This window comes from Vitis vinifera, chromosome 15 (assembly GCF_030704535.1).
Source record: "Vitis vinifera cultivar Pinot Noir 40024 chromosome 15, ASM3070453v1".
Taxonomy (NCBI): Eukaryota; Viridiplantae; Streptophyta; class Magnoliopsida; order Vitales; family Vitaceae; genus Vitis; species Vitis vinifera.
The window spans coordinates 14,228,843-14,373,021 of record NC_081819.1 but is presented as its reverse complement, the minus strand read 5'-3'; the positions used below and the strand labels follow the sequence as shown (position 1 = coordinate 14,373,021).

Below are 144,179 nucleotides of genomic sequence, written 5' to 3'. Positions count from 1 at the left end.
TGTCTTCTGAGGAAGATGACGAAATTCAACATATGGAAGTGAAAGATGGTGGATAGTAGAATGCAACTGATTTGGATAAAGATGCTCACATGGGGCCCCTTGTTGAAAGTCATCCATCAATCGCCCAACCACAACCAACATCTTCTAAGCTATCTCACCATTCCATCTCTTTTGAGACCCTAGCTTTGCAAATTAGGTTGATTAGGCTTTCATTAGAGGATATGGTAGTGGGTACTAATAGGCATTTCACATTACTAGAAAGGTGTATTGATAAGTTGCAGGATGAATTCAAGGTATGTATCCAACTTATGACTCACCAGCATAAGGAGTTCATCACTTTCATGGGAGACATGGTTCGACTTCATCAATTGTCGTAGGCATGGTCCAGGAATGACCAATGGATGTCCATGTCGAAATTGTGTTGTTTATTTTGATGTTGCCTAGCTCTTGCCTATGTTATTTTAGCTACCATATTTTGGCTTTAGGTTGAGTAACTAATATTTGACATTATCTGAAATGTTGTCACCTACTATGCACAATGAAATATATGCGGAATTAGTTTCATATATACATATATTTCTGTATCCACTTATTGTTAATTACCTTTTGTCATTATCATAATGTATTTTCTTCCATTTCTCAAAATATGAAAAATATATGATATAAATTATTCACAATGTCAATTTGTAGGAGAATGTAAACTTGCAATTTTGGTGGTAAATCGTTTTATAAGTCAATAAGTATTACTTTTCATTATTATTTGGGTTATTATCAATAAATCATACATAGAAGACTTCAGTAACATTATTACAAAGTATAATGACATGTATAAATTAGGGATGGGAAATGAGTATGCACTTCAAAATTAATTAAATTGGTAGTTCCCAAATTTTTTGCCAATTTCTTTGCCATTGTATGCAACATTCATAACTAAGGCCATAAGATTCATAGATATATAGGGATATAGTTAATGAACATCTCTGGGATCAACATTGTTTCGAGATGAGGAGTTAGAGTTGGAAACCTATTCATTAAAATTATGAAGAGTCCATTTGTCATATTTTCAAATTAATTACATCAAAACTCAAAATTGCACCAAATTCAACTTCATTTCCAATTTCGCATACCATGAACATGACATGAAAAAAAAATATTCCTTACATCATTGTTTATTTGTATCCCTTTATTATTTTCTTTTATCATCCCCAATTTATCATTACTACATAATAATTTCATAATATCGTAAGTATAACAAAAAAACAACAAAATCATCCACACGTTACAAATTGTAATTTAGCCTTACTAGAAATGGATCCATGCTCCAATCGATCTCTTAGGATTTGATGAAACTTCACTACCACCATGCATGCTCCTGAAAAATAGATCATTCAGTTCCTTTTATAATATGTGCCTACTTTTCTTTTCATTCTTATACACTAAATATGTAAGGGCAAAATTTGGATTAAGTAAATTCATATATAATTTTGTATTACTATCTTATACCATCAAATAAATGACAAACAACATATCAAGAAAATTCCAACTTCGAAAACCCCACAAATATCTCTCAATTTTCAATGGTCAAAATACTAAGAACCCCTTCATTATAATCAATTCCAAGACATTTTCATTATTCCTTCCCAACATAAGTAACTCCCACACAAACTATGTTTAATAAAGACAATTTCAAATTTCAATGTCTCTCAATAAATACATTTGTTAATTGATACATAAAAAAAAATGTGATTTCCCAATTTATTATATTCATCAATCATTTATCCTTTTTTTCCACATCTTCTTTATTGTTATATTCTATTATGATTGTATGATCATTAAATAGGTGTATATGAAGGGCAATAACAAACTCCGTGAAGACTCATTCCATGTTACATAATTTTTTTTTTCAAACATCAACAATACTCGCATTTTTTAAGTCTTAAAAGGACCACTCATTAACTTGTTGTGGTCTTCTTCTTTTATTTTCCTTTTTTTTCTTTTTCTTTCTATGTTTTTTGCAATTCTCACATAAGTCCTTCATTTCGACGTCCCTGCCTTGGTCGTCAAAACCACTATTACCGAAGAATGGTTTTAAGAGTAGATGTCGGGATATAGAATATAAGATTCAGGGGACAAAGGATAATGCTTATGATTTGTTGTGGGAATAGAGGATAGATGGAGGAAGAGAGAAGACGAGATACAGTGAAACATTATTCCGAAGGCTAGAGATGAGATATATGGAAACACTATTGCGAAAACCGAAATAGAAAGAAGATGGCAAGAGGAAGAATACAAGGGAGATCGTGGGAGAGAGAATGAGAAGATTAGAGACGATGACGATGACATGCCAACACCGACTATAGAGAAATGTAGGAAATAACAACTATTGGTTAAGTCATTTTCTTCCTTTTTTTTTTTCATGTTTCCATTTGAGTGGTTCAAATCTTATGCTTCTAACATATGGTCATCATAAGATATAGGTATGGTACCAAAATGGGTATCCTAGAATTTTCCTAATAATATTAGCGAAAATTTAAAAACAGAATAAAGTACTATTACTGAAATTGATGACATGAGCACAACAATTCTGATTTCAACATTCCAAGTCAAACTACATATTAAATTAATTAAATAAGGGACATGAACCAAATAGATTAAATACAAAAGGAGCCAAAAATGTATGTTGTTCAACCATGGAAGCTATCCACTCAATGTTGTTTTTTCCCACCACCTCACAAAAGTTCTATTCAAAATGACCAAATTGTTGTCGATCTTACATTCACTACTTGTACTAAACAAACCTAACTTTTTTTAATTTTCTAATCGCAACTTTATCTAAACCAAGGCTTTTCTTAGTTGTTTGTCTCTTTTTCTAAGGGCGTTTATAACTTCTTATTTTTTTCATCTATGTTCACTTTATTTAAGCAAAACCATGTGCAAAGAAAACGAGTATGAAATAATTGTACAGATACATATAATGGATGTCCAGCGAGCTGATCCTCGACCACCTTTGTTTCAAAGAGTTGAGATTGAATTGATCAATTTCATGCAATATTTTGAAGGAAATATTAAAATTGATGAAAACATTTGAATGTTCAATTTGATGATTTTAGGTTTTCTCAGTTTTTTAACTTAATGGGTTTTCATGTAATTTCTATCTTCTTGGATACTTGGAGGCTTTTCAAAAGCTACATAATAACTATAGGATATTTAACAACCTACATATAAAATGTTTCATAATTAAGACCTAAAATTAATTGTGCAATATTAGGCTCAATAATTCAATTGAAGTCATAACCAACAATCTCCACCTTGACAAGATTTGAAGTTAATTAAATAATCTTTAGGGACCTACATACACCCAAGGGTACTCAAATACTCTTAACATGGATCAAGTTCAAAGAATGGTTGAACTTAACCTTACAAACAATCTTTCTCAACATATTCGTTGGATTCTCTATAATAACAATCTCTTGAAGTAAGATAGCACCTTTTTTTCCTATAATCTCGCTAACGAAATGGAATCAAATAGTAGTATGCTTTGTTTAAGAGTGATAATTAAATTTGATTCTTTGCCAATGCATGGCATCTTGACCATCACAATAGATTATAATATGATCATGTTTGAGTCTCAATTCATCAACCAAACCACATAGTAAAATGCATGACAACAAGTATTCTCAACAAAGATACCATGAAATCTCATGAAGTTTGAGATATTGTGTCTCATTTGGTTATCCTAAGGAAGTATGTTCAGGAAAACTATGATCATATTAATTCCTTAAATAGAACTTGATATAAGTTTTTTGTGAGCTAGGACATTTTAGTTGCTCACATAATAGGAGGATCTATGACTCAAGGATGATAGAAATAATCTTAAGAGAATGATAACATTCATCCTGTTAGATACAAATATCATATTATGACGAGATTGCATATAGTGGATAGTAAATCCAGAACCCCAACACTTGTATCTCATTGTAATTACATAAGGTAATAAAGTGCATTTGACTTTTTGTAGTTAGATGTTGAATTAACTTTAGAATTGGATTTTGGGAGAGTCAGTTTTGTCCTATGGATCCAAGTGGTCCTATATCATATTCCTTGATGACATGATTTATAAGGGTTGAATTGGTTCTTATTTCACTTATGTGTATAAGAGCATTTTGGTAAATATGCAAGATTTTATAATAGTGACCAATCTCTTTGGGTTGAGATAATTGATTAATTGAAGCCTAGTTAGGCTAATTAATCAATTAAGACTCTTTTTAGGCTAGATTAAAAGTGACCCAAGCTCAAGATGGGTTCAAGTCACTTAAGGCTATGGGAAGCTTATAAATACACCTCTTAAAGATTAAAGCTTCACTCTAGACACTCTTACTTCTTATGCATGAGAAAGAAATTAAGAGAAGACCTAGCCTTTACCATCTTAGATTTCCTTAATTGGAGTGTTAAGCTTCAAGGAAGAGTCATCGAGTGGAGGACTTTAGGTGTATAAGATCTTCTACAATTTTTGTTCTACTCTACATCAACAAGAAAATATCAAGGAACATCCAAATCTAAGGTAAGCACATCCCTTAATGTTAGATCCTATAAAAAATTTATGTTTGTTTTTGCTTCTATTTCTAGGATCTACAAGACCTAGGGAAGTTGCATACACCTAATTAGATCCAAGGCCAAGGAATAAAGTAATTCGAGATTCCCCACATATCCTTAAAGAAAATGGCACTAATTTCTAAGTCTTTTATTTTTTTGTGGATAAACTTCACACTTTATTCATTGCTAATTTCCAATTTACATTTTAAGGGATTTGGATTACTTCCTTATAAGCATCTAGAATATCATTAATAACAATGGGTAATGCATATGTAACCATATCAACATATTGTACAAGTGGTCGTATCTTTCTATGTGATGTATTTATTGAAATTGACTTAAATTGTTCAATAGAGCTTGGAGAAGTAGACTCTAATTCATCTACAATGACATTTGAACCCTTACCTAAATGATCTAGAGGAGAGATCTTAGTTGATTCTACTAGAACCTAAAATTCCACACCTTTTGTGAAACTTTATTTGAAGAACATTACTTCTTAAAACTCTATATTACATCTTGTTTCAACTTGAAATCTTCATTAAACACACATTTTTGTCCTTTATATAGGGCACTATAAATGATAACCTTGAATACCATCGACAAAACCTAAGAAAATTGCTTTATTGGCTTTAAGCTTCAATTTATTCTCTAAAACATGGTAGTAAGCAAAATAATGAAATATGTGCAATGAATCATAATCATAATCAGAATCAAGAGTATCATATTGTATCTCCATGAGAGTCTTGTTTCTAAGTGTTGTAAAAGGTAATCTATTGATAAGATGGAATGCAATCTTATTTCTAAAGCTATTATGAGAAATATGTGTCTCACTTATTAGGATAGAGCTCTTAAAAGCATGATATAAATAAATAGACTTTATTAATATTTATATTACAATTCAAGTATTTCTTTCATCATTTTATATTTATGCATTATATATGTTCAACATTTAGGCCTAAATCACTTGCATTGTACATGACTTAGATGTATTAACAATTGCAACAAGATCTAAGTCAAGGGTTCTTTGCAAGTTGATGACTCGTTCACAACTAGTTCATGGGTTTAATCCATCTGAGATTGTAGTGCACTACCTCCTAATTAGAGGGATCACATGGGGAGTGCATTAGTAGGTATGGTAATGCATTATACAAGACTTATGGTGAGTCATGATATTAGCTATCAAGTAGTCATGACTTCATTAAGTTACTATGTTGCATGAGCTCTCAACCTTGAGAGAATAGTGAGCTAGTGTCGAGGTCTTTTGTGGCTTTAACCTATGGGTGAGTCCCTAAGGTGGTAATATATTCCCTATAGATTGATTCATTATTTATTAAGATAGGTGGTGACAATTATTCTCAAGACAAACACCATGATATCTCATAGGTTTGAGATAGTGTGTCTCCTAAGGAGATCCTTAGGAAATGTGATCATGAAACTATGGTCATTGTAATTTCTTATATGAAATTTGACATATGATATTAGAGAGTTAGAGTATGTTAGTTGATCACATAATAGAAAGATTTGAGACTCAAGGATGATAGAGGTAATGTTAAGTGGTTGATAACATTCACCTCGTTAGATTACAAACACTAGTTTATTGGGAGCTTGCATGAAGTCGTAAGTAGGTCATGGACCCGAGTTTTCTATCTCGATCTAATATCATAGAATACTATCTAGAGTGAAGTTGACTATCTGTAGTAGCATGTTAAGTCAACTTCAAAATTAGATTCTAGGGAAGCTAGTACTTTTTCTATGGGTCCTAGTGATCCTTGTTCAAGCTCATATTTTTTGGTGACATATTATTTTAGGGATAGTTAGGTTCTTTATTCATATATGTGCATAATGATATTTTGGTAAATATGTGAGGTTTCACAAGAGCTTATGAATGGTCTTTTTGAATTGGGTTAATTAATTAGTTGAAGCCTAATTGAGCTAATTAATTAATTTAAGACCCAATGGGCTAGATTAAGTGAACTAATAAATGTATGATCAAGTCACTTAAGCCCACATGACCGATCTATATAAACCCCTTTAAGTCCAATTTTTGCCAAAGAGAGGAACCTTAGCCTCCATCCGCATAGAAATGATTCTACCATTTTTATGTGTCAAGATCCAAGAGAAAGTCATCAAACTGAATATTATAAGGTTTTTGAGATTTGTACAACATTCTTCATTGACTAGAATTAATCTAAGAACATCTAGATCACAAGTATTGTTGCTAACCACCTAGATATAAGATTCATGTTTTTTAATTCTTTTGTTGCCTAGATATGGATCCTTAGGAAGATAGTAGCATGCATGCACCCCAATGATCCAAGACTTATAATGGAGTAATCTAAATGTTCCAACATCATGACCTTCTATAACACTGTGTGATTTATCCTCTTTGCTACCCTATTTTTCTATAGAGGATCCCTGATTGTGAAGTGTTGCACAATCTCCTTATATATATATATATCCTTATTCATATTCTTTATCATTATCTGATTGAAGCCTATTAATTTTCTTTCTAGTTTAATTTTCAACATTGGTCTTTCCCTTGAGGAATATATTAAGAATATTACTTTTATGTCTCATTAGATAGACTCACAAACTTCATTAAGGAATCATCAACAAAAGTCACAAACTAATGCTTGCCTCTTAGAGAAGCTATCTTTGTAGGTCTCCAAATATCTATATGGACAAAATCAAATGTTCCCTTGGTGTAGTAGACTATAGTGCCAAAATTCACCATGGTCTTCTTGCCTAGTACACAATGCTCAGAAAAATCTAACTTGCAAGTAGAAATGGTCTTCAACAAATCTTACTTCACAAAAATTTGTAATGTCTTTTCAATTGTGTGACCAAGTCTCATAAGCCGCAACTTTGAGAAATTAGAAATATCACTAGTTAAGAAGTTGATACAGGGCTATTGCTACACCCTTACAATTATGCTTTATTGTATAAAAAAAATACAAATTACTACCTCGTGCACTAGCTTTGGTTTTTCTTTGGTGCCAATATTTTTTTAGAGATAGTGAATCAATATGACTTTTTGTCACTAAAATAACTTTTTGTGATAAAATTTTATATCTTGTCACTAAAGCCTTTTTTTTTTAAACCTTCCCTGACGAATTTTAAATTTTCGTCGCCAAATGGCGGGAAGATTTAGCGCCTTTATTGTCTAGCACAAATACTTTTGTGATGAAACTAAACTAGTTGCCCATGAAAATTTTTATTACTAAATATAATTTTTTTTGTGACAAATATTTTCCTTACTAAAAGTTACAACTTTTTATCCATATTTGGTAACAAAAAAAAATTTTGTCACTAAATAGTATTATTAAATAGTGATATTAATAAGTAATATTAATAAATAACTAGATGACTTATTTAATTCTTAATTAGTATGTTCATAATTTTTATACAATAATAATATTACTATGAAATAATATAATATATATTATTTGACGCTTAATATTTATACTATAATATTTTATTTATGTTATTTTATATAAATAACAATAAAAATAATTAAAGATATTCATGTACACATTTTTTAATAAAATATTTTTCAAAATAATTGAAAGGGTAAATTTAGATTGATATTTACCAAAGAGTATAAGATAATTCAGCGTGGACCGAGGAAATTAGCCCACAATTAATTACAAATGGATTAGAAAATAATTTAACATTTGGTAGTGACATTATTTCAACTTGTACCATTACTTGCTTTAAGGGTTTTCACAAGTTACAACTTGCTATATTGTACTTAATTTTTTTTTGTTTGGAGGCTAAGAAAATGGAGGAAAACGGAGAAAAAAGAAAAGGAATTCGGAGAAAAAAGAAAAGGAATTTAAAGATTTACATCTTCCATGTCACGCCCCAAGACCCACTCCAAGGGCATGACGGTCATTTCATACTTCAAACCCGAAGGCTTACAGTGTAACCTGACCCAAACAATTATCTTGTAATCGGAAGTTACCAATTACCAAATACCTGTTTAGAGTAGCGGAACAAAATCTAAAATCCTCAAAATTCGATTTCAAAACTAAAACATTCACTATCCAAAATCCATTGTCCAAATATTTGCAAACTCAAACAATTCAAGTATTAAAACAAATTTCAAAATCTCCAAAACTCAACTTTGAACTAACATAAAATTTAAAGGATCAATATCCAAATAGCTTCCAAATACCAAAAGATCCAAATGAACATAACTAACAGTTAAACAAAATCCAACATAAAATCCTAAGTCAAATCCTAATGATGACCATTCCTCAGCCTAGCCATCACTCCTCACCCTAGCCATCACTCCTCACCCGAACTAAGGATACCTGAAAAGTAGTTAATGAATAGGAATGAGCTCACAGACCAATAAGGAACATTAATGCAGTCCATGGATCAAATATTTCAAACTCACTTGCAAAATAGGAGATATTGTAATCAATCATTTTCATAAAGCTGTGAGTAAATTTTATTTTATTTTTATTTTTTTTGCCAATACATTCAAAATTTCTAACTGTATGCATTTATTTCTTATTCAAACAATTTCATATCAAATTCAGTCAAAACATTTCAATAATTTATTTAGTCTGGTCACCAAACATCAAATGGTGCCCAATTAGGTGGGACTTCTCAAATGGGTGGCTAGCCTCAAATTGTTCCTTTAAGGTGGACGGAACCAAACACTATTAGTACTAGTAACCTCTAACCAAAACCCCTAGAGGCTAAGGTTCAAATCAATTACATTCCCCACCAAGAAATGTAAAGGTCAACTATTATATCCCATTAACAAGGGTCAAAAGTCAACTATTATATCCCTATGGACCCCGCATTTCGTGCTCATGCATTCCCCACTCGATGGCGAGCTCGATTTTTATTTTGAAAAAAATGATTTAATCGGTTAAAAAAATGACTTGGAGTCGCCACTTATTTTTGTTTTATTTTTAAAGGGTAAACAAAATAAGAAAGAAAAAACCCTAAGTGTGACTCCTTAGTTTGGAAAATGTGGTCTATGAAAAACCGGATCGGATTCAGGGGTCAGGTTACTTATCCGGAAGGTACGATAAAGACCGTAGCACCCCTTTAAGTCCCTAAAGTCAGGTCTCTACTAATAAAATGAAGCTGACATGACAATGGATGAGGAAATCAATGAATACCCGGAATTATCATGCACATATGAGAATCAGAACATGCGTAGACACTGATCAGAGTGAAAGTGGGTACGTACCTAGGCAGTGAGCCACCATGCGCTATCAAGAAGGAAGGTTAGTGCTCTATTAAGAAACAATGACATACATATCAAAGAACAGGATAAATCAATTATGTATGATAATCAATTCAATCAATCAGTCAATCAATCAATCAGTCACATATGTGGGGCCCCCACCAAAGCCCGTTTACTAATGGGTGAATTAGTTTCGCGAATTCTATCACTAAGAATTACGAAAATAAATTCACACTTATTTTAAAACATTTTAAAATCATGGAAGTTGTTAAAGTTACATGCCGAGAAGAAAATGGCGGCAAAATTTATTGAAGATGAAATCTTGGGAACCTCAAGAAAATGCTCTAAGGATGAAGAAAAAGGTGGAACGTCAACCGGACAGAATTCCAGATGCGAGATATCCGGGAAAGGTGGAACGTCGACGGAGAAGAATTCCGGATACGAGATATCCGGGTGGAATGTCGGCAAAGGAGAATTTCGGATGTGAGATATCCGAGTGGAATGTCGGCGGGGAGAATTCCGGATGCGAGATATCTGGGTGGAATGTCGACGAGGAAGAATTCCGGATGCGAGATATCCGGGGAATGTCGGCGGGGAGATTTCCGGATGCAAGACATCCGGATGGAATGTCAGTAGAGAAGAATTCCAGATGCGAGATATCCGGGTGGAATGTCGGCGGAGAAGAATTCCGGATATGAGACATCCGGGTGGAATGTCGGCGGAGAAGAATTCTGGATGTGAGACATCTGGGTGGAATGAGCTATGCCACGCGTCGCAAGGGGGCCGTCTGCGTGTCCAAGGGAGAGGGAGCCACGTGGCAATTTTTAGGGAGGATCCCACACTCATGCCATAGTATCCCCATGAGACCACTAAATCTGCCCTTCTCTCCACAAATTCAAATACTAGCTTCCTACATCATCTTGAGACATCACCTCCTGGTATGAGATGCGTGGGGGTTTACACATGATGAAGATAAACGGGAATAGGAGTGGAGTGATGGATGGGAACGTAGGCATGTTGGATAAAACGATGAATAATAAACGAGAATGGGTATGGGGATGCTGATGAGGTGAGCTTTACTGCCATGACAACTACCCCTGATTTTTTTATGATCTTCTTCAAGCAGGGATGAGAAAATGGATGCGTACCATGGACGGATATCAAGAGCAGAGGAGGATAACAAAACAGAGCACAAAGAGTAGATACAAGAAAATGAGCCCGACAAGCTATGCTTCACATCATACCAATAGGCTTAGATGATGGTGGGTAAGATAAATGAGTATCAAATGAAAGGTAAAACGTGGTTACAAAAATATCTCATGGAGAAATCAAAACTAGAGCAAACTAAACCACGATAAAACCTTTAGCAAAAATATGAACGTATTCACTCCCATTCGACAATCATCATCTGAGAATCAGTAAAAACAAAGTAGAAAAGCACACCATTAGAAGCTGACGAAGAATACACAATAAACGTACCTTAAAAATAACTCTCTCCAGCTAGGTGGGCAAGAAATCGGACAGCTATCCTTCCTCTCAAGCAACCAGCCCAGGAATGCCTTTTTCCCCCTAGTCCTCTCAAGCTAAACTCTGCTCTCTTCCCTGCTTTTCTCCCATGTTCCCTCTTCTCCTCTTTTTCCTTTCCTCCTTCTTTCTTTTAGCTACTCTACTACTCATCGCTCAGCAGCCTCAAGGGCTCCAACTACCACCATGGCGGGGTCACCTGCCTCGCCATGTGCTCCATGCAGCTCGTCTCATGTGTTGGAAAGGGGTCCCCCCACTTGCCTAGGGTGCTGCCAGCTACTAGTGATGAGAAGGCACCCTTCCAATGTTATAAAAACCTTTTAAAAAAAAAACTAAAGGTCCCCGGCTCTTGAAAGGGGGTCTACAATCCTATTGACAAGGGCCAAACAAACCAGAGTCAAATATTTATTTCATTTATTCAAATTTACAACATATAATATCTCCACATTTATTTGTCAAAAACAAAATATAAAATTCTAACATACTTTTCATGCAAAATAGGTTTGATCCATGAATAAAATGGAATATAACTCAAACGTTTTCAAATAATGTATATATATATATATAAAAAAATTGTTTCAAAAAAAAATTAACAACTACATTAATTTCCCTTACCTCAAAAGAAGTCCTCAAAAACTTTGGAGAAAAAATAATCTTGAAAATCTACTCTTCACCTAACAAAATATAAGAGGAAATAACTATTACTATTTATCTATAATTTAACTAATCTATTCCTTATTTAAATAAATTAATAAATTCTCAATTGTTTCTAATAACACAAAGCTCTGCCATTATTAAATAATACAGTACTCAGTACTCAAGTACCCATCAAAGTCTAACAATACGGAGTCCTGCTACTATTAAATATTATATACTCAAGTATCCATCAAAGTCTAATAATAGAGTATGTGAAAATCCACCAACTAGATTTCAACCATGAAATCCTTACAAAAAAAAAAAGTTGATGCACAGTTCCCACACGCATGCAACTAGTGCACACGCGTTTTTTTTTTTTTTTCTAAAAAAAACTTAAGATCTCCCAAATTCCAACAATAAATCAAAATCTTAAATTTTCACTATTTGATATTAAAACGAATTAAAAATAATAATAAACTAACCCTAATCTGAATCGAAATCTTCATAGGAATTTTTTTTTTTTTTTTCTAAAAAACCTTAAGATCTCCTCAATTCCAACAATAAATCAAAATCTTAAATTTTCACTATTTGATATTAAAACAAATTAAAAAAATAATAAACTAACCCTAATCTAGATTTAGGTTTTCCAAAAAAAAATATCTAATGTGCTTAAAAATTAACTAATGAATCTAAAATATTAATCTAGGTGTTAGGATCTTACCTATAGAGATCTGTTCTTCAAACCCTGAAATCCGACTCCAATCTTACATTATCAGGAACGTGATTTAGAAAAGAAATTGAAGAACAGAATTCTAATTTATACCTAGGGTATTTATTCGTAAAATTACCTTTTCATCCCTCTTCCTTTTTATTAAATTAATAATTTCCTAAATTACCCCTAAAAATAAAAACTTGGGTGTTACATTCCACGTGGCTGCTCAAACCGAAAATCGAAGCCATCTCCAAACTCGAAAATGGTAACTATTTGCTCTAAAAAAAATTACTAATTACTAACTTAGACACTTAGGAGTTTTCTTGCATTAAAATTTGATTTGGTTGATAACTAATTTGAACGTTCATTGTCAAATTGATTAGATAGTAGGTATATTTTGAAATTTTTCTAAGAATATAAGAGATCCTACCAGAATTTTGATGGAAATTTTAATTTACTAACTTAACAGGTTTTGGTTTTTTCTTCATTTTTTAATTATATTTTGTCCGTTTTTTCTTTTGCATTCACATGAGAAGATGCTAGAACTCCAATGCCAGCTAATAACGGAGAGTTGTGGCCATGACTGAGACAAAAATTTGCTAGAAGGTTCTAGAGCATAGATCAGAATATGTTAGGGGTCTTAATTTTAGCCTTAAATCAGTTGGTTTTTTGGATCGGGTCTTAATTTTTTAGACAAAAATATTGTTTGGAAATTCAAATATGAAAAATAATTTTCTTATCTTACGGTATAATATATACCATAAAATTTCTAAAATAGTCTTCACATTTTCAATAGTTTTTTTCAAATAATTTACAAAAAAAAAAAAAAAAAACCATTGAAAACATTTTAAAATTTTGTTCTAAAAAATAACTCTCAAATAAAAAATGTTTTTTTATTAAAAGTTTACCAAATATGTTTTCTATGTGAAAAATACAATAAGATTCTAAACTTACAACCTGCTTCTGATCTTAAACACACTTGCATAAGAGTATTTCTTGTGCGTGCAACATTAAAATATTTTAAGACAAGTTAAAAGAGAGCATCTCAAATTTAAATTTGAGAGACATTAGTTTTCCCATTCCCTTATTACTTGGAACCTATGCATTTTGTTTAAAAATTATTGTAAATACAAGAGAACACGTGACGAATTAGAAATTCTTTTTAAATGAATTTTGTTAAAAAAAAATGCCATAAATTCTTAATTAGTATAGATTTTTTTTATAAAGAATATTATATAAAATATTTTCTATATTCATATGTTATTGTAATATTGAATTTCCTTATAAAATAAGGAAAGTTGTTTAAAATATCTCTAAAAAAATTCTAAAGAGAAAAAAATTATGAGATTGAGATAGCTTGTAAAAATTATATGTTATGAAAAAAGAGTGAAAAAAATGAGAGACACTTAACGGAGGAAGGGACTTGTGATTCAAAGCATAAATATATAAAGTGGGGAAATATGAGATGTTTTGAGAACCCAATTCTATAATATAATATAATGATTCTCTCTCATCCGTCGATGTAGGCATGGTTAACGAAATCACGTTAAAACCTTGTATACATTGATTTATCTTTATATTTTTTAACTAACGTTATTTGTATTAAAGCTTGGCACAATAAATTGGTAAAAAAGCCCTAGATCAATTTTTAAATGAACCAAAGGGAACAAAGAATACGATAAGAAGATAAAAGGAATTTTAGTTAAAGGTGGAATTGACTGTTCTCTTATCAAGATGTGACACAAAAACGTGTTTGGTGGAAAGATTGAAGAATGGCTTAATGAAATTTGATCCAATGTGGAAATTGTTGGAAAGTGTTCCAAAATCCTAATGAGTATAAATTCTTTTCTAGTAAAAAATAATGTACATAAAAAAAAAAGTTATAATAAATATCTTTATAAACATTTTACATCATAACGAAAAAAAGTTATAAAATAGAGATGGGTTTGTAAAGAATATACTTGGTCGAGAGAGAGTGAGGAAGAATGAGAGATACCTAGTAAAGTGAGGGACTTGTGGTTGAGGGTGTTGATGGAGAGAAAGGAAGAATGAGACATTTCGGGTAGAGTGAGAGGCTTGTAATTCTGAGTGTAGATAATGGAGTGGGGAAACGTTGAATATTTTGGAATCTAATAGTTGTATCTATTATTGTCTTTTGTAATATTTTTTATAATATAGTCCAATAATTTTATCTCATTTGTAAATATAGATATAATTGACCAAATCACATTAAAACCTATGTGTACTTGACAAAAGAGAGAGAGAGAAAGATGGGAATGACATTCCATTTTCATTATATCTATTCCAATGTTCACAATTGTGCACAAAGAACCCAATTGGACTCGAGCTTTGTTCCTATTCTTCATCATTTATACATTACTCTATTATGACTTTTTTTTTTTTGGTTAAGAGTCAAATATTATTTACTAAACAAGTTTTTTATATATGATAAGCTGGAAGAGTATCTCATAATCCAAACTCCACAACCAAATTACAATGGAAATAGTCCAAATGACTCTAAATCATGTGCCCCAAGCATCAAGTATATAGAAAAAGCCGACAATCCCAAGAGCTCCACTCCTCATGCTTATGCCCTCTAAATCACCTTGGATAAACGTCATCTGAAATGGTATGAGTTTACCACTGATCAGCAAGGAACAAAGAACACAACATGGTAAGGTAGAAGAAAACAAGTCATCCACCTTAGGACCCTTCAAATAAGGCTTCTCTTTCTTATATACTATATATGCCTATAACCCTACCTTTTTCTGGTGCCTCACATGAACTTGTAAGACATTTCTTTACATCTCTATACAAAAATAAATGTAATGTTAAGAAAACAATTGTGTAGATATTGACTTAAACCTTTATAATTAGTCAATTATTATTGTTATTGGTCACCCAAGAAAGAAGAAACAAGATTCGATGAAGCCGGGTTGGTTTAATTATGCTTTAAATGATGCAAGAAGGAAGAGTAAGATTCCAAAAAGGTTGCATATACATATGATTGACTGAATTAATAGTATAATGTAATATAAGGTATAAACTAAAGATGAATATAGACATCTAAAGGACACCAGAGAGAGGAGATAGAGAAAAGACCTAGCAATGACTATGAGGAAAACCAAGGGAGGACATACCATATTAAGAAAGTTCAAAAGACCAAAAAAAAATATTATATAACCTTGTTTGGTATTTGTTTTTTGAATGGTTTTCTATTTTTTTTGAAAAAAAAAAAGCATGTTTAATAATCAGAAACGGTTGAAAAAAAAAAAAAAGCATGTTTAACCTTGTTTATGTTTTTAAAAATAAAAAATATGATATTTTTAGAATATATTTTTTAATTGTTTTCACTTATTTTTTAATGGTTATTTTAAAAAATAATTATATAAATATGAAAAATAATTAAAAATAAGAGTATGGATATAAAAATTATTTTAAAAACATTAAAAATAGGTTAGAAAATTTTCAGGATCTCAAATAAGTTTTTGTTCTATAAAATATTAAACAACCGTTTTCAAAAGCTATTATCAAAAATTATTTTTCAAAACTATTTCCCAAAACAATTACCACACAATTCAATGAAAATAATAATACACATATACTATCTATTATGACCTTTCACAGGAGGACATACCATACTAAGAGAGTTCAAAAGACCAAAAAAAATGTTATATAACCTTGTTCGGTATCTACTTTTTGGAATGGTTTTCTATTTTTTAGAGTAAGTTTGATAATCAAAAAATAATTTTATGTTCTTAAAACCAAAAACATAGGCCATGTTTGAGAATTGTTTTCAAGAATAGTTTTTTGTTTTTACAAAAAATTGGAAAACATGTTTGGTAACCAGAAACAAGATGTTTTCAAGAGAACATTTTTTAATTATTTTCATTATTTTTTAAAGTTGTTTTAAAAAATAATTATATAAACATATATATAATGATTAAAAATAAAGTTGTGGGTATAAAAATTATTTTTAAAACATATTTAAAAATATTAAAAATATGTTAAAAATATTTTAGGTTTCCAAATAGACTTTTATTCTACAAAATATGAGAAAATATTAAAAACTATTTTTCAAAAACAGTTACCAAATAAGACTATAATATTTTCATAAAATATTTTCACTTGTTTTTAAAGGGTTATTTTAAAAAATAATTACACAAATATGAAAAATGATTAAAAATAAAACTATAAATATAAAAATTATTTTTAAAACATATTTAAAAACATTAAAAATTAGTTAAAAACTTTTCACGATCCCCAACAAAGTTTTATTTTATAAAATATTATAGAACGGTTTTAAAAAACTATTATAAAAAATTATTTATTAAAATGGTTTCCAAAAACAATTACCAATTACATGAAAATAATAATACACATGCATATACTGTATATCATGACCTTTCAAAGTCGAGGAATATATTCACACACAAATATTTGAAGTATCAAAGCTAGAAAATCCAGATCTACTGATTGAATTCTGAATAATGAATGATGAACAGACATTATTATGACAGAAGATTTGATCGCAATAAGAATGAGCATCTCGTGTAAAAGTGATAGAGATATACTATTAACCATGCATAAGCGTGAATTTAATAGTATGTTATTATGATGTCATTCTATAAACAATTATTTCTTTGTATTTAATTGGAGATTTGCATTAGATAAATTAATCTTTCGGCATAATTTAATAATAATTGTATTAGTATATTTTATATATAACTAACTGGACCAAGTAGAGAATGGATGTTTTGTACTGACTATTAAAACATATTCTCTAGGACATTAGAAATAAGATTTATGTTTTTAATCATGATTTAATTAATATGAGCAAATATAAAATGTCTTGTGTTTTGATTCATTAAAGAGTGAGTTTCATTTATTGGAGCGATAAGACTCGATGAGTTGGACAAAGACGCTTTATGTTTGCGATGTATTAAATAATGATTGAATCCACGTCTCGGTATAGAGATTGATGATGCACTTTAAGTAAGCTTATAAGGTTTCATAGTGTAAACCCTGCAGGTGGATTTTTATCCGACACATGAATTAAGTTAAGCGACAATCTTGAAGATCTATTGTTACTCAAATAAATTGTCAGTAATTTGTTTGATGTAAATAGCATCTGTAATCTTAACGTGGGAAACATAAATTATTATGTAATGGAATTGTAAGATTAATAAGGAGTTCAATCATGAATTTTTAGTGGTATAATTTGTGATTAATTATAATGAGAATATACTGGTCCTGTATGAATTCTTATTATAATTAGTAGCCCTGTTAATTTTATTCCTACGGTCCCTACTGTGCCTTAATTGTTTGGACTATACATGAATTATGTGTTTTAAATAAATGATAGATTAGTTTTTAATTAAATTTTATTTAATTAAAAATAGATAATCTAATTTATTTAAAATGAGCATTTTAAGGGAGATGTTGCAAAATATACGCTCAAGAGTTTCTAAGAAAACGGTCTTCTTCCCATCGAAGAAAGATATATTAGAAACAGAAAAGAGAGCAGAAAACCCTAGCTATTGTTTTTTCTACCTACTCAGAAATCATAGTCCGGAAATTGATAAGGTAAACGGCAGAAGATTGTAGGAGATTGTGGGCGTTTTCAGCATAGAAAAAGGTCAGTCTTTTACCTATGGTTTTGGCTTGCCTCCATGCTTGTTTCATCATGATTTGTTTCCGCTGCGTAAATCATGGTTTCTATCAAAAAGTACTTACAAAGCTTTGCTTTGAAACTTCAGAACAACTGAAGCAAAAGCCTTAGCAGCCATGGCACGACAGCGGCAAGCATCACATAGCGAAAACGCACAGAATGCCCAGGCGTAACAGCAAAAATTGCAGAACCATAAGTAACGCCCATTCCCATAATAGCAACCCAGATTTCCACATAGAAAGGGAACCTGTGGGTGAGATATAAAACCAGGAGAAGCGAAGTAGAAAGAGCCATAGTGTTAAAAATCAAGAAAAGATAGAAGGTTGCCTTTTGGGAAGCATAAATAGCAGTTCCTGGCACATGCCCATTGTCGTTATCTTGCCAAACACCGCCCGGCGGGTTCACGCCCGCTTGAAATGTGACGGTAGCTATCAGACCGAAGATTATCAGCAGAACGTTGCGGGCTTCGCTGGGGGAATCCCTGCCTTCTTGATACTGGAAGTATTTGTGCCAGCTCCTCCCAACATATGCAGGAGAACCCTCAGATTCAAACATCTTTTTTTTTTTTTTCTTGTTTCTTCCAATGCATATGATTTTTGATTCCTTATTCTTTTTTTATATCTAGGCATTTTGGTGGGTCCACCTCAAGGTTTTCTTCCAAAAATGTTTTTCTTTTTCCTTTTTTACTTGTCATGTTTTTTTTGTTTTTTATCTTAATTCTAAATAAAACTTAATTTAGCTTAAAATTAAAGAATAATTAATATTAACTTGTTTGTTTTTTATATCCTAAAAACAAACATTTTAATGCATTAAAAAAATAATTTAACTGCAACTGCAACAACCACCACCACCCCCGCCCCAGGATTTATTTCAAAAAATAATTTTTATATATAAAAATCACATAATTTTTTTTTCATTTTCAATATATTTTCATATTTAAATATTATATATATTTTGTTTAATAAATTCAAAATATTAATACATTTATATAAAAATGAATAAATAATATCATAAATATTATTCATTTTTAATTATATATATTTTAAAATTATTTTTTATTTTAATAAAATATAATTTATCAACCACGATTCGACCTTAGTAAACTGTGAATCGGTAACTTTTCAATTCAATACTTGATCCGGTTCTCAAAACAATTATATTTATAAAAAATTTAAAATAATAAAAATTATTTTAAAAGTTGTTGAAGTTGAAGTAGTCTAAAAAGATGAAGTGATAGAAGAGAAAGGTGATAAGAATAAGAAGATTTGTGATAATAAAAAGGGTTCGAGGTTGAGAATTTTTTTTTTTTTTTTTGTGGGTTTAAAAATGTTACTTTTTTAATTTAATACAAAATATTTAAGAATAAATAATGAGTTAAATAAAAATTTATGAATAGACATCTAAAATTTGAAAAGAAACTATTTTCAATAAGAAATTAAAATAAAAATAAAAAATAAAAAACACCTTCTAAGTCAATAAATATGTTTTTTAATGTATTAATATGGAAAGAGACCTTAGTTTTGGATGGTAGTAATAAAAATAATTTGAGACTATAGAAAAAAATTCTCAAATTCTTATGTTAAAATTTTATTTTGGAAAAACAATTTTAATGTAAGTTTTAAAATTTATTGTTTTTTATAGCAAAGAGTATTCCTACTTCATTATCACCAAATACCATAAATTTAGAATATTTTTCTAATTTCTATTCAAATTTTTCTAAAATACTATTTGTTTTTTTCTACATCCCCAATACCATAAGTGGGATAAAAATTTATAACTGCCCTTGTGGAAAAGAATTCAATTTTTATATATTATTTTAATATATTATCCAAGAAGAATAACTTATCCATTGAAATTTCTATTTAAAACATTCTCCTTGAGGGATTTTGAAAGATGGCAGTACATTTATTTCTTTCCAATATATTTTATTTTATTTTATTGTTGTTTTTATTTTTGAATAATCAATTTACATAAATTTGTATTTTTTTTTTTTTTTTGTAAATTAAATGGGTTATGAATTTAAAAAAAAAAAAAAAAAAAAAAGTGGATACATGCAATTAAATCTTAGTTTTGGTTTAAGAATTTTTTTTTTTAGATTTATTTTAAATCCATTTATATCCAAAATAAGTAATTTATTTTCTTGGTCTTTCTTGAGTAACAATTTATGAGAAAATTTTATGTCTAAATTTTATTGACAAATAAGATAAATTTAGTTTTTTTTATGTAAATTTTATAATTTATGGTAAATTTATTTCTCATTTAAGTTGCACAAAATTAAGGTGGTTTGATTTGTTTCTAAGTCAAGAATTATGCAAAATTTTCAAATATGGAATTTAACTTTATTTTGTGAGGGAAAAATTAAAGGTCCAAAATTTATTTCGTTGTTTGATTTTATCTTTTTGTAAAATATTTTCTTTCATTATTTTCTAATGTATTTCTTTGCTTATAAATTTGATATATTGTTTCTTCTTTTGAATTAGATTTACTTTATTATCTTCAAGAATATTTAATTCTTTCATTTTTAAAGAGCTAATAAATTTGAAACAAATTTCCTGGCCCTTATAAACTTTTTTGAGTCCTTCATCTACTCTAAAATGATAAAGTAGAGCAAGGAAGGGTGTTCCTCATATTATCTCTTTATTCATGTCTTTGACAAGTAAAAGAAAAGTCTTGAAACAAATATTCTTATTACAAATATGAACATTTGAAATTTTGTAATCTATCTGTAAAGGTTGAGTGTTTGCACTAACAGCTCCTTGAAAAGTTTTTTCAAAGCATACAGTAGGAATTAATCCTTCATGTACACAATTTATATCTACACTAGAATAAACTAATGCAACAAATTCTTTTGAAATATCAGGTTTAATAAAAGAAATCACTCCAACAAATGTGAATCAAATACAAAATATTTTTTAGGAACAAGACCCTCAAATAAATAGGATTGTTCATTACTTCATATAGCAAACCAAAACTAGGATTATTATCCTAGACCAACTCCTCCCGATCTTCAATATGAAGAAAGAAGCCAAATAATCCAATCAAAAAATGATGGAAATGACATCTATAAATGGAACATAGATGGTGTAAATGATCATCAAGTCTTGAATATTCTTCAAGAAATGATCATGACCTCTATAACCTATAAATCCAAAGGAAACTTTGATTACAGGATCTGTGTACACTTGATAGCAAGATTCACAAGCCAGCTCAAAGGATGGTGGGACAATGCTCTTACTGAAGAAGAAAAAATCTTCATTCAAACCAGCTTAGATGAAAATAGAAACCAAAATTGGGTTCACACCTTAATCTTTGCTATAACCAAACATTTTCTTGCAGATCCAATTACTTTCCAAGCTCGTACCTCAGAAATCCTTCAAAACATTAGATGCAGAAAATTGAGTAACTATAGACGGTATAAAGAAGTATATTTTGCTAAAGTCCACTCAAGAACTGATGTCAACCAACCCTATTGGAAAGAAAGATTCCTTAATGGGTTACCAAAATCCTTTAGTCAAAGAGTTCAAATGAGAATCAAAGAGATGTACAATGGTATTATCCCTTATGATTCCTTGACCTATGGCCAATTAGCAAACTTTGTTAGTCAATAAGCATTAAATCTTTGTTCTCTAATCAAGGTTAATGCTACCCTTAAAAAGGATCTTAGAACATCAAAGAAAGAGTTAGGATCATTCTGTGCTCAATATGGGTATGATAATCCTTTCCCTCCTTCAGCCAAACAGGAAAAATTCTATAGATCTAAGAAGAAAAAGTTAAATAAAAAATATTCAAATTTCAAAGAAGAATCCTTTTATAGGAAGCCTAAACACAAGAAACACTCCAATAAAAAATATTAAAATTTTCCCTCAAAAAAGAAAATAGATAAAGAAGATATAAAATGTTTCAAATGTGGCAAAAGAGGGCATATAGCTCCAAATTGCAAAATCAAATAAATAATTGCATATTTAGATATACGAAAACGTCTAACCAATTTAACCCAATCTGGGTTAAGGGTTTAACTGACGCCTATATGGCTTCTATATGAAGGATTTTGTAATATTGATCCCTTAAGAGTTTGATGTCTCTTGGATTAAGGAGTTCTATAGTTTTAGTATCTAATCCTATAGAATGTGTGTTTTTCGACACTTCAATTTTATACATTGATCTAAATTTGAAAGTTCCTATTTGATAAATATCTTTGATATTTTGTTTTGACATTTCCCAATTTTTGATGTATTGTTCCAAAGTATCAATTGATTCTCAAATTTTGAAGTATTTTCTTCTAACATTTTGAAATCATGTTCCATCCTACTCGTATTACTATGAGAGCTACTTCTAGAAAGATTTCCAAACAAATTTGACATTTTTGTCTTATGGTTTCTTTGTTTAAATCCTGGGCAACTTAGTGGGACCACCACTGGGAACACCTAAACACCACCATGGCTATAACGACTTACCAACAGATACAAGGGCTGACCAACGCTAAGTAGTTGAGATTTAAACAAATAATCATAAAATAAAATGGCAAATTAAATTTGAAAACTAACTAGATTGGCTCCAATACCAATAAATAGCAGGATCGGGGGAATGAACAAAAAATGTAGAAAGAAAAACACTTCAATCCGAAAATCAATAAGAACTTAAAGAAATCTCTCGGTTAAATCTGGAGGAGTCACAATGATCTCACTTAAAACCCAAATAACTTTGATAGAGCTTCTAGAAAGCTCATAAACTTTCAAAGAGGTTCTTTGAATGCACAATAATAAACTTGGTGCATAGTTGAATTTGAAATCTAAAATTTCATTCAAAATAAAACCATATACAAGAACTTTGAAAATTTGAGACTTACAATATTTGCAGAGAGCTTTGCAACAAAATTTGAGAGCTTTCTCAATTACAAGGCTATCATAGAAGGAAATCTCACTTTGTTTTCTTTCTTTAAGATTTTCTCTCTAAAACTTCTGATACCTTACAATGAGAAGAGAGGGCCTTATATAAGCTCTTGGAGACGGATTTGAATTCCTTTAAAGTCCGCAGATCTAAAATCTTTCGAATCCACCAAAAATTGTTTGTCATCTTGTGCAGTTGTCTTTGAATTTGAAAGGCAATTTTGAAGCCCACCGTTTTGAAAAGTGGTTTTGGATGAGTCATCGACTTTCACTATCAACCCACCCAGATTTGAAAGATGGCAGTACATTTTTTTTCTTTCCAATATATATTTTTTATTTTATTGTTGTTTTTATTTTTGAATAATCAATTTACATAAATTTGTAATTTTTTTTTTAAATTAAATGGGTTATGAATTTTAAAAAAAAAATAGTGGATACATGCAATTAAATCTTAATTCTGGTTTAAGAATTTTTTTTTAGATTTATTTTAAATCCATTTATATCCAAAATAAGTAATATATTTTCTTGGTCTTTCTTGAGTAACAATTTATGAGAAAATTTTATATCTAAATTTTATTGAGAAATAAGACAAATTTAGTTTTTTTTTATGTAAATTTTATAATTATGGTAAATTTATTTCTCATTTAAGTTGCACAAAATTAAGGTGGTTTAATTTGTTTCTAAGTCAAAAATTATGCAAAATTTTCAAATATGGAATTTAACTTTATTTTGTGAGGGCAAAATTAAAGGTCCAAAATTTATTGTTTGATTTTAACAACTTGTCTTTTTCATTAAAGAAATTTGTTAATAAGATAGTATTTATTTTTTCTTTATTCTCTTTTGGCTTTAATTAGAATATTTGTTTCCTTTAAGCGTTTGTCAACCAGCGAATATATTATTTTTTAATTCTCATTTAATTGCAATTGAAAACTTTTATTTGAAAGGCTAAACTTTTATTTTTTAGCTTTAACTTTTTTTAACATCAATATTTTTGTTAATTTTCTAATGTCTTCTTATTTCACAAACTTGGTTTTTCCTTCAGGAATCATATAAAGTTTTCTTTCTTATTTTGTTTTCCTTTTAAAAAAAACTACAATGAGTGACGACTCCAAGTCTTTTTAAAAATCAAAATTTTCACTAAATAAATAAAAAGCGAGTCTCGCCATCAAGTGAGGACACACCTGAAAAATGTAGGTCCACTTGTGTACATTTATTCAAGAGGGTTGTACATCCAAAACTAAAGCCTCTTTCCATGTTAATACATTAAAAAACATATTTATTGACTTAGAATGTGTTCTTTTTTAATTTCTTATTGAAAATAGTTTGTTTTCAAATTCTAGATGTCTGTTTATAACTTTTTATTTAACTTATTATTTATTCTTAAATATTTGGTATTGAATAGAAAAAGTAACATTTTTAAACCCACAAAAAAAATCTCAACCTCGAACCCATTTTATCATCATGAATCTTTTTTTTTTTTTTCACCTTTCTTTTCTATCACTTCATACTAGTACTTCTTCTCATCTCCCATGACTTCAATTTCAACAACTTTTAAAATAATTTCTATTATTTTAAAAAATTTAGAAATATATTAAATTATTTTTTAATGCATTAAATGTTGATTTTTAGCATATAAAAAACAAACAAATTAGTATTAATTATTATTTAATTTTAAGCTAACTTAAGTTTTATTTAGAATTAAGATGAAAAAAAAAAAACAAATCATGGCAAGAAAAAAAAAGAAAAAAAAAACATTTATGGAAGAAAACCTTGAGGTGGACCCACCAAAATGCCAAGGCTAGATTTAAAAGAAGAATAAGGAATCAAAAAACATATGCAGAGGTTAGAAGAAACAAAAAAAAAAAAATGTCTTGAGTCTAAGCGTTCTCCTTCCCCAGCGAAGCTTGCAACGTTCCACTAATAATCTCCAGTTTGATCGTTGTCGTCACATTTCAAGCAGGCACAAACCCGTCAGACGATGTTTGGCAAGATAATAGGGTTCAAAAAATCGATCGAGTCGTATTCGCCTCGACGCCGGCTGTGACGAGTCTGATACCTGATATAATTTTTACCTAGACTCAGCCTTGAATCAGTTGGACTCGGATGACTCAACTGATATTCCGAGTTAACTCGATCGACGAGAAAAAAAAAAAACAATCAACAGATTCCCTACAAAAGAAGTCCATCACAACAAGAATCAAATTTTTCAGAGAAATCAAAAATTCTTTTGCAAAAGAAAACCCTTGAAAAATTGAAACAAACCCGTGACCCTTTCAAAAGCCTTTAAAAATAGACACGATTGAAGAATAACTTACTTAACCTTAAATCCACCATTACCAGAGTGTAGATTTTTCATCTTTGGTGCGTTGTCGATGCCGCAACGGTGACTGAACGCCGGCAAGGCAACCCTCCTCCCTCCGATAGTCCGATTGTCATTGTGTGGTAGCAGTGGGAAGGTCCGAGTCGTCTGAGAGGCTGCAAATCGTGGTCGTTGTGGTGTGTTGGGGAAAAAGATAACGAGCAAGGGTTCTTGGGAAAGAAGCTAGCAAATAATAAAGGTAAAGTTTGATTTACCTTATTTAAATCAAAACACCCCTACAATATATTTTGATTCATTACTTTAATTTAGGAAAAGTAAGAGTTGGTTGATGGGTCATTCTACCGCTCCTTTCCACTTGTTCTACCTCTACATGATTTGATTATTGGGTTGCACTCCTAGCTTGCCATGTCCCATGGACTTTGTCTTTGGCCCTTTTGAAGACATTTTTGTAATTTACTTTTGGATAAATAATAACTACGACATCTATGGTTTTAAAATGTATATACAAGTAAAAAAGAGCTCATAAGTATATAACGCTATTTTTTTTCCTTATTCGATGTGAAAAATCATATGTAACATCCACATGCCCAAATCATATATTTTTTTTTATTAATTTCTAGTAAAAAATTCTACAAGAAATTGTTATTTAATATAACCTATTTAACATTTGGTTATATTTTAGGATTACTATTATTATTTAAAAAAGAAAAGAGGGTTTGCATGAGTGAAAGTATAGAAATGACTTTCATAATTTACATAAAAATTTAAGTTGAAGCCAATATCAAAATATTCTAAAGGAATAATATTAATATTATATGAGTAGACTTAAATTATTCTCAAAAGATATTTTTTTAAATAGTTTTTAAAAACAAATACCAATTTATAATAACATAATTCACACTTTTTTTTTTCATTTTCTATCTCAAAATTTTATCATTTTTTAAACTTTTTCTCTAAACAATATTTTGTATTGTTTTTAAACAAATAAAAATTGGGTGACTCGGCATGACCAAGCACGCTAGGCCTTTAGTATGTTTGGTCTTGTCGCACCAGGAATATTTCTTGGATGGGCCAGCCTAGCTCGACCCAGTTTGTAGCTATTAAGGTATAACCTAGAAGGGTGACCCACCAAGCCTGTTGAAAATTAGGGCGGTCTTAAAGGTATAGGGCCTATAGGCTTTTAATATTGAATTTGCAATTTAAAATAATTCAATTGGCATCATCTTAAGCTATGTTTGGTTACAAAGAATTTAAAAGAAAATGTAACATAAAGAAAATAAATAAATAAATAAAAAATATTAAAGTTAATAAATTATTTTTATATACTCTATTAAATTCATTTCGCCTATTTTTTTTATGTAAAAATTAAATAATTTTAATTTTAAAATATATAAATTTCTAACTAATTTTAATTTTTTTTCTTTTATAATAAAACCAAATATGAAAAAAAAAATCATTTTTTTATTTTATTTTATAATATTCTACAATTAAATTACAATAGGAAATCAATAATTATCAAAACAAACTTTTTTAAAAGAATTTTTTATAAAAATATTTATTTATTTAACTATTATTTATTTTAATTAAAAAAACATATAAATAAGTGGAAAACAAAATATGATAAACTTAGGTGAGATCGTGTTTATTGCTTTTTTAGTAGAATTTATTTTTATATGGTAACAATATGAAACATATAAGTGAGAGGAAAATTGAATATTATAATTCTTATATAAATATGTTTATATATATTTAATTTGAAAAGTAAGTTGTTTTCCTTTTATACATGGTTAGGTTAAAATTTCAAAATGGCTTCAAAACATGATATTGGTTGGGAGCATGCAGAACCTGTTGGTGGTAGTAGAAGAACCACGAAGTGTAAATATTGTGGGAAAGTTATACATGGCGATATAACAAGATTAAAGCAACACATCGCACATATATCCGGACAAGTGGAAGGATGTCCACGTGTACCGGTAGAAGTGTCACATAGTGTTAGACAACATATGTTTAATACTTCAAAAGAAAAAGCATAGTTAAAGAAAAAAAAAACGACTTTTGAATTCCTTAAATAGGGAAATTTTCTATGAAATTGATGAGGGTGATTCTGATGATGAAATTGAGGAAGTTGTTATGGCTGATTTTAAAAGAAGACAAATGAAACAAGCAATGAAAGAAAGTCATCGAATTTTTGAAGAAGGTGGACAATAGCATCAAAAGGGTGGTAGTTCCTCACAACCTTCTAATGCTAGGATTAAGCGCAGACTAACACGTAGCTTCAATGTAAGAGAAGAAGCTAGCATACCTCCAAAATGAATTGATCCCTACATGTTCTCATCAAAGCAAAAAATCAATAAAAAAGTTTGTTTTCTATTGAAGGTGTGAAGAAAGTGAGCAAAATTATTTCTAAATTCTTTCTTTTTAATGCAATACCCTTTAATGCAGTTGATAGTGGGCCTTACTATCAATCAATGATTGATACCATAGCAGAAGTAGGTCTAGGCATCAAGGGTCCTATGAGATACCAAATTGGAAATACATATTTGGAAGAGGAGGTGTAAGAGCTTGAGGTATATATAACAACATTAAAGGCTAAATGACCTATATATGGGTGCACAATCATGTGTGATGGTTAGAGTTCTAGGACTAGAAAGTCTATCATCAATTTCATAATTTATTATGATAGAAGTATGATATTCCATTCTTCAGTTGACACTACCAACATACCTAAGACAACAGACTACATCTTTTCCCTTATGGATAAAGTTGTAGAGGAGGTTGGGGAGGAAAATGTTGTTCAAGTAGTCACTGATGATAAAGCAAGTTTTAAAGCAACCGGTATGTTGTTAATGGAGAAGTGGAAGCATTTGCTTTGGTCTTCTTGTGCAACCCACTGTATTGATTCAATGCTTGAAGATATTGCAAGCATGAAGCAGATTAAGGAGACATTAGATCAAGTTAAGATGATTACAAGATTTATTTATAATAGCTTGAAAATAGTGAATTTGATGAAAGTGTTCACTAAGGATAAAAATCTGTTAAGGCTAGGAATAACCTGTTTTGCCACTAAATTCATTTCGCTTGAGAGTCTTATACCTTATGAGGCCGATTTGAAGAGAATGTGCACAACAAATGAGTGGTGTGAATTCAATAAAGATAGGAGCAGAAAAAGTCTAAGAGATAAGGTATCTAATCTTATCTTAACTGATCGATTTTGGAAGAAGGCAGGGGAAGTTCAAACCATCATGGAACCTCTCACCAAAGTATTGAAATTGGTTGATCAAGATAAAAAGTTCACATTATCAATCATTTATGAAGCAATGAATAAAGCTAAATTAACTATCAAGGCATCGGTCAAGCATTGGGAAAAGTATTGGAAAGTCATTGATAGAAAGTAGGAAAGTCAATTGCACAGACATTTGCATGCTGCAGGTAATAAAAAAATTTCTTTTATATATTTTTTATTATTTTTTTCAAGTACAAACTATTATAAATTGATCATTATTTAACTTATGACAGCATATTTTTTAAATCCAATGTTCCAATATTCAAAGCATTTCTCCAACCATCCGGAAATTAAAGTTGGATTAAAGGAGGTTATCAAGAGATTAGAGCCAGATTTGGATAGACAAACAAAAGCTATTAACGATGTATAATAATAGTTTGTGACATTTATATAATGCATTTTGTATATGTAATGTGCATTAACAAAAAAAAAATGTTAATGATGTAGGTAAAATTATTTGTTGATGGCCGAGGAGAATTTGGAAGTGCACTTACAAAGAAAGCAATAAATCAATCTTTTCCAGGTACTCAATACATTAACATCTATTACAAATAAGAAATTATCATCATTTTTTGTTAAATATATCATAGTGATTAATAAGTATGCATTTTCTTTATTATAGTCGAATAGTGGAACAACTATGGCGACGAAGGTCCACATCTACAAAAGATTGATGTTAAAATTTTAAGGCAAACTTGTTCTTCATCAGATTGCGAAGGAAATTGGAGCACATGAACATTGATTCACACAAAGTTGCGCAACTGTCTGACAATGAAAAAGTTGCATAAGTTAGTTTATGTGCACTACAATATGCGACTTCGAGTTAAGAATTTGATGTAAGAGCGAAACAATGAAGATTTATACAATTCAATTGATCTGAATCATATCTTTAGTGATGATGATATATTAGATGAGTGGATACGAGAAGGAGAGGAACCTATTTTATCATCTGATAATTTGGATTGGTTAGATAAAGATCTTCTCACTAATGAAGAAGGTAGAAAAATAGTTCATGAAGATGATGGTGCCACAAATCGTAGAGTTAGCAGGCGTACAAGTAATGCTACACAAGAAAGAGATGTTGATTCCCGTCATAAAGATAAGGCTCCTAGAACAATTTCTTCAAGTTCTAATAGTGATGATGGTGACAATAAGGGCAATAGGCGGGGTGGTGGCACTAGTGGGGGCAATAGAGGAGTTGGTGGCACTAGTGAGGGTATTGGAGAAAATGGTAGCACTGGGGGTGGTTATGTTAGTCAAGTAGATCCTGACATGTCATGGGCACAAGGAGGTGAAAATTACTATGCCACACAAGATACAAATAATGGATATCAACCAGGGATATGGGAACAACAAAAGCATTTGAAAAGACTAACTACATTTCCTAGCGATGATGATTATTCTAGTGGACATGATTATCATAGATCAAATTATCACTGTATTGATGAGCACTTACAAAATCTAGGTATAGGATCAAGGCCGTATTTTAGAGGAGTAGATGATAGATCATATCACAACTTTAGAGACCGTGATAACTCTTCCAGTACTTTTAGTAGAAATGATTTTGATCAATTTCCAATGATGCATCCAGAGGGATATTCAAATACTATAACACAAGCTAGTGATTCATATGGATATGATCAATCTTCTAGTAGCAGTAGCATTGATTATCGAGGTTTTATATACTATCAATATGATGTTGATCCCGAATAGCCTTCGAAACCATATTTTTCTGATTATGGATCATCAAGCCAATCATCTTAGCCAACATATTCGAGTTATGAACAACTCTTTCAACCAACTCCTCACTATGAGAATTGCCATCCCAATTTGTATACTTGTCGTAGGACTGATGATGATGATTTTGAACCCCCTTGTCATTCAACATGGAATTGATTATTGTATTGTATGTTTGTTAGTAAAAATGTTATTATATTTGAAATAAAATAATTTTATTTTATTAGCATTATCATAAATAACTTTGAGCAGATACTTTTATAACTATTTAATAATGTCAAATGTGAGACAAATTTATTTTATTAATTGAACTTATTTAATTGTATATATTTTTCTGATTATTTACATAATATTTTTATAATTTTTTGAATTTTCTAATTAGCTTATTTTACGTATTGCCCGATACCAAACTAATACACCGAGACCGATATGCCTTGAGACCCTCTGAGTCGGTGACCAATACTGCGACTTTGAACCATGCAAGATAACGACAATGGGCAGGTGCTAGGAATTGCTATTTATGCTTCCCAAAAGGTAGCTTTATATCTTTTCTTGATTTTTAACACCATGGCTCTTTCTACTTCGCTTCTCCTGGTTTTATATCTCACCCACAGGGTCCCTTTTTATGTGGAAATTTGGGTTGCCATTATTGGAATGAGCGTCACTTATGATTCTGCAAGTTTTGCTATTACGCTTGGGCATTTTGTGTGTTTCCGCTATGTGATGCTTGTCGCTGTTGTGCCATGGCTACTAAGGCTTTGTACTTAGTAACTGTTTTTGAAAATTATTTTAATAAACAATTTTTTATAATAATTTTTAAAATTTTTCTCTAATTATTTTATAAAACAAAATTTTGTTTGGGTTCACAAGTTTTTAACTTGTTTTTAATATTTTTAAATATATTTTAAAAATAATTTTTATATTTATAGTTTTATTTTTAATAATTTTTTATATTTATATAATTATTTTTTAAAATAATCTTTTGAAAATAAATAAAAATATTTTCTTTACCTCATAATATTTAATAAAAATAAAATATTAAAATATGAATAATTTAATACTTAATATTATATATATTGTTGAATTTTAAATATTATTATATATATATATAGATATGAAATTTTCTTACATCCTACTTCGTTCGGACAACCTTTCTCTCGAAAGCACGACCCATCCCGCCCGTGGGTTTTAGGGTTTTGTAGCAGCCTCTAGGAGTCACCGGCGGTTAAGAAATGGTGGCGAATGACGAGACGCCATTGGACCTGTTCCTCAAGATTGGCTTGGATGAACGCACTGCTCGCAACACCATCGCCAACAATAAGGTCACCTCGAATCTGACGGCTGTGATTCACGAGGTACTGAGTTTTCTTGTCTCAGATTTTGAATCTTAGCTTTCATGTTCCCGAGAAAATGTTTAATCATTCAAAATTTTGTTTCTCTGCAAATGTGGTCTGCGCTTATCTGAGAAACTGAAATGGCATTAAATAAAAATTCCGAATTTTGTTTTTGTTTTTAATTTCTTCGTATTCTCAGCAGCTGACGGAGAGTTACCCTATTTGTTCACTAATTTCAGTTTTGATATTTACTTTCTAATGAATCAAACTTTTGTTTCTCAGCAACCAAGAAAGACCTTAGATTTTTTACTTCTGATAGTTTGTGAGTTCCCTCTTTGATTCAGAACGCGAAGCAGCATGAGATTTAAGATGGGAATTTTCCTTTTACTTTTTTTCCTTGGTTTTCTCGGCAGACAAATAGGGATTTTTTTCTTTCTTCATTAGTTTTGATTTTAATATTTATTTTTTAGGGATCCAAATTTTTGTTTCTTGCCACCAAACAGAACCTTTGAGTTATTCCTTCTGTTTGTTTGTGAGTTCTGCATTTGTTTGAGAAACTGCAAAACGTCGTATTAAGATTCAATTTTTTTGTTTTATTTTTATTCCTCTGTTTTCTCAGCAACCAAACAGAGAAGTACTATCTTGTTCAGTAATTTTATTTATAACACTAACTTTTTTGGGGTACCTCTTTATTTTCAGGCAGCTGTAACTGATGGATGCAGCCGGACAATTGGAAACCTTCTATACACAGTAAGTGACTTTTGGGGAAACTTTTTTCGATTAAACATTACTGTCCCTGGGAAATACATGTTTATTCAAGGATCTGTTTGTGTCATTAGGGAAAATTAAAGGTGCATCTGCACTTAGTTTCAGGAAAATTTTCTTTGCCAATGTCATCAGATTTGTTTGTTGCCAGTGCAATACAAAATGATGCAGCTTTAGTTTTTTGCTGCTTTCTGACATTGTGGTTCATCTCAAAAGATTTTGGATTCTTTCAGCACTTTCATATATTAGATACTAAATCAGTTTTTTGGAAAAAGGGTTACAATTCAATGAAAATGGAACACCATATTAGTCTGGTGCTGCTGGTGCTGCTGGTACTGCTGTATCTAAACTGAAAAAAGGCTGAGAGTTGAAGCTTATCTTTGAGGAAGATATTCCATATAAGCAAATCATTGTGGTTGAGACAAACAGACATTAATCTGACAGTGGTGCATGCTCAATGTGTGACAGGTTGCTACAAAGTTCCCAGCAAATGCCCTTGTGCATCGCCCAACATTACTGCAATATATTGTCTCATCGAAGGTTTGGAACACAATCTCCTAGATTTTATTTCATATGGTCCCTAAATTTATTTTCTTTCTTCTTTTTATTACTAGAGTTAGTAATTTCATAGTTTTCTTTGGTCAATCACTTGTGTTTCCTTGTGAAGTTTGAATTGTTTGGTTTAGCTTTGACAAAGTTTTTGATGTTTTAGTATTGTTTCTATGTATCTTCAGATTAAAACCCCAGCTCAGTTAGAAGCAGCATTTTCATTTTTTACAAGTACTGGTTCAGAGAACTTTCAGTTGAATGATTTTGAAGAGGCATGTGGTGTCGGTATGATTAGACAACCCAAACTTTTTTATGCATACTGAAATAAGTGATTGTAGTTTGATGCATTAATGAACCTGCATTTATGGAAGTTCAATTGCCTGCATTTTCATTGCTCATACAACAGTTTTAAATTCTGGTCACTTCCTTTTGTTTTGTTCATTTTTTTAAATAAATGGTTTCCTCTCTCTCAAGCAATTTCTACCTAGCTGTGCATCATAGATTTGTAATTTCATTTTAGTTTGTTGAGACAGCTAATCTTTGATGGAATGCAATTAGCAATCTTACCTTCTGGTAAGAGTTCTTATGCCCATAACACCCTTGATTCTTTAGCTGAGAGATTTCGAGGGCTGCTGCTTTATCAATCCCAAGACCATTTATCATTTCAATGTTTTTTTCTGTTTGTTTTATTATTCTGGCTCTCGATGAAAACTGTTTGTTTCAATGGAAAATAAAGTTGGCAAAAAAGAAGGATTGATACTTCTAGCAGGACTATGTGTCATGGTTAGAGACTGATAAGTTATTTTATTAAAGAAATAACATAATATTGAATGATGTAGGTTGCTAGATCCAGCTATGTTCTGGGAAGTGGTATTTGGATATGAAAAAATGAGGCACTTTTCACCATTTTGAAGTCAGTAAGGAACTGATGTGGACAAAGTAATAGTTAATAAATAGCCTATGTGGAAAAAGAACTAGTTGATAATGTATAGTCCATGCACAAAGGAGGTTTTGTGGTACCATTTTGTTTTCTACTTCTCCCATGCACCAAGGGTGCATCATAGGGACATTGTAATACCATTTCAGTTGACTACAGGTTAGCTAGTTTTCAGAGAACTTTCACAAAACCTGCCTTTTCCATTTTTCTACCAGCACTTAACTTTCTTATTTTGTTTTTATTTTTTTCCCCTCTTTTTCTTTTGATGGCTAGTTTAAGGTGTAGTTATCCTTTACTGATTGTTTTTCCCTTATTTTTTAACCCTAAAGTGGACTACAACTCTCTTCTTTTACTGTTACACCTTTGTTAATCAATTTTATTTCCTACAAAGAAATAATTTGGGACAAACTTTATTCATTCTCAAAGTGGAATTGCATTGTGAAATTTTAAAAGCATCCTTTATTTGGGTCTAGCTTCTGGACTTTGTATACACATAGATGATGAAATTGTGGGTAAATATATCATCCATGAGGCCTAGGCTTGTTGACAGCAAACTATTCATCCAAAATTTGCAGTAAACAAGCCTAGACATCATGTATCCAGGCTTATAAAAGAAAAATTATTAATTGGCTTTTTCTATGAAAATGAGTGCTGACTTGGATTAAATTAGTTCTTATTAAAAAGACTATTAATTATCTTTTTCTATGGATGAGTGCTGACTTGGGCTAAAATTTGTTTCCATCTATTGAATTGAGTATGGTATTATATTTTGTGAACTAGTCCCTATGATTAATCTACCAATTTGGGGTTTTCTTATGTTTTTTAGTTCCCTTCTAGAGTTATGGAAGTTGATCATTTTCCGTGCTAGCAGGAGTTGATGTTTCTGCAGAAGATGTTGAACGCACAGTCAATGAGATTTTTGAAGAGAACAAGAGTACAATTTTGGAACATCGTTATCGAACAAATGGTCAGTATTCCTGACATGTGATTCTCATGATATGGCAATTGGGCTTCTCTGTATTTGTTTTCCTTGTTTTATTGTATGCTTTATTGTGTCATGACAGGGAAAAAAAAAATCATACTTGATTTAAATGATAGGATATCCATATTTGATTTAGATACCTAGGTTTTTGTCACAGTTAGTGATACGGCTGCAACTCAGGTAATTTGGGTTGGTTGGTTTGAAGGTTCAACCCAAGTCCAATCCAACCCCAACTTGTATCAAGGGTTTCAAGTGGAGGTTGTGTTTAGTGGGTTGCGTGTATAACACTAGGGTTACTTGGGCTAGGTAATTAATGATTTCTTTTTACAAACTTCTCTACCTTGCTTTTGTCGATATCTTGGTTATATTTTGATCAATGGAGGATATGCTAAAAAATGCAGTTACCATATAATATGTCAATGTATATAGGAGTTGGAATATGTTACAAGAATAGTGTAGAAACTTGCAACAAATATAAAATGACCCATGAAATAAGCTTGACTTAGCATTTTTTATATTCTATCAAAGTGAGGGTTTTTTTATCATGTTCGTATTTTATAGTTACTCAATTTGTCTAATTTTGTTATATTTTCCTTAATGCTATGGTTTAGATTAGGTTGCTTAAGGGCTCAATAACCCACCTTAGGTTAAAGTGGGATTATTTAATTGAAGTTTTGGTGTTTTCTAGGTCATTACTCAAGCTGGGTTGGCCACAAGTTGTACAAATTGCAGTTCTAGTTAGTGATTCATTCAACAGATGCTTGTTGTGGATTAATATATATATATATATATGTATGTATGTATGTATATTGTTCTCAATTAAGGAAGTGGAGATTCTCTTATGGAAATTGCAATTGTTCTCAATTAAAAGGTTAAGGTGAAGAGGGTTGGCTAGATGGTGGAGAGGAGTTGGGGGTTTTCCACTTAGATCAGATTTGGTTAGAGGGGTCTAGCTCAGTTGTTGAAGGGGGTGGAAGCTTGCTGTGAAAGGAAGTCTGGAAAGTCCTTTAGCATGGGGTGGAATGAAGGTGGAAGGGGCTACAAGTTGGAGCTTCGTAGCAACAAGGCAGGTTGATTTTTGCGATGCTCAGTGTTGTTTTCAAAGGAGAAAAGGTTCTTCTTAGTTTTTCCCAAAGGAAGGGTTGTCCTTGGGGGGGGGGGGGGGGGGTGGAAGAACCTTGCCTCAAAATTGAGGGGCATTTGGTGTTATTCCTATGCCCAAGCCTATGAAGACCCCAAGGTGGTTGTCCAGCGGTGGGTGGAAAGTGGAAGGGGAGCATCTCCAAAGGGTGACTCCTATGCAGAAGTGGTGAACATAGGTAAGAGAGAGATGGGTGACGCAATCTGGTTTCATAGTGTGGCGAAGGAGGTATTGAAATGTTTAAAGCTTCTTAAGAAGTGCCTAGTGGGGAGATGGGGTGATTTTTCTGACTAGGTGTTGGATTTGGGCTCTTTGAAAGCATGAGCTAAGTATTTTGGGAGATATTTTTCACTTGTCTTTGCCAGGGGGGATGATTTCTTTTTGAGTTTATTAGCCTTTGAAGAAGAAAGGGTTTAGCTTTTAGGGAATAGTCGGTTTGAGGGGACAAATTGCCTGAAGTAGGCTGCCTTAGGGACGAGGCTTGTGCCTAAGAGATTTGGATGAGAGTGTTAGGGTTATTGTTGCCTTTGTGAGCAAAAGAGTTCTTCAAGAGGTTCAATGATGCTTGCAAAAGTTTCATGGTAGTGGGTAAGGAGACGGTAGAGAGGTGTCATTTGCAGTGGGCTAGGATTCATACTACTTGTATATGCTGTTGCTCCCTTTCCTAAAGCTTTTAATAGAATACAAGACAAATGGATTCCACTTCATAGGTCTCGTTCACGTCATGCGAAGACTCGCTCAGAACATGTACCGAGCTTATTAGAAAGGAACAAACAAGAGTGCTCCACTCCGAAAGAAAAGGAACGGAAAGAGCAGGCCACATCTCTCGTCGTCTTCATGGAATTTTTTATCTGAATGGCCGAAGAGCCGAACTATGTTTGTTGCGGGATCAAAAGGGTCGGCCGATCAGGGTGATAAAAGATTAAGGTGGTTGTAGGCTCACTCACCTTTAGCTCTTCTTCTTTGCGATGACCCTGTCCTTGTTGAACATTCGTCCTCTAGCAACAAATCTATCTTCTCCTGTGGTAGCAGTGGCATTCGTCTTTTGAGTACCAGGAAAGGAGGATTAGTGCGCTCTCCTTTGCTTTTGCTCCTCTTTAAAGTAAAGCTGCTTCTTGGAGTTGGCTTTTGCAATTGCAATCTGTCTCGGGCTCCTCACTTTGAACTCAAATAAGACCTTTTGGTCAAGTGACTTCGTTCCTGGCAAGTGTAGTATGGAGCACATGGGCACCACCAAAGGTTGGTTTCTTTGTCTAGGAAGTGACTTAGGGCATAATTCCAACTACTGATCAACTCAAGAAGAGGGGTGGACTTTGCCATATAGGTGTTATTTTGTGCAAAGATGAGGATGAAATGATGGATCTCTTGCTTCTCCACTATTCCAAAGCAAGAATGTGGTGGCAATTGATACTCTCTCTTTAGAGTGGTCTAGGTGATGCATTCTTCAATTAGAAGGAATCTTTTGGGTTTGCACAACTCTTTCTTGGGGAAGAAATGGAAAAAAACCTTGAGGATCGCACCCTTTTCTTGTTTTGGATTCTTTGGAAGGAAAGGAACTAAAGGACTTTTAATGATGTTGAGTAGTTGGACTAAGCAATCAAATATGTCTTCATGTATTCTTTTGTGAATTGGGTTAGGGTTTACACAGAAGACCATTGAATGAATATGATTGATTTTGTAGATTGACAGAGTTTCAAGTAGAGAGGTTTTTTGTTTATCTCTTTCTTGCCTAGCGTAGGCGTCCTTTTTATACACTCTGTATATGTTGGTGCGCCTCCTGTTAGGCTCCTTTTAATATATCATCTCATTTGCCTATAAAAACCCACACACACACACACAATGCATGTGCTTGTGTCCTTGTGTCCTTGTGTGTGTATATTAGGGTATCACCTTATTGCAGATAGTGCCATTAGCAATAATTGGTACTCAATTCTCTGTGGATCATCTGTCCCTTTTGGGCTAAAATGCCACATATCATGATTAGGGTATTGATTGGTCCATCACGTTCATGGACATTAAGTTTCACTCTGGCCAAAATAGTATGATTATGATATTATTTTTTAAAAGGTACATACCAAGAGGGCTGGCCTTATTAATTAGAATTACAGGAGATGAAGTTTCTAAATTCCTGTCCCTTTGAATCCCAACATAGCTGGGAAGCGTGGAAAGGAAATAAGTAGGAAGATCCAATAAAGTGTACTTGGATAAAGTTCTTTTCCTACCCTTTGATGGCTTAACATTTAAAAAGATAAAGGTCCTTCTCAACCACATTGATGGTTTCAGGTGTGCCATTGGCATCCAATGGAAGACCAGAACAAGTAGAAGACAGATTACCAGCCTGGAAACCACATTCAAGGGCTTAGAGAAACAGAGCATCCACCAAGTCCAGTAACTACAATTCTTGCAAGATTAACCATGATCCGTAATATAAACTAAGAAACCACTTGAAAAATGCAAAAAGGCATATTGTATAATGAAACTGAGAGTGAGGAGCATCGTAGAAAGTTGGAGAATTATGTTTGAATTGGCAATGAGATCCCCCCCTGGTGGATTGAAAACTGGATGGGGAAATCTTTTGCAGCAGAGAAATCTTAATTGATGACCTGTGTCTCAGTGATGAAATGGAAACGGATGCAAGTTTTCCCCTCCTTAATCCTTTTGTGCTTTGGAAGAACCCATCAGGAGACTCATTGGAGAGAACATTGAACCATGCTGAGGAGCTGCAAGCTAGCATTTTTAATTTCCTAATTTATTATCAAAAAATCCATCCTGAGGAGAATATAGTCCAAAAAATACAATGAATTTGATCATATGTTTTTTCATCTTAATCTCGCAAAGCACCTCTTGCATACCCTCTCTAACCTTGGACTCCAAGGATTGTTAGCAGCAAGCACCTTATCCAAGGTTTGCCTATCATACACAAAAGCATTTTGAGAAGAAGATACTAGTATGTACATCACCCCTTGGAATCCAAGAGCTAAAATTACAAAAAGGATTTAAAAAAAAAAATGATTTTCCTAGCAAGATGAGAGGTATGATTACATATTTTTTATTTTATATTGCAGCTAGTATGACATTGAACTTTATTCTCTCTATGTTATCTTCTAGAATATTCCAGATGGATGGGAAAAAATTCTACCATTTTTTTAAAAATATATTTAAAATTGTTTTTAAGGCTATGCCATGCTTTTTTTCTTCTCAGAACTTCCAAATTGACATTCATTTGTTGTCTTCAACAGTTGGTGATTTATTTGGGCATGTTAGGAAGAGGCAGCCTTGGGCTGATCCAAAGATTGTCAAGGTGATGATTTGCAATTGTTTCATTGATAAAATAAGTGAATTAGGTTATTTAGCTACTTTGATGATTGTTTGATTTTTCTCTTCTTTGCTTGTTGGTTTGTGTAACAGCAACTCATAGATGCAAAACTCTATGAATTACTTGGTGCAAGGACTGCAGCAGATGATGAAAAGCCTTCAAAAAAGAAGAAGGAGAAGCCTGTTAAAGTAGAGGTGAGCATAGTTGAATCTCTCTTTAGTTTTACTTGTACCCTCTAATTAACGGGAGATTTAAAATTTCCCTCCTAGAGCTTTATCTTTGCTCTTGTGCAGGATAAAACTGTTGCTTTGGAGACTTCTCCAGCACAGCCAGCTGAAGAAGAACTTAATCCATTTTTAATATTCCCTCAACCTGAGGAAAACTTCAAGGTACCCAACTCTCTGGTGTGTTTTTATCTTTTTTTTTTTTTTAACAACTTTTCAACGGCCTTTGTTGGAGTTTTGCATGCACCTTGAGTTTTTTAGTTTTCTTAAACAAACTTCAAATTAGTGGTTTTGATTTATTGAAATGCTGATAACAATTCTACTCCAATTCCATTTGAATTATTGGTATTTGCTATGCTATGCTTCATGAAATGTCTAGTCCTTTCATAATTAATCATCCATGTCTCCAGTATCTGTCCAGCATTTTGGGATTCCATTCACATATTTCAGGGATTATGGTATCCAATATTTTTTTTTTTTGTCCAATAAGACACAAAGACGAAGATATAGGGAAATCCACATAGAAGGATGAGGAATACTATGATATTTATATGTCATACTGGTACTTTTATTTACGATACCTGTCTTTGCTTCTATACCTCCATTTTTTAATCTTCAACTTCTTCCACCCACCCCACATGCAGCTGTTTGTAAGAATTTGATTGAGAGATAATTATGATTATCCTGTGGATTCTCAGGTGCATACTGAAATATTTTTTAGTGATCGCCCTGTCTTGCGGCCTTGCAATTCAAAGGAAATGCTTGAAAGACATTTAAAAGCGACAGGTGAAAGAGTTTTTACACGCTTCCCACCTGAACCAAATGGGTATCTGCATATTGGTCATGCCAAGGTAATCAAGTATCTTCTATAAGAAAGTCTGAGCTCTGTTATTTTCTGTGATAGTGGTTTAGTTCCATCTTTTTACAACTGTACAGGCAATGTTTGTTAGCTTTGGCCTGGCAAAAGAGAGAGGTGGATGCTGCTACCTAAGGTGAGAATTGCAGTCAGATTCATTGGCTTATATGCTGGACTATGGGCTATTGTTTTATTGGTATAATATTTTTTAGATTCTTACTTTGAACTTCTCTACAATGTTATACGGGTTTGGGTATGGGTGTTAGGTGCGGGTATGTGTCTAGGTTTCAAATCCTTCGTATCCCAAAAATCTTAGAACATGGGGATTCGGCTAAAAAGGACCTCAACTATGGGTGCAAATACTTGGATATGACAGTAATGGAAAATATATTAACACTGAATGTAAGTACTTAAGATAAGTCATCCATAACACTACATGGTGAATTGTAGTTAGAGAACATATTTATATCTTTTCTGTTATAATAAGATGCCAAGTGTTATTTTTCTTGCTAATTGTACATGAAGAATTTATTTATCATGTCTTTTATTTTAATTGTACATGAAGAACCTATTTATTATGTCTTTTATTTTAATAGGCTTCAGAAAAATTGTTAAGAGAATATTATACCACATTATTAGTAACCTTTGATTAGTTTAAAATTTTATGTTGATTTTGTTATAAAAATAAAATAAAAGATGGAAGTTAGGAGCAAACTAGGGGCTATAGCCAAAAGCATGCTCTAGTCTTACAATGTAGGTTGGATGATGCCTCCCAAAAGGTCTTTAAGAAGCTGATTTTTCTTAGCTGAGAAACTCTCATTCTGGAATGGTCCTTAGTCTCTAGAATGAGTTGTTCCTACTTCTTGTACTACAGAGAACAACTTGGGATTCATTTGGCAACATTTTTGAAAATAGTTCTCAAAAAGAAGTTTTTGAAAATAGTTCTTAAAAATAATCTTAATTATTTTTGGAAACAAAATTTTGTTTGAGAACACAAATATGAAAAACAGTTTTCTTGGCTTATTATTTGTGAATGTGTTGTGCACTTTTGTGCAAAGCAAAAGTTTCCAAAGTATCCTTCATAATTTCAATTGTTTTTTGTAATACTTTACAAAAAAGCATTTACAAACTTTGAAAATATCTCAAATTTATTAGTAAAACATTTAACTATCACTTTTTTGAAGCTGGAAAGCTGTTTTTAAGAATAGTTCTCAAAGAGATCCTTAATCTCCCTTCAAGATAACCTTGAATGCTTAACAGGGGGCATTTTGGAAGTTTTGGGACCTCTTTTGGGAATTCATTGGTTTGAAGAATTGTTACTCTAGAAATTCCTAGACCTTGACTCCTTGACTCCTTGACTTGTGTTGAACGTCAATTCCCTTTAGAATAAAATTCGTTTGCTGGTTTATTTATTCATTTATTATTGGATCCTTGCATGGGGTTGAAAATTTTGATGGGACTATGCAATTAAAAAAAAAATTCTAGCACATTTTAGAGGGTACACCTTTTAAAGGAAAAGATGGTTAAAAAAGATAGTGTTGTTCTTAATTTTTGGGCTGAACTTTGTTTATTTTGATGCATTTGGAGAGAACATTATGGCTGAATTGTTAATGAAGGGAAACATTTAGATAGTCAAAGATGAAGAAGACTCCCGTCAAGTCCTTTTTGGATTTGTCTAATATCTCACTAGGGTTGGTTAGTTGTACATTGTGGATAAAAGGATGTACTTTTGCCATTCTTTGGTGAGGTTGAATTGTGTTTTCATTTTTCTTTTGTGCCCCTTGCATACCCTCTGTTGGTGTGCCCTTTTTTTATTAGACACCTTTTAATATACCCTTTTTCGCCTTTCAAAAAAAGGAATTTTATATGTATGACGTGAGCATTATTCCTTAATAATGAATTAAATAAGCAATAATGATTATTTTAATACTTAACCTTAAATGTGCTTAATTAGAGGCTAAAACTAGTTTAATGTTAATCTTGTTTAATTATGAATTAAACCTTGATTAATGTTATGTAATACCTAGTAGTAATGAATTAAATCAGTAATAATGATTATTTTATTACTTAACCTTAAACGTGCTTAATTAGAGGCTAAAACTAGTTTAACATTAAACTTGTTTAAATATAATTAAACCTTGGTTAAGGTTAAGCGTGATTAGTTAATGGCTTAAGCATGCGTATTAGCTTCTTAGGGATTGATTAGAATTATGAAAACCTAATGGATTGATGGGCAGTTGTAGGCATAAAAACTTACAACTAGAGGGACTAAACCATAAATATGGGAAATGGTGGGCAGTGGTAGCCTTAGGGCCTACCACCTCATGCATGCTAGCTTAGGGACTCCTTTATAAGGGCTTCCAATCTTCATTTCTAGCCTTGTCTTTGTAGTAATCTAGTGGGTCTAGAGAGAGAAGCTAGAGAGAGAGTGAAGAATCAAGGTAAGGAAGAAAACAAAATTAGTGATTTTGGTAGATTTAGGTTCTAGATGATCTTTTGAAGCAAATTAACGGTAAAGTTTGTTTAAAAGTTTAGTTTAATTAGTTATAAACATATTTTAATTATAAATCAAAATTAATTAGGGTTTAAGTATTTCAATTTAAGTACCTTTTGATGGAAGAATCGACTTGTTTGTTTGTTTAGTTTGTTTTAATTGAAAAACAGATTAATGAATTATGTGATTAATTAGGCTTATTTGAATACTTGGAGCTTGCTAATGGATTAGGTTTAAGGAAAATCAAAATAATTAGTATATGCCAATTAATTGGGGAATATTAGTATCCATAGCAAAGATTGTTGAATTCACCTTAAATTTGATTTGTAAGCCTACAGGCATGATGATTAGGGAATATGGAAATTAAAGTCATCAACATCAAATTGTTAAAATTAGCAATAAGGGAAGAATGTCATAAGCTTTAATTATGAAATTTTTATGGCTGGAAAACCTAAACTATATTGTTTCATTTCAGTTCCTTATAATAGCTAAGGGTGTCCACATAGAAGGATTGCAAAAGAGAAGTTGATGTAAGGTAGAAAATTTATTCCATTACTTTGTGTATCTTGGTTTCATTTCTTAAAGCATTTATTGAAATTTGCATGTCTTTACTATGATTTCATGAAGTGTTTTAATGTGTCATGGTGTTCTCGGTTTATTGTTTTAAAATATTTGCAATGATATTTGGATATATGTTGGTATGAGGATTCATGGGTTCAGTATTGAGGAAATGGTTCATGGTATGATCACATTGCAAGGACGATATGAAATAATGACAAATAATATCTAGAGAATAAATTGATATGTGGAAAGTGTTTATGTGAAGTTACAGGCACTATCTTTCGATATATTGTTTATGTGGGACCGTGGGTCCTTGGGTGAAAGTCCCTAAAGTCCTCGAGGAAGACACTCCGATGTGGGTGTATGGGGTTGGTCCTACCTCTGAGTTTTAGTCCTTGAAGACACGGGGCTGGTTCTATCCTTGGGTTGGAGTCCCAAAAGACATAAGATATGACTTATCCTTCGGTGATAGTACTAAATAGTCATTATTTATGACCGATTATCTTTTGGAGCATTGATGGTTGATATGTACATTAGTGGGGGTTAGCAGCTTATCTAGTGTGAGAGGATGGATGAGGCAAAACAGAGATGAAACCATCAACAACATGCATACATGTTTGGCATTATTGCATATTTGTTAATGGTTATAAAATGTTTATCATGCATGCTACTATATGTTTAATTCAAGGTTTTTAAGGATATGCATAGAATGGTTATAACTTTTCCACTGAGTTGTGAACTCATCCTATCCCTTCCACTTTTAGATGCAGGTTAGAAGACATCTTTTGGGGTGAATGTTTGAGCATTGCTTTTCTGTTGATAAAATGTTGTTTTGCCTTATCCACCCTCTCACACTAGATAAGCTGCTAATCCCTACCAATGTACATATCAACCATCAATACTTTAAAAAATACTTGGTCATAAATAATGACTATTCTAGGACTATTACCTAAGGATAAGTTATATCTGTGTCTTCTGGGACTCATACCCAAGGGCAAGACCAACCTTGTATCTTTTAGGACTACAACCCAAGGGTAGGACTAACCTTGTGTCTTAAGGGATTGAAACCCAAGGGTAGGACCAACCCCGTGTGTTTAGGGACTAAAACCCAAGGGCAAGACCAACCCCATACACCCACATCGAAGCGTCTTCCTCGAGGGCTTTAGGGACTTTCACCCACAGTCCCACATAAACAATCTATCGAAAGATAGTGTCTGTAGTTTCACATAAACATTTCCCATTTATCAATTTATTCTCTGGATATTATCTATCATTATTCCATATTGTTCTTGCAATGTAACCATTTCCTCAATACTGAATCCTCATACCAATACATATCCAAATATCATTGCAACATTTTAAAACAATAAACCGAGAACGTCATGACACATTAAAACACTTCATGAAATCATAGTAAAGACATGAAAATTTCAATAAATGTTTCAAGAAATGAAACCAAGATACACAATGGAATGGTATAAAATTCCCTACCTTTACACCAACTTCTCTTTTGCAATCCTTCTATGTAGACACCCTTAGCTATTACAAGTAACTGAAATGAAACAATATTGTTTAGGTTTTCCAACCATAAAAATTTCATAATTAAAGCTTATGACATTCTTCCCTTATTACTAATTTTAACAATTTGATGTTGATGATTTTAATTTCCGTATTCCCTAATCATTATGCCTGTATGTTTACAAAATAAATTTAAGGTGAATTAAACAATCTTTGTTATGCATATTGATATTCCCCAATTAATTAGCATGTACTAATTATTCTGATTTTCCTTAAACCTAATCCATAAGCAAAATCCAAATATTCAAATAATCCTAGTTAATCACATAATTCACAAATCTATTTTTCAATTAAAACAAACAAGCAAGCTGATTCTTTCGCCAAAAAATACTTAAAACCCTAATTAACTTTGTTTTATAATTAAAACATATTTATAATTATTAAACTTATCTTTTAAACAAACTTTACCATTAATTTGCTTCAAAGGATCATCTGAAACCTAAATCTACCAAAATCACTAACTTTATTTTCTCTCTTATCTTGATTCTTCACTTTCTCTCTCTAGACCTACCAAATTGCTGTAAAGACAAGACTAGAAATGAGAGTTGGCAGCCCTTATAAAGGGGTCCCTAAGCTAGCATGCATGAGGTGGCAGGCCATAAGGCTGCCACTAACCACCAATTTCCCATATATGTAGTTTAGTACCTCTAGTTGTAAATTTTTATGCCTACAACTGCCATCAGTCCCTTAGGTTTTCATAATTCTAATAATTGACCCCTAAGAAGCTAATACACATGTTTTAAGTTGTTAATCAATCACACTTAACCTTAATCATGGTTTAATTCATAATTAAACAAGATTAACGTTAAACTAGTTTTAGTCTCTAATTAAGCACATTTAAGGTTTTGGGTAAATGCATCTAGATCATCTATGTCTTTAGGTTTTAGATTTGTAAACTCATTCCTCATATCAAAAGGACAACCCTAAGAAACGGGTAGAATTGTCCAAATTTCCAATCTCCTTTTATGTAACCTAGATAGTTGTGATTCCTGGCTAAATAATCACACATTTATCTGTTTCTCTTTAACTATCACCAAAACACCACACAGATATTTCTGACACAATATGGGTGTGTCTTAAACTTTTTAAAATTATAATAAAATATAATAATTATATCATATAAAATTTAATGATAAATATAATAATTAATAGTTGCTTTATCTCTTTTTAGTTTTTAAAATAAAATTTAAAGATAAATCATAATTAATATTATGTAAAAGTTAGAGATAAATATAATTATTAATAGCATAAAAAATATCAAACTTAATATCTTAAAAATCTAAAGATAAATTAAAATAATTAATATAAAAAATTAATTTTTTTTCATATGATAAGAAATTTAAAATGAATTATATTTTATCAATATCTAATCTATTAGAAATTTTTTATTACAAAATCAACATAAATTTTTAAGATTTTAAACTAATCTAAATTTAATGGTATGATATTATCTTAAATATGTTTCTTAGCATCCTATTAAAATAAAAGGCATGATAAACAAGTTCTTTGTGTACAATTGACCACAACATCAAATTTAAAAAAACTGACTTCTTATTAAAATAGAAAAGAGATAATAAATATATTCTCCGATTACAATTAATCATGTATTATTATAAATGACCTATAGCTATCTTACTATGCTTGTATTTAGCGTTAATTCATTTTCATTTAATGTCGTAACCAAGTACCCGCACCCATAGTTGAGATCCTTCTTAGTCGAATCCCAATGTCCTAAGATTTTGGGATGCATAGAATTTGACACTTAGACATGTACCAGCATCCGACCCTTGTATCCGAACCCATCTAACATAGCTAGGTAGGATAACAGAGTTTCTGCTACTTGGGCATTTTCCTTTTTTCTGAAATATCAAATAAGGGAAAACCATATTAAGAAAGTATACCAGAGAAATTAGGAAAGAAGTAGTTTTTCTTCTATTTTATTTGTAGGATCGTCAGACTTGCATATAAGGTCCATGTTTGACCTTGATTATACCAATATGTTTCCCTTGGACACTTTCAAGTGTATATGTAGCAGATTAGACCTTGGTTGGACCAAAAAATGGCCTTAAATGTTAACTAAACATGAGAATTTACATATGGTATTTACCTTTTGCTAGAAGCAAGGATGGATTGTGTCGCAAGCACGAATCTACCATCAATTTTTTATATTTTTTATTTTTTTGTGAATGCGTGGCATCAAAAACAACCAAATGGAAGCAACACAAAGGCAACCAGATACGGAAAATCTTCCTAACTTGTTTTATTTCTCAAGTAATACAAGGTTGCAAAATTAGCTAAGTGCACTAACACTTGGAATATTTCTGGCCTGGGTCCAGGAACCAAGATTCACAGTCTCTCATACACTTCCCTGTGTTTCCCCTTTTTCTGATCCTTCGGCAATAGGGGAACCCTTTCTATCTATACCAGAGGCTCCTACCTCTGTTTGAATTTGAATTTGAATTTAAATCTGGCAGTTTTGGTAGTTATTAAACTACCAGTTGATCACACCTCTTCCTAAAATGTGCTACTTCAAGCCCCACACTGCCAGCCCCAAGCCTTCTGATGCCTTTTGAAGCCATTTGATGCAGCCACAAGTGGTGCCTCTTCCCAACAAGTGCCACAGAATTGCCACTGCAACTCACCGAACAACCCTTTGATGGTGTCAGAACTTGAGCCCCCTGTCCAGCCCAAATTGTTGGAAGTTGTCCCACGTCCATGCCATAGCCCCTGTGTGCATGTGAGTCAAGCCCACATCAAACACCTTGTCTTAGCCCAACGCATGCCAATCAGTCCACATCAATGCTTTGCCTTAGTCAAATTTTCTTGTTCAGCCTGCCTCTAATGCATCAGTGTGCCTCGTCCCACACACTGCTGCACACCTTGTGCCATAACTAGGTGCCCATGGCACATTGGTGTTGCTGTCCATGTCTAGGAGCCCATGGACCAGCCCTTCCCATGCCTTGCAAGCCATAAGAGGTAGCATATCATGCCTATGTCATGCCCGACCCTCTTGCCTTATAGCAGCCATGCACCATCATGTCTGTGTCAACCCTTGTTGTTGTCTCTGCATCATCAAGTTGTCTCCTTGTCGCTGGCACGTTGAAGTGTGCTGCCAATGTCTTAGGCACCCATGGGTTAGCCCTTGCAAGGCTTTGCCCCACCTTGCAAGTCTTAAGAGTTAGTTATGCCACACCAATGTCATGTCTTGCCCTCTTGTCATGCATCAGCCATCATGTTTGAAATGTCTTTGTTAATACAGTAGCACCGTGTCACGTCCAAGCCCCTCCTTGGTACAACAACAGACCATGGCATTGCACCCATGGCTTGTCATTCCCACACAAGGCATTGCACCCTTGTGTCATGCATCAGTCACCATGTCTAAGTCAGCTTTGTTGCTTCAGGAGCACTGTGCTGCATCCAAGCCCCATCTTGGTGCAATATCATTTGACCACACAAGGCGTTGCACCCTTGTGTGTCAAGCCACCTCATTGCATAAGGCATTTTGCCCTTGTGCCACTGTCAAGAGGGGTGACTGCTCTGTGCCCCGTGCCATTGTGGCCATGGCTTACATTCCACCACTTGTCATGAATTCCATGTGTGGGTGCTAGCAAGGCTTGCCCGTGTGCCTTGCCCATGCTGAGGCCTCGTATAAGTGGTCCTCTGCAGCTTGCTCAAGCACGTGCTGCCTGACACTATCCTGTGCCAGCACATGCTGCACCACCAGTCATCACCATTCCACTCATATGATGCATCCAACCTCTGATCCCACCTAGCTTCTCTCCCAGGGCCCTCATGGGTGCAAGGTGCCTACCCATGAGGCCCTTAGCGTTGTGTCATCAAAGTCAAGGGTAACAGATTGCTTTTATATACTTAAATTTGCAATAGTTTATTGAACTTCATTTGAATCTTGGACTGCTTTTCTTCCACCGAAAAAGGATAAAGAAGCTTTAAGTTTCTATAGTTTCTGAGTTTAGTTGTGCTCTGTGGCTATGTTAGGTTTGACGACACAAACCCAGAAGCTGAAAAGAAAGAGTATATTGATCATATTGAAGAAATCGTCCAATGGATGGGTTGGGAACCTTTCAAGGTATAATTTATGATCTAGATTTAATGTCATAGGTTGTGCCTTTCTTTGGGCAACATTTGATATCTATTGGCATTTTGCAGATCACCTATACCAGTGACTATTTCCAAGATCTTTATGATCTTGCAGTGGAGCTGATAAGAAGGGGCCAAGCTTATGTTGATCACCAGGTTGCTTACTAAATATAAATTATATGATTGATTTCATACATAAATCTGATATTTTTTTATTTCATTCCTTATAATTAATTCTTGGATACTGCTAAATAATCTTACAGTTATCTGTTTTGACTTCCTTATAATTAATTATTGGAGACTGCTAAATAATTCATGATTGAGCACCATATCTTGATCCCAATCACTAACTGATATCCAGGTTCTGGGGTTGTGTAATTTCGGAACATTGATTTCAGTCATAATGGTGCTCAAGAAATGGTGATTTCTTTTCTGATGTTAGTTCTTTTGTTTTGCATTCATGAGGTTTTTCTATAGTTGAGAAAAGTTATCTAAAAAGTCATTGATTGCAGACACCTGAAGAGATAAAAGAATATAGGGAAAAGAAGATGAATAGTCCTTGGAGGGATAGACCAATCGAAGAATCATTGAAACTGTTTGATGAAATGAGACGAGGCATGATTGAAGAAGGCAAAGCTACGCTTCGGATGAAGCAAGACATGCAGAGTGATAATTTTAATATGTATGACCTTATTGCATATCGCATCAAGGCAAGTCTGTACTCATAGACATCTTAACTATTTCAACATGAGTAGTTACTAAATTACCTATCAAAAAAAAAAAAACATGAGTAGTTACTAATTGATTTCACTTCTTTTGTCCAGTTTACTCCTCACCCACATGCTGGAGACAAGTGGTGTGTTTATCCAAGTTACGATTATGCTCATTGCATTGTAGATTCTCTTGAGAACATCACTCATTCAGTATGCTCCCTTGCCCTTTTATCCTCCATTTTTAATGTGTGTATTTTCTTATTACATTTTGCAATAACTATTTTAAGAGTTCGTTTCTTGAAATTTTGATATCTATATGTTTAGGGAATGTTTTATCCTGTTCATAAATGTTTAACTGAAGTCAGGTTTGAAAAACATATGCATCTTAACCTTCCAAGTATCAATGCAATGTTCACCAAATTGTAATGTAACTGAACCGCAGAAAGTATAGTTGTAATGTTCACCAAATTGTAATGTACCTGAACTCCAGCCACATGGAATTCTGGGGAGGTTCTGACTGCTCCACTTCAAGAAAATTATAAATGATATCTCAACCAAGAAGAGATCTTGAAACTTGCAGAAAGATATTTTATCAGAGATCTTGAACTTCTCAAGGAAATTTAAGACCACATAGATTTTCTTTCTTTCCTTATGTTGATGCTAAAGGATCGGTAATTTTCTTCCATAGGTCATTGCTTATACAAATCCTGTGCATGATCCTTTCTTGCTGTCCAACATTTTTGTAGAAAAGGAAAAAAGAAAAATGTCGTATATTAATTGAATAAGGAAGGGAAACTAGCTTCCTTTTATAGAAAAACTATAACAAATCAAACTAAATCTACAGCTGTACACCCAAATTTCTAGGAACAAAATAAATTTAAAATATACAACTTATCCCTAAAAAACAGCAACAACTTATCCTTAAAAAACAACAACAAATTATCCATAAAAAATAGGTAACAACTAGATCAGAAAATTTTTTATACGATTGAGATTCTCAATGCTACCCCTCAAGCTGGCTTGAAGATGTCATTCATGGCTAACTTGCTTACTAAATCATCAACCTCGATATGTTTAGTTCTATCATGGAGTACTGGATTATGTGCAATGGTAATGACAACTTTATTATCACAAAAGACCTTCATAGGTAAAGGGCTAGCAACCTTAAGTTCTTCAAGTAATTGTTTAATCCACAAAACTTCACAAATGTCGTGGGCTGTGTTTCTAAACTCAGCTTCAACACTACTTCTAGACACAACACTTTGCTGTTTACTCCGCCAAGTCACAAGATTGCCTCCAACAAAAGTATAATACCCCGAAGTTGATCTCCTATTAATTATACTTCCTGCCCAATTTGCATCAGTAAACACATCCACTTAGAGATGTCCTCGGTTCTCATAGGGAAGTCCTTTTCTTGGAGTCCCCTTTAAGTACCTTAAAATTCGGTACACTGCATGAATTGACTCACCATGCTTACCGTAAAAGCAATATCGGGACGAGTATGCGAGAGATAAATAAGTCTCCCAACTAGGTGTTGGTTTTTTTCTTTGTCAATCACCTCTACTGGACTTGCTGGTTGAAGTTTCAAATTTGGTTCTATAGGAGTTTCTGTAGCCTTACATCCAAGTAAACCTGTTTCACATAATAAGTCAAGTATATATTTTCTTTGAGAAATGAAAATACCTTTCTTGGATCTAGCAAACTCCATACCAAGAAAGTATCTCAGGGGACCCACATCTTTTATCTCAAATTCACGAGTTAAAGCTTTCTTCAATCTCTCAAGTTTTAGATTGTCATCACCAGTTAGAATAATGTCATCCATATAAACTATCAACACAACAATCTTTCCTTCTCTTGAGTGTTTATAAAACATTGTATGGTCAGCTTGACTTTGAATATATCCTTGAAGCTTGATTACTTTTCCAAATCTCTCAAACCAAGCCCTAGGAGACTGCTTAAGACCATACAAGGACTTCTTTAATCAACAAACCTTTTTTTTTTTTCTAGCTTTTCTTCGAAACCCGGTGGTAAATCCATAAACACTTCTTCCTCCAAATCGCCATTTAAGAAAGCGTTTTTCACATCTAATTGGTGTAAAGGCCAATTAAACTGTACTACAAGAGAAAGTAAAATCTGAATGGAATTGATCTTTGCAACAAGTGCAAAGGTCTCTTGGTAGTCAATTCCATAGGTTTATGTGAAACCTTTGGCTACTAACCTTGCTTTATATCTTTCAATGCTACCATCGGGCTTGTAGTTGATTGTGAAAACCCATTTGCATCCCATTGCCTTCTTCTCCTTAGGTAAATCAACAATTTCCCATATTCTAGTTTTTAAAAGAGCATTCATTTCTTCTTGAATTGCTGATCTCCACTCCGAGTGTCCTAGTGCTTCCTATATAGTTCTAGGAATGAATAAGTGAGAGATATTTGAAGTGAAAGCTCTATATTTTCCTGAGAGTCTTTGATAAGACAGATATTTGGCAATGGGATATTTGGCTCAATTCCTAACTCCTTTTCGAATTGCAATAGGGATATCAAGATCAGAAATAGGTAAAGGAGTGGAGTCCATAGGAAGATTACTTGGATTTTGAGAACTAGGAGCTGATGATTGACCATGCTCAAGATTGACTTGATTATTCTCAGTATTAGAATTAAACTTGTGCCTAGTATAAACATGGAGCTCAGTGGACATAGGTTATAGAGTTTCTCCCCTTGTTTGTGATGCAATTTTTTTTGGCATCGATAAATTAGTATTTCCCCCTTTTTGACTAATTAAAACATTTGTTTTTTGATTTATTTCACGAAGAAAAATGCTAGGTTTTGGTTGTTCTTGTTGCCAAAACTGATCTTCATTAGAGCTTTCCCCTTAAAGAGTAGCTTTGTATTAAAAGGAAATATTTTCAATAAAGTTGAAATCCATACTAACATGAATTTTCCTAGTGGTAGGATTAAAACACTTATACCCTTCTTTATTAGGAGCATAACCTAGAAAAATACATTTTTCGGTTCTTGGATCAAATTTGGATCGAAGATGAGTTGGAACATGGACGAACACTGTACAACCAAAATTTTTTAAGGGTAAATCTGAGGTGAGGTGTGTGTTTGGAAAAGTATTCTTAAGACTTTGTAAAAGTGTTGCATAGTTTAGAACCCTTGTAGGCATTCTATTAATCAAATAACAACTTGTTAAAATTGCATCCCCTCAAAGGTGTGTAGGAACATTCATATGAAGCATAAGAGCTCTACCTATTTCAAGTAAATGTTTGTTTTTACGTTCTGCAATTCCATTTTGTTGAGAAGTGTCCCTATAAGTTGATTGATGTAAAATACCTTTCTCTAGCAAAAAATCACCTAAACAATCATTATAAAATTTTGTTCCATTGTCACTTCGAAGAATACTTATTTTGGTTTGAAATTGGTTTTCAACCATAGAATAAAAATCCTGAAAGAATTTTACAACCTCAGACTTAGAGTTCATTAGATAAAGTCAGCATAGGCGTGTGTGATCATCAATAAACCTCACAAACCATTTTTTCCCGATTAAAGTAGTAATCCTAAAAGGACCCCAAACTTCACTATGTATCAAATAAAAAGGCTTTAAGGCACAATACAATTTTATTTTATAAGAATTGCATGGCTTTTGGCTGAAAAACAAGTTTCACAATCAAAAGAGGTACAATCCAATCCTTTAAATAAACCTGGAAACAAATGTTTTAAATAGAAAAAACTAGGATGTCCTAATTTGTTATGCCATAGCATTATTTGATCATGCAAAGGGATTGAACAAACACTACCAATAAAACCCCGAGCTTGTTTATTCTTAAACTGGTTGTCATCAAAATAGTAGAGATTGTCGATCAATCTAGCACTGCCAATCATCATCCCCAAGTTCAAATCCTAGAATTCACAAAGAGAGGCACAAAAAACAACACGACAATTAGAATTATTAGATAAACGACTTATGGATAAGAGATTACAAGAGAGTTTTGGGACATGTAAAACGGATTGTAAAACAATCTTATCAGACAAACAAATAGAGCCTTGCCCAACAATAGAAGATAAACTTCCATCTACAATACGTACTTTTTTTATTTCTAGAATAAGGTGTATAAGAAATAAACAAATAAGATAAATTAGTCATGTGGTCAGAGGTACCTGAATTTATGATCCAAGGTGCAGATAATAAAAGAGAATATGCACACGAAAGACTACTTGACTAAGCTAAAGATGCTATAGGAGTACAAGGTGTCGGCGGAGTAGGTTTTAGCAGCTGTAGCAGTTGGTCTAATTGTTCGTTGCTCAATGAGGGTGCTTAGGCAGCATGTGCTTTAGCAGGGAAATGATTAGAGTTGCCTTGCTTATTAGTCTTCCATTCAACGGGCTTCCAGTCAGCTGGCCTCCCATGTAATTTCCAACAGGTTTTACGAGTGGTGTGGTTTATTACAATGATCACACCAAACTCTTGGCTTGTCATCCGAACAACGCTGGTTATTAGGATTGTGAGAAGCCGCTGCTGCAGTGCCCAATAAGGTTGAGTTTTCCACAGCTCCAGAGAGCTTCTTCCCAAGCATAACATTCCTCTGAATTTCCTCATGACGCATTTCAAAGTACACTTCACCTATAGAAGGGAGAGGTTGTCAACCAATGATTCTACCCCAAACTTCATCAAACTCAACATTAAGCCCAACTAAAAATTTGAATATCTGTGAACCTTCTTCCATCTTCTTAAAATAGTTACAATCATCCATATTTTTCCACTCATAGTCATTGAATAAGTCAAGATCCTGCCATAAATCCCCAAGCACATTAAAATATTTGGTAACTGAATTCTCACCATGACCAATATTGCCCAGTTTGAGTTGTAACTCATAGATTTGGGACTGATTTCCAAGGTCTGAATACATCTGAATAATGTTGTCCCAAAGAGCTTTGGCAGTAGGATAACACATATAATTCAAGCTAATCTCCTCCTCCATGGAATTTATCTAAACTCACGTTTGATTCCATGGTAGTTGTTATAACTTTAAATATCTTCTTTGTTCTTATATATGGTAGTAAGGTTTTTTCCTCCATCGGATGACTATTTCCTTACCTGCATGTTTTTCTTTTAAATTGAAATGTGACATTTGTCATTTATCCATCTCTGGTTAAATCTTGTGCAGCTTTGCACGCTTGAATTTGAGACACGGCGTGCTTCTTACTACTGGTTATTACATGTGTTGGGTCTTTACCATCCCTATGTGTGGGAGTACTCGCGGTTGAATGTCACTAACACAGTGATGTCAAAGCGTAAGGTGAGCTGATGCATTGAACATCTATATATGCAAAGCTTGAAACTAAGCTTTTTGTGTTTATATTTTCACATATTGACTCTAATGTGCTGTTGCAGTTGAACCGCCTGGTGACAGAAAAGTGGGTTGATGGTTGGGATGATCCTCGTCTTATGACATTAGCTGGTTTGCGACGTAGGGGGGTGACTTCAACATCAATAAATACTTTTATTCGAGGAATTGGAATCACTAGAAGGTTGGGCATATTTTGTTTGGGCATATCTAAAGATTTACCAAATATCTTTAGTTTCTTATCTTTTTATTTGGTATTATCATTGATATTCATTATACTTTGTGGTACAGTGATTGTAGTATAATTCGTTTGGACCGCCTCGAGTATTATATAAGAGAAGAGCTAAACAAAACAGCCCCACGGACGATGGTTGTGCTACATCCACTTAAGGTTCTGTGTCTTGTCTGATGCCATTTTCTTTGGGAACACAATTCTGTCTGAGTTTCTGACTGATCCATTCTCTATATTCAGGTTGTTATTACCAACCTAGAAGATGGCTCAATAACAGATCTTGATGCAAAGAAATGGCCTGATGCTCAAGAGGATGATGCATCTGCTTTTCACAAGGTAACTGGTTTTTTGAACAAGAATTATAGTTCTAGTTTTCTAGTGGATAATACCAATTTGTAAATTCATGACTTAAACTAGTGGATAATACCAATTTGTAAATTCATGACTTAATTATCTCCTATGGTGTAAGTTTGTTTTGGTTGTACATAATTTATATTTGTGTGCTCAATATCAAAATGATTTTTTACCAGATTTCTTTTTGGATTTCTTTAATTTTTTATTTTTTTTTTAAATTGATATTAATAACAGTAATGAGGGTCCATTTGTATTGTTATGAGCATTGAAATCACTTTGATATTCTTTTGAGGATTAGATTATTTTTTATGTCAATAGAACCAAAAACCAAAACTGTGAATCCTTGTTTCAGCAACATAGTATAGGTTTTATGGAAGAAAGAATGAGCCGTCTGAATTTGAGGCTATTTTGTGACTGTTTCTCAACCTCATATTAGTTTTCTATGCCTTGATGCAAATTTCTGGAGGCTAGTTGGTGGCAAAGTAGAGGAACCTACCATTAACTATGTAACTCCATATTCAAGACTTGGATGTTTTAAACTGTCAATAATTTTTCTTTTGCTGTTTTCATTTTAGGTGCCCTTTTCCAAAATTGTATACATTGAGCAGTCTGATTTTCGGATGAAGGATTCAAAAGACTACTATGGGCTTGCTCCTGGAAAATCCGTCCTACTCAGGTACTTGTAAAATTATAGAAGTTGTATTTTTTTTATTCACTTGTTCAGATATCCCATTAAAATTGAGAATCTTTTTCATGCATGCAGGTATGCATTCCCTATAAAGTGCACAGAAGTGATCCTTAGTGATGATAAGGAGACCGTGGTTGAGGTCCGGGCAGAGTATGATTCTTCGAAGAAGACAAAGCCAAAGGTTTTTGTCTTGCTGACATTGGCTGTCATTTATACATGAATCTTCTTTTTGGTTCCCAAATCATAGTGCTTTATGCTCTTTATCGTGCAGGGAGTTCTTCACTGGGTTGCTGAAGCTTCCCCTGGACTCGATCCACTTACAGTGGAAGTCAGATTGTTTGACAAACTGTTCCTCTCTGAGGTTGGCAAACAGGAATCTCATAAATTTCTGCTTATGTTCCTCCTAAGAAAATTATTTTTGGGTTCTTATGAGATTTCCTATTATTGCATCAGAATCCCGCCGAACTTGATGATTGGCTAGGTGATCTGAACCCACAGTCCAAAGTGGTTGTACCCAGTGCATATTCTGTACCATCACTTAAAAATGCTGCAGTTGGAGACAGATTTCAATTTGAAAGGCTTGGTAGACACTAAACCCCCTTTTTAGTTAATATTTTGCATATTGAATAACTTGTAACCTAAGTAGTCCAGGAACCTTTAAATGGAAGCTATATCCCTGTTGATCACTGTGTCAGAGTGGACACTTGCCTGACATATCACCACTTGTTCTCAACAAGTGTGGGACACATCCTGAATTTAAAATAAAATTTTTGACATCACACATGATTGACCATTGTCAAACTGGCTTTTGACATGCCATTCTGCATAAGTTCCTACCTCTATGTGAAAAATGTCCAATTGAGGGTGAAACAGTGAATAGAATGATTCAGGTTAAATAAAGAATATAAAACTAAGCTTAGTGTCACAACTTGCTCTCTAAGTATCACATGGGTGCTTAGGATACACCTGAGTCCATGACATTGGGCTGGTAAAATTTTGGAGAACCAGATCATTAAAAAAAAAAAAAAAAAAAAAAAGCTTGGAAGGTGACAGCTACATCATCTAACCTTTTATCCCTTTGAAATTTCTATGTTTTCTTGATCTTTGATAGAGGTGTACAGGAACATATCTTTTTGTTATAGCATCTTTGATTTTTCAGATCAGATAGGTTTCGTAATTTATCTTCTAGCATTCTTCCTTTTCAGGAAAAATACATCAAATATCCCTGCCTTCAGAATTTTCATAATTTCTCTTGAAAATAATTTGTGTACTTGTGATATTTATGTATACCGACTATACTTTTATTTCTTTTTTATTCTTTGTACAATAATTTGTACTTCAATATATGATTCTATATTAATATTCAACTTACGTACCCATGGATACTTATTAGTAGTGGACCCTATTTTCACCATTCACCTACACCGTTGTCATGAATGCATTTCTTTTAATAATTTTTTTATTTATTTATTGATGTAGTATTATTTATCGTGATTCTTGAAAAGTTTTATTCAATGTTTTGATCATAGTTCCCATCATTTCATTTAAAAAACTTTCAATATGATATTTCCTTTATAATTTTTACATCTAAATGGTTTACATTTCTGTCAATATCAATGTTTGGAACCTTAGTTTGTAATCACTGAGCATAAAGGTTCAACTGAAGTTGTACTGGAAACATTTTTAGTACATCATACAATGGAATTTTGGAGCAAACATTTCTTAAGATTTTCATTTGTCTTCAGCCATTGGTAGACCAGCCTTCTTCTTGTTGATGTTATCGTTACTAATACAATGGCATGCTTTACCACTCCTTGTGAGCCATAGAACTTAGACCTACCAAGCTCCACCCTGCACCCCCTTTTCATCAATTTGAATGTAATTTCTCCAACATACATGTGGTTATTTCATACCATTGTTTCCCAGTCTAATTGTTTGTGTGAAATGTGCAATTCCAGGCTATTTTGTTGTGGATAAGGACTCGACTCCGGAAAAACTCGTCTTCAACCGCACGGTTACACTGCGCGATAGCTACGGTAAAGGTGGGAAGTAGGTGGCCTGCCATGGAATGGAGGCTGGAGCACGGAGGAAAGAAACAGCAGTTACACATGTTTTGAATACTATTCAACATTCAATTACACCAAATATATGCATTTCAGTTGAATCCCTTTCTTCAATTTTGTACTTTTTAGTTTTGACATGGAGAAACTAATTCAAGTTATACTAATAATATTATTAGTTAAAGCTGGTGTAAAGAGGCTTCTCTTCAAGTGTTCAATGCTATGTTTGGTTTGTGGAAAATTTGTGGGAAAATGGAAAGAAAAAGTGAAGAAAAGTAAAAAATAGATTTAAAGTTAATAAATTATCTCTGTATGTTATTGAAACTCATTTTTATTTATTTCAACCAAGTTTTAATTATATTTGATTTTGTTTTTTTAGAATAATCAAACAGAAAAGATCTATTTTTTTTTAGCCTTTTTTTTTTTTCTTAGTAATTTTTGAAACCAAACATGAATAAAGATGCGGGAAAAGAAGATGCAGGTCCACTTGAAATCAAGCAGGGAAAAATTCTGGAGGAAGAAACTTATAATACAGGAGCTGCTCTGGTTATTTTGGCTGATTGATCCTTCGAAATTGCTGGTTTCAACCTTCCTCATAATTTCCGTTTCTTTCTATTTGCTTTGCTTAGCCTGTAGTATCTGGTTTGCTGCTTTAGGTACAAGCACCGTTCCTTTTACGAGAAGGTTATTTTTTTGTTTTTGGAAAATATGAGGAAAGAAAATAGAGGAAAGTAAAAGAAAAGAAAGAAAAAGTGAAAAATAAATTATGTTTATATGTTATTTCAATTGAATATTACTTATTTCAATCCTTTTATATAAAAATTAAATGGTTTAAAAATATATATACATTTTTAATTAATTTTAATTTTAATTTTAATTTATTTTATTTATTATTTTTCAAAGGTAAATCAAATATAAGAAAATTTTAATTTTTTTTTCCTTGAAGGGCTGTGTGGAAATATAGGGTTTATTTACATGATGCATAACTTATTCATAGTGAAGTTGGTACCATGATTTAGGTATGAGTACCAACCCTTTTTGAATGTAAATGTGGAGAATTTGAAAATAAGTTGTATTTGTGTACCAAACTCTTTTGAATAGAAATGTTGAGAATTTGAAAATCGGCTGAATTTGTTATAAAACGAGAAGAAATCCGATGTAAATAAAATAGAGATAAATATATATATATATATATATATATATATATATATATATATATATATATATATATATATATATATATATATATATATATATATATATATATATATTTCTTTAATAATATATATAATGGGGAGAAAGGTATGAGAAAGTTGAGAGAATGAAATGAAGAGAAAATAAGATAGAGAGAATGAGACTTTAGAAGACTTCTTTTCTCGAGCTGTCTTTGTACAAGAGATGGAGACTTTTTATAGGTCTCACATAAGTCCTCCATTAATGCCTCTATTTATTCATATTAATGGGGGAGCATTAATGGAAGACTCATTATGTTGTTTAATAAGGGGGTTTTAATTGGTGGCATTTACCTTTCATTTACAACACCCCCCTTAGATGTCTACCACACTAAAGAATGTCTCATTAAAACCTTGCTAATAAAAAACCTTATGAGAAAGACCTAACGAAGAAAAAAAAATGCAATATTTTTATAATTTTTTAAGCTGTTTTTGGTCTATTAGAACTGTCTTGTTAAAAACATTGTCAATAAAACCTAGTATGACAAAACCAAGATGAAGGGAAAAAAAGTTTAGTACACTACCACCCTTTTACAAGCATACTCCTCATATCAATATTCTTAACTTGACACATTCCAATCTTGTGTATTAACTTTTTGAATGTTAAGGTTTGAATGACTTTGTGAATAAATCTACTGGATTGTCACTTGAGCATATTTGTTGAATGTCAATTTCACCACTCTTTTGAAGTTCATGTGTATAAAATAATTTTGGTGAAATGTGTTTAATTATATCTCCTTTAATATAACTCTTTCTTATCTATTAATGCATGTATCATTATCTTCAAATAATATTGTCGGGTCACCTTTAATAGAGGAAAGTCCACATGATTCCCGAATATGTTGGATTATAAATCTTAACCATATACATTCACGACTTGCTTTGTGAATTGCAAGTATTTTTGAATGATTTGATGATATGACCACCATTGTTTGTTTAACAAATTTCCATGAATTAATAGTACCATTGCAATTGAACACATATCATGTTTATGATCTAACTTTTAGTGGATCTAAAAGGTATCCTATTTGCATATCCAAACAATTATAGTTTTGATTCCCTTGAGTAAAATAAACTCATATTAGTACTTGCATGAAGATAGCGCCATATATGTTTGATACCATTCCAATGTCTTCGGGTTGGAGTGGAATTGTATCTTGTTAATAAATTGACACAAAAAAAGGCAATGTTTGGGTGTGTACAATTAGCAAGATACATAAGTGCACCAATAGTACTAAGATATAGTACTTTAGGACCAAGTAATTGTTCACCTTTTTTGTAAGGACAAAATGGGTATTTTTTCAAGTCAAATGATCAGACAACTATTGGAGAACTTAAAGGATGTGTTTTTTCCACATAAAAACACTTCAAAATTTTCTTAATGTGTATTGATTGATGAACTAAAAATCCCTTTAGAAAATGCTCAATCTACAAGGCAAGACAAAATTTTGTTTTTCCAAAATCTTTCATCACAAATTCTTTTTTTTCAAATAATTTTTTGTTCTTGTGGGTTCTTCAATAATCCCAACAAGATTTAAGTCATCAACATACACTATAATAATTAAAAATCTAGTTTAAGAATTTTTAATAAAAATTCATGGACATATAGGGTTATTCACATACCCTTTTTTTAATAGGTATTCGCTAAGGCGATTGTACCACATGTGTCCAGATTGTTATAATCCATACAATGATCGTTATAACTTGATTGAGTACATACTATGAGGCTTTGTACTATTTGTTTCAGGAAATTTAAATCCTTCGGGATTTTTATATATATATCATTATACATGGAGCCATACAAATATGTTGTAATAACATCCATGAGATGCATAATTAATCTTCCTAAGACTGCCAAGTTAATTAAGAAATGAAATGTGATTACGTCCATGATAGGAGAGTATGTTTTCTCATAGTTAATGCCAGGTCTCTGCGAGAAATTTTGTACTACTAATCACGTTTGATATCTTATGATTTCATTATTCTCATTGAGCTCTTATACAAATAATCATTTGTACCCAATAGGCTTTACATCGTTACGTGTTTGGACTATAGGTCCAAAAACTTCATGTTTTGTTAATGAGTTTAACTCTACCTGCATATCTTCTTTTCATTTTTGCCAATCATTTCTATGTTGGCATTCTTCCACATTTCATGGTTCAAGATCTTCATCATTTCTTATGATATTAGAGGCCACTTGGAAAGCACAAATATTGTTAATAATAATATTATTTCGATCTCATTTTTCTCCCGTTTGTACATAACTTATTAAGATCTCACAATTTTTAGGTACCTATGTCTTTTTAAGGGCTATTTGTTCAATATGTGCCCTTTTAAGGGCTTCTTGCTCAATATGTGCCTCTTCAAGGGCTTTTTACATTATTTGTGCCTTTTTGGAGCTATAGATTTATCAATTTTAGATTGATTAGTCATTTTGATGACTTTTTCTAGAATGTCAAGTTTTCCTTTTCTAGGAAGTTACATCCTTTGAGTTGACAGGTCTGCCACACTTCAGGCGTATCTTAGATTCTTTGAACTTCTAGTTCACATTGATTTGTACGAGGATTAACATAAGATATAGTTGATGCATTCTAAGTAATTTTTCGTCGTTCTTCTAGAATCGACTTTTCTCCCCCTAATGTCGAGAAAACACTGTCAGTAAAATGACAATTCGCAAAGTAAGTTGTAAAAACATTGTATGTCAAAGATTCAAGATATTTAATGACAAATAGAGAATCAAAACCTACATAAATCCCTAGTCGTCGTTGAGGACCCATTTTAGTGCTTTGTGTAAGTGCAATTGGTACATATACTATACAACCAAAGATCCATAAACGAGAAATATTTGGTTGTTTTCCAAGTACAAGTTATGAAGATGAGCATTCATGGTAACTTGTAGGTTGAATATGGACTAAAGTTGCAACATGCATAATAGCATGTCCCTAAGAAAAAACAGGTAATTTGGTTTTCATTAGTAATGGTCGAGCTATTAATTGAAGACATTTGATGAAGGATTCTGCTAAACCATTTTGCATATGAGTATGAGTAACAAGATGCTCAATATTTATCTACTGACATGCAATAGTCAATGAATGTTTGAGAAACAAAATTGCTAGCATTATCTAAATGTATTGTCTTAATTGGATAATTTGGAAATTATACTCATAATTTGATCATTTGTACAAGGAGCCTAGCAAAGGCAACATTACGTGTGGAAATGAGACAAATATTTGACCACCTAATAGATATATCTATTAAGATCATAAAATAATGAAATGATCCACATAGTGGATGGATAGGCCTACATATGTCTCCATGTTTTCTTTCTAAAAAGACTAGTGACTCAAATATGACTTTAGTAAAAGATGGTCTAACTATCAATTTACCTTGTGAGTAGACAGGATATGAGTATTCAATGGGTAAATGAATCTTCTAGTTTTTTAGTAGATGCATGTGAGTGTTCTATTATTCGACTCATCATTGAAGACCTTAAGTGACCTAGCCTATCATACCAAATGATAAAAACTTTAGGGTTGTTGAACTTCTAGTCCACGAGAACATATGATTCAATAGGCTTTATATTTGTATGATACAACTCAGAGGAAAAAATCAATAGTTTTTCCACTATAAGCATTTGGTCAGATATAATAGAAGTAATATAAAGATATTCTACATTACCTTCATTCATAGTTTCAATATGATACTCATTTATACGAATATCTTTAAAACTAAGTAAATTTCTTTTGGATTTTCTAGAATATAAAACATCATTTATATGGAATCTAATTTTATTTGATAGTATTATGTTTGCTCTTCCAGAGCCTTCAACCAAGTTTGTAGTACTAGGTATAGTACTTACATTAGCTTTTCTTAATGTCAATTTGAGGAAGTATCTTTTATCTCGAAGAATTGTGTACATGGTTGCATAGTTTGTAAGACATACATCATCCTTGTTTATCTTGAGACCAAATAACACGTGAATTTTAGATATAACTAATAAAACAAAGCATAATGTAAATAACAAAAGAAAATCAAATGTAAATATAAGTCATAATAATATATTATTTGATATAGAAAGTAATATCAATCAATGTTAGCATTCTTATCATTTATTAAGTAGTCAGTTTTTTCACTAGGATTTCTAAAGAAATCAGTGTCATAGTAGGTTAAGTCCAATCCATCGCCGTTGGTAAAGTTTATTTTTATCTATTTTCCTTTTACTTTTATCAATTCTTAGTAAAGGTCGACCAAATGTTTGGGTGTATGACAAGTACACATCCAATGCCCCATCATACCACATCTATAACAATCATTCTCATGGTTCTTAAGAGGTTTATCTTGTACACACTTCCCATTTTCTTAGTTTGCCTCGGTATTACTCTACTTTTGGTGGTGTAATGAGGCTTTTATTTATTTATTTATGAAAATTTGAGGAATTATTACCATAAGAACCATGGTATCGAGAATTCCTTCTACTACCACAACCACATCATCGTCTACGTCCACGAGTTTGAGACTATATTGCATTCACTTCAAGGAATAGTTCAAATCCAGTTGGACAAGACTAGTGATTTATTATCAAAAGTTCATTATTTTGTTCAACAACATGAAAACATGATATTAATTTGGAATATTTTGTAAATCTACGCTCTCAATATTGCCACTACAGGAGAATATTCTAGGCATGAAACATAGTAAAAGTTTTTTCTAACATGTCTTCTTCTATGATTTTTTTTCTCCACACAGCTTTAATTGAGAGCTGATTTTGAACAATACAGAGTTACATTCACTAACAATTTTAAAATCTTACAACCTCAAGTGCATCTAATCATATTGAGCTTTTGGGAGAATCATAGTTTTCTAGTGGTCATATCTTTCCTTCAAATCACTCCATAGAGTAAAAGGGTCATTTATTATAAGATACTCATTTTTTAAATCTTTATGGAGATGATAGCGAAAGAAAATCAGCGCTTTTACGTGATCCAATAAGGATGTTTGATTTCCTTCTTTGATCATAGCTCCAAGATTCATTGCATCAAGATGTATTTAAGGATCAAGGACCCAAGATAGATAGTTCTTTCCTGAAATATTGAGTGTCAAAAATTCGAGTTCTGGGATATTCGACATTGTCAAAGAACTTCAAATATATGACAAATTAATATTATTAGAATAAATTACAATTAAATTGATAGCATTGGTATAACTTTTTATTATAATCAAAATTAAATAATTTTCTTATAGCTTTTAACAATATATAACACAAATTAAATGAACAAAATCAATAATAATATAAGGACATAAAATTTTATTCTATATAAACAACTTCAAGTTTAAGATACAAGAATAACATTCACAACAATTCGTGTTGATAACGCGTTATAAAATGAGAATAAATTCAATGTAAATAAAATAGAGATAAAAATATATTACTTTAATAATATATAATAGGGAGGAAGTGATCGAAGTACAGAAATGAGAGAATTAAGAGAATGAAAGAAATAGAGAATAAAAGAAAGAATTTTAGAAGACTTCTTTTATGGGGATGCCTTTGTATAAGAGATGGAGACCTTTTATAGGGCCCCACATAAGTCCTCCATTAATGCCTCTATTTATTCATATTAATGGAGAGCATTAATGGAAGACTTATTATGTTGTTTAATAAAAGGGTTTTAAGTGGTGATATTCACCTTTCATTTACAGCAGAATTCAAGCTTTTTATTTGGAAAAGTAAATAAGACTTTTATTTGAATTTGTGGTCAATATGATAAAATGTGTTTTCCAAGAGAAAAATGCATTTAATCATTCTCTAAAATTTATTTCTTTTCATTCATGGAATCCAAACCTTACTTCGAGTCAACACCTTAAATTTTCCAAACTAACTATTGGAATTGTGATGGAAAATCCATTTTACTATGTTTGCATGCACTCAGGTAAAAATAATCATAAAATAAATTTAGAAAAAAAAATAATTCAAGTTTCGTGAATTCTGTTAAAGGTGGTACCCAAAATGATCAAGGTAATACCTAGAATGATCAAAGGTACTATCTATATCATTAAAAAAGATAGTATATGAATAGTCAAATGTAGTATATTTGACCAAAAAATAAATGAAATACTAATTATTTTTAGATAATCCTTAAATTTTGTATTTTATAAACTTGAGTTCCTATTTTATGATTTTTTTTAAAAAAATTTTTATATGAGTATATGGAAACATATTTTTTCCTTTTTGTTTTTTCAATTTCAGCTTCAATTTTTATTTTTATTTTCTAATTTTAAGATATAAATGATTCCATTTAATTTTGATGACAAAATTGCTTAAGAAAAGAATATACATCCTTACACGCAAACATTAATACCAAGAAATAAAAAAGGGAAGAAAATTTGAGTGAAAAAAAAGCAATTGACTTTGTTGTATATTTTAGACGAGATGCAATATGATGCTTGTGTTAAGATGTTGACTTTTCATCTTCACCCAAAGGTTCTTGTGTTGACCAAAGTTAAGGAATCATATGAATCACATGATAGGTGATCATTTAAAAAGAAAATCAAAATTTTATTATATAATATATTATTAAAAATATTATCAAATTAACTTTTATTTATATTTAAATACTTAGTAATTTATTTAAAGCAAATGTAATGAAAGCATTATTAACAAAATCATTTAATAAATGAAAGTCACATTTAAATAGGTTTTTAAGGGTGTTTGGTAAATCGATTTAGTTACTTAATATGATTTAGTTATTTATTAAAGTCATTAAATAAATTAATTATAATTGGTAAAATAACTTATAGTTGATTTGATAATACTTTTAGAAAAGACTTCTAATATAAAAAGTGTTTTCAAAAAACAAAAAGTAAAAGAAAAAAGGTATTTGACAAAGTTTAAAATGTTGTAAAATCATTTATAATAATAAACATTTGATAAGTAATTGTCCTAAAAATACTTTAAAAAAAAATTTTAACTCAAAAGAATATAATTTGAATTATTATTCCACATTTATTATTCATTTTTTTAATAAATATTTTATATTCATTTTACGTAACTAAAATAAGGTGCTTTATAAATGGATTTATTGTTTAAAATTAATAAAAATAAATATAAGTTAAAATTAATGAAATAAATATTAGTTAAAATTAATTATGGTGATTTTGATTATTTAAAATAAATTTTACAAAACAACTTTAATACTTAAAGTAAAAAAAAAAAAGTCATAAGTTTTAAATTAATGATTTAATAATAATTTAACTTAATCGAATGAGTTTGTATTTTTTTATAATATATGGTCTGTTTGATAATTGTTTTTTAAAACAGCTGTAAAAAATAGTTTTTAGTTAATAAAGGCTTACATTTTTGTGGTTAGTGATTATTTTAGGGTTTAATGCACTTTACCACCTTCAACCTATCTCGTGTTTTGCACATTGTCCCTTTAAGTTTAAAATCCAACACATTGCATCCCAAACTTCTTAAATTGCAACACTTTGCCTTTTTCGTTGGACGGTGATAGTTTAAGTTGACGGAAATATCACGTGCTATGCACGTGACTAGCTAATGAAGGGTAGATTTATGAATTCCCAAACCCAAAAATCTTCAAACGACTCTCCCTCTCTTCGTCTTCATCAAACCCTAACCTTATTTGGAGTGCAATTTTCAACATTTTCCCTTTCTTACAGGTGGTCAACAATTTCAGCATTTTGTCTTCGCCTTCTTGCTATCTTCTCCTCCTCCTTACTCCAATCTTCACCCTAATCATAGATTGTTTTCTTAGGCATTGTAGATCTTCCACCTCTGAAGAATGAGCTAAGGGAACTTGGAGTTTTGAAATTTGGGGGCCTACAGATGAGCGTTTTCTGGTGTGATTATTGGAATGATTTTTTTTTTTTTGGTTCCTGGGTTGATTTTGAATGGTACCCATTTGGGTGAAATTGTTTGTGTGAGATTTTGGTGGTTTGACTTTACATGTTCTTGTTGTTTGGTTGTTGAGAAAGTAAAGGAAAAGAGGGGAGATTGGAATTTTGAGTTGTTATGGGTTTTCTCTAATCTGGTTTCTATAAGAAAATTAAAATCTCTACTCAACTATATTAACTAATTGTAGTAAGATCGATGAATATTACAATTTAAAAACTTTGATTTGTTTTGTTTTTACATTTTCTCAGCAACCAAATAGGGTTAGGAGTGCAATATATTACAAACCAAAATGAAGACGAAGACTAAGGGAGGGTGAGTGACTTCTTAGGTTTAGGAATTTACAAATCTATCATTTATTAGTCAGTCACGTGTGTTACATGTGACATTTTCATCCCCTTAAACTAACATCATCCAATCCAATGAAAAATGCGAAGTGCTGTAATTTAAGAAGTTTATGATGCAATGTGTTCGATTTTAAAACTAAAGGGATAATGTGCAAAACACGGGATAGATTGAGGGGTAAAGTGTATTAAACCTTTATTTTTAATAATGGTAACTTAGGTAAGGCCATGTAATAATGATTGTTATTATTAATAAAGATAAGGTAAAGGTTAGTGGAATTGTTAGATGTTAGAAATCTAGTTTATTGACTAGTTAGGGTGGTGATTAAGAAAAGTTGACCCTAATATTCATCTGTAACACGGGACTGGGCACGTGGCAGTAAAGGGAAGAATAAAAGTGAATGAAATTGTGGAGGAATGGCCCCTGTCTGTTGTCACAGTGAAAGGCACCAGCAGCCACCTCCCCAAAAGCGCAAAAGAAAAAAACAAAGGCCACCACCCACCACCCACCACCTCCAAGTCCCAAGACTTCCCAACTCTCAAGTCTCAACTCTCAACACAAAAAAGGTCAGAGCCACCACTTGTGGGCGGTGGTGGTTAATATGATGATGGTGGTGGTGGACGGGTGGTGGCCATCAGTCAGAATTTTTCCTTTTTTTGTTTTTATTTATTTATTTATTTATTTTATTTAACTTACAAATAAAAAAATAAAAAAATTTATGAGTGGACCAAAGGGAAAGGGTGGGTGGGATTGTGGGAATGGGAGGAGGAGGTGGTGGTGGTGGTGCGCAGCTTTAACGCCCACAGCGCACGTTAGCACGCCTCACCATCCCCCATTGCGGTGGTCTCATCCTTTTAGATCTTGAAATCAGCCGCACACCCCTCCCCACCACCACCCCCCACCCCACACCCCCCCACCTCTTTAACCTCATCAATTATGTCACCTAACCCCACCTCCACCTCCTCCTCCTCCCCCTCCTCCTCCTCCTCCTATTTTCTATCTTGCGCCTCCGCTCCATCCTTATCCTTCACCCCCACTTTTCCATGGCCAGTACGACGTCGCCCGCGCAGGACGCATCTCTGCCTCCGCCCCAGCAACAGCCCTCTCCCGCGCCACCCTCCTCCCGGCGGCTCCCACCGCCGTGCTGGTCCCACGACGAGACCGTGGCTTTGATCGATTCGTATCGGGACAAGTGGTACGCCCTCCGCCGTGGGAATCTCAGGGCCAACCACTGGCAGGAGGTCGCCGACGCCGTCTCGCGGCGGTGCCCGCTCTCCAGTCCGCCCAAGACTTCCGTACAGTGCCGCCACAAGATGGAGAAGCTCCGGAAACGCTACCGGACGGAGTTGCAGCGGTCGATGAACGCGCCGAGTCACCGGTTCAACTCGTCTTGGGTTCACTTCAAGAGGATGGATGCCATGGAGAAGGGGCCGTCCTCCACCGCCGCCGTCGAATCGGGCTCTGATGGTGACGACGATGACGACGACGATGATCAGGATTTGTATGAAGATGGTGGTCTCAAACGTGGCATTGGTAATACTCGGAGCCTCCAGGGTTTGATGAGTAACGGAATCGGCAGTGGCGGCGGACCCGGTGCCGGGTTTCGAATTCGAATCCCTGGTCGCGGGAATTTGGACTCGCCGCCTATGGCGAAGATTTATGGAAATTTTGATCAAAACCCTAACCCTAGCCCTAATTTTGGGTCCAGGGTTTTGGGGGATAACGATCGGGCGAGGCCAGCCATGGGCAAGAGAAGCGGTGGTGGTGGTGGAGACCCGGTGGCTGAGATGGTGGCAGCGATAAAGATGTTAGGAGATGGGTTTGCGAAAATGGAGCAGAAGAAGATGGACATGGCCCGGGAGGTCGAGGCAATGCGCATGGACATGGAGATGAAGCGGACGGAGATGATTCTGGAGTCCCAACAGCGGATTGTGGAGGCATTTGCCAATGCATTATCAGAGAAGAAGAAGAAGCCTAAGAAAATGACCTCATCGCCGGAGTATTAGAACTTATCATCCATTGAATCATAGGTTAAAAAATCCGGTGTAAGGCGGAAACTTGGGGGAAATGGTGGGGCTCCGCGGGTTCCATTTGTAAGTTTGGGTTTTGATTTCTGTGTCCATTTCTCTTCTAGTGCCAATTTTTGCTAGTTTTGACTGATCTACGATTCCTTTGCTTGTTCTTTCTCAGATAGATGTAGTTTTAGTTTTGACACTGTGAATTAGAAGTAATAAGTAATAGTTTTATTTGTGTTCATGGCAGTTCTGATGCTTGAGTTATTCCAATACTTCTCATTTTGGCTTGGTGTTGTAGCATGCTTGTTACCAGTTTAGGAATGGGAAACCAAAGATAGGAGAATTTGATGTCAAGGACTAGTTTGAAGAGGGTCGGTTTTTAAGAGATTTGTTGTAGACTTTACAGAAAGATTGGGGAGTTATTGTTGATGGAACTTCTTTTGTGGGCCTTGATCAGATCATGGCATTAGGAAATGGAATTTGAACTGGGTTGCATAAACCCAGTTCCAAAATGTTGTAGCTTGGCTTGAGATCCTCACTAAGAGTTGTGATCCTGGGTGTTTAACAAGTATGATATGCCGGGTCGAAATGCCATATTTCTCAATGGATATAGCTATAGCCTATATGGTTCCAACCTTGTGCCATGTTGTCCTACAAGTTAGCAGAAAGCCAGTGATTTTTTCCTTGATAGCTAGAGGATAAGCTGCCTTAAGGAAAATGATGCCAACAAAAAATTTCCATTACCTGAATCAACAAGTATTCTTCTAGAGTCAATACAAGAGGGAGTGTGGAGGAGTTTAATTGGTTTTTTCTCTGAATGAAAAAGCTTTCAGCATAATTAGATCCCCCTCCTGTTGTTTCTTGTGGTATTCTAGAGGTGGACTTGGGACCATTCTCCCAGTCTTTGTATCCATAATCATAGAGGTTAGGGCTTGGTTTGGGTTGGTATTTGATTCATTGGCTTGCTAACTCTCCATTGGAACGGGAACCAAGTATGTGTATAGTAGCTCTAAGGTTGTATCCAAAACCTAGGAGTGGCTTGAAGAGTTGGGGATTTTCCGATGTCATAGGAAGCCTTTAGGAGCCTCTACTAGTTGTTCCAGAAACCGGTCCTGCAAGTGTTACAACTCTCTCTTCTTTTTATGATGGTTTTGGGAGGCGAATCAGGAGAGCCAGATGTAGCCTTATCTTTGATTTGAAAGCGGGGCTGCCAAAACCCAGATCCTTTCAAACTGTCCGGTTTGATTGAGATTTAATGGACCTGAAGATAATCAAAATTCAGCTGACCTCACAGTCTGATACCCACTCTGTCTATCAGTTTCTTTTTAATCCTGCCCCCACACCCATGGGTAAAAATGTTGTGTTGTGTTGTTCCTTGAGTTTGGCTGGTTGAATGGAACTAAACTCAATTCAGATGGTGAGAATGATGCTCATCTCTTGAATTGAATGTGTGTTCTTAGGGCAGTGCAGTGAGTATGGTTGTGTTGAAGATTTGTTTGGTTTCATTGTGGAATTGGATTTCTTCTTCCCCATGGGCTTATGCATGGTAGTATTGGTATGATATGATATTTTAGTGGTATAAGTGGGTCCATAGTGTGAGACAACATACCCCCTTCCACAGGGGCCTTGAATGTGGTTTGAAAAAAAGGGCACAAAGGTGGACCACTTACATTTTTCATTTCCCTTTTTTTTTTTTTTTTTGTTTTGAAGGTGACAGCAGTCTTGAATGCCAAATTTTTTTTTCTTCTTGGCTAAACCTAATGGCTCAGGGTTTAGGGTGCTTCAAAGTTGAGAATTTGGTATATAAAATTATTTTTAAAAAATAATATAAAAAAAAAGGACATAATTGTATTAATATGACATAATAAATTAAAGGAAAATTTAAGGGAAAATTGGAATGAGATGTTATGGAATAAAAGTATTTGAAAAAATGAGATAAATTTCTAACTTTTTGAACTGAAAAAAAAAATATTGAAATATAATTTATTTGATATAAATAGACTAATTAATATTTTTATAAAAATAATGATTAAAATATTCTTATTTTTATATTTTTATAAATTGAAAAAAAGAAAATAAAATAAAAAATAAAAAAACGCCTTTGAAAATAATTAAAGCAATTTTCTATTTAATCAAAATTTTTACTTGCATGGTATTTTGATTTTTAAATAAAAATTCATAAATATAATGAAATAAAATATATTTTATTTATATTCAAAAAATTTTTAAATTAATCTTTTCCTTTTTCAAATGGAAGGTTTCAACCCCAAGTCCCAACAACTTGGACATGACGTGTTTAATAAACCTATTCAATCCAAAATAGCATAATTAAATAAATTGGAAGTTGAGAAAAGAAGGGTTGGGATAGTGGGGATTGAACCCGACGTGAATCGAACACGCAACCTTCTGATCTGGAGTCAGACGCGCTACCATTGCGCCACGGATCCCTTTGTATACTCATCACATCAAAATTATTCTAATCAATTTACAACAAAGTTAGTTATTTAATAATATTATAATTTTAATATATTTAACTCATTTTAAAATTTAATTTTAAATAAATAAATCAAAATTAAATTATAAACATATCTTAATTTGATTATTAAATAATAATTATGATTTATATATTTAGATTCACTTATTTAGTCGAGTGTTTGAACTTTGATATGATATGAATATGACCTATCGACATGAATTAACACCCGTGATATCGATCATTAATACATGTGTAATAGAATCCAAATTGTTGGATAATAATACAAACAAACGAAACAATATTCATATTAATAAAAACCAAATAAGATACAAATAAATGAATCCAACTAATACACATTGCAAGTGGAGTGTAAAGCAACAAAAACAAATTTACACATGACATGTCATGACAAATTTGTTTGATTACTTTCTCTACAAAGACATCTCATCTTTGGCTTATCCTCTTTATCTCAAAATATTTTGTTATACAGTCAAATATTTTAACTCAGGGATCAGGAACCTTAGCCTCTGTCCAAGTCATATGTGGGCACTTGGGCACATGGGGCTACCATGTTTTGAGGCACCCTAACCATTCAACTCACTCCAATGCAGATAATGACCTTGCAAATATTCTTGTGAATGTGGTTGACCCACCCTAAAAACATAAATATGTTATTACTTCTAAAAATAAAAAAATGTTTTCAAGTATTAGGAAATGTTTTAGGATCATACTGTAAATTGGGTCTCAGAGCCCATAAGAAGAATAGAATGTATGGATGCATCTGCTGCATCATAAAATGGTACAGCCAAAGATCAAACACCTTCATGATTATCATTACACCAACAGCATTTTGAACCTGACTTCATATTCATTCTATATTTTTCACTTATGCCTTCTTTATTTAAAAACCATTCATATTGACTCAATATGATCAACAAACGACTTGAAAAAGATGAATTAATGTTAAAAAGTTTGAATTACAAAAGAGATTGATGAGAAAGTGACTGTAAACTAAGATTGACTAGACTCTGTGTTCTGTTTGTGAGGGAATGGGACTCGGATGAAGCGCAGACGAATTGGTTCATCCAGTACAGAGACATCAATGTTACTCCATACCTCCAGTTTGGTGGGAAGCTGTGCGATTTTCTCAGCGATTTCCAGATCTTCTGGAAGAAGAGAACCAAACACAGTGTATGTTTGACTCCACTCATTGTGGTTTGCTAGGCTGATGAAGAATTCAGGGCCTGAACCAACCCATGCAACTGATCCTCTTCTTATCTGGGGGCATTCTTCTGTTGGGATTTCTTTAAACATAGTCCCATGCGCTGCAAGTGTTCCTTGAATCAGCGCAAAAGGAGGGCCAAATGGAGCCTAAATAGAAGAATAAGAAGGTGTTCAAGTTAGAAAACTGTGAGAACCTAGTAACATTATTTCATAAACATACCAACAAAGAATGGTTGACATTCAGTTTGGATCCATATATAGTTGGAATATTGGAGTTAGGAATTTAAAATCTGGGAAAGATATTACTTGCAAACCAAACAGCTCAAGCCATTAACTATCTCAGAATAGATTTGAATAAACACTTCCTCATTTGAGAAACTTAGCTCAGCGCATATATATATATATATATATATATATATATATATATATATATATATATATATAGGAGGCCTATTTTCATGCCTGTTTTAAGCTTTGCATTAGACATCCTTTTAGCTTAAGCCATTCCGAATAGTCACAGGAAAACTAAAATTTAGCATAAACAAAACAAAAGGATAAACCTAGAAACTACATTAACAGCCATTCTGCATTAGTCTGCTCAAAAAATAAGGCATAATGGAAAATATCATGATAATCTCACACTTTTTATGTGATTTCCCTGTGAATCCCAGGAGGTCCCCCGGCTTTCTGCGCGATAAAGTTGGCAACCCACACAATGACGCAATCGCAGCAACTCAAGAATGTAGGCAACAGAATGAGGGGCACAATCTGGGAAGAGCTGCACAAATCAAAGATCACTGTAAAATTTAGGGGCAATAATCATTTTGTGAACCATGAAATATATGGAAGTAACTTTAATGATGACCAGGAAGCATGTGCTTTACTTGGGGCTCATGGGGAAAAGACACTAGAGTTGGGCCCTGGTTCTAAAACAATGAGGAAAAGTTTTGGAGACAGGCCATGTTGGGTAATATGAAGAGGAGGGAGGATGGAGTTCTAGTGAGCAAAGGAAAGAGTAGGGAGTTGGGTAAAAGCAATTAGAAAAGGATAGGAGGTGTTTGAAGAAAGAACTTGCTTTGAGGTAGGTAATAGAAGAAGAGTGAGATTTTGGCACAATTTGTGGTGAGGTGAAGTTGTTCTAAAGGATTCTTTTCCTAAGTTATTTTCTATTGCAAGGTCAAAAGATGACTGAATTGGTAATGTTGGGGAGGTGGTGGGAGATGGTGATTTTTGGAATCCTTGGTTTTCAAGTAATTCCCATCATAAGGAGTTACCTATTGTGGAGACTTCTCTACATCAAATTCAAAAAGTGGAGGTGTGATTGCAAGGATAGGATGGTATGGAAAGATTCAAAGGATGGATTTTCTTGGTCAAGTCTTTTTTAAGTTTTTGGAAGCTCCCTCTGCAGTTTCCTTTCCAGCAAAAGAAGTTTGGAGCTTGGGGGGTGCCACAAAAGTATGTTTCTTTGCTTAGAAGGCCATTTGGGAGAAAATATTAATGGTGGACCAGATAAGAAGAAGAGAAATGCCTCTTACCTAACTGGTGTTGTTTGTGTAGAAGCAACAAGGAGTCAGCCAACCTTATTCTCCTCCATTATGGCTAAGCTGAAAGTATATGGCAATTAGGGTGGAATGGGAGTTTTGTGGGAAATAAAAGTGTTCTTGTGCTAGATTAGCTAGTTTAGGTTGACAATTTTGCACCAAATATGCACTAGTTCAATGTTGCGCAATTCCAAGCAACTTTTTGCCTAACAAGCTATTTGATAGAAGATCTTCAAAGTAGTAAGGGAAGTAAGCATACAGTTTGGACATGATCATAGGCTAATGGCAGTACGAACTTGCACCAAGAGCAAGAAAAGGGGTGTAGAGAAGCTCAAGTATTGAAAAAAGGGGGGAGAACGCATGAAGCTCCAAAAATGATTGCTCAAGTACCCTGGGCACCTAAGTGTCCAAACGAGCACTCTTTGTTTGTGCGTGCCTTGGAAGTCCTTTCTATAGAAAGGCATTTGGTGGGTTGATCACAGACGGTTTGAAGGAGCATGTGGAGCTGTGTTAAAAACATGAAAGCACAGAGTAAGTGCTAGCCAGATAAGTCTCCCTTGGGAGAAGGTTGTGTGTAGGTCAGGTAAATTTTTGTGCTTTCTTTTACATATTCAATGAATTTACTTGCAGTCAATTGAAACCTTTGGTTTTATACAGACGAAGAAATCTATGGTGATTTCCACATATATTTTGTGTCTCATTGTGTTAATTGATTCTTCTACTATTATACACTCCTAAAGCAACCAAAACCAATCTTGGATAAATAGGAACTAAAAGAATTAGTCAAAGTCAAAATTGTACTTAAACTTTTGGACAACCTATTCAATCCCCCTAGGTAGTTTGAAGGATCAAGAACATAAATTTCAGTAAGGTTTGGAGTGTGATCCCTCTCTGTTTGCTTTAGACTATTTGGCAAAAGAGGAAACATATGACCTTTAGAAGGGTAAGGGCAATCGATTCCACCTTTGAAAGATACGGTTATTGGCTCCCTATTTTTTTTTATGTGGAGGTTATTCAGATGTTGTTGATGATGAGTCCTCCTTTGTGTCACTTCATTGATTATACAGTCTCATAATTTTTGTTTTTTTGTTTTTTGTTTTCTTATAGCTTTTTGGCACCCTTTGTATACTCCCAGGGTAGTAGAAGTGAGGCCTCTTTTTGATTGGCCCTTGTCAATGCATATTCTCTGTTAGCCTATCAGAAAGAATTTATATTTTTTTCTAAATGCCTCATTTCTTGCTAAGATGACAAGGAAAACAACGAAGTTGGGATTCATAAAAATTAAATGGATTTGCAACAGTTATTGACATTTCACATACCCTGACCACATATTCTTAAAAACCCAAGTTGGTATAGGGCGGCTTTAGTTGGGATGGTTTCAGTTTGGGCCCAAACCTACCACGAAGTGATCCCTGTCTTATCTTCCCAAGGTACAAATCAAATATCAAAAGAAAACATGATTAAAGTAATGGCATCAGTGTATAGAATGTTAGGCATTTGAACCTGTAGGGAAAGAACATACTTCTATATGAAGAACTCCATATTCTGTTTGCAAACCAACAATACCCTACAGCAAAAATAGGAAAGAAATTATGAATTTCCGAAATTCAGTAGTTTTTGCATCAGAAAGAGAAAAGGCAAGCATGTTTCATTGCACAACACTAGTATTGAGATTGACACAGTACGAGGAATCTTCCTTCCATCATAATCATTGGAAGGACAGTGACATGGCCCTCCCTTTGCACCAAAAGCTCATCCCTGATCTGTTGAATTTTTCTGTTTTCCTTACAGAACCATATTTATGATACCCATATGACATGGAATTGCTTTTTGCCTCATAAGAATAGATCCCTACTTTCCATAACTTAGCAATTTAAAATAGATTATTTTTCTTCGCACTTCTTTGCTTCTTGAATTTCCTCATTTCTCCTCAATTGTTTCTCTCATGTATTTGATAGAATAAAAGGGGAACAAAAAAATCAAAATCTTTCTGCAGCATATTAAACAGGAGAAAAAGACAATAGGAGAGGTTTAGTCAAACGATTTTATAGGAGATGAAGAAATTTATCGATGAACAACAAATAAAGAAGTAGAAGGATGAAAATTCCTTCATAAAGAAAAGAGAAAGCTAAAGAGACCCAAAACCCTCAAAACATATTCAGTGTACAACAAGAGTTCTATGACTCAACCTAGATTTTCTTATTTTTCTCCAATTTATTTCTGTTCTGTTATCTTTATAGGCTAAAAACAATTTTGTCTTTTTCACTTTTAACTAGACACACCTAAATTTTTTTCATACAATCAAGTAAAAAATATGGCGTACCTAAGCAAAAACATTTTTACACAACAAAATTTTCTCTAAAGTTCTAGAGATGAATCTTGCAACAAATGTCATGGTCAAAATCTAGATTGCGTGTGGATAGGCAAATCAGGACTGTATCACTGAAGCCCAAGAATAATCTTTGTTTTTCCTAGCCAGAAACAATTTTCAATAAATTAATTTCTAATGCAAAATGTTATTATCTTTTTCAAGTTCTTGAAATGAGGATTGCTGCTTGAATTGGAAGGTGACGTTCTTTATTGATCCGTTAGGTTAACAATTAGCTTTATATTGAGCCTTGAGGATATGTAGTTGAATAGTGAATATACACCTATATGCCAAGCAAAACCAAATAAATAAATGATTGACAAAGATTAGTGACTCTAAGTAGGCTTTTCATTGATCAGTTACAATAATTTGACTTTGATTTTAGATTTTAATTTTATTTGGTGAACATCTTCTTTGGCATGCCTGTTGTTTTACATGTAAATATTTCTTTTAATGTAATTAAGTCAAATCAGGAAACTTAATTCAGTATAATTTTTTTTTAAATATTTACTGATCATATAATATTGTTTTCCCCCCTATTTTCGCTAAAGGCGATGCCAGTTCATAACCTTTTCCTTGTAAATCAAGAAACCAAGTGAGTTACTTCCTCAGTGTCCTAATTTATTGTGAGAGAAGATGGAGTTCATTCAAATAGTGAAAAGGTCTTAAATGACTGAAAGAAATTTCTACATTTCATTTATTTGGAATAAAATAAACTTTGGTATAAGGAATTTTTTAAAAGTACACAAGGTAAACATCCAAATTTTGAATCAATGGGTTTGCTTTGAACAAGTCACCATGCAAAAGCAGAGCTTAGGTGCAGTTTGTGCCAGTTTACTAAAGAAAAGACAAAATTTCTGTCTTACAGTTTCTCTACTACATGCAGTGCCCTTAACCAAATCACTGCAATAGGTCTTAGTGCAAAATTTTTCCAGCAAATCCAAAGCTACACTAACCACTCTCTATAATATTGCAATTACAGAAAACGATTCTGACTTGCAGCAGCTCAGAAAGTAGAAGAGAGTTCTTTTGTAGCAAAAACTAAAGCAATAATACAAAATTCCTTTTTGAACAATTTCAATGATTTCAGGCAAGAAACAGATACTTACCAGCAAGTAGAAGAATATTTTACATGCTCGGGTGCTATTTTAACAGATAAACTATGAGGGTGGGAAGCAAAACTGTGACAACTGCACACCTATTATACCATGTCTTGATTATCCCTATGGAAACTCAATATAGTCAGAAAATGATATACCTCTCCTTTCCCAAAGATAAGCCCAGAAGTCCACATAACATGCTCTCCCGAGTCCCGCCGATCAGGGTAGAAGGAATACTTCTGTTTCTTCAGCCAACACTAAAAGCAGGAATAACAAGGTAAGAATCTCAGAATCATTAAAAATGCATGTCTAAATGCATACAAAACATAGATATCCATGATATTATACAAATTTCTGATATTAAATGGAGGACCTAACTTGATTACACTTCCTCTCTTTCAAAACTTCTGAAAGTTACCAACCCAAATTGATCAATGTATCCATGAGAGTTGTAACCCACCCATGTCCTCCCCCCTCCCACCACAGACCAAACACCATGTAATCGTCTTCATGCTTCCATGGGAGTAATGTTTCACCTAGTGTAGCGCTTGAGGCCTGACTCAAGTGGTAAATGGATGGGGAGGGTTTGTGGGAGGTTCCAGGTTCAAGTCCCAATGGGGACAAAAATTTACCTCATTAAAACAAAAATGTTTCACCTATTGTAACAATTCATAGTGATGAGGAATCATATTAAAAGTGTTGTGTGAGAATTGTTATTCTTACACCACGAACTCCATGTCGGCCATGTGTCACCAACTCCACCATTTAACTAATGCTTTTATGTAAACATTTAGGTTGATTCATACAAGTATGACATTTAAGTTCGCCCATTCTTGCCTATCAAAAAAAAAAAAGGTTCACCCATTCTTAGGTCTAGATCAAAAATCAATATTAAGCTCCCATATGTCATGATCATTATATATGATTCAACTAGATATTTACAAGAAAAGCACTATGGACCTTCTCTACTATATGGGATTAGCTGATGGTACGGGAACAGGATAAAATGCTTTGGCAATAATTTTAGTGGTTTGACAGCTTTGTCTAGCCAAGCCTTTGTCCTTTGAGCCTTCTTTTGTTTGGTTGGAACCTCATATGCAAGGTATACAAAAGGATGGCTTAGGAAATTCTTGTTGTTGTCAAGTTGAATTTTGATAAATGCTCTTTTGGACCCAAAACAGCTAAGGATTTGTGTAGTGCTTAGGTGTCATCATGATGCAGTTGCTAGAAGCCTTCTCCAAACCTGGAGGTAAGGGTTTTATTCTTCTAGAGGGGCCAATGAAAGCCAAAATTTTGGGTCTTTACAACCTTGTAGTGGAGGGAGATTCCACTACTATTATTTCATGGTTGACCAAGAAGGAAAGGGAACTGTGAAGTGTGGATGAGTGGTTTTCCCAAATTTTTTTTTTTTTTTTTCAATATTATGACATAGTTGGGATGCTCCTTTTCTTGGGTTCCTCACTTATCTAATCAAGTGGTAAATCTTTTAGTCAAACAAGAAGTAAAAATTTTAGTATCTTTTGCGGAGATTTTTTGCCTTCCTAAGCTATTCTTAGCAGTTCTTTTAGCAATCTCTTTCACATCTGCAGATTGTTTTGGTTTTTTCTTGGAAGGTTTTCTTCTTTTTGGTCAAATTGTGTACATAGCAGAAAGATTTTATCCTTCTCACTTCTTTCTTATTAATTGAAATAAAATAGTTGTCTTTTTTTATAGAACAGAAAAAAAAAAAAAGAAGATTAAATTCAACCACTCACTATGAGAGACTGTGAGAGACTTTAGGATGAGATGGATGACGAGGGAGTTTCTCTGCAGTTTGGTGTGACCAATGTATACCAATCAAATCAAGCGCAAAGTGCAAATTACATTAAATAGCAGCAAGATCAGCAAAATATGGAACAATAAGAAAAAAAATGTTCATAAAATGTTAGTGAGATTTTTGATGAGGACATGGAGATGGCTGAAGATGAATCAAGATAAGGCCTTATTAAAATGTAAATTATGCATGAGATTTTAGGCTTAGGATTAGTAGAGGAAGTAAGAGACATTAACTTGAGATAATACAGTCACGCAAAATAAAGATCAGTGACTACACCACTACAAGATTTAGGTTAAAACACTAATGGAACTACGAGGACAAAGGGAAGGCCATGTAGAACGCTTGTAAATACAATGAGAAGAACATGACACCGCAAACTATGAGGAAAAAAAAAATAGAAAAATAGAAAAAGTAACAAAAATATCAGTCCTGAACAAAATAGAACAGAGAAACAGGATCAAACAACTTTGTAAAATGAAAGTAAAGATTAATGGCTACAAAATGTTGAGTTGAGCGTCTGCATGTACAAGTAGAACTACTATGGCTAAAATTTCATAACGTTTTATAAAATGAAAGTAAAGATTAATGGCTACAACATGTTGTGACCCGAAAATCCAAAATTGTAATGGTATCACTGATGTCTGCTCGGTTAGTAGATTGGGCATCTTAACAATTAATAAGAAAGACCTAAATTCCCCAAAAACTCATTCCCTTTCCAATAAAATATTTAAATATTTAATATTTTATCCAATAACTCCTTTACTACAACATCCTCTTTGTTTGTTTGCAAACTAATATTTCCAATATATCCCTCATTTTGCCAAAACTGATCAATACTGACCATATTGCACTGCAAATTTTAATAGTTTTCACAAAAAAATTGAACTTCATTACTCGTTACATTGATTTCTAGCTTAATTATATTGTTTATTAATTTTCTTATACAGAAACCAATTCAGCTCTCCACACTTTCCAACCAAGTGCAATTAACTGAACAACAAATTTAAATAAAAATTATTTTTTTCAAAAAACAACCTACAACAGGGATTGATCAAATAACAGACTGAATTTCATTACTCACTACATTGACTTGTAGCTTTTCCATAGTTTTGTTCAACATTTTTTCTGCATTGATTTTCTTATATAGAACCCAATTCAGTTTTTCAAATTTCCAACCAAACAGTCAACCATCCCCACAAAAATTTAAAGGAGAAAATCCACAGTCATGATTGATCAACTAATAAATTTCACCAAACAAACAGAAAATGACACCAAAGCCAAAAAAGGGCAACATACCTCACCAAACTTGGCCCCACAAGCCTCTCTATTCCCGCAAAACACCCAAGAATCACACAAACACGGCCCATCCACGCCACTGCACATTGCCTTGCAAGCCCTACAACATTCCTCTGAAGAATTGACCTTGAAATCAGCACCCCATTTCACAGCATCACCCCAGAGCTCCAAATGCTCAATCCCTCTGCAGCACTGCGCCTCTTCTCTCCCCAAAACATCACCACTCTCAATGGAGTCTAAAACAGAAGAAATGGGAGTGCGTCTGAGGCCTGCAGAGAGTAAAGTGTAGACCACGCAACAGGAGGTTGCACCCAGGAAGAGGAGGGCCAGAAGCGCACAACGGCCCAGTTCTGAGTCGGTTTGCCTCCGACCCATTTGAATTTGAGACCTAAATCGTAAAACCAAGAAACCAATTCTCTTAATTCGGCGTCTTCTTCTTGTTTTTGGGAATTTGAGATGGATGAAAACAGAGGCTGTCTGGAGTCTTCATGGCGAATCATGGACAAGTGTCTCAAGAATAGATCCGACTCATACACGTTTATACCAAAATCCGGGTCGGATTCTCGTCATAACTCCACCCATTTATTTATTTTTGAACTAAATTTTTTATTTTCCTATTTATTTTTAAGAAATATTTTATTATAAAGGTGAAATAAAACTAATTTAGAAAAAAAAATACCCAATTTAAAAAAGCTAATGTGTTATATTTAAGTCTTATTTGATAAAACTTTTCAAACCGAAACTCATTAAAAGTTGATTGAGAGTGAGGAAAGCTTAATAGAAAAATGTTGGACATGAAAAATATTTCAAAGATGAACCTATTCCCACACAATAGTCAAGAATATTTTATGGTATCAAGATTAAACAACCTGTTCTTGAATACTTTGATTTAATGCCAAAGAATTTTCTTCCACCATCTTATAGTATTCATCTCTACTACTATAATCTCTACTTGGTGATAAATAAAGTATCGGTAATTTTCTTTTTTATTTCTCATAAATTTTATAAAATGAGCTTTTTAGAGATTCCCAATAACCAAACTTAGCGTGAATTACTAAGGATCTAATAAGTCCAACATTGATTTATTCTAACATGTCAATTGAGCAAATGCATCTATAGTGACTAGGATGAATGTCTCATATCTAAAAACTGACGATTCGCCCTGTCAATCCATCGAGACTCAAATAAGTTGATTTTTGCCCATGAATTATTTATGTCAATGGATTAGTTCGATCCAAAACTTGAGATAATGAGAAGTAAAGTTTAGAGGTAAAATAATTTTTTTAAAAGAATATTTGAATAAATATCTAAAACCATACTTTCATTCATTTGTGTTTTTAATATGATTTATTGGTATTTTATATATATATATATATATATAAGAATATTCATACAAAATTTTATTTAACTAAAATTTCATTAAAATGTCAATAATTACACTTATTGTTATTTAAAAAAAATCAAATATGTTGTAAATAATTACTTCTACTTATTATATTATTCCATGCAAAAAATAAATATTTTAATGATTTTTAATATTAAGACTAAAATTGTTTATATTATTTTTGAAAACAATTGTCAAATTTATTTGAATTATTTCTAAATAGAAAAATCTGTTTTAAAACTTAAATGTAATTTGTTTTTATGTCAAGTATCATATAAAATATTTTAAATTATATTTTATATTTTTAATTATTTTAAAAAACATTCTTACATTTTACATTATTTCACTATAATGAGATTAATATTTTTAATTTTATACAACCTTATACTATTTATATTGAAACATTCCTAAATTAGTCAAACTCACATAATTCTAAATTTAATAAAAGTTGTATTCGTGGACCCTGTATTTTTAATGATGCATTCCCACTCAATTGGCGAGACTCGTTTTTCATTTATTTGGTGAAAAATATGATTTTTAGAAAATACTTGGAGTCGTCACTTACTTCTATTTATTTTTAAAAGGGAAAACAAGTAAGAATAAAACCCCTAAAATGACTCCCGATTTAGTTGAAAAAGTTGTCTATGAAAAACCTGAGTCTAGGTTCATGGATCATATTACTTATTAGGAAGGTACAGTAAACACTGTAACACTCTTCTAAGTTCCTAAAAAATGGGTCTCTACTAAATAAGGTGAAACAAACATGACAGTTAACGAGGAGATCAATGATACTAAAAATGATCATAGTTCAAAAATAAGTCATGATAACAAAATAATAAACAAGTGAGAGTGAGAGCATACTGTGGTAGAATATAATAAAGTGTTGTCATGAAAACAAGGTTAGTGTACAATGATAAGTATAAAACATCTAGCACAAAATTAATCAAAACCAAACAATTTACTTGAATTATTTTTTAAAGAAATGTTATAAATGTTGGGCCCCCACCAAAACGCTATTTATTTTGTTATGAATTTATTATCATAAATTCCATTATTTTGGAATTATGAAAATTTATTCAATTTGATATTTAAAAATTTTTGAAAATGAGAGTTTTGAAAATTAAATTTGAAATTTTGGAAATTTTGGAAACGAAATCTTAAAAATTAGATTTGGAATTTTGGAAATGGAATCTTAAAAAAATAAATTTAGAATTTTGGAAATTTTGAAAATGGTATCTTAAAAATTAAATTTGGAATTTTGGAAATTTTTGGAAATGGAATCTTAAAAAAATAAGTTTGGAGTTTTGGAAATTTTGGAAATAGAATCTTAAAAAATTAAATTTGGAAATTTTGGAAATAGAATCTTAAAAAATTAAGTTTGGAATTTTGGAAATTTTGGAAATGGAAACTTAAAAAATTAAATTTGGAATTTTGAAAATTTATTTGAGAATGAAATTTCAGAAAATTAAATTTAAAAAATTGGAATTTGGAAAATTATTGAGAATGGAATTTTGGAAAATTATTTTGAGAATGGAAATGAAAATAAGATTATTTGAAAATCACAATAAGCTAATAAAATAAAACCACAACTAAAAACTAACAATTTTTTTTTAAAAAAAGGACAAAATAACATGGAATCTATTAAATTAAACAATTGGAATTCGAAGAACATATGAATTAATATAATATCATCCAAAACTTAAAAAATTAACGAGCTTTAGATATGAGCATACTACTTACGATTAATTAATTTATTAACTAAAAATTATGAAAACCACATAAACTAATTTAACATCAATCCAAAACCAAAATTAACGATTATTTGAAAGATAAACATAGTAATAAAACATATAACCTTAATAATGAATCATGAATTAGAATTAAAAATAATAATAAAAAATATTGAGAACATAAAAATATTAATATGAATTAACAACTAAAGTAATCGAATAACGTCCTAGAAACACAAACCAAATACCATGGAAAGAAACTAAAATTAATGAATCTAAAACATGAATATGATAACCCAAATCCCATCAAACTAAAAAAATCAAAATTCTAGTAGATGTGCCAACTGAACATGATGAATAAAAGATAAAAAAAATGGTTTTAAGACTTACCTTATGCAGCCGTGTGCATGCTTATATGTGTGGTGGGTATACTTTTTTGGTGTGACCTACGGAGAGATCCTATTTGGTGCGTGTTGTAGAAGGATTTTTAATGAAGAAAAGGATGCCACTACATGGTGTCTTCTACTCCTCTTGATGCATGCCATCCATCTTTTCCATGGTGCATTGCCCTTTAATAATCCCACTCAGCATGTAAGTCTATGCATGGTGCTATCCGGAATCCTAATGGATGCAACCCTGTTCAAAAATCTGGTAATAATCTGCTTCCGAAAGGCGTCCCAAGCATGATTCCTTGTTAAAAGAATGTCTGCTGGTCATTTTTATTTGAGATAGTGTTATATGGGTGATTTTTCCAAAACCATGGTTATGTGTCCTGTGTAGAGTGGAAAATGATGGTCTCAAGTGTCCTTCCTCCAAACCGAAATCTGGTTGTGTCCTCAAACCAAGATTCTGATGGTGTCTTTCACCAAACCGAAATCTGATCATGTAATCTCTTCAACCTTTATTCGAAAAAAAAAATTGGTGTTAATCTCCACTCGAAAAATTCTGTTGCTTGTGTTCTCCCCAAAAAATACATGTTGATGATGTTTCTCTTCTAAAACCACATTCTCAATCTTTAAAAGGAAATTTGGTTCTGCGCAAATTTGATGTGCGATATGAAAGAAGTTCATAATGCATATAAACAATTCAATGAATACTTACAACATGAATTCAATCTGTAAAAGACTTGTAGTCTACTTACCTCTAGCCATCAGATCAAGTTGCTGGAATCGGTTCAACCTTTGGTTTCCAAACTCTAATCTCTTTTTTTTAGATGGTGTTTTTGAAAATAAAAATAGAGTGAGTTCGGGACCATTTTCTAAAAACTTTATAACAGTGGCTTCCATCAAACCACGTTGCTCTTGCCACCATGTTGAGCAGTTGGTGGAACGTGCTCCTTAACCGCAACGGAAGTGAGATGGTGGAGGATGTGGTCAAAGTGTTGGACCACATCATGAAGTGAGAATGTGTGAACGTGTATTCAACTTACATTCTCCCACTTGGTCCACACCTTTAACCTAATGTCCTAATTTAGTCCATCAATTGTCCCATTAAGTAACAAATACATGAATCATGGCGATAAGTCCTCTATTTAACGAGTGTTACCTTCCATGTATTACAGTGTACTCATTTCTTAACATTATACTTTATGTGGCAATATTACTTAATGAATAAACCCTATGTTCATTCTTGGTCCAATGAAGTTGAATTTTCTCAAAATTAAATAAAAAGTGCGCATCAATATGAGAAAACATCATAATAAGAGTTTGTACAATAAAAACTACATAAGGGAACTAAGTCCCATGTTCACTACATGATCCTTGAATTTCAATGGTGGCATGCCCTTAGTCAAAGGATCAGCGATCATCAATTCAGTGCTAATGTGCTCAATAACCACTTTCTTTTCTTTAACACGTTCTCTTATGGCTAGATACTTAATGTCGATGTGCTTGCTTCGACTTCCACTTTTATTGTTCTTTGCCATAAAGACTGCAGTTGAATTGTCGCAATATATACTCAATGGCCTAGATATTGAATCCATAACTCTAAGCCCGGAAATGAAACTCTTAAGCCATACACCATGTGAAGTAGCCTCAAAACAAGATATGAACTCAGCTTCCATAGTAGAAGTAGCAGGCATGGTCTGCTTAACGCTCCTCCAAGATATAGCTCCACCGGCCAATATAAAAATGTATCCAGATGTTGATTTACGTGAATCAACATAGCCAGCAAAGTCTGACTTTGAGTAGCCAACTACCTCTAAATTGCTTGTTCGTCTGTACATAAGCTTGTAATCTTTGGTTCCTTGAAGATATCTCATCACTTTCTTTGCAGCTTTCCAGTGGTCTATACCTGGGTTACTCTGATATCGTCCTAACATTCCAATAGAAAATGCAATGTCAGGCCTTGTGTAGACCTGAGCATACATCAAACTTCCGACTACAAAAGTATATGAAATGTTCTTCATTTGTTCCCTCTCAAGATCGTTTTTCGGGCATTGGTCCAGATTGAACCTATCACCCTTCACTATAGGAGAAACACTAGGTGAACAATTCTTCATCCGAAATCTCTCTAAAACTTTATTGATATAGGTTTTTTGAGACAAACCTAAGATACCTTGAAATCTGTCTCTATGGATCTTAATGCCAATGACATAAGATGCCTCACCCATATCCTTCATGTCGAAATTTTTAGAGAGGAATTGTTTCACCTCATGAAGTAAACCCTTATCGTTGGTTGCAAGTAAGATGTCATCCACGTATAAAACAAGAAAACAAACTTTACTCCCACTGACCTTAAGGTATATGCATTGATCCATAACATTTTCAACAAAACCGAATGAAGAAATTATGTTATGGAATTTTAAATACCATTGGCGGGATGCTTGCTTCAAACCGTATATGGATTTCTTAAGCTTACAAACCAATTGCTCACCATCACTAGAGGGGAATCCTTCAGGTTGTTTCATGTAAACCTCCTCCTCTAGCTCTCCATTAAGAAATGCTGTTTTCACATCCATTTGTTGCAATTCTAAATCAAAGTGGGCTACTAATGCCAATATAATGCGCAAGGAATCTTTCTTAGATACAGGAGAAAAGGTTTCCGTGTAATCAATTCCTTCTTTCTGAGTGAACCCCTTTGCAACAAGTCTGGCCTTGTATCTCTCAATGTTGCCTAATGAGTCTTTCTTTGTCTTAAAAACCCATTTACAACCAATGGTTTTTACACCATTAGGCAACTCAACAAGGTCCCAAACATCGTTGCACTTCATGGAACTCATCTCATCCTTCATGGCATTGTACCACAATTCTGATTCTTTGCAACTCATGGCTTGTGAAAATGATTCGGGATCATTTTCGGCTCCTATATTGTAGTCACATTCCTGTAGATACACTACATAATCATTAGGAATTGCTGACTTCTTAGTTCGAGCAGACCTTCTTAAGGTTGCACCAATATCTTCTGAGGAAGTATGAGGTTCAACTTGTTGTCCAGAAGTATCAGGAAACTCCTGATCAACTTGATCTACTGGAATGTTGTCAACAGCTTATGGAACTTCAACGACTGATTGAACTTCAGTGATTGTTCGTTCTACACCCGATTGTACTTGAGGGGTGTTATGAACAATAAACAATCTATCACTTGAAGTGGAAGGTTGAGACTCTGTATGATCAATATCAGAAACTATGTTTCTAAATTGATCGCTCCCACTAACCAAGTCATATTCAAGAAATTTAGCATTTCTCGATTCCACAATCCTAGTGTTGTGAGATGGACAGTAAAATCTGTACTCCTTAGACTTTTCAGCATATCCAATGAAATACCCACTAATAGTCCTTGGGTCCAGTTTCTTCTCTTGTGGATTATAAATTCTCACTTCAGACGAGCATCTCCAAACGCGCATATGTCGCAAACTCGGTTTCCAACCTTTCAATAACTCAAATGGCGTCTTTGGGACAACCTTGGTTGGAACTCGGTTTAATATATACACTGCTGTCTTAAGTGCTTCAGTCCACAAGAATTTAGGAAGTTTTGAGCTGCTAAGCATACTCCTCACCATGTCCAATAAAGTTCGATTTCTTCTTTCTGCTACACCATTTTGGTCTGGAGAACCAGGCATGGTGTATTGGGCAACAATCCCATACTCTTGAAGAAACTTCGCAAATGGACCAGGTGATTGTCCATCTTCCAAGTATCTAACATAATATTCTCCACCTCTATCTGATCTCACAATCTTAATTTGTTTACCATATTGTTTCTCTACTTCTGCCTTAAAGACTTTAAAGGCATCTAAAGCTTCATTTTTATTATGAAGTATGTAGAGATACATGTATCGTGAGAAATCATCTATGAAAGAGATGAAGTATTTTTTACCATGAGAGTCCATGTCAAGACTACATATATCAGTATGTATGATCTCTAGTATGGTGGAACTCCTAGTAGCACCTCTTTTTGACTTATTGGTCTGCTTACCCTTAATGCAGTCCACACAAGTCTCAAAGTCAGTAAAATCTAGAGTACTAAGTACCCCACCATTCACCAATCTTTTGATTCTATCTATGGAGATATAACCTAATCTCCGATGCCACAATATAGAGGAATCCTCTTTTACAACACATCTCTTAATGCCAGTTTGGACATGTAATGAATTATGAGCGGTATCATTTTGTAAGAATATACAATAAAGACCATCAGACAAGATACCATTCCTAACACATTTAGATTTATAAATCAAACTGAAAGATGTTTCTGAAAAATGAAAGGAATATCCAAACAGTACAAGTCTAGAAACTGAAATCAAGTTTCGTGAGAAACTTGGTACATAAAAGGTCCTTTGCAATTCCAAAATAAAACCACCATATAAAGTTAAATAACATGTCCCTATTGCTTCCACATGCGAGCCCATCTTGTTTCCGGATAAGATGAATTGCTCACTTGTCATTGGCTTCCTTAGGTTTTGCATACCCTGCAAGGAATTTGAAATGTGGATTGTAGATCCAGAATCAATCCACTATGTGTTGGTGTTTACATTAACCTTATTAGATTCATAACAAACAAATGAGGTAGGGTTACCTTTCTTCTCAAGCCAATTCTGAAATTTCAAACATTTCTTCTTCACGTGTCCTTTCTTTTTACAGAAAAAACACTTTTCGTCTTTCTTAATGTCAGATTTAGGAGAAATTTGTTGCTTCCCTTTCTGACTGGCTTGAGATTTTCCTTTCTTTCCTTTCCTTTGCGTCACCAGCATGGCACTTTCTTCTTGTTCCATCATTAACCTTCCTTCCTCTTGAACACACATGGTCATCAATTCATTGATAGACCACTTATCCTTATGTGTGTTGTAAGAGATTTTGAAAGGTCCATACCGAGGTGGAAGAGTGTTAAGGATAAAGTGCACCAAGAAGGATTCAGACATTTCTACCTCGAGTTTCTTCAATTGAGCCACAATGTCCCTCATCTCCATGATATGTTCATGCACACCTCTTATAGTGGTGAGCTTCAAGGATGTGGACTTCATAATTAGGGTGCTTGCCAAGGCTTTATCTGAAGTGACGAATTGCTCGTCAATAGCCTTTAGCAATTCACGAACATTTTCATGTTGCTCGATTGAACCACGTATACCAGCACTGATTTTTGTCTTTATGTACATCACGTTGAGCCGATTAGATTTCTCCCAGCATTCGTACAATAAAATTTGTTCAGGTGTGCTGGTATCAGTGATCTTATGCGGTTCATCTTTCCTTATAGCATAATCTATGTCCATGCACCCTAATTGAAGAAGAATTCTCTCCTTCCATATCTTAAAGTTATCTCCTCTAAATTCGGGAACCTCACAACGAATATCAGATATGCTAGGTAAAACTGCACAAAAGGATTACAAGCTTATTAAAAATTTGAGGCTTTAATATAAATTCATGGTTTACCAATGTAAAACATGCTTAAAATTGAATCTAATTTTATTAAAAATTGCATGTGGGCTAAATCTTTAATTCAATAAGATTCATTATCTTTATGATAGACTTTATCAAACTATTTTATTAAATCATGAAATTTATTATGAATATAGTTTGATATTTTTTGTCTATAATCTTTATGATAAACTTATTAAATTAATTCTTCCTAACTCCTGTGGGTAAATTAGGAAAAATTAATTTTAATATTTTATCCTAATTAATTATATAAACATAATGAAAACCCTGTGGGGTAAAATCATCATATTTATATAGTTAATTACAATTAATGTCCATAATGTGATCCTTATTAATATATAATTTTTATATAATGAAGGATGTTGTGGCTATTCCTCAATTATTTAAAAAATCATATGGATTCACTAGACATTAAAACTATATGATATAATTTTAATGTATTTAACTAAATTTTAGGCAACAATTGCATGCATTAAAAGTTACAACTTTTAATTTATCTAACTCAAATTTAGGCTACATTTTTACACATACAAGCATATAAATTAAAATAAATAATTTAATTTGCATGTACAAAAATCACACATAATTTAGAATAATTTAAAAGGAATTCATATTATGAAAGGGTGCCTAAATCCATATAAAAAACAATTAATTCAAATCCAATAAAATAATTCAAATCGGGCCATTAGAACCTAAACCGACCCAAATATCATATTTAACCCATGGCCCAATACACAAAGACCTTTAATAATTTTATTGGGTCATTGCACATGTAATAAGCCTAATGGGCTCAATTACATTTTAATTCCCATGGCCCAATTTCTTTAGTGGGCTTCATTGGAAACCCAATCTCTCTCTAGGTTCTCCATCAACTTAATATCACAAACCCATCTTCCTAATTTTCAGCCGTGGACTGCTTCATCCCCAACAACGCCATGCATGCGACGGCCAACGGGACGGGCTGCATCCTTTCCGATAGCGATGTGATCGTCGCCACAATTGGGACGGGTTGCATCCATTGGAGTGCAGCCCCGATTCCTCCATTCCCACCTTTATGCGAGCTTCCCACGCCAATATAAATATCATGAAGGCTTGTGGCCTATGGTGGCGAGGCTGGTGCTGTATGTAGTGGGCGGCACCACCAAAAACTATGCTGGAATGGTGGAATGGCACCTGCAGCGGCGCTTGAATAGCGCCTGAATGGGGCCCGGATTTAGCGCCTATAGTGGCTCACCACTGCAGCCCCAAAACAACATCGGAAATGGCATTTCTGGAATGCTTGAAAATGGCACCTTCAACGGCTAAAACTACAGCCTTAAATAACACCGAAAATGGTGCTTGTTGACATAGCACCAGCATGGAAAGCATCAATTTTAATGCAGCATTTTCAAGCAGCCTACAACATTAACAACCAACCTTATACTTTCTAGGCAGATCCACATGGCCGACCGCGGCAGCATCAACGGCTAGCACAAATGGGAAAGGGTGTTTCCGTCGGAGTGTAACCCCAACTCCACCAAATGGGTTCTAAACATTTGTTCTGTTATCTATTATTTTTCCGGTCAGCAAGCAAGGTATTTCAATTTATGGAGTGTTTTTAAGAGATCAACGTATGGATGTTTCTTTCAAAAACATATTGTATAACTGTATCTTACATCCATAAAAGAAACCATTAACTAAGCAAATCTGATGCAAAAGAGATACCAAAGCAGATGCAAGATTTATTGCTCTGATACCAAATGAAAGAAGTTCATAATGCATATAAACAATTCAATGAACACTTACAACATGAATTCAATATGTAAAAGACTTGTAGTCTACTTACCTCCAGCCATCGGATCAAGTTGCTGGAATCAGTTCAACCTTTGGTTTCCAAACTCTAATCTCTCTTTTTTAGATGGTGTTTCTGAAGATAAAAATAGAGTGAGTTTGGGACCATTTTCTAAAAACTTTATAACAGTGGCTTCCATCAAACCACGTTGCTCTGACCACCATGTTGAGCAGTTGGTGGAACGTGCTCCTTAACCGTAGTGGAAGTGAGATGGTGGAGGACGTGGTCAAAGTGTTGGACCACATCATGAAGTGAGAACGTGTGAACGTGTATTCAGCTTACACGACATTCTTAAATGGCCAATCTGGTGGTCTTCTCTCACAACTTGATGGTGACTCTTGTCAAGAAATTTGATGCACTCCTCTTGCAGTCCATGCGGCTGCTACTTAATAAAAGAAAAGGCAACTTAGAAAACCCTCTCACCATGTGTGTTGTAGCGTGTGTGCCCATCTCAAATGTTGCGATTGTAATTGGAGATTCTAGGAGAATCATGTCTTGCTGCCTCCATAGATACCTATTATCAAGCAGATAATCATGAAAGAACATGCATTCATCACGCTTGAGAGTTGTCATTAGCATAGATAGAGACGAGAGCATCTACAACACCAGCAACAAGTAACACCTGATATGGATGAAATGTGAGGCAACTCATAGGTCCAATCTTCTGGGCCATAGAGGTTGTGTTGAATCTAATGGTGCATAGTTGTTGTGAACCCTCCAGGCTAAAGACTTTGATGAATTGTTTTGCTTAACCACTTGCAATAAGGAAGTATGTCGTTGAATAGCCAAAACAGAAAGTGAACCCTCGTATGAGGATCAGTTGTGAGGTAGGCATGATTGCCATTTCTCATATCAAGGAACTGAATTTCACCCGCCTCAGATGCACTCAGAATATGAAGAAAGGCAGTCAAATGGCCAAGCAAGAGAAGGTAAGATTTTACGTATCTTACACCTAAATGTTCACTATAATAATGATTTTTCAAGAGAGGATCATCAAATAACACCATTTGATAGGCTTTGCAGCATCCAACCTAGGCTGAAAGCCAATTCCCACTACTCTTTCTACCGTTCTAACGTGTGGCTATGCTCAAGAGAGTAAAAATGTTAAGAACCAATACAGGGAAGAAGCAAAGCCCATGTTGAAATATGATGATGAAGGAATTAAATAAACAAGTTGCTCTTTATCTAGATCCCAAGCCATGATGGATGATATCTTGCTAGTAGCATACAAATATCATGATTGTTGTTGCCAGTTTCTTATAGTGTTGAATCTTTCCAAATCTGAACATTTCCATCAAGTGAGGCAACAAGCGACAGACTATCATCAAGCTAATTCACGATGCAGAGCTTAGAAATTCCTTTATTAGGAAAATTATGATTGTCAAAACTTTTGAGAAGGGTAGCTTCATCATAATTCCAAATCCTAGCCAAAGGCTTGGACACAACCCGCCATCAACACACACATGCAGAGAACACCAGACATCAAAAGCATCAAAATAAACTACAACACCTTCGTGGATCCCTCCTCTTTCATTGGCGACGATCTTGGGTGCTGATCACTCATCTTTCTACCAATGTGGGTGTGGGCATGGGTTGTAGAGGAAACTCTTTTTTTTTCTAGGGTTTTCTCTCTCTCTCTCTCTCTATCTATCTATCTATCTCTAGTAGGGTTCAAAAAATCGGCTGAGTCCGGTACGACTCAACTGAGTCGTATCTACCTTGATGTCGGCCGCAATGAGTTCGATACCAGATACAATTTATACCTAGACTCGACCTTGAATCGATTGGACTCGGGTAACTCGATCAATATTCTGAGTTAACTCGATCAACTCGAAAAAAGAAAAAAAAAATCAAACAAACAAACTAATCAATAGATTCCATGCAAAAGAAACCCATCACAACAAGAATCAAATTTTCAGAGAAATCAGATATTCTTCTACAAAAGAAAGCCCGTGAAAATTTGAAACAAACCTGTGACCCTTTCAAAAGCCTTTAAAAATATCATCGATTGAAGAAAAACTTACTTAACCCTAAATCCACCATTGTCGAAGTGTAAATTTTTCATCTTTGGTGCGCTGTCGGTGGGAAAGTAGCAAATCGTGGTTGTATGGTAGTAGTGGGAAGGTTTGATAGTCTAAGAGGCTGTAGTCTGCCAATCGTGCATCGTGGTGTGTTGGGGAAGAAGATAGCAAGGCTGCAGATCAGTCTTCATGGTCTTCGTGGTGTTGGGGAAGAAGATAGAGGGCAAGGGTTTGGAAAGAAGCCAACAGATAATAACTAATAAAGGTAAAGTTTAATTTACCTTATTCTAACCTGTAGTCAACATTATATTTTTAACTTTAAATGAAAACACGCTACATTTCAGTCAAGATTATATTTTTAACTTTACCTTATTTAAATCAAAACACTTGTCATAGTAAAGATTATATTTTTAAGGTAAATGTTGATTTACCTTATTTAAATCAACATACCCATACTGTCATAGTCACACGAGATTATATTTTTAATTTACTAAATCTAATTATATAAATTGGTAAATTATATTTTGCTGACTAATTTGATTCATAATTTGAAATTATATTAAAAAAAATTACATAATTTCAATCAATTAAAAATATATTTAAAATTTGATTTACCTTATTATGTTGAGATTACATTTTTAATTTATTAAATTATGTAATTTTTATTTTATAATATTAAATTGATTTACATATATTTAAATTGGTAAAATTAGAAAATTCATGTATATAGTGTAAAGTAATATTTAGATGTTTTTTTACGAAATTGAAGAATTGGAAAATAATGTTTATATGAAATTGCAGAATTCACAATGATAATATTATGATGATATTAAATATATTTATATGTAATGTTTTTATTTTATATAGAGATTATATTTTTAATTTATTAAATTATATGATTTTTTTTATCTTATAATATTAAATTGGTTCACTAAATTCTTTTTGTATGGTCTAGAAATATAAAATATATTTATATGGTACAGATATTGTATTTTTAATTTATGTTTTTATCTTATAATATTACAAAATTAAATTACATTAGAAAATTAATAATTATTTAAAACAATTTTTTTTCAAATAATCATAAATTATTTAATAATATGGAATGAAGGGTATGTATTTACATAGTATAGAAAAATTACATTTATATTTGAATCAATTTTACTTCATTATATCATGTAGATTTTTTATTTTATAATATTCTACAATTAAATTACAATAGGAAATCAATAATTATCAAAACAATAAATTGGTTCACTAAATTAATTTTGTATGGTATAGAAATATAAAATACATTTATATGGTAAACTTTATATAGTATAGATATTGTATTTTTAATTTATGTTTTTATCTTATAATATTACAAAATTAAATTACATTAGAAAATTAATAATGATTTAAAACAATTTTTTTTTCAAATAATCATAAATGATTTAATAATACGGAATGAAATGTATGTATTTACATGGTATAGAAAAATTACATTTATATTTGAATCCATTTTACTTCATTATATCATGTAGATTTTTTATTTTATAATATTCTACAATTAAATTACAATGGGAAATCAATAATTATCAAAACAAACTTTTTTAAAAGATTTTTTTTTTTTAAAAAAAATATTCATTTATTTAACTATTATTTATTTTAATTAAAAAACATATAAATAAGTGGAAAATAAAATATGGTGAACTTAGGTGAGATAGTGTTTGTTGTTTTTTTAGTAGAATTTATTTTTATATGGTAACAATATGAAACATATAAGTGAGTGGAAAATTGAATATTATAATTCTTATATAGATGTGTTTATATATATTTAATTTGAAAAGTAAGTTGTTTTCCTTTTATACATGGTTAGGTTAAAATTTCAAAATGGCTTCAAAACATGATATTGGTTGGGAGCATGTAGAACCTATTGGTGGTAGTGGAAGAACCATGAAGTGTAAATATTGTGGGAAAGTCATACATGGCGGTATAACAAGATTAAAGCAACACATTGCACATATATCCAGACAAGTGGAAGAATGTCCACGTGTACCGATAGAAGTGTCACGTAGTGTTAGACAACATATGTCTAATACTTCAAAAGAAAAAGCATAGTTAAAGAAAAAAAATGAATGACTTTTGAGTTCCTTAAATAAAGAAAATTTCTATGAAATTGATGAGGGTGATTCTGATGATGAAATTGAGGAAGTTGCTATGACTGATTATGAAAGAAGACAAATGAAACAAGCAATGAAAGAAAGTCATCGAATTTTTGAAGAAGATAGACAAGAGCATCAGAAGGTGGTGGTTCGTCACAACCTTCTAATGCTAGGATTAAACGGGAACTGACACGTAGCTTTAATGTAAGAGAAGGAGCTACCATACCTCCAAAAGGAATTGATCCCTACATGTTCCCATCAAAGTAGAAATCAATAAAAAAACTTGTTTTCTACTGAAGGGGTGAAGAAAGTGGGTAAAGTTATTTCTAAATTATTTCTCTTTAATGCAATACCCTTTAATGCAACTGACAGTGGGCCTTACTATTAATCAATGATTGATACCATAGCAAAAGTAGGTCCAGACATCAAGGATCCCATAGGGTACCAAATTGGAAATATATATTTGGAAGAGAAGGTGCAAGAGCTTGAGGTATATATAACAAAATTGAAGGTTAAATGGCCTATATATGGGTACACAATCATGTGTGATGGTTGAAGTTCTAGGACTAGAAAGCCTATCATCATTTTTATGATTTATTGTGATAAAAGTATGATATACCATTATTCAATTGACACTACCAACATACCTAAGACAACAAAGTACATCTTTTCCCTTATGGATAAAGTTGTAGAGGAGGTTGGGGAGGAAAATGTTGTTAAAGTAGTCACTGATAATGAGACAAGTTTTAAAGCAGCCGGTATGTTGTTAATGGAGAAGCGAAAACATTTGTTTTAGTCTCCTTGTGCAGCCTACTATATTGATTTAATGCTTCAAGATATTGCAAGCATGAAGCAGATTAAGGAAACATTAGATCAAGCTAAGATGATCACAAGATTTATTTATAATAGCTTGAAAGTAGTGAATTTGATGAAAGTGTTCACCAAGGATAGAGATTTGTTAAGGCCAAGAATAACCTGTTTTGCCACTGAATTCATTTCACTTGAGAGTCTTATACGTTATGAGACTAATTTGAAGAGAATGTGCACAACAAATGAGTGTCGTGAATTCAATAAAAATAAGAGCAGAAAAAGTCTAAGAGATAAGGTATCCAACCTTATCTTAACTGATCGATTTTAGAAAAAGGCAGGGAAAATTCAAACCATCATGGAAGCTCTCGTCAAAGTATTGAAATTGGTTGATCAAGATAAAAAGCCCACACTATCAATCATTTATGAAGCAATAGATAGAGCTAAATTGGCTATCAAGGCATCGGTCAGCAATGGGAAAAGTATTGGAAAGTCATTGATAGAATGTGGGAAGGTCAATTGCACAGACATTTGCATGCTGCAGGTAATAAAAAAAAATCTTTATATATTTTTTATTATTTTTTTCAAGTACAAATTATTATAAACTGATTATTGTTTAACTTATGCCAACATATTTTTTAAATCCAATGTTTCAATATTCAAAGCATTTCTCCAACCATCCGGAAATTAAAGTTGGATTAAAGGAGGTTATCAAGAGATTAGAGCCATATTTGGATAGACAAGCAAAAGCTATTAAAGAGGTATAATAATAGTTTGTGACCTTTATATAATACATTTTGTATATGTAATGTGCATTAACAAAAAAAAAATGTTAATGATGTAGGTGAAATTATTTGTTGACGGCGGAGGGAATTTGGAAGTGTACTTACAAATAAAAGCAATAAATCAATCTTTTCCAGGTACTCAATACATTCACATCTATTACGAATAAGAAATTATCATCAATTTTTGTTAAATATATCATAGTGATTAATAAGTATGCATTTTCTTTATTATAGCTGAATGGTGGAACAACTATGGCGACGAAGGTCCACATCTACAAAAAATTGTTGTTAAAATTTTAAGTTAAACTTGTTCTTCATCAGGTTGTGAAAGAAATTGGAGCACATGGTCATTGATTCACACAAAGTTGCGTAATCGTTTGGCAATGAGAAAGTTGCATAAGTTAATTTATGTGCACTACAATATACAACTTCGAGTTAAGAATTTGATGCAAGAGCGAAACAATGAAGATTTATACAATCCAATTGATCTTAATCATATCTTTAATGATGATGATATATTAGATGAGTGGATACGAGAAGGAGAGGAACTTATTTTATCATCTGATAATTTGGATTGGTTAAATAAAGGTCTTCCCACTAATGAAGAAGATAGAGAAACAATTCATGAAGATGATGGTGCCACAAATCGTAGAATTAGTAGGTGTACAAGTAATGCTACACAAGAAAGAGATGTTGATTCTCGTCGTAAAGGTAAGGCTCCTAAAACAATTTCTTCAAGTTTTAGTAGTGATGATGGTGACAATAGGGATAGTAGGCGGGGTGGTGGCACTAGTGGGGGTAGTAGAGGAGTTGTTGGCACTAGTGAGGGTACTGAAGGAGATGGTAGCACTAGGGGCGGTTATGTTAGTCAAGTAGATCCTAGCATGTCATGGGCACAAGGAGGTGAAAATTACTATGCCACACAAGATACAGATCATGGATACTGACCAGGGATATGGGAACAACGAAAACATTTGAAAAAACTAACTACATTTCCCAATGATGATGATTATTCTGGTGGGCATGATTATCATAGATCAAATTATCACCGTATCGATGAGGACTTACAGAATTTGAGTATAGGATCAAGGTTGTATTTCAAAGGGGTAGATGATATATCATATCACAACTTTAGAGACCGTGATAGCTCTTCCAGTACTTTTAGTAGAAATTATTTTGATCGATTTTCAATGATGCATCTAGAGGGATATTCAAATACTAGAACACGAGATAGTGATTCATATGGATATGATCAATCTTCTAGTAGCAGTAGCATTGCTTATTGAGGTTTTGGATACTATCAATATGGTGTTGATCCCGAACAGTCTTCGAAACCATATTTTCCTGATTATGGATCATCAAGCCAATCATCTCAGCCAACATATTCGAGTTATGAACAACTCTTTCAACCATATCCTTACTACGGGAATTGTCACCCTAATTTGTGTACTCGCCGTAAGACCGATGATAATGATTTTGAACCCCCTCGTCATTCAACATGGAATTGATTATTGTATTGTATGTTTGTTAGTAAAAATGTTATTATATTTGAAATAAAATAATTTTCTTTTATTAGCATTATCATAAATAACTTTGAGTAGATACTTTTCTAACTATTTAAATAATGTTAAATGCGAGACAATTTTATTTTATTAATTTTTTGAACTTATTTAATTGTATATATTTTTTTGATGATTTACAAAATATTTTTATAATTTTTTGAATTTCTAATTAGCTTATTTTACGTATCACCCGATACCAAACAGATACACTGAGACCGATACGCCTCGGGCCCATTCAAGTCAGTGACCGATACCGCAACTTTGAACCATGATCTCTAGTTTTTTTCTCCATTTTTTTTAGACTTCCTTCTTAAGATTCCCCCATACAACTCCATTTTCCTATAGTTTCTCTGCTTTGGAAAATCCTTTAATCCCTTTTTTGTGATATGTCCCTTTTTTTTTTTTCCGATGCTCTCTCTCTGCCCATCAAAGCCCTTTAATTTTCAACAAAAATCCAGCATCTCTCTCTTCTTCCCCATGCAGTCCACCAGTTCCCCATTTTTTTTCATTTTTGTATAAATATAAATAAAATAAACATTAAAATAAAATAAAATAAAATAAAATAAATACAATAAAAAAAATATAAAATAAATAAATAATGATGATGATGATGATGCTGATGATGATGATGATGATAATAATAATAATAATAATAATAATAATAATAATAATAATAAGATACGATCACTAATCACATGCAATTTTCTGAAAATAAATAAGTAGATGAATAAATAAATAAATATCACATGCATATAATTAATAATCTAAATATTAAACTAAAACACAATAAGAAATTAAATAAAAAAAAAAACAAAATATCAAATTGACACGATTAAATATCGAAAATTCATCTCAAGCAATCAAAATCAAAATCAAGTTAAATACTCACAAAATCTCAAAAATCAAGCAATCAAGAAATTAATCTTAGGGAATTAAGCTCAAAAAAGCATCTAAGTGACCTAAGTGAAAAAGTGTCTAAGTGACCTAAGTGGAAAGTGTCATGGTGAATTAGGTTGAAATTAAACTAAGGAGGTGTTTAAGTGATCAAAAATGTACTAAGTGACCTAGAAGGTTTAAAAAAGTGTCTAAGTGATGTAGGATGATTAGAAATGTGTTAAGTGACCTAGGAGTGTACCTAATGGGCCAAGTGCATCTAAATGGGCTGCAAAAACGGACATAAGGTGGTGTCTAATGAGTTATTAGGGAATTATTGTAAAGTATCGAACAAACACGTAATAGGACATGTGCTAGCAAGACAAAATGGAGGGTCTACAATTGTCTCATTAATTTTAAATTTAATAAAATGTTAATAAAATTTCACTAATATTTGATATTTTGTTTATATTTATATTTTCATAACTAAAAAAATAAACTCACAATAATTTTCTGAATTAATAATTAATGATGTAAAAAAAAAAGTGAAAATACTTAAAGTGGTGTTTGGATACGAGGATTTACGGGCCCTTCGGTTGGACTGCGATATAATCCGTGGATTAGGCTGCTCAGGATCCTCGACCAGGCGCCACTCTTGCTCTCTTTCAGGTATACGTACAGGTACGCTAATCTCTCTCCTTCTCAACGTTGTAGATCAATGAAATGCTTGATCTTATGAGTTCGGTTTCTCGGGATTGTAGTTGTTTTTCTTCTGAATCAGACATTTCTGAATTTACTTCATTGTTAAGAGTGTATATTGATCTTTGTGGTTTCTGGGTTTTGTTTAGTGTCGGATGATGTGCTGAAGGTGTTTGATGGAAAACTCAGCTAAATTTTTTGATGATTTACACCAAAGAAGCGTTCTTTAACAAAAAACTGACTTGTAATAAGGGTAGAAACTGACTTGTATCCATAAGAATTTGGGTACTTTAACAAAAAAAAAAGGAAAAAAAACCACCTAGAAAATCCAAGGCAAGGCTTTACTGACCCAGGACTTGGAAGGGCTCCATCACCTCTCTTTTTCTCATCTAAACCCTTGGTTACAGCTAAACAATAATGGGGTTGTTTGGGATTATTATTGTTATTATTATTATTATTATTATTTTTCATTTCTGAGGCTTTTGACATGCAAATTCCTTGCATTCTCAATTTTATTTTATTTTTATTTTTAATTTGGGGATTTTCGGATTGTGGTACTCTATTTGTAAATTTCTTGCTGAAATTTTATCAGAGGCACATAATTCAAGAATGTGGGGTAAAATACTGATTGCCTTCCTTTCATGGGCTTAATAGTATCTAAATGAAGGGCAATTCTTTATTTTTTGGTAGGTATTATGGCAACCATTAGAAATTTGAAGATCAAGACAAGTACATGCAAACGCATCATTAAGGAGTTCCATTCCTATGAGAAAGAGGTTGAAAGAGAAGCTGCAAAAACTGCGGATATGAAGGAGAAGGGAGCTGACCCTTATGACCTTAAACAACAGGTATGCCCAGGTCCTTTTCATTTTCCAAATAGCATCATGAAATTGGTGTTATATATCTTAAGGTTATGTTTGGTTCCTGGAAAGTATTAAGTAAAAAAAAAATACTAAGGAAAATTATTTTCTCATGTTTGATTGTCTGGTAGAAAATACCAAAGAAAATCAAATATAATTAAAACTAGTTAGAAATTTATGCATATTCAAATTATTTAATCTTTATATTGAAGAGTCAAAATAAGTGACATAAGTTTGAAGTAGCATATAAAAATAATTTATTGACTTTAAATTTATTTTTTGTTTTCCTTTGCTCTTTCTTTCCTTTTAGTTTTCCTTTTGATTTTCTTTCTATTGCATTTTCCTTCAAATTTTCCTGGAACCAAAATATAGCTTAAATGTTCTAAGAAGTTGAGAAAAGCAGTTTCTGTGCCTAAATAGAATCTTGAAGTTTTCTTGGTTTTATTGGTGGTTCAAATATTCATAATATTGAATTTTTTAGCATGATTAATTGTTGCCTTGTTACTGTCATTCTTATTCATGTTGCATTTTGTCATCTATTATGTGGTATATGATCTATAGTTGTTAGTTAACATGTCTGTTTGAATATGTATGTCCTATCTATTCCTATTAGTGGTAAGTTGATCATAGATTAGATAGGCTTTTCATTATTGGCTTCCTGGTGTTATGTTTATTACTTGTTGAATTATCTAGTTTCAGTTTACCTTTTTTGCTTCCCTTCTCATCAACCATGTTTATTTAGAAATTTGTTATAAGTACCAGAAGTTCCAATTTAATCCATTAAAATGTGAGTTATTCTTTCAATGTTTTTAGGACTAGTAGGATAACTATGATTTCCTCAACCACATATGAACTTATCCACCTTGTGTTCTATTTGCCTAACTCTTAATTTCCTGGCAACCGATTATTCAGAAGTTTTATTTTACCTTTAGACAGATATTGTCATCTTGGTGCCTGATGCAAAAATATGGTTCAACCTTGTCATCCCTTTCTTCTGTTACATGTAGCCAATGGTGTGTTTTTTTTTTTTCATCATAATAAACCAGCTGATTCTGTAATATGTGATGTCTGTTCATGGTCCAACTAATAAGTAATCACTTTCTCTTGACCTAATTAAAGTTTGGATTTTTTTGCTTTGCAAAATCAGACCTTTGTATAAACTATGAAATTGATGGCAGAACTGAAGGATCACACAGAACCAGTGCTGCTTTTGGGAGCTTTGTTTTTTTAGTCATCACCATTAGAAAAATTGTTCCTTTAAGATGTATTGTTCCAATAATTTCAGGTCATTTGATTGTGAAAATCGGGTATGAGCATGTTTCAAGCACTTTTGTAGAGATCTCTGGGCTTTACCATGAAACTCTTGTTTCTCTCCACTTTTAAATGTTAAAGAAGTGGTTTCTTCTAGGCTTTTCAGGTATACCGTTTGTTGTGTATCTTGCCAAAAGAAATGGAACAGGATGTTTACTCTTCATGTTGTGTTTAACATGAAAAGTTTTAAGAATGCATCTTACTGCTGCATGCAAATGTTTACTTGGTAATAAATTCCCCACGCATTTCCTTGTACCATTTTTTTTGGCTAATGAAACACTTTTCAGCTGATTCTTTTTATTTATTTGGGGCCATGAATTGAAACCTAATTATTCGCTCGCGAAAAAAGGAAAGAAAAAAGAAAAAATCTGGGGGACTTATGTATGATGAGCCTGGTCCAAGCTTTAAATCTTATTATGTCACTGTAGTGGCACCTATTAATATCCAGAAAATTTCCTTGGATGCTTCATTGCCTTAGTTGGCAAAATGCAACCCTGTGTATTATTTTTTGTATGGCTTTTTCCCTGCAATGTGATTTAAATTTGATTTTGATACAATACACCATTACTAATTGAAGTGAAGAAGCAGAAATCAATTTTTATTTTGTGATATATTTTGTAGTATCCTGTTTTTTCACATCAAAACCCCCTTTATCTTCTTGATCATTTGGGCAGGAAAATGTGCTGGCTGAATCAAGGATGATGATTCCTGATTGTCGCAAGCGCCTGGAGGCCTCACTAGCTGATCTAAAAGGAACTTTGGTATGATAAATTTTATATAGATTCTTTAGATGCTGAATTTCATAGTCAATGGGCTAATATACTTAAGGTCATGGTTGATGTTTTCAAAACCAAATTATTCGCCGAATCTGTAGAAAGGACCAGGCAAAGTTCTGGCAGTTCTACTGTATTGGTCTTTAGGCTGATGCATGATAAATGACTTATCCAAAATAAAGTATAAAAGTCAAATGTTAAAAATCCTTTTTTTTTTTTTTTTGTGTCAACATGATACCTGCACATTCATTGATTAAGCCAATACATCATTTTCTCTTTTCTGGTGTCCACTTAGTGAGATGATTCCTTTCTGCCAAGTCACCTCAAATAGTAAGTACGATTCCTCTACCATGTTACCTCAAAGTAAATATGATTTTTCTCTACCATGTTAGGCTTATCAAGGACAAATATTAACTGTATATTATTAACTAAGCCAACCGATACTTTATTCTCTCTTTGCAACTGTTTGAAATTTACCCTTTTTTTTATGCTCCTAAAAGGTCCTTAAATTTGTTGAGGACAATATCATAGAATCTATTATGATTAATTAAGTCAATGCATCGTGGGGAAATGTTGGGGTGAGAGAGAGAGAGAGAGAGAGAGAGAGAGAGAGAGAGAGAGAGAGATTCTATTATGATTGATTAAGTCAATGCATTATTTTTATGTTAAGAGATTCACCTTTTTGGATGTGCATGCCACTTTCCTTTTTTTTGGTGGGGGTGGTGGTGGTGGGGGAGTTTATTTTGTACATGGGTGTGTATGTGCATATGACTCAGCTAAATGGTTGTTGGTTTGAATGCATGTACCAAAACCAAATTACAGTGGTTTTAACATAGAATGGTTCCCCGGCTGTATCTGAACTGAAGAATGGTTCAGCTGACAGTTTGGGTGGTTGAATTGCTTGGAACTTTGATCATAGTTTGTTTGGCCCCACAACTAGGTACCTGAAATTTGATTGTTTGGTATATGCAAAACTGCATGGTTTTGGCAGTCAGAAACTAGAGGGAAATGACATTCAGTTTTGTTTTCCATTGTCAGCTGTATCCTATCCTCCCTGATTGAGCTGTAACTACATAACTGCAACTACGAGTACATTTTTATTTAAAGTGCTTTTAGTTGAAGTGTTTTCTTTAGAAGCATTTTTGGGAGAATCACCTATCAAGGGCTTCTCTAGGAAGTATTGCAAGTGATTTTTTAAGTTTTTAAAAAGTACTTTTTAAATTTTTGCCAAACATCTGATTTTTTAAGTGTTTTCTGAAAGTGCTCCAAACAGGCTCTAAGATGGGCTCAAGTAAGATTTTGAAATTTGACATATTCCAGCAGGGATATTGTGTTACAAGGTCCCTCTATTGAGTGCATTATGAATTGTTCATTGTCCCTTTAAATGTAAATTGTGGTTAAGATTAGAGGTTGAGGTGAAACTTAGTAACATAACCAGGGTAATTGATAAGATACATCCTAGCAGGGGTGAATGATGCAGGGTTAGCAATCAACAAAAGTGGTCTTGCCTCCATCCCAACTTAAGGCACAGGTGAATCTCAAATGTAAGAAGCCAAAAATAAGAATATCTGAATTACATAAAGGTCTTGTTTATTTAAGGATGATCCCTACCCTAAATCGAGCTAGAAATGTAAGAAGCTAGAATGTATTGTATATATAATCCTAGTAATTTATTGTTGTGGTTGCATGAAGTTCACTGTTACAGTAGTGTGCTACATAATAAAATTTGATAAAACAAAAATATACTAATATTGACTCTTCATTTTATTTCTACATAAACTGAACCCCATATAAACTATAATATTTTAATTATAAATTATCATGTTCTGCATCATTCTATCCCAGTTTTGCAGTTTGCACTGGCATCTTTTGGCACAAGAAATTATGATTTTGACTCAACTTGATTTTTTTTCCCTATTTAGCTGACTCTGCTTGGACTAATTCAATGGTTGAGATGGCTTGGAAAACAAACCCATTCTTGGATTGTTTCTGATCATGAAAAATCAACAGTGTTCTACCATTCTCATCCACCATTTTTTACTTCCTCAAGTTAACCACTATCCATTATGCTTCTTTGTGCTTGTATCAATATCCTACTTTCCACTTAGCTCCTCTGTTCTGACAATAGTGTGATGAGTTTGGCTGATGATAAAGCTAAGCGTTTGGGTATTTCAGTATACTGAGTGTAGCATTGAGAGGTTGGGCTGAAAAGAACCATATTTGTTGATGAGAGGGCAACTTGGCTAGGTAGTTCAATAAAAACCGGTATTCCTTTGATCATAGCCCTTAATTTGTCAAAAGTCATATATGTCATGTCTGTAAGTGCTGGCATGTGATCTGAGCTCTGTGCATAGGTAGACAGTCCATATCCTATGAATACTTGACAAACAATACATTGGTAGAGGCACCTGTGTGACCCCTCTAATGTTCAAAGTCAAAAAAGGAAAAGGAGAAGGAAAATTATTGAAACTTGCAGCCTTCTGGTCACTTGGCTCTTTTGGTTGATGAGGGTGTCTTTTATATTCTTGCTTCAACCATGGTTTAAGACCCAATCCCTCTAGTTAGGATGTTTGAGTTTCTTGCCACGTGTTAGTGTGTTGCCAAGTGACTGCATTCCTATGCATTCTTTCATCCTTGAACGGTCATGCAGGGAGCTTGAATACCCCAAGCTTGTCATGCTTACCCTCTAGGTTCTCTTTGCACCACTTAGCTCAAGCTCCGAAGGTGTTTTAGACTACAGGCTGGAATCTATCTCCACATGTCAAGCATAAACAGGTGTCTCCTCAATGTTGTCCATTCTCATGTAGGCATTGTACATTATTCTTAGGATCATGGTTTTACTGTATAGAAAGGTTAAAGCCTGAGAAACTCCACTTTGGTACCGAAGATGATTCAGGATGACATTCAAATACCCTTTAGGCTAAGAGTTCTGCAAGGAAGGTGATGAGATGTGCAGATATAGTGAGAAAGAGGGACATTATTCAAAAATAGAACAGGAGAAGAAGAATAGAATTAGCAAAGCTGGAGTGCAAATATATAACAGCCCTCCCTGAATCAACACTGTCCGATTGTTAATGAAAACGAAATCAGGCCATTTAATTGATATGGAAGAAAAAGAAAATTGATATAAGTACTATTTGAAACATGATAGAATGATCATCCTTGTGTTGTTTCCTAATCTCCACTAGGCCTCTGCCTAGATGTTATGAATCATGTTGCATAAACTCTTTTTGGATGCTAGAATGAATGCCATGCCAATATAAAATAGATGTTCAATTAATAGAGCTAAAGCCAAGTTTAATGAAACACATTTTGCTAAACAAAATGCTTGATTTCAGGCTGAGTTGGAGGAGTCAAACCAGAAAGAGGGCCCAGAAATCGAGGATGCTCGAAGCACCACAGCGGAGGTTGATAATTTTTTTCAAACAACAGAGGGCTAATATTCAAGGCCTAGTGAGCAGTGTCAAGGAAGGGGGTTAGTTATCTGTTCATGGTACTGGAATTTGTAGGGTGTGCTTTTCCTGTCACACCAGTGGGCATGTGATGCTTTTCTGATGGGGTTTTTCGGATGTTGCTTCTAAAAAAACATTTATCTGCCTTGTATTTGCTTGTCTGAAAGTGATATGAAACATAGACTTGCTAATTTCACCAGCATATCTTTCATAGGTGCAACACTCTGCTGTTAATTTTTCGTCTAAGAAGCAGGTTGTTTATCATTTGGGTTTGTTTCAAAGAAAAAGTAAAGATCTTCAAAGAGGAGGGTCCTTCATAGAAGTGCCATTTTGGTATGGGTATGCAATGTTATGGAAGTATTCGACCGTGATTAATTCATTTGCTTCCATGAAGGTTTTAAAGTTAAAGCTGAAGTCAAAATCACAATTTTTAGAAGATGATATCAATAATATAAAAGTTTTATTAAACATGAAAATTGAAGCTGAATCAAAGTCAGAATTTTTAAAAGATGAAACAGACATAGAAGCTTTTATCGAGCTTAAGAAAAAACTTGTGGCTCCTCAAAATCCAATCAAACAAGGCTTAATTTGTTGTTTTTCAAAATGAACCATTTTTAAAGTTTGTAAGCATTTTCATACAAAAATTAATTAGCATTGGGCCATTGTTAATCTAAAAAGCATGTTTTAACTATTTATTTTTGGTTATATTTGAACACTAGTTGATTCTTTATGAAAGTGTTTCTAATATAGGGGTGGATCCAATGAATGCCCAGGGCATGCCCCCTTGAATTTAATTGAATTTAATTTTGCATAAAGGGATTTGAACCCTTTCATGTGAATGTGTCAAAATCCCCTTGTTACCACTAGGCTCCATATACATTTTATTCACTTTTTGCTCCCCTTGATATTAATAGTTAGACTTGCCACCCATCTTATTTGTCAAAAGTGCTTTTATTAGAGTATGATATACATTGTGTATTCAAATCCTAACAACATCAACATTTAAGAAAATTAGTTAACAATTAAGCTTTTAAGAAAATTGGTTTGATCGGTCAAAAACAATAAGGAATAGGAAAAGGGAATATAGTGTTAGAGTATGATATATATATATATTATGTAATCAGATATCAACAATAGAAGCTTTCAAGAAAATTGACTTGTAAAAACCAGTAAGGAGTATGAAAAGGGAATGCATTTTCTACTTTTTTATTTTTTATTAATAAAAATAATAAACTAAAGTATTAAATATTAATTGCATCCATATAACAACCTTAATATTCAATTTATAACAAATATAGTTACAAATAATCTTAAACACTCTTAATTTGGTGTATAGAAATTTTCATTGTCTGACTTGAAATAGAAAGATAGAAACAAATTTTGGAAATAGCCTTAGTAAATTACCTCTAAGTTGGCCTTCTAATCTAACATATGAAGTAGTCACATCACATCACATCACATCTCTTTACTATATCCCTAATCAAATGGTAATCCACCCTAATATGTTTAATAAGCTTAAGAAATATAAGATTAATTGCAATATATATAGCAACTTGATTATCAAAAAACATGATTATAGATCCTTTATTTTTAACACCTAGTTCTTTCATAACATTTTGTATCCACATCAAGTCACAAGCAGCATGAGCCATAATGTGTTACTTTGCCTCAACACTAAATTTGGTCACAACATTTTGTTTCTTAATTCTCTAGGTTACCAAATTACCTCCCACAAAAATGATTACCCACTAATAGATGGTCTGGTAGCTCAAAACTTGGCCCAAGTTCAATACTTTTTAATTTATATATATATATATATATACACACACAAAATTTTCATTCTTGCTATCCATTTTTAGATATTTGAGAACATGACAAACTGCATTCTAGTGCACTTGTATAGGACTCTCCATATATTGACAAACAACACTCACAATAAAAGTAATATTAGGACAAGTCATAGTCAAATATATGAATTTTTAAACAAGACTTCTATTATCTTCTTGTATATGCAAAATCTATTGTATCTACTATGTCTAATTGTACATTAGGATTAACGGGTGTATTTATAGGTTTAATTAGCATACAAGTCTCAACCAGTAAATTTTATACATGTTTTCTTTGACACAATTCCAATCCTTTTTTGCCATGAGCAACTTTAGTTACCCAAGAAATATCTAACCCTAGGCTTTTAGTTTGAAAATTATTTTTCAAATGATGTTTCCATCTCTTCAATTCCACACAAAATCATTGCTAGATACAAGTATATTTTCAATCTTAACAATTAAATCCACCATACCTAGCTCATGTATTCTTTGCTAAGACAAGATAATCAAAGTGATATCTAGAAAAACCAAGAGAGATAAGCATTCCACTAAACTTATCAAATCACACCTAAGGGGATTGTTTTGGCTCACATATGGCTTTATTCAACCTACACAATTTTCTTATTTCCTCTTGAGCAATGATCTTATATGATTGCTTCATACAAACTTCTTCTCACAAATGACCATATAAAAACACATTTTTGATATCAAGTTAGTGTATAGGTTAGTTAAAGTGAACAACCAATATGTTAAGATTCAAACTATATCAACCTAAGGAAATCACGCTGTAGGAGGGGTGAATAGGGTGTGGTTACTTTTTGCAAATTTAAAAATTATAAAATGCAACTAACAATTATATGCAATTATATAGTAATATAATGGAAAAAAAAATTTGTGTGTATATATATAAAAGAGATTAAGGAAGAGAAATTGCAAACCCTAGTTTTTATGGTGGTTTGACATAACTTGGTCTATGCCCCTTTCCTCAAGTTCCTAATTGAGTGAGGGTTTCACTGACAAGACTTCTAACCCAAGCCTTCTAGCCCAAGCCTTCAAGCTTTACAATTGGATTATGGTTCTAATCAACACTCTTGAACCTATGGCTTCAAGTACCCTCTTGAGTTATGGTTCCAAGCAACCTTTACAACAAGCCTTTTCAAGACAAAGTCTCCAAACTCTTTCCTTTAGATTATGGTTCCAAAGCACCCTCACAAGATATATAAATGAAGAAAGGATTCCTAATTTACAACATTTACTCAAGTGGAATATAAAGAAACTGGGGTTGAATGATATACTAAGATGAAATGCAAGTTTGAAAGCAACTGCACCCTAAAAACGCTCCTTCAAAGCTCAAGTAATTTTCAAAAATTGATTTAAAGCTCTTCCTTTATCAATACAAGAAGTTTGGAGCCTTTAAATAGGAGTTGAAAGCTCAAAATAACTATTAGACATAGTTTGGAGTCGACCAATCAGTTGAACTAGCTACTAGCCATTAGATGGCGAAAAGTATTGAAAGTGACCATTAGGTAACAGGAGCTTAACCAATCAACATCAATTTGACCAGTCCCCAACCACTCGAGGTTACACCTCAACTAGTTGAGATAAGTTTCTACCACTTTGAAAATTTTCTTCAACCAATTGACCTCTTGGTTCAACTAGTTGACCTCTTGGTCCAATTGGTCAACCTTTTGGTTCAACTAATCGACCTATTGGTTTAATCGGTTGACCTATTAGTTCAACCATTGGTTAAACAAATAGAAAAAGTGAGAAAATGAAGTATAAATGACATTTAATTACTTAGATTGTTTCAATATGAGACTTAAGATTAAAAGATCATTTTTAATGATAAAATTCATATCAAAACATGAATTTTTATCTTTGAAACAATCAATCTTTTTTTTATTATTTTTTTATAAAAATTATTAAAAATAATGCATAAATGAACTTTATAGTTTTTGCAACTTTGATGATTCCTTAGGGAAACCCAACTAGATAATTCATTGTCATTTTGAAAAGCTTTTTAACTATGAATAGCATTAACAAAGTTGTTTTCGTTTATAACTATTATCCATCCAATTTCTAAAAGAATGAAACCGATTTAGGAATTAGTTAGATGATTTTAGGTGTTTAAGTAAAAATGAAATGTGGAATATTAATGCATAATAACCTAGCAAAGAGATACTAGAAAATAACTCTTGATTGATCTTCTTATTCTTCTTGATTTTCCTTTGGATTGATTTATTTTTATGATTGTCACTAAACAAACTTGGATAAATCATTAGTTCCAAACCTTATTTTGTCATCATCAAAATCAAAATTAACCAAACATTAGTTTAACACAATAAAATTTATAAATGCATTAAATTGAGTTTGCCTCAAGTGAAAAAAAGAAAAAAGAAAAAGTACTTGGCATTGTATGTTTGTGTGCATCCTTTGACAATCAATTGTGCTTTCAACCTCTCAGTAATACAATTTGATGGTATTTTGACAATAAAGATCCACTCATAACCATAATTTGTTTTTTTTTTTCTTTCTATAAAGCAGTTAAATCCTATGTGCCATGATTACGAAAAGAATTCATCTCCTCTTCCATAATAGTTTTCCAAGATTGATGAGAACAATCCTCCTGGTAAGTCTTAAGAATAACAATAGTTGATAAATAAAAAAATAGAATAAAGGATTGCAAAGGAAAAGAATGAGAGGTAGAAGAAAATAAAGTAGTGACAGTACCATAATGAGCCAAAATAACCATTAGTGTAGAATTAGAAAATTGGATCACTGGTTGAAGACTTTGATTGAGAAAATAATTACACTTTTCCTGTGTAAGCATAAAAAGAGTACTAGCACTAGTAGAAGAAGAAACCATAGACTTTGAAGAGTTCTCCACTTTGTAACATACCATCTAACTTGCCTAAACAAGTTTAACAAACTTATTCTAGTAATTCTTTAACACATGATTAGTGTTACCTCAATGCACAACCTATATCTATGACCTCGACCATTACTATTGTTTGGAATTGTCCCAAATTCCCAATAAGTAAAGATTTTTTTTTGGTAAAGAATATTGTATAAAATATTTTCTAAGTTAATATATTATTGTAATACTAGATTTCCTTATAGCATAAGGAAAGTTGTTAGAAATATCTGTATAAATATTCTAGGTCATGAGGAGAAAAAGTTATGAGATGGACCTATAGAGACTATACGAGGTGAATAAAGATGTGAGGAAGAATAAGAGATACCCGGTGGAGCGAGGGAGTTCGTAGTAGGGTATGGATATATGGAGTGGCGAAACATGAGATGTTTTGAGAACCTAATAATTGTATCTGGTTCTATCCTCTACAATATTTTTTATTGTATAGTGGAATTATTTTCTCTCATCCGTGGACGTAGACATGGTTGGCCAAACCTCATGTACCGTATGTGTGATTGTTTTATCTTTGTGTTCTTGAATTAACCTTGTTAGCATGAAATCTTCCATTGTCACAACAAATTGGTATCAAAGCTAAGGTTATTAGACCTAGAATGACGACAATGTTTGAGGTTGAGAAGTTTGATGGAAGAAACGATTTTAGTTTGTGGCGCATCAAGATGCATGCCTTATTGTTTCAACAAAGGTTGTCCAAAACATTGAAGGGTAAAGAGGCTTTACTAACAATGGTGTCTAATGAAGAGAATGATGAACTTATGGAGAAATCACATAATGCTATTCTATTGTGCTTGGGTAATGAGGTGCTTCGTGAGGTTGTAGAAGAAGATACGACTACCAAGTTATGGTTGAGGTTGGAAAGTTTGTACATGACGAAGTCTCTTACAAATTGCTTGTATTTAAAGAAGCAATTCAATACTCTCCAGATGAAAGAAGGTATGCCCATTAAAGACCATCTTGATGTGTCACGCCCCAAGGCCCACTCCAAGGGCGTGATGGTCATTTCACACCTCAAACCCGAACACTTAAAGTGTAACCTGACCCAAACAATCATATTGTAACTGAAAGTAACCAATTACCAAATACCTATTCAGAGTAGTGGAACAAAATTTTAAAATCTTCAAACTTAACTTTAAAACTAAGCATCCATCAACCAAAATCCATTATCCAAATAAATTGCAAACTCAAACAAATGAAGTGCTAACAAAATTTCATAATCTCCAAATCTCAACTTCAAACTATCATAAAAAAAAAAAAAAAAAATTGTAAGTTCAAATCTAAATAGCTTCCAAAAACCAAATAATCCAAATGAACATAAACTTATAAGCTAACAATGTCCAAAAATAACATCCTAAGCAAAATCCTACTGATGACCATTCCCCGACCTAGCCATCACTCCTCGCCCGAACTAAGGGTACCTGAAAAATTATCAACAAATAGGAATGAGCTCAAAGTTCAATAAGGAACATTAATGCAGCCCATGGATCAAATATTTCAAGTTAATTTGAAAAATAGGAGATATTATAACTAATTATTTTCATAAACCTTTGAGTCAGTTTTGCCAATACATTCAAAACTTTTAACTGTACATTTTTATTTTTGATTCAAACATTTTCATTTCAAATTCAATCCAAACATTCAAATTATTTATTTACTCTAATCATCAAACATTTTCATATCAAATTCAATCAAAACATTTAAATTATTTATTTACTCTGATCATCAAACATCAAATGGTGCCCAGTTAGGTGAGATTTTTCAAATAGGTGGCTAGCCTCAAATTGTTTTTTTAAGGTGGACGAAACCAAACACTACTAGTACTAGTAACCTTTAACCAAACCTCTAGAAGTTGGGATCCAAATCAATTACATTCCCCACCATGAAATGTAAAGGTCAACTATTATATCTTGTTGACAAGGGCCAAAAAGTCAAAAGTCAACAATTATATCCTGTTGACAAGGGTCAAACAAACCAAAGTCAAAACACTTATTTCAATTATTCAAATTAGCAAAACATAATATCTCACATTTCTCTGTTATAAACAAAATGTAAGGTTCTAACATACTTTTCATGCGAAACATATTTGATCTATGCAGAAAACAAATAATAACTCAAAACGTTTCCAAATTGATGTATATAAAACTTTGTTTCTAAAAAAAACAACTGCATTAATTTCCCTTACCTCAAAAGAAGTCCTCAAAAACTTTGGAGAAAAGTAATCCTGAAAATCTACTCTTCACCTAACAAAATATAAGAGAAATAACCATTATTATTTACCTAAAATTATAGGTTTGGCAATCCTAAAATTTTAGGTATTCAAATTAATGTTTTTAATTATGAAAGATAATTTAATATATTCCTATTTTAGAAAAATTAATAAATTTCTAATTCATATAAAACTTGATTTTATTTTCAATTTATTTCTTGGGACACAACTTAATTTAATTAAACTACAATTTATTTCACTAATTAAATCTTATGCTACTTATTAACTTAATATTTATCATTAATCTAATTATAATACTATAAATTTAACTAATTTGTACTTCACCTTATTTATTTATACATAGTTTATTCTACCACTTTCATATTTTCCAAACACAACTACCATAACACTCACACAACTATCATTGTAATGTATATAAATATGTAAATACCACCCATCCACTCACACACTCCACGTGCATGCCTCTTATTATTATTAATATTATTATTTTCATTCACCCATTCACACACTCCACATGCATGTCTTTTATTATTATTAATATTATTATTTTCCTCATTCCTCTATCTTCTGGTTCCCACATGCATGCAACTTTTTTTTTATATATAATTTCATTACTTAGATCCATTCATCTAAGAAATTTTGAATTTCCTTATTTTCATCAATAGAACAACCTATATTCCTAATTTCAATATTTTGACCTAAATTTTTTTAAATAAATTAACCCTAGCCTAAAATCGAAATCTTCCAAAGAATTCTTTTTTTTTTTTCATCTAAAAACTTAAGATTTCCCAATTTCCAACAATAAATCAAAATATTAAATTTTCAATATTTTGACATTAAAACGAATTAAAAAAAAATAAACTAACCCTAATCTGGATTTGGATTTTCCAAAAAATATCTAATGTGTTTGAAATTAACTAATGAATCTAAAATATTAATCTAGGGGTTAGAATCTTACCTATAGAGATTTGTTTTTCAAACCCTGAAATCCGACTCCAACCTTACGTTCTTTGGAATTATGCAAATAAGAACGCTATTAAGAAAAGAATAGAAAGAACATAATTTCTAATTTATACCTAGGGTATTTATTCGAAAAATTACATTTTTACCCCTCTTTCATTTTATTAAATTAATTAATTAATTAATTTAATTATTATTAATATTTTCCTAAATTACCCCTTAAAAAAAAACTTGGGCATTACATGATGAGTTTAATAAACTATCATGGATTTGAGGAATATTGATGTTAGAATTGATGATGAAGACCAAGCCATAATTTTGATGTGTTCCCTACCAAATTCTTATGAGCAATCTTGAACTCAAGGGTCTCCTTAACAAAAGTTTAGTCCTCTAAACTTAACATACCTGAGTCTTGAAATAATTGAGGTTGCTTTTCTTTCATCTCATCTTCTAACTCCCAAGTGGCCTCTTAGATACTATGATTGCTCCACTGGACCTTTACCAACTTGACAACAGCATGTCGTAGTACCTTATCCATCACATCCACAATTTTAACGGGCACCTCTTCATAGGTCAAGTCCTCAGAAATTTGAATAGGCTCCAATTCCACAACATAAGAGGGATCATAAATATATTTCCTCAAAGTCGAAACATGGAATACATTATGAATCTTAGATGCCTTGGAGGCAAGGCCACTTTATAAGCCAAAGTGCCTACTCTTTCTAATACCTCAAATGGTCCCACAAAATGAGGACTGAGTTTCTCTTTTCTTCCAAATCTCATTATAGACTTCATAGGTGAAACTTTCAAGAAAACATGATCACCACCTTAAACTCCAAATATCGCCTGCGATTATCAGCATAACTCTTCTATCTACTTTGTGTTGCTTTCAATCTTTCTTTAATTAAAGAGACCTTTTCAACAGTCAACTGCACAAGTTCAGGCCCCAAAAGTTTCTTCTCTCCAACATCATCCCAACAAATAGGAGATCAACATCTCCTACCATATAACACCTCAAAATGTGCCATCCTAATGCTAGCTTGAAAGCTATTACTATAGGCAAACTCCACCAGGGGCAAATAATCATCCCAATTACCTTTTAGGTCCAAAACACAAGCTCTCAACAAATCTTCCAAGACCTAAATTACCCTCTCTGATTAACCATCAATCTACAGATGAAAAACAGTACTAAAACTCAACTTAGTACCTAATGCTTTCTGTAAACTATGCCAAAATCTAGAAGTGAAACGAGGATCTCTGTCGGATACTATAGAAACAGGTACACCATGCATTCTCACAATCTCCTTACTATAAAGAGAAGCCAAACGATCCATAGAAAAATTGACTTTCATAGGCAGAAAATGAGCAAACTTTGTCAATCGACCAACAATCACCCAAATCGCATTATTGCCCCCTAAGGTCCTTGGTAACCTTGTCACAAAATCCATAGTAATATGTTCCCATTTCCACTCGGGAATAGAAAGTGATTGCAAAAACCTTGCTGGTCGTTGATGCTCAGCTTTCACTTGTTGACACACCAAACACTGAGCCACAAATTGCACAATATCTCGCTTCATACCTGACCACCAATAATTCTATCTCAAATCTTTGTACATCTTTGTCCCTCTTGGGTGGATCACAAGCCTAGAACAATGAGCTTCCTCCAAAAGCTCTCTCCTTAAGTCTCCATCATTTGGGACACAAAGTCTAGTCCTAAACCTTAAAATCCCATCATCTGATAAAACAAAGTCAAGCTTACTGCCACTTTTAACCTCTTTCATAAGTTGCACTAAATTCAAATCGTTATTTTGTAGGGCCTTAATTCTCCCAACTAAGTCTAGTTGTACTCTAAAGTTCACCACAAGAGCTCCCGAGTCCAAAACTTTCATATGCACTTGTAAACTCCTCAAATCTTCCAATAATTGCCTTTGACAACCTCTAATAGCTGCTAAGGAACCAACATATTTCCTACTCAAGGCGTCAGCCATAACATTCGCCTTCTCTGGGTGATACTGAATAATGCAGTCATAGTCTTTAAGTAGTTCAATCCACCTTCTATGTCTTATGTTCAATTCATTTTGGGAAAATAAATACTTCAAACTCTTATGATCTGTGAATATCTCACAAGTTTCATCAAAAAAGAAAATGTCTCTAGATCTTAAGTGCAAAAACCATTGCAACTAACTCCAAATTATGAGTAGGATAATTTCGTTCATAAGGCTTCAATTGTCTAGAAGCATAAGCTACAACTCTCCCATGTTGCATAAGAACACAACCCAAACCCTGACGAGATACATCACTATACACCACAAACCTTCCTGAACTTGAAGGGATAGTCAAAATAGGAGCTGTCACTAATTTGTTCTTTAACTATTGGAAACTACGTTCACAATCATTATACCACTCAAACTTAACCCCTTTTTTAGTCAACCTGGTTAAAGGTAGGGCGATCTTAGAGAACCCCTCAATAAACCACCTATAATAACCAGCCAGTCCTAAGAAACTTCGAATCTCGGCCACAGTATTAGGTCTCCTCCAAATTGACATGACATCTACCTTTCCAGGGTTAACAGAGATGTCATTCTTGGTCACCACATGCCCAAGGAAAGAGACTTTATCTAACCAGAACTCACACTTTCTTAGTTTAGCATACAATTGCTTATCTCTGAGAGTCTGCAGTACAATACTCAAATGACGCTCATGCTCCTCCCTACTCTTTGAGTACACCAAAATATCATCTATAAAATCCGCCACAAATTTATCTAGATAAGACTTGAATACCCTATTCATTAAGTCCATAAAAGCAACAAGTGCATTAGTCAAACCAAAAGACATAACCAAAAACTCATAATGTCCATATCTAGTTTGAAAAGCAGTCTTGGGTACATCTTCACTTCTAACCCTTAACTGATGATAACCAGATCGAAGATCAATCTTAGAGAACACACATGAAATTGATCAAACAAATCATCAATCCGAGGCAAGGGATACTTGTTCCTCATTTCCTCTTATTCAACTCTCTATAATCAATGTAAAGTCTCATAGATCCATCATTCTTCTTTACAAATAAAACAGGAGTTTCCCAAGGTGAAACACTAGGCCTAATGAAACCCTTATCTAACAACTCCTGAAGTTGAGTCTTCAACTCCTTAAGCTCCATAGGTGCCATCCTGTAAGGGGCCTTAGAGACAGGAACTGTCACTGGTGCCAAATCAATGGTGAACTCCACCTCCCTCTCTGGTGGCAAGCCAGGTAGATCCTTTGGAAAGACATCAATATAGTCCCTTACAATGGGTATGTTTTCCAACTTTAAATCATTTTCCTCATTCATAACATAAGCCAAAAAGCCTTGACAACCTTTCTTGAGCAAAGAACTAGCTCACAAGGCTGAGATCATACTCAATGGTTTGTCCGCATGCTTCCCCTCAAAACTAAAATCAGGCTGACCAGGAATGCTAAACATCACTCTTTTCCCAAAACAATCAACAAAAGCATGATATGAAGCTAACCAATCCATTCCCAAAATTACATCAAAATCTTGAAGGTCAAGGAATACTAAGTCAATTGGCATTTCCCTATAACTAATCATCACAAGACAACCTCTAAGCATTTTACTGGTCACAACAGAAACTCTCATAGGAGTAGCAACAATCAAATCAAAGTCCATGCTAGCAACAGACATAACTAAATTAGTCACTAAGAAGCCAAATAAGCAAATCAGAATTGCAAGGAATAAAAAGAATGAGACTAGATGAAGTTGAAACTTAAACTAATGCGTCACTCATCTATTCCCAAAGGTAAACTAAACAAGTTCCCATTGAGATCACAACCTAGTGCTCTAATACCACTCTGTCACGCCCCAAGACCCACTCCAAGGGCGTGATGGTCATTTCACACCTCAAACCCAAACACTTAAAGTGTAACATGACCCAAACAATCATATTGTAATTGAAAGTAACCAATTACCAAATACCTATTCAGAGTAGTGGAACAAAATTTTAAAATCTTCAAACTTAACTTTAAAACTAAGAATCCATCAACCAAAATCCATTATCCAAATAGATTGCAAACTCAAATAAATCAAGTGCTAACAAATTTTCATAATCTCCAAATCTCAACTTCAAACTATCATAAAAAAAAATAAAAATTGTAAGTTCAAATCTAAATAGCTTCCAAAAACCAAATAATCCAAATGACCATAAACTTATAAGCTAACAATGTCCAAAAATAACATCCTAAGCAAAATCCTACTGATGACCATTCCCAGACCTAGCCATTACTTCTCGCCCGAACTAAGGATACCTGAAAAATTATCAACAAATAGGAATGAGCTTAAAGCCCAATAAGGAACATTAATGCAGTCCATTGATCAAATATTTCAAGTTCATTTGAAAAATAGGAGATATTATAACTAATTATTTTCATAAACCTTTTAGTCAGTTTTGCCAATACATTCAAAACTTTTAACTATACTGTAGACCCCCTTTGGTAGGGAGGACCCGGGAGGTTTTGTTTTTTTTGGAATTTTCATTATATTGTTAGAAGGGGTAGGGGACCCCCAGCTGGAGAGGAGCAGAGACGCCATGCTGATGATGAAGGTAGCCACCAGATGGGACGTGTAGCAACGGGCAGAGTGGCTTGTTGTGGAAGATAGAAACAGGAGAGAAAAAGGATATACGAGGGGGGGAAAAGAAAGGAGAAGAAAACGAAGGGTAGCGGCTGGTCGCTGGGGGAAAAAAAGATATTTTGAGAGAGAGCAGCTAGTGAGGACGGCGGGGGCTTGCTGGTTCCGAGAGGAGATAAAATCTTAAGGATATTCGGTTTTTTTTTATGAGTTGTAGGGGCTAGAAAACAGAGGAAAATCTGGAAGGAAAAGAGAGGCTGGAATGTAATAGAGAGAGATAGGTTTTTTTTAGGAGGAAAAGAAAAATAGTGAAAAACAGATAGCAGGGGAGGATTTTTGGAGGTGGGAAAGATTTTCTGAAAGTGAAAAGAAGGCAACAGGCTAGGAACGGGGCTCGGGGTGGAGAAAAGCAGGAGAAGAAAATGAGCGCCTTCAGGTATGGATCATTTTTTTTAATCTCCTCATTATCCTGTTGTTGTTCATCCTTTGATATTTTTGGAGAGATTGAGAAATAGTGAGCTAGGTAGAAGAGCAAAATTGTAGAAAACTAGTTTGTGAAGAGAAAAACAGAGCATAAGGAAGAGTGGTCATGTCCTGGTTTGGTTTCAAAGGTAAGGGAACAAGAGGATAGGAAGAAAAAGAAAAGAAAAATAAAATAATAATAACTCTTTTTCTTCAAGATCTTGGACGGAATTATGGCCCTGCAATTCCATCTGCCATTCATTTCCCTGTGCCATCATGCACCCATTTCCCAAAGTGAAGGCTCCCAAAGGCATTTTTTTTTTATTCTATTATTATTTCCTTCTTGCATGGGAATCATTACCTGGGCAGTGAAGACTTTTTTTAGTGGGCCATCCTTGAAATGTAATGCCCATTTCCTTTTGACCTCACACGTTTCCATAAATTGTTTCCATAAAATAACTTACAAAAATTTTGGATTTTCAATTATTTCAATCTTCAAATTAATGTTTTAAAAAATTCTAATGTCCAAAATTATTTCTTAAAAAAAAAAAAATCATCTACAAATAATTTTCCAAAACTCCAATTTTCAAATTTAATTTACAAAAAAAAAATCAATTCTCAAATAATCTTCAAAATTCCAATTTCTTTCAAATTTAATTTTTAAAATTCCGATTCCCAAATTTAGTTCTTTGAAATTCCAATTCCTTTCAAATTTAATTTCTAAAATTCTCATTCTTGTATTTAACTTCTAAAAATCCAATCTTCAAGTAATCTCTAAAACTCCAATTTTCAAATAATCCCTAAGACTCCAATTTTTCAAATGAATTTCAAAAATCCGATTTTCTCTCAAATGGCTTAATTCCATTCTGGTCTTCAAACAATCTTCTACTCCTCTTGTTTTTAATAAGCATGAACGAATTTTTCGTAATTCCAAACAATGGAATTTATGGTATTAATTCATGCAATATAAATCGGGCTTTGGTGGGGGCCCAACATACGTGATTTTATGATTGATTGATTTGTTTGTCATGCGCGATTTATTTATCCTGCTCTCCGACATGCATGCTATTATTTCTTAATTGTGCACTAACCTCTCTCTTGATAGCGCATGGTGGCTCATCGCCCAGGTACGCACCTACTTTCACTCTGATAATTGTCAAAGCATATTTTGATTCTCACGTGTGCATGATTTATTCTGGGTACTCATTGATCTACTCGTCCACTGCCATGATTGCTTCATTTTATTAGTAGAGACCTGTTTTTAGGGACTTAGAAGGGTGCTACGGTTTTTACCGTACCTTCCTGATAAGTAACCTGACCCCCGAACCCGATCCGGTTTTTCACAGACCACCTTTTCCAAAGTAAGGAGTCACACTTAGGGTTTTTCTTTCTTATTTTGTTTACCCTTTTAAAAATAAAACAAAAATAAGTGGCGACTCCAAGTCATTTCTTAATAAATAAAAATCATAATTTTTCAAATAAAAATCGAGTCCGCCATTGAGTGGGAAACGCATGAGCACGAAATGCGGGGTCCACATATACACTTTCATTTTTTATTCAAACATTTTCATATCAAATTCAATCAAAACATTTAAATTATTTATTTACTCTGATCATTAAACATCAAATGGTGCCCAGTCAGGTGAGGTTTTTCAAATAGGTGGCTAGCCTAAAATTGTTCCTTTAAGGTGGACGGAACCAAACACTACTAGTACTAGTAACCTCTAACCAAACCCCTAGAAGTTGGGGTCCAAATCAATTACATTCCCCACCAAGAAATGTAAAGGTCAACTATTATATCTCATTGACAAATGCCAAAAAGTCAAAAGTCAACTATTATATCCTGTTGACAAGAGCTAAACAAACTAAAGTCAAAACACTTATTTCAATTATTCAAATTAATAAAACATAATATCTCCACATTTCTTTGTTATAAACAAAATGTAAGGTTCTAACATACTTTTCATGTGAAACATATTTGATCCATGCATAAAACAAATAATAACTCAAAACGTTTCCAAATTGATGTATATAAAAATTTGTTTCTAAAAAAAAAAGTGCATTAATTTCCCTTACCTCAAAAGAAGTCCTCAAAAGCTTTGGAGAAAAGTAATCCTGAAAATCTACTCTTCACCTAACAAATATAAGAGAAATAACCATTACTATTTATTTAAAATTATAGGTTTGACAATCCTAAAATTTTAGGTATTCAAATTAATGTTTTTAATTATGAAAGATAATTTAATCTATTCCTATTTTAGAAAAATTACTAAATTTCTAATTCATATAAAACTTAATTTTATTTTCAATTTATTTCTTGGGACACAACTTAATTTAATTAAACTACAATTTATTTCACTAATTAAATCTTATGCTACTTATTAACTTAATATTTATCATTAATCTAATTATAATACTATAAATTTAACTAATTTGTACTTCACCTTATTTATTTATACATAGTTTATTCTACCACTTTCATATTTTCCAAACACAACTACCATAACACTCACACAACTATCATTGTAATGTATATAAATATGTAAATACCACCCATCCACTCACACACTCCACGTGCATGCCTCTTATTATTATTAATATTATTATTTTCATTCACCCATTCACACACTCCACATGCATGTCTTTTATTATTATTAATATTATTATTTTCCTCATTCCTCTATCTTCTGGTTCCCACATGCATGCAACTTTTTTTATATATATAATTTCATTACTTAGATCCATTCATCTAAGAAATTTTGAATTTCCTTATTTTCATCAATAGAACAACCTATATTCCTAATTTCAATATTTTGACCAAGGATGAAAATATCGGTAATCACGGATATATCGGTAATTCGATTTTACGGATATATCGGATATATCGGAGATATTTTTGGATATATCGGAGATATATCGGTGGATATTATTGGTAGGCTTAAAATTGTTAAAAACTCATGGAAATGTAAGAAAAACCTCATAATAATATAATTAGAAGTATAATAGACATTTTAAAATTGTTTATTGAAAAATTTGATATATATATGATATAATTTGCGATATTAGATGTAATTATATCATGTCGATCTATAAGAAATGTTAATTTCGTAATTGTTCTCATTATAAAGTCACATCAAATACTTCATTTCATTAAATAACAATAATTTGTACACATTACATTGCAATGACCCTTTAGTACCAAAATGAGTTTCGATGTGGTTCAATGGGATTGATAGATGAAGGAACCCCGGCTTGCTGTTGGAGACAATATTGGTACCAAGTCAATGAGCCTCGATAATATTGGTTATAAATTCTAACATGCCATGCATATATCTCTTGAGTCCTGCCTACTGCTTCTACATGGATAGGATACTCAAAGTTCACCCATGTGTTAACGCCAAATCCTTCTTCCATCTGATATGGAATTTGGTATGGCATTTGTCTGGAAGGGGAATAATGTGACATACCATACTCTTCATCTGTTGAACTTGAAGGTTGACCATAACTCATCACATGAGGAGGGTAGACGTTAGCCTCATTCGAGGAGTCACTAAATTGAGTCCCTATACTCATAGATTCAAAACTCCCTGAAAGTAACTCCTCATTATATGGTTCCATCATTCGTTCTCTTCCTCTATAAGGCCTCCCAATAGCTCCTATGCCTGGACCAGCTCTTCTAGAGCCATGGTCTTCATCCTGTGTGCAGTGTGTGAAATCATTTTCACAAGTAAATTGGTTGATTGGATATTGACTATGTCGACGTTCATCAATATCTCCTCCCCCATTATCACCTCCATCATCAGTTCCACCTCTTGAACCATCGTAACCAGAAGCAGAAGTACCTGCAGCACTAGGTCTACTACTATGGCCAGCACTTGTGGAGTCAATCTCTTGCTGGGAATATGTCGCATGAAGAGAATCATCAGTATCTTTGCTAAAACTTTCAGAGTGAACTTCTTCGGACAACACACGTTCAACATTAACTCCAAATTCTCGAGCATGAGCGGCAATTCGTGGATCAGGATTTCCAACTTCGTCATCCAAGTGTATAGGTCTAACCCACTGGAACAACTGATTATCTTCTTCTTCACCCACCTCGGCTGAAATGTCAAGGAGATCAAGGTAATCTTTTTCAGCAACTCGATCATTTTCTGCCTCCATATCGCGTAACTTTAGCCTCATATTATAGTAACAAAACACTAATTGCTCCAATCGAGAGTAAGCCAAACGATTTCGTTGCTTTGTGTGGATGAGAGCAAACGTGCTCCAATTTCTCTCACATGCAGAAGATGACGCAGTTTGTGAGAGAACTTTGATGGCTAACTTTCTCAATGTAGGTGTTTGATTCCCATACATAAACCACCATTCAGCTGCAACGAATTTGATAATCATATAAATACTTATGTGGTGAACTTACAATAATAATAATCAATTTTTTCCTATAAAGACTCACCAGGCACCATGGTTGACCTTGATGCAATTGCCGCTCGATCACCGAATCCTCTTTTTGCATCTCGAAAAAGTACAAGCTATGTATTCAACATTTAATTTGTTAGTAAACGTTCAAATAAATTGATGAATGAAATTATTGTTTTATTGACAAAAATAACAATTTTTTATTCACCTCATTTCCAAATTGACCAAGCGATTCAGTAGTTGGATCTAATTTTGCAAAAACATCATGGACAGCTTGAAGTAGTTCCGGATCACTACCAACTCCACGCCTATATTGAAATCTTGGATTCAAGAAGTATGCTATAATAAAATTTAGTAGAGTTAGTATTTTTTTTTAAAGAAACTTAAATACAAAGTAAAAACTTATAAAGATATATAATATTTAAGTACCTGCTGCATGAAGTGGATGTTTTAGTGTTTTCTGCCAACGATCTTGTATTATTTTGAACATCCAATCTCCAGCTCCTTGACGAATAAGGTTCTCTTTCATCACTTGCATAAGCTCGTACACAAATGGCATTGTGGGAACAACTTCAGAATCCACAAGTCGAAGCACCACGTATAATGGCTCATATAATGAAACTATATTTGTCAATCTGTCCCAATACGTATGGTCAAACAATAATTGCTCCAATTCTCGTCCAAGTTTTGTTCGACTGAGTTTGTGTTGTGCCCATTCATCACTCATAAACAATTTTTTCAAATCAGCCCTTTTTTTTAGAAGACTGTCAAGAGCAATATAATTGGTAGCAAACCTTGTAGCTCCTGGTCGAACAATGTCTCCACCACAATACTTTCTCATTTGTGCTAGTAACCAACCATGATTGTAAATGAAGTTAGTTATCTTGCGAGCATTGTTTATCACCTCGATAACATTGGGTCTTTTACCGATGTCTTCAAAGATTAAGTCGATGCAGTGTGCCGCACACGGAGTCCAATATAAGTTATACTTCTTCATCAATTGTTTCCCTGCTTTCATGAATGCCGACCCATTATCTGTGACAATTTGGACCACATTTTCCTTACCAACTTCTTTGATAATAGTCTTCAAAAGCTCATATATATACTTGTGGTCTTTGATATAGTTCGATGCATCGACTGACTTAAGGAACACCGTGGTCCCTTTAGAATAAACCATGAAATTAATAATACTTAATTTCGTGGGCCCTGTCCATCCATCTGACATTATTGTGCACCCATATGTCTTCCATTTTTCCCTTTGTTGGTTCACATAAGCTTCCATTTCTTTGTACTCCATTTCCAAGTATTTGTTCTTTATTTCATATGGAGATGGAGGTTCGATTCCCATTCCTACACTTCATATGTAAAACATGTCACAAAATACTATACTTACTAAAAGTATAACACAATATAACATTTGATAAATTAGTAATTACCTGCTTGTTGTGCACCAATAATCATATTCTTGAAGTGATGAGACTTTGCTTTTGCGGGTGCGACACTCTCATAAATGAAGAATTTGCTGATTAAGCGTCCCATCGTTTCTTTAATTGCACCACCCTTGAATATATCTTTGATATTTTTTTGTTTTGCTGCAGAAGACTTGTAAAGCGAAGGGGCAATAGGGGGTGAATGATGCGAATGTCGCATACTCTGTGATTTTCGCATCGTCGACGGTATACCAGTAGAAGACTCTCCCGATTTGCGTTTGCTTCCTACAATATTCTCATGTTGTTCACGTTCCCAATTAGATGATTTCGAGGCACGAACTGCAGATCGATATGCATCTCGCTCATCTGGGTGCATATCTGTCGGATACATATACACATCTTCTTCCTCAGCATCTTCATCATCATCATCTTCGTTTACCAAATGTGTATGATGCGTCCCCATTGTGCCACGTAATTGACTACGAATTTCTTCAATATCAGCATTTTTTTTTGCTTTTGCTTTTTGTTTGTCATGCACCAACAATCGTATCTCTTCTTTCACTTTGGGCGGCACTCTTGGACACTTTTTGGTGTTGTTATGCGGGTCCTTATGCATTAAATGAGACTTGAATCGTGTGATGCCTCCACTTTTCATTACCAACCCACAAAAATTACAAATTGTTGCATTTCGATTACCCTCAATTGGTGAACAATACTTCCAAGCCGGATCTCGCCCTGGCATGGCAGAACCACCTTCACTAGCCATGCTAAATCTATTGCAAGAAAAATACACTTAAATTTAAATCTATGTTAATTTAACTAATTAAATAAATTACCTAAGTTAATTTTCAAAATCTAAATGTAATTTTATGACAAATTTACTAAATATTGAAATTAATCATAATTGAATATGAAAAAAAATCGCGATAATATAAAAAATTGAGCATATTTAATATTCCATATATAGTAGTTCATGTTAATTTAGCTAATTAAATAAATTACCTAAGTTAATTTTTAAAATCTAAATGTAATTTTATGACAAATTTACTAAATATTGAAATTAATCATAATTGAATATGAAAAAAAATCGCGATAATATAAAAAATTGAGCATATTTAATATTCCATATATAGTAGTTCATGTTAATTTAGCTAATTAAATAAATTACCTAAGTTAATTTTTAAAATCTAAATGTAATTTTATGACAAATTTACTAAATTTTGAAATTAATTATAATTGAATATGAAAAAAAAATCGCGATAATATAAAAAATTGAGCATATTTAATATTCCATATATAGTAGTTCATGTTAATTTAGCTAATTAAATAAATTACCTAAGTTAATTTTTAAAATCTAAATGTAATTTTATGACAAATTTACTAAATTTTGAAATTAATTATAATTGAATATGAAAAAAAAATCGCGATAATATAAAAAATTGAGCATATTTAATATTCCATATATAGTAGTTCATGTTAATTTAGCTAATTAAATAAATTACCTAAGTTAATTTTTAAAATCTAAATATAATTTTATGACAAATTTACTAAATTTTGAAATTAATTATAATTGAATATGAAAAAAAAATCGCGATAATATAAAAAATTGAGCATATTTAATATTCCATAATTAACCATGTTAATTAAATTAATTACATAATTTACTATGTTAATTAAATTAATTAAACAATTTAGCTAAGTTAATTAGTTTAATGTAATTCTAAATACGAATTTAAATCACAAATAATCATCTAAAATAAATATATCATAACCTAAATTAATTCAATAAAAATACACAAAATAATTACAATTAAATGTAAACATACTAATTAATTAAAAATACATGAATTAATTATTGCAAACAAAATTAATTATAATTTCAAACAAACATACCTTAAAATGATTGAATAATTGAGCAATCTTGGAAAAAATTGGAGTAGTAAGAGAGGAAATGAAGAATCAAAGCAAAGATGGATGAAATTGATGCAAAATTGGCTATTTATAGATGAAATTTGGGCCAAAATAGCCGTTGGAACCTTAAGTTACCGTTTAAAATTAATTTTGGCCGTTGGATCACAATTTGGAAGCAATCTGGCCGTTGGATCTCTTTGTTAACGTTGGGATTCAAATCTGGGCGTTGGATCAACACGGGCGTGATCTGGGCCGTCAGATCACGCTGGAGAGAGAGGGCCGATTTTCTCAAAAAATCGCCAAAAAATCGGCGATAAATCGCCGATAAATCGGCGACACACGGGATTCTCAGGCGATTTTATCAAAAAATCGCCGATTTTTCCTGTGTCGCCGATATATCGGCGATTTATCGCCGATTTTTGGCGATTTTTTGAGAAATATCGGCCGGCCGACTTATCTCCTCCATTTGTCGTGTCGCCACCCGCCGACACGCGATATATCGGCGATATTTCGCCGATTTTTGCCGATTTTTTCCTCCTTGATTTTGACCTAAATTTTTTTAAATAAATTAACCCTAGCCTAAAATCGAAATCTTCCAAAGAATTCTTTTTTTTTTTTTCATCTAAAAACTTAAGATTTCCCAATTTCCAACAATAAATCAAAATATTAAATTTTCAATATTTTGACATTAAAACTAATAAAAAATAAATAAACTAACACTAATCTAGATTTGGATTTTCCAAAAAATATCTAATGTGTTTGAAATTAACTAAAGCTAAAATATTAATCTAGGGGTTAGAATCTTACCTATAGAGATATGTTCTTCAAACCCTGAAATTCGACCACAACCTTACGTTCTCTAGAATTATGTGAATAGGAAAGTTATTAAGAAAAGAACAGGAAAAACAAAATTTCTAATTTATACCTAGAGTATTTATTCAGAAAATTACATTTTTACCCCTCTTTCATTTTATTAAATTAATTAATTAATTAAATTATTATTAATATTTTCCTAAATTACCCTTTAAAAAAAAAACTTGGGCGTTACATGATGAGTTTAATAAACTATCATGGATTTGAGGAATATTGATGTTAGAATTGATGATAAAGACCAAGCCATTATTTTGATGTGTTTCCTACCAAATTCTTATGAGTAATCTTGAACTCCAGGGAGTTGAAGAAAAGGGTGTCCGAAAGTAGAGAAAATGACTCAGGTGAAGGTTTTATGGCTAAAGGGAGAACATGAAAGAAAAATAATGGCAGAAGAGGTCAATCTAGATCAAAGTTCAGGGGAACAACAAATGTTTCAAGTATAAGGAAGAATGACACTATGTGAAAAATTGTCCAGATTGTAAAGGAAAAAAAAAAACTTCTAATTCTAGTGATGTAGTAGTTGTAGAAGAAAATTAAGATACTGTAGATGTTCTTTTAGTTACTGCTACAAACTCGGGTGATGAGTGGATTCTTGATTTAGGGTGCTCCTATCATATGTCTCCCAATAGGGATTGGTTCAATACCTACCAACCTATAGATGGTGGGAAAGTTCTCATGGGAAACAATGTAGCCTGTAAGGTTGTTGGGATAGACACAATTTAAATTAAAATGCATGATGGCATTATAAGGACATAAACTGATGTAAGGCATGTTCTAGAATTGAAGAAAAAATTGATTTTTTTAGGAACACTTGACTCCAATGGTTGCACATATAAAGCTGGAGGTGGAGTTTTGAGGATTTCAAAGGGTGCTCTTGTTGTGATGAAATGAAAGAAAATTAATGGTCTCTATACATTACAAGGTAGCACGGTTACAGGTGCAGTTGGAGTTGCAGTTTCAACCTCGAAATCAATTATAGAGACTACTAGATTGTGGCATATGCGACTTGGGCATATGAGTGAGAGATAGTTGACAATTTTGAGCAAACGAGGTTTTCTTGATGGACAAAAATAGGAAAATTGGATTTTTGTGAGCATTGTGTGTTCAGGAAACAATGCGGGGTGAAATTCAATGTAGGTATTTATAGAAATAAATGTATTTTGGATTAAATCCATTTGGATCTTTGGGGCCCTTCTTAGGTTGTATCACATGGTGGTGGAAGATATATGTTGACCTTTATTAATGATTACTCTAGAAAGGTCCGAGTATATATCTTGAAGCATAAGAATGATGTATTTGGGAAGTTCAAGCAATGGAAAGCTATGATTGAGAAGCAGACTGGAAAATAGATCAAGGGCTTGAGAACTAACAATGGCATGAAATTTTGTGGGAAAAAATTCAATGAATTTTGCAAGAATGAAGGTATTGTGAGACACCACACAGGTAGGCATAGTCCACAACAAAATGGTGTTGCAGAATGAATGAATTAAACTCTTTTAAAGAAAGCACGATGCATGCTTTTGAATGTAGGGTTGTCAAATGAATTTTGGGTTGAAGTAGTAAATTCAATTTGTTACCTTGTGAATAGATCTCTTTCATTTCCTATTAATTGTAGGACTCCTGAAGAGGTATTATCTAGTTTCTCTTTTAATTATGCTAATTCAAGAATTTTTTGTTGTCTTGATTATGCTCATGTGAATGAAGGTAAGTTGGAACCAAGGGCAAAGAAGTGCATATTCTTAGGATATGCTAATGGAGTGAAATGGTACAGGTTATGGCGCATAGATTCAAAATTCTCCAAATTTCTTATCAGTAGGGATGTGACTTTTAATAAGTCTATAATGTTGAGTCCTAAGAAGAAGCAACTTCATACAGAAAATGACATTGGTGTAAGAGAAAATGTGGAGTTTGTGACTAAAGCTTCAGAAACCATAGAAAAAGCAATTTCAATAATGCCAAAAAAGGAAGAAGTGCAACCTCTTGATAATAAAGAAAATGCACCACAAGAACAACAATATTGTTTGGCTAGAGATAGAACAAAGAGGCAGATTAAATTGCCACAAAGGTATGCTTATGCAGATTTGGTTGCTTATGCACTTATTGTGATAGAGAACATTGAAAATGATAAACCTCAAACTTATCATGAAGCCATCATTAGTAGAGAATCTACACAGTGGATTGTTGCTATGAATGAGGAAATTGAATCTCTTCAAAAGATCCACAATTGGAAACTCGTTGAGAAACCAAAAAATCAAAAGATTGTTTGATGGAAATGACTCTTCAAAAGAAATGAAGGAATTCTAGGAGTGGAAAATGCTAGGTTCAAAGCACGCTTGGAAGCAAAAGGCTACACACAAAAAGAAGGTATGAACTTCAATGAAGTGTTTTCTCCAATTGTGGAACATAGATCAATCAGGGTGTTACTTGCTACGGTTGTTTTACTTAATTTAAAGTTAGAGAAACTTGATGTCAAGACTGCGGAACAAATTTATATGCATCAACCTGAGGGATTCATTATTTCGGGAAATGAAGACCATGTTTGTTTATTAAAGAAATCTCTTTATGGTTTAAAGCAATCTCCTAGACAATGGTATAAAAGGTTTGATACTTTTATGATTAGTAATGGCTACCATAAGAGTGAGTATGATAATTGTGTTTATCATAAGGAAGTGTTTGATGGTTCTTTCATTTATTTATTATTGTATGTTGATGACATGTTAATTGCCTACAAGAATATGTCTGAGATCAACATGTTGAAAACTCAACTTCAAGGAGAGTTTGAAATGAAAGACCTTGGAGCTGTGAAGAAAATATTGGGTACGAAGATTCATAGAGACTGAAAAGCAAGGAAATTGTACTTATCACAAAAAAGTACATTGAGAAAGTGTTAGAACGCTTTGGAATGCAAGAATCAAAACTAGTGAGTACTCTATTAGCGGCTTACTTCAAACTCTCTAGTGTTTTATCACCATAGTCTGAAAAAGAGAGAGAGTACATGTCACATGTTCCTTATGCTAGTGCGGTTGGGATCATTTTGTATGCTATGGTCTGCACTAGGTTAGACATTTCACATCCAGTTAGTGTGGTGAGTAAATATATGGATCATCTTAGAAAGATCCATTGGCAAGTAGCGAAATGGATACTTTGATACTTGAGAGGAACATCACATGTTGGCCTAGTATATGATAAAAATATTGACATTTATGGGGAAATTGTTAATTATATTGATTCTGATTATCCTAGAGATTTGGACAGAAAAAAATCTCTAATAGGGTATGTATTTACTTTATGTGGTAGTGTTATTAGTTGAAAAACAACTTTGTAATCTACAGTTGTTTTGTCAACCACAAAATACATGGCAGCCACAAAAGCAGTGAAAGAAACTATTTGGCTTAAGGGTTTGGTTGGCAATTTAAGTAGTGAAAGAAGCTATTTGGCTTAAGGGTTTGGTATAGCCAAAGTGCCACACATTTGACTAAAAATCAGATTTTTTCATGAGAAAACCAAACATACTGATGTCAAAATGCATTTTATTAGGGATGTGATCGCATAGGGTGCTATTGTACTGGAAAAAAAATCCCTACGATGGACAATCTCGCAGAAATGATGACTAAGTCCGTTCCTATGATTAAGTTCAAGCATTGCTTAGACTTAATTGGTGTTAGTGGGATATGAAGGCTCCCTATGGGGTGTGAGAGTGAAGTAACTTGAAGACTTTCGAGTTTGTTTGAATCTTGGGAATTTGAGCTAATGTGGAGATTGTTGGAAAGTGTCTCAAATTGTATTTTGAGTCAATTTGGAAAGTTATTGATAGTTTCCTAATAGAAGATATTCTTGAAAGTGGGTTTCCTATTATTGTAGGAAATATCTTATTATGAGATCTTCTATTTAGGAAAAGATATCTTTGACAATTATACACTTTGTTTCCTATATAGAAACTTCCTTTGTAATTAAGAAAAAAAAATTATAAGAATAGATTTTTGACCAAAATAGTTAGTTTTTTTTTGGGTATAAATTGGGGCTTTGAGATTTGAGAGTTTGGAGAGTCGTAATCTCCTTTAACAATAATGAAAGTTTTTTTTTTTCACCCGTGAATGTAAGCTTAAGGTCTAACCACATAAATCATTGTGTTTTATTTTTTTCGTTTTTCTTATTCTTTTATCTCTATTATTATTATTTTTGTCGTGATTTGCACAACAAACTAGTATCAGAGTGTGGATTGAAGATTTCTAGAAGAGTAAAAGATTATAGAGCACACAAGACAAAGATAAATGGAATTCTAGTTGAAGGTGAAGTTGATTGCTCTCTCGTGGTGACATGATACAAAAAACTTGTGTCATGGAAAGATTGAAGATTGACTTCATGAAATTTGGTCCAAGGTGGAGATTGTTGAGAATTGTCTCAAATTCCCAATTAGTAAAGGTTTTTTTTTTTTTTTTTGTAAAAAATATTGTATAGAATATTTACTAAGTTAATATATTATTGTAATATTAGATTTCCTTACAGAATAAAGAAAGTTGTTGGAAATATCTCTATAAATATTCTAGGCCATGAAGGGAAAAATTTATAAGATGGGGATGGGCTTGTAAATACGATACGAGGTGAATAAAGATGTGAGGAAGAACAAGAGATACTTGGTGGAGTAAGGAGGCTTATAGTAGAGTATGGATACAAGGAGTGGAGAAACATGAGATGTTTTGGGAACCCAATAGTTGTATCTAGTTCTATCCTTTATAATATTTTCTATTGTATAGTAGAATGATTCTTTTTCATCCGTGGATGTAGGCATGGTTGGTCGAATCACGTTAAAACCTTGTGTACCATATGTGTGATTGTTTTATCTTTGTGTTATTGAATTAACCTTGTTTGCATGAAAGCTTCCGTTGTCACAACAACTATATATATCCTTCTCCACCCCTCTCAATCTCCACCTCAATTAGTAGATCCACCTCTCTCACAACAATTGAAGTAATAATAGTTGCAACTTCAATGTTTGTCATAGAAAATGACTCCATAGAAGAACCTAGACTAATATATTGAAGGAAAAAGTGGACATTACTCATAATAAGTAATGGTTTAGTAGAGAAGATATTTTTCTTAGCACTAACATAACATGGACTTGGATTTGAGAGAAAATTTGCCACTTTGAATTCTTCTTATTGCTTTTATAATAGATTAATATCATTAGTGATACGATTATACACATTGAGCTTCTTCCACATACCTTGTAGTTAGCCATAATATTCACAAAAAGAAATCTCATTCTATGTAAGAAAAAAAAACTTGAATAAAACTCATAAAGCCTCAATATATCTTAAGGGTATCTTTTTTCAACCATGCTTCTCAAATTTGTTTGGTAGCGTTAAAGAACATAACAGTAGTAGTGATATTAGGCTCCATGGTATTCCATAAAAAATTCATGCTTATTGAGTTATCTCTATGTCATTGTTCATTGCCCTTTGAATCATTAGGAGAAAGATTATAAACTAAAAATTATTGTAACCTACCTTTGTCCTAAGATATCCTTCATGGCTTTAGACTATAATAGATAACTAAATTCATTCAACTTTATAGTAGTAATTTAAATATTGATATTGTCTCGAGTTCAACTTTAGGCAATGAGATAACCATCAAGCCATTTGAACAAATGATAGGTTGAAGCAACTTATTTTACCAACACAATGGGCAAAAAGCAGTGTTCAATTAAAATTAGTTTGCAACTAAGAGCTAGGGTTTGGAACTTGTTGTAATGCCATACTAAATAACAAGAAATAGAAAACAAGAATGTGTTTTCTTTTTCTTTTTCATTTTTTTAATTAGAAAAATAATAAACTAAAGTAACAATCATTAGATACCACACCTTTATAACAGCCTTAATATTCAAATTACAACAGTACTCTCACAAATAATCTTTAACAACTTTTATGAGAACTATTTCTCCAAACCGCCCTAATAATACTATAATTACATTGATTTCATTCTAAACATGCAAAAAAAGAAAAAAGGAAAAAAAGGAAAAGAAATGCAAGATTGCATAATATTATGTCCCAAATTACTATCTAAGTGCCAAAAGTTAATTGTTTACGCACCCATAAACTACCTTTTAAGTTTAGCTTAACAATTGGTTGGGTAATTACGAAGAGAAAAAGAATAATCTATGCTATGTTTTCTCAAAAATGATTTACCCACAAATTTGTTGTACCTAAATACTATAAAAGGTTTGAGATAACTTTTAATTTCTAATTTTTAGCGGTGCAAAAAAGGTTTGTGATTGCCTTAATGGGTTAGCATGATTTTAGGTGGGCTAGGTGTGCCTAAATAAGTTAAAGTGTTCTTAGGTGGGGCAAATGTGCCTAAATAGGTTAAGTTATCCTTATATGGGCCAAACTATGCCTAAATGGGCTAAGTGACCTAGGGTGATTGAAAAAGTGCCTAAGTGACTTAAGGTGATTAGAAAGGTGCCTAAGTAACCTAGGGTGATCAAAGAGGTGCCTAAGGGCCTGTTTGGTTCCTGTTTTCAAGAATTGTTTTCTATTCTTCAAAACAAAAAACACAAAAAACTTGTTTGGGGAAGGGGGTAAGTTTTTGTTTTTTGTGTTTTCCGTGTTCTCAAAAATCATTTTTTTGAGAACAATAAAAAGATGTTTTCATTGTTTTTTCACTATTAAAAGCATAAATTGTTTTTCGTGCTTTTTCTTCCTTCTTTTTATGTTTTCCTAGCTGCTTTTTATGTTTCCACAAAGGTGAGCTCCATCGAACTACCACACCCCCACCTACAAGTCATTTCTTCTTCATTAAATTATTGAAATTAATATACTTACACACGGTTACAAAATCATCATTTGTTTAAGAAAATTATAACTGGTATAAAAATTTCAAAATGAAATAATTTTTTTTAATTTAAATAAATTGTGCATATGAAAATTATTTATATATTTATAATATCAAGTTAATGAAAGAAAACACTTTATTAATAAAAAAAAACTTTCAAATATGTTTTTTTTTTTGTTTTACTTATTCTAAAAAACTTTTTTTTTTATTAATTTAACCAAACATATTTTTGTTTTTGTTTTTGAGAACAAAAATCATTTTAAAGAATTCAGTTCCCAAATATATATATATATATATTTTCTAAAAACACAAAAAACTGTTTTTAAAAACTATTCAAAAAAATTATTTTCCAAAACAGTTTTCAAAAACAACAACCAAACAGACCCTAAGTATTTTAAGATGATCAGAAATGTGCTTAAGTGTCCTAGAGTGTGCAAAAAAGTGTCTAAGTGTCCTCAAAATGTACCTAAAAAGAAAATCCTAGATCTAACTTGGGGTTGCCAAGGATTACAATAAGGGATCAGATAAATCCTTTAACCATAATTTCTAAGGTGACTTAAAAAAGTAAGTTGTACGAGTAGCAATGGGCCATTAGGGAACTGTTGTAAAGTACTAAAAGAACACCTAATATGACATGTGCGAAGGAGACAAAATGGAGGGTCTATGTAAAGTAGCTTGATGATTGAATTTGAAATGGAGAAATGAAGCGTTTATGGTTGAAAATTTAAAATGGAAATAGAGTTTGGTAGTCGTGCATGTGGAGAACTTTGTCACTAAACTTTTTATGAAATAAATAATGGAATTTGGTGGCTGAATTTTCAAATGGAGAAATGGTGCATATGAAAGCTTTTGTGGTTGAATATGATAGTGGAAATTCATGGAGTTTAATGGTCGGGTAATGCGAATGATATGAACATGGAGTTTATAAAACACGTTAACAACCAAAAAATGTTTTTTATTTTATATTATTAAGAATAGAAAACAAAGTATTGTATAAAAATAAAATATTAAAAATAGGTTAAAATTTTTAAGTTTAAACACGCTTTTGTTTTATAAAAATTAAAGATCAGTTTTCAAAACGTGTTTTAAAAAATTATTTTTTAAAATTGTTTTTGATCTTATTTTATGAAATTTTTGATGAATTATTTTGGTTAAAAACTCGGTCAAAAGAATATTAAGTAAATTCTTCCATAAAATACAAAAAATGTAAGATGATAAATTTACAATAAATAAAATATATTTTTTCCCTTTTCAAAATTTTCCCCAAACATATCTTAGGGTGATTTTTCAAGTAGTTAATATTCATATAAAAAGAAAAATAATGGCTTGAAAATGATCTCAGATCCTATGTTTATGCAAACGGTGTTGAAATCATTAACAAATTTTACCATAAATCCATCCCAAATAAAAGATCAGAACCACTAAGAAGTTTCCACGTGGCAGAACTTATACTCATTGTATATTTCCCATCCGAGTGAAACACCCAGCGCGTCCTCCACCGCTTAATAATATTGACCGCCTGCCCACAGGTCTTCGAATTCGATCGAATCTTTTGGTCCCTAGGGTTTTCTCTCTTATCTCATAGTTTTTCCTGGCAATTTACCCTCACTTTCTGGACCCTCTGCTAGGGTTTTCCTCTGTGCTGTTCGCCCTTTCTTGGAAAATTCTATCACTTTTTCGAAATCTTTTATAGGGTTTCGATCCTTCCTATTAGGGTTTTTATTACAAGTCTTGAGCTTTTGTGCCTTCGATCTGAAAAATCTCTGCAGTATGCCTCCCAGAGCGGTAAAGAAAACCGCGGCGGCCACGAAGCGGACGCCGAGAGCCACAAGGGGGACTCCTAAGGTCCAACCCCAGCCAGAAGCCTCGGTAGAGCCGGTCAAAGCAGAGGAAGTTTCGGTTCCTGTTGTTGAGGTCAAGGAAGAAGTTAAGGTTGCGGAGGCTGTTGAAGTAAAGGTCGTAGAAAAGGCTCCAGAACCTGAGCCGGTGCCGGAACCTGAACCTGAGCCGGAACCTGAACCGGAACCGGAATCGAAGGCCGAACCTGAACAGGAATCGAATACAAATAGATTGTCTCCCGTGAAGAGTAAGTTTTCTTGCTTTGCTCTTTGTTTGTGTTGGGATTTGCTTCGGATCTAATGAGATTCGGTATTATGTTTGGTTTTAATTGTTTAATGGTGTTGTTCCTAATATACGCTTGCATGTTTTGGTTCTTTGAATTGCTAAAATAATTTTGTATCTCTAGTTAGGTTTTGGGAAAACTATACTTTGTATGCTGTGCTTGAAATTGTCGAAAGATTGTATATTTCTTAATAATTTTGGGGGGAAGATTATATATATATATTTCCTGGTGGTTACTGTCATAGTTGGAAGTGTTGAAAATTGTGTATTTCTTCATGGGTTTTGGGGAAAAAAAAGTATTTTGATTCTCTTATCTGAAAAGGAAAATAAGCAACAAGTTTGGGGGGTTAAATGGTGGAAGATTGCTGCCCGTGAGGCCTGGCAAGAGTTTAGGGTTCATGCTCAATTCCATGTGACCACCACCACCAATTATTTATTGAAAAATGCTGTTGAACAATTGCTTCTTTTTTAGTATGATAATGAGAGTTAGGAAAATCTGTCTTACGTTTATTGCTTGTCAATTCAATTTTTTAAGCAATGTTTGAAGCTTAGAAAAACAAAGACATCGGTTATAAACTCAAATGAATCCTTTTTAGTGCCTCCTAAACTGTGTCTCTTTTTTAGTTACTTTTAAAAAGAATTCAGCTGTCAACAACATGGGGAATATGACTTCCTTGACATATTGAATTCATGGTTTTGTGTTGTGAATTTGCAAGCACACATATCTGATTTTGACATTTTGTAGAGGCTGTTGATTATATCGTCAACTCATAATCATTTCAAATAATTGTTAGTCATTTGATGAAGTTTACTCATTTAAGCAGGAAATTTGAATTATTTTTCTGAAGTTTAGATGAATCAATGAATATGATTAAAATCTTCAAACTTCGTGAATTTTTCTAGTTGGATGGGTTAAACTTGTTTTTATCTTTCATCCGTGCACTTGTTTATATGGTTGTGTATCGTTGAGTGGGTGATAATTCACATACTTTGGAGTATAAGGACTGTCAGTAGATTTTTTGTTATTCAATTGCATCTAAAGTTCAATTGAGGATAATGAGGAATTTCAATGTCTGTTGACTGGATTGGTTTTTCTACCCGCTTTCTTCATATGACAGAGGAAGATGAGATAAAGGAGTCTGTTGACGAATATGAGAAAAATGAATATGAAAAAGATGAGCGGCTGGATCTGGAAGATAATGAACCTGAATATGAAACTGAAGAATATGGTGGGGTTGATTATGATGAGAAGGAAATCGAACAAGAGGACATTCCTGATGGGGGAGATGAAGTGGAGGAGGAAAATGAGGAGGGGGATGTTGGTGAGGAGGAAGATGGTGATGTAGGTGAAGAAGGAATGGAAGATGTTCCTGAAGAACTTGAGGGTGAAGAGGATGATGAACATGCTGGTGAATTGCAGGAGCATGCAGAGATGGTTGATGCAGAGGATGAAGAGCACCATGAAGTTTTTAAGGAGAGGCGTAAGCGGAAGGAGTTTGAAGTATTTGTTGGGGGTCTAGACAAAGATGCAACTGAGGATGATCTAAGGAAGGTTTTCAGTCAAGTTGGTGAGGTTACTGAAGTCAGACTGATGATGAATCCTCAGACAAAGAAGAACAAGGGGTTTGCTTTTTTGCGTTTTGCAACTGTTGAACAGGCGAAACGTGCTGTCACAGAGCTAAAAAATCCAGTGGTATATTCTCGACCTTGTCATAGTTTGAATGACAAATAATCTAACTTTATGTATTAAATTAAGTTCTCTTGAAACCCACGATTCCAGGTTAATGGGAAACAGTGTGGTGTCACTCCAAGTCAAGACAGCGACACCCTTTTTCTGGGTAATATATGCAAGACATGGACCAAGGAAGCTGTAAGTATATTGGAGTATTTAATGTCACCATCTAGCATCAAACCATCTTTATTAGTGGTTATCAGGAATTTCTATTTTCCTTACCGTTTAAAATTGAATGCCATTCCAGTTGAAAGAGAAGTTAAAACATTATGGAGTAGAGAATGTTGAGGATTTGACATTGGTTGAAGATAGTAACAATGAGGGAATGAATCGGGGTTTTGCTTTCTTGGAGTTCTCTTCCCGTTCTGATGCCATGGACGCTTTTAAGCGTCTCCAGAAGAGAGATGTTGTGTTTGGTGTAGATAGGACTGCAAAGGTTTCATTTGCAGATTCCTTCATTGACCCTGGTGATGAAATCATGGCACAGGTAAATATTTTTAATCAAACTTAATGCACTCATTTAAGGTTGTCATAATTTTCAGATGGGTTAGATCTATTATGTTCTTGCTACTTTTTATCAGATGTGGCTTAGTTTCTATGATACTTGTAATGCCTACTGGTTGAGGGTTTGTGTATTTTTCCTTCCATTCTTTTTTATTTTTATTTTCATGGAGGATAGGAAAAGGCTACTGTATTAGAGCACTTCAAATTTGTGTTTTTAAATCTATTATGGTCATTCCATGTGTATTTGAGTCTCTCATTATTTTTGGGTGCTCTTTGCATGTTTAAATTTCTTACATAGGTTTTCATGATAAAAATATGTAGAAACTATGGTTTCTGTTTATATGTAAAGATTTCTGTTTATATGTAAAGATTTCTGTTTGAGCCTACATGCTGCACAGTTAATGGGATTAACCATGCCCTTTTGACCTAATTTGCTTACTAAGTTTAGATGGTCTGCTGATCACATTTTTATAAGTTCAGGTTAAAACAGTTTTCATTGATGGTCTTCCTGCTTCATGGGATGAGGATCGTGTTCGGGAGCTTCTCAAGAAATATGGGGAGATTGAAAAGATTGAGCTTGCACGGAACATGCCATCTGCCAAGAGAAAGGATTTTGGTTTTGTCACTTTTGACACTCATGATGCTGCAGTTACATGTGCTAAAAGCATCAACAATGCAGAGTTGGGGGAAGGAGAAAACAAGGTTTGACTTGCTATCAGCTTTTGATGCTTGCAGCATTTTTTCTTAAGGTGCCTTTGGATTGGGGCATCAATTGCAGATGACTTTTCTTTACCAGTTGTAATTACATTTCAGGCTAAAGTGAGGGCTAGGCTGTCAAGACCACTTCAGAGAGGTAAAGGGAAACACATTTCTCGAGGAGACTTCCGACCTGGCCGTGGTGGGCCTGTACGAGGTGTCAGGGGTTCCTGGGCTCGGCCAGCGCTACGTAGCTTTCCTGGGCGTGGGGCAAGAGGTTTAGGGCCTCGTCTCCCACCAGCTGCTGTAAAGAGGCCAATTGGATTTAGGGATAGACGCCCAGTTATGGCCATGCCTCCAAGAGGCAGGCCCTTGCCTCCTCCATCAAGGTCCTATGACAGGAGAGCACCTGGTATGTATCAAATTTCCAATGTGTTTTACCGGTCTTATTGTTGAACTGAATGTTTCAACATAAAAATAAAAATTACAATGTCGTTGAGCGTTTATACATTGCCTTTGTTTTTCAGTTCCTGCTTACCCTAAGCCGAACTTGAAGAGGGATTATGGGCGGCGTGAGGAGGTTCCTTTGAGGAGTAGACCTGCTGTAGACTATGGTTCTAGAGTTGCCCCAGAGAGACGCCCATCATATAGAGATGACTATGCTACCCGAGGATCTGGATACTCTGATATTCCAAGAAATACATCTCGGACTGCAGCAAGGAGAACTTACGAAGATGATGCTTATGGGCAAAGGTTTGAGAGGCCTCCTCCCCCAAGTTACCGTGAGGGACGTCCCCGTGATTACGACTCTATTGCAGGTTCAAAACGGCCATATGGTGCACTGGTTAGTAATTATCAGTGGCATCTACCAGTTGCCATCAACTTTATGTTTTGCCTCTTTCCATGTTTGGCCAAATTTTAGTAAGTTCTAAGTTTCTTGTGGTTACATGTTTCAAGGATGATGTTCCCCCTCGTTATGCTGATGCAAGTGTCCGGCAATCAAGGGCTCGTTTGGACTATGAAATGAGTGCTGGTGCTTCTCAATATGGAGATGCTTATGGTGATAGGTAACATTTGTTGCAACTCTAAACAATTGTTGTAAGATCCTGTCCTTTTGATTCCAGTGCAACTGCTGTGGCTCACCCGTTTTTATTTTTTTATTTTTTATTTTTATGGTGGTTAGACTTGGAAGATCTAATCTGGGATATGGGGGCAGCCGAAGTTCTATGTCCAGTCAGGATTCACATGGTCTTTATAGCAGTCGTCAGGGTATGGGCTATGGAGGAGGTGTGTCAGTGCTGCAAACTTAAAATGCTCAAATTTTTGCCAATGGCTAAGTGGTCTTATGCTTTGTTTTTATGGCTTTCAGGTTCTTTTGGTGGTAGTGATGTTGGAGGGATGTACTCATCCAGTTATGGCAGTGATTACATGCCTCGTGGAGCAGATGTATGCTCTTAAGCTCCTCCAGTTGTGGCAAAAGGGTTCTTGACCATTGATTTCTGCACTGTCTCATATATGTTTATTTGCTGCTTGTATTGCAGGTTGGTGGTAGCTCTTACTCATCTCTTTATTCCAGTCGTGGTGTTGGTGGCAGCAGTTACATGGGTAGTGGTGGTTCTGGATCATACTATTGAGGTAAGTCAAACTGTTGTTTTATAATCATTTAAAGTGCATGAGATACGTGAATAATTTTTGTGCCTAGTTCATCTCCATTGAAGAGTCTTGTTGCCAGAAAGCTTGGCATGTCTCTCTTTCTCCTAAGAGTTGTGATTGGCGAATATGGAGCAATGTGGTCACACATGAATTTGTCTATGGCACAGATTTTTGACATGACAGAGGCTGCTGTAGGATGTGGACTATTTGAAGCTTATTCACTGTGACCCTAAAGTTTTGGAAGGAAAGCATGTTACCAAGCATAAACAGCCTCAATTTATCAGTTGAGAGAACGCGCTTTAGTTTTATGGTCAATGGGCTGTTATTGCTTTGGCTCATCTTAGATTGCAGATGGGGTTCTCTCAGCCAGTCTTATTTCATATTGTAAGGAATCTTGGGTTTTGGTGCAGAAACCAAAAAGTGCTTTAGTATGTGGTATTGTATGAATTGCACCTTTTTATTCTATATAAGAACTTACTGGGTGGAGAATGAGAAGGTATTCCTCATTTCAATGGACAAATATATTGTTAGAGCTTCAGGTGTACCCAAAATTGGTTAAAAGGATTCCTGGTTTGTGTTATGCTGAATTCATTGGATAAGTTTTAGTTCAGAATTCAAGGTTGAATCAGTGTTGGATCAAATGCTATTTCCAGTGTGACAAACCTTCAACAAATATCAAAGTAGGTCAGCCAGAATAGAATTCTGATCTAACACTTCATTGGACAAAGTGTCTTTTTCTATGTTGAACTTGGCCTTGCATATT

At 33.1% G+C, this 144,179-nt stretch overlaps 6 protein-coding genes and 1 non-coding gene across 10 annotated transcripts; 4 read left to right on the top strand and 3 right to left on the bottom strand.

Moving 5' to 3' along the window:
- Positions 1-17,113: 17,113 nt before the first annotated feature.
- LOC109124041 (uncharacterized) lies at positions 17,114-20,381 on the bottom strand. The gene has a single exon (XM_059743225.1). The coding sequence runs from the start codon at positions 18,898-18,900 to the stop codon at positions 18,430-18,432; it is 471 nt and encodes a 156-aa protein (XP_059599208.1). The 5' UTR covers positions 18,901-20,381; the 3' UTR covers positions 17,114-18,429.
- An 11,294-nt stretch (positions 20,382-31,675) lies between these two features.
- Positions 31,676-59,007, top strand: LOC100258244 (glutaminyl-tRNA synthetase-like). The gene is made up of 23 exons (XM_002270269.5): positions 31,676-31,926; positions 32,605-32,655; positions 33,139-33,210; positions 33,405-33,504; positions 35,028-35,123; positions 39,519-39,580; positions 39,688-39,789; positions 39,889-39,984; positions 40,518-40,670; positions 40,756-40,811; positions 49,305-49,395; positions 49,476-49,562; positions 49,919-50,116; positions 50,231-50,329; positions 55,284-55,415; positions 55,511-55,647; positions 55,755-55,854; positions 55,936-56,031; positions 56,625-56,725; positions 56,813-56,918; positions 57,009-57,098; positions 57,191-57,320; positions 58,696-59,007. The coding sequence occupies exons 1-23, from the start codon at positions 31,804-31,806 to the stop codon at positions 58,788-58,790; spliced, it is 2,373 nt and encodes a 790-aa protein (XP_002270305.1). The 5' UTR covers positions 31,676-31,803; the 3' UTR covers positions 58,791-59,007.
- Positions 59,008-68,709: 9,702 nt separating this feature from the next.
- On the top strand, positions 68,710-70,544 carry LOC100263384 (trihelix transcription factor ASIL2). The gene has a single exon (XM_002270236.4). It carries the CDS (start codon positions 69,327-69,329, stop codon positions 70,287-70,289), a length of 963 nt encoding a protein of 320 aa, XP_002270272.1. The 5' UTR covers positions 68,710-69,326; the 3' UTR covers positions 70,290-70,544.
- Positions 70,545-72,673: 2,129 nt separating this feature from the next.
- On the bottom strand, positions 72,674-72,745 carry TRNAW-CCA (transfer RNA tryptophan (anticodon CCA)). The gene has a single exon. It is a non-coding gene; the product is annotated as a tRNA-Trp (tRNA).
- Positions 72,746-73,622: 877 nt separating this feature from the next.
- On the bottom strand, positions 73,623-82,682 carry LOC100241055 (uncharacterized). Its single transcript, XM_002270703.4, has 5 exons — positions 82,120-82,682; positions 79,166-79,264; positions 77,062-77,106; positions 74,639-74,776; positions 73,623-74,145 (listed from the first exon to the last, which is right to left on the bottom strand). The coding sequence occupies exons 1-5, from the start codon at positions 82,492-82,494 to the stop codon at positions 73,786-73,788; spliced, it is 1,017 nt and encodes a 338-aa protein (XP_002270739.1). The 5' UTR covers positions 82,495-82,682; the 3' UTR covers positions 73,623-73,785.
- An 18,994-nt stretch (positions 82,683-101,676) lies between these two features.
- LOC100246164 (tubulin-folding cofactor A) lies at positions 101,677-108,423 on the top strand. Of its 2 annotated transcripts, none has more exons than XM_002270557.5 (4): positions 101,677-101,807; positions 102,516-102,673; positions 104,671-104,757; positions 108,108-108,423. In XM_002270557.5, exons 2-4 carry the CDS (start codon positions 102,521-102,523, stop codon positions 108,207-108,209), a joined length of 342 nt encoding a protein of 113 aa, XP_002270593.1. In that variant the 5' UTR covers positions 101,677-101,807; positions 102,516-102,520; the 3' UTR covers positions 108,210-108,423. The 2 variants fall into 2 exon arrangements, with proteins under 2 accessions (XP_002270593.1, XP_010661413.1); XM_010663111.3 differs by having other exon boundaries at positions 101,694-101,795.
- A 29,768-nt stretch (positions 108,424-138,191) lies between these two features.
- Positions 138,192-143,948, top strand: LOC100232913 (heterogeneous nuclear ribonucleoprotein Q). Of its 3 annotated transcripts, none has more exons than XM_002270304.5 (12): positions 138,192-138,796; positions 139,950-140,524; positions 140,612-140,701; positions 140,811-141,050; positions 141,548-141,769; positions 141,881-142,175; positions 142,291-142,607; positions 142,721-142,830; positions 142,947-143,050; positions 143,133-143,209; positions 143,305-143,398; positions 143,584-143,948. In XM_002270304.5, the coding sequence occupies exons 1-11, from the start codon at positions 138,481-138,483 to the stop codon at positions 143,395-143,397; spliced, it is 2,439 nt and encodes an 812-aa protein (XP_002270340.2). In that variant the 5' UTR covers positions 138,192-138,480; the 3' UTR covers position 143,398; positions 143,584-143,948. The 3 variants fall into 3 exon arrangements, with proteins under 3 accessions (XP_002270340.2, XP_010661414.1, XP_059599285.1); XM_010663112.3 differs by having other exon boundaries at positions 143,496-143,948; XM_059743302.1 differs by having other exon boundaries at positions 143,305-143,948.
- Positions 143,949-144,179: the final 231 nt, after the last annotated feature.

Excerpts from the sequence above, each read along its gene's own strand:
- LOC109124041 (XM_059743225.1), bottom strand. The coding sequence starts at position 18,900 with ATGTTTGAATCTGAGGGTTCTCCTGCATATGTTGGGAGGAGCTGGCAC.
- LOC100258244 (XM_002270269.5), top strand. The coding sequence starts at position 31,804 with ATGGTGGCGAATGACGAGACGCCATTGGACCTGTTCCTCAAGATTGGC. Across the intron at positions 50,117-50,230 it reads TTATTGCATATCGCATCAAG|TTTACTCCTCACCCACATGC; the intron begins GCAAGTCTGTAC and ends TCTTTTGTCCAG. Across the intron at positions 55,855-55,935 it reads TTGTGCTACATCCACTTAAG|GTTGTTATTACCAACCTAGA; the intron begins GTTCTGTGTCTT and ends CTCTATATTCAG.
- LOC100263384 (XM_002270236.4), top strand. The coding sequence starts at position 69,327 with ATGGCCAGTACGACGTCGCCCGCGCAGGACGCATCTCTGCCTCCGCCC.
- LOC100241055 (XM_002270703.4), bottom strand. The coding sequence starts at position 82,494 with ATGGGTCGGAGGCAAACCGACTCAGAACTGGGCCGTTGTGCGCTTCTG. Across the intron at positions 79,265-82,119 it reads GTGGGGCCAAGTTTGGTGAG|TGTTGGCTGAAGAAACAGAA; the intron begins GTATGTTGCCCT and ends TCCTGCTTTTAG. Across the intron at positions 74,777-77,061 it reads ATGGAGTTCTTCATATAGAA|CTCTTCCCAGATTGTGCCCC; the intron begins GTATGTTCTTTC and ends TGATTTGTGCAG.
- LOC100246164 (XM_002270557.5), top strand. The coding sequence starts at position 102,521 with ATGGCAACCATTAGAAATTTGAAGATCAAGACAAGTACATGCAAACGC. Across the intron at positions 102,674-104,670 it reads CTTATGACCTTAAACAACAG|GAAAATGTGCTGGCTGAATC; the intron begins GTATGCCCAGGT and ends TCATTTGGGCAG. Across the intron at positions 104,758-108,107 it reads CTGATCTAAAAGGAACTTTG|GCTGAGTTGGAGGAGTCAAA; the intron begins GTATGATAAATT and ends GCTTGATTTCAG.
- LOC100232913 (XM_002270304.5), top strand. The coding sequence starts at position 138,481 with ATGCCTCCCAGAGCGGTAAAGAAAACCGCGGCGGCCACGAAGCGGACG. Across the intron at positions 142,176-142,290 it reads CTATGACAGGAGAGCACCTG|TTCCTGCTTACCCTAAGCCG; the intron begins GTATGTATCAAA and ends TTTGTTTTTCAG. Across the intron at positions 142,831-142,946 it reads GGAGATGCTTATGGTGATAG|ACTTGGAAGATCTAATCTGG; the intron begins GTAACATTTGTT and ends TATGGTGGTTAG.